The sequence below is a fragment of the Gordionus sp. m RMFG-2023 genome, chromosome 4 (genome assembly GCF_954871325.1).
Source record: "Gordionus sp. m RMFG-2023 chromosome 4, tfGorSpeb1-WG-v2, whole genome shotgun sequence".
Taxonomy (NCBI): domain Eukaryota; kingdom Metazoa; phylum Nematomorpha; class Gordioida; order Chordodea; family Parachordodidae; genus Gordionus; species Gordionus sp. m RMFG-2023.
In genome coordinates, this window is record NC_088778.1 from 26,292,166 (window position 1) to 26,436,344 (window position 144,179).

The following is a 144,179-nucleotide window of genomic DNA, read 5'->3' on the forward strand; positions in this document are numbered from 1 at the left end:
CTGTACTTGGTACCGGTGTCAACATGCATCAACGTGGGTATGTTGTTGATGCTCAATGTCACGTTGTACGCGTCATATGTGGTATCCTTGACCCCCATATTGTACACTATTCTGCAGATTATATTCTTTAAGGTCTGTGTTTGAGTCGTCGTCATCATCGATTACTTCGATGTTCATAGCATGGTTCGTATTCAATTGACAATCACGATCTTTGTAATCAGAAGATCTATTGTAAGTATTATTGTCATTTTTGTACCTGTTGGGCCTCAACGAATATTTCGGAAAACCATTAATATTTTGAGGGTTGTGTCTGTGCTGACCACGACGGGGATAGTATTCGGTTATCACCTCTATAGCAGTCATCCCATCGATCAGGGCTTTGATGATGGTCACAATGAGAGTCGTGGCGATTGCCATGGACGTTGTACCCGCTATTCTTGATCGTCGTAATAGTTATCCAAGCGATTATCGAAACTGTTGCGGTTATAGTGACAATTATGGTAGCTTTGATCAAAACAATTGTCGTGGAAGTTGCTGTGCCGTCCGTTGAATTGTTTGTCGCGGTCGTTGTCGTAGCGTATATCGTAACGTTCATCAAATCGTTTGTCACGGCAATAGTCGCAGCGTAAATCGTAACGTTCATCGAAATGCTGTGCGGGGGATTGTCATTGATAAACTGGGGTTGCTTGATAAGAAATTTACCATGTGCGTGAGAGTCCTGAATGGGTTTTGTTACGTAACTATTTTTGACTCTACCCATGTGATTAACCTCTTGTACACCAGGTGATTCATTCAAATGTAACAATTTCATCTCGCCCTTTATGCCACTTGGGTCCGCGATGTCTTCCTCTAGACCTAGATTGTAAATGTCTTCTATGGCCATAGAGCTCTTGACCGCTTTTCTGACATCTTTGGAATACGAAGATACTCTCACTTTCTCAATAATTCTCTGAATGCCATTAAATTTACATTCTTTAGTATGTCGTCTCATCCTTGCCTTAAGTTGCAGCATAGAATAATGATAGTTTAGCGTTCTCGGTCTTCGATGGATGTTGTAACTTGAATTTGCCAAGCAGGGTGATTGGGTCCTGGAAGTCTTCCTCGGTGCAAACTGCCCCAATATTATTAAATTCATTATCAGGAAGACTTTGGAGAAATAAAGCGGCCTTTTCTCCGTTGGAGATTTTGCTGGTATTGCAGAAATTCTGCAATTTCCCTATGTAGGCGCTGTCATCGCTACTAAATTCGGGGAAATCCAGCTTGACAAATTCAGTCATATATGTGGAATTGTTAAGCTTCCATCGTAAGAGAATCATAATCGATAAACGCGTGAAATAGAATAAATGTACTTTATCAAGATCAAATTTTGAGATAGTACTTACGCAAAGTTGGACGTAGATTGGCCTCCATGTTAGAATTGAATTAATCCACATTTATTATTTGATTATCATTTTATTTTTAATCATAATTTAAATTTTATTATATGATAAATTACATTTTTATTTTTCCATCCTCAATTACATTTTTTTTATCCCTTTATATATCTTTTTTTAAACAATAATAAAAAAAATAACTAATACAAATTGATGTATAAAAAAATGTTAATATATAATTTTCACCGATTAAATTTAAATACAAATTGATATAATATAAAATAAATCAATTGCCAAAATAAATAATAAAATAACATCGATCAACATATTCAACCAATGATATATCACAATTTTATGTATTTACTTATATTTTTGGAAAACCAGTCTAGACAGAACTATAGATGAGAAAACGACGAAGCTTAGCAGACTTAGTTTTAGTAGTTAATTTTTATAAAGATATGGCTTAGTCGCAGCTGGTAATAAGATACAGGACATGGCAGTGATGTGGTTAGTTTGGGGCATCTGGGTCTGGTAAATGATAAAGACAGGCGTTGTAATAGGTAAGGTGTACAATGGTAGTGTTAATGCATTGGTCGATCAGGTGGAGATAGATTGGAGGTCAGGGTATGGATCAAATATCGTAGCAGAATTTTAGCAATTTTTGAGACACCCTTGAGATTGCAAAGGCTAGTGACACTTCTGATTGCTACCATGTGGGGGCCTGGTTTATTAAGAGAGATTTTTGGCATATAGGGGGGGGGGGGTGAGCAAAATGTCGGAGTCGTAATCAGGCTCATTTTTTACTGGGTTTGCGGGGAGAGGGATTAGACCAATCGTTAGAATTGTTTTCATCCTTGCACATTCTTGGGGTCTGGAAAATAGGTGAGAGTGGAATACTGGCATAAATAACAAAAAAAATGTAAATGTAAGTAAATGGGAAAGAGAGTCCTGGTATAGGAATATATGATGCTAGCTAGACATTAATTGGGGAAAAAGTATTATAGCTTTCTGATACTTCTCGAGAATCTAACAAGCACATATATAACCCTACTATGGAAAGGTTTTTGTTTATTTTAGTTTTGTTCCTTCTTCGAATTTACTCGTTTCTTGGTAATTATGACGGCTTCCCATTTGAGATGGGAATTTCTCCTTATTCTTTTTGGCTTGACATCTAATGCATCATTGGTTTATAGTTATCAGCTCGTTATATTCGGCCATCACTTATATTATTGTTCAATTGGTTCTAGCTAACCCGGATTGTTCTTTGTGTATTTCATTAACAACATTGTCTCAAATTGTTCAGGCATGATAATTCGATCTCCTCTTAATACAACATCACCCTCTACATATAATTTATTTCAGTTATCATATCAGTGCTTTAAGGTAGTTCCCATTAGAATTTTAGGCCAGCCACCTTAAACCAAGTCCATAAATTTATTTGGTAAGTTGCATTTTATCTTGTACGAAATCTTTAAATCAGTGGTATGGTAATTTTTCTAACTGGTTCTGAAAAAGTTGATTAATTGCGAAATAATTGGTTTCCATAAATAGTCCAAGGATAGACGTAAAATATGTCGTCATTTTGGTTTAAATTTTTTTGTTTATGATTTATTTTGAAAATAGGCAACATCATTCCCCAACTAAGTAGGCGTGCATAGGCTTCATTTGTTACCATATATTGCTACCAGGGTGTGATCGGTGTTATGCTGAATTATCGCGTTAATGATGTTTAAATATTAAGACGTTCCTTACGGCTGGTCATCCCATCTAATGGCTAACTCTTTTACATCTTATTAAACTACTTTCTATTCAAATAACAAACATTATCAATCTTATCATTATTAGCCCTTCATATCAGGTGTTATCATTTTATATTGTTTCTTGCTCTTAATACCATTCACATCTAAATTCCAATTCCATATGATAAAACCTTCATAATCTCTTTAAAAAACTGAGCACCCCCTCTCTTACTTAAATGATATCTCTTTCATAAATACAGCAAATCATCCTATATGTACATAACATGATTCCCAAGTTAAAAAGAGCTGCATGGGCCTTGCTGGCACGAGCCACTCGGGGATACCAATTAGACGGACCAGACAAATATAACAGTGAGTGATGATTTAATGCGGCCAAGTTTTTGAAATTAAATTCTTATGGCCCATGCCTTTACAAAAATATTTAAATAATTTTGAACCTCAAGATCTTGATTCGATCATAGATTGATGATAAACAATGGAATCAAAGATTTTATTCACTAACGCTATAATTAAATATCCATACCTAGATACTATGTTATTCCCCTAATACCTAGGGGGAGAGATGGTATTATCAACAAGACAATCAAAAAAATTTTTACTCTCATAACTAACACCCTTTTCTTAACCAAAAAAAAACTTGTATGACAAAAAATTGTGTTACATCATCACAAATATCTGAAAAGTCATCATTTTTATAGAGGAGACATTTAATCCATCCTGAAACTATCGTTAAAGCATGATAGATCAGAGATAAGATTTCCCTCCTCCAACCCTATTCCTATTTTTCCTTTTTTAATCACCCCGCCTCAAGACATTATTTTTTTTAGGTTCAGTAGATCCTGCTCACCTAACTTGTAATATCATCTTTTGATAAAATTTCCCACAACTTTAAAAGCATCTTATTTTTGAGGGTCTATCTCTTAACCAGATTACCTAAAAGATACTGATCTCACACATATTTTGTACCCCGCCAGTTTTACAAATTTTTAGTAATTTGCAGCTTTCGAAAATAATATTTTTTTAGCGGATTATCACCTAAATCTGACTGACAGGAATTAGCAGATATCCACCTTTTCTTCTAATATAAGTGGTTTAGGCATTATACTACTTTCCATTTTTGCTTTCTCAAGCTTCCAATCATTGGCCTACCCTTTTTGTTAGATTTATCAAATAGCAGGATAATCTCCTAGATATTGTCATGTTATCAATCTTGGTCAGATGAGACCCATTTAAATAATAAATTTTTATCCAATACTGCTTAAAAATATTTTGTTGGCCTCTCCTGCAAAGAATCTTTGACCACTCGGTTTCAACTATTAATGCTTCCAACCTTTGTAGAATAAGAGATTCTTCACACTTACAATAATCACGAATGACTTCACGCTCCTTAGTAGTAATTAGGTTCTTTACTGACAACAGTTTGATTAAGGTAATCAGATATTTTGCTTTAGGGATAGATTCATCGACCAATTCTAAAGCTAACTCAAAGAACCAACTCTGGAGCCGACCCATCGAATTGATTCCTGCGGCTCTTAAGCTGTTCATTTTTAAATTCACATTTACGACTCCAAATCTAATACAGAATTATAAAAACGAAACCTTTCATCAATACTAGCTTGGCCTAAATCTTAAAAAAATTGCTACCGAGTCTTGGGCCAAAGGGAATTGGTGCGCTAAGCTCTCTCCCTAACAATTTTTTTTCCTTCTCCAAAGGGCTGAAAGTTGCTATACATACTGATTGAAGAAGTAAATATTTAGCACGGAATTTTACCTGTGCAAATATTTCCACTCAATCTTAACATAATTTTACAGGTGAAAGTAAACAAAGGTAATTTCTTTGCAATTACCATTTCCACCTCAATTATACCTAAAGATTTCTTAGTCCATATAATGCAGGTGCGTTATTTGTAATTTGGTTGCTTAAGTACCCCCTTTTAGAACTAATTTTGGAAAATGGCTTAGTATGCAATTTTTCAAATACCATCACCATATTTTTTAAAAATAAGTATAACGTGTCATATAAACTATTATATTAAATGCTAAACCCAAATTACCTTTAAAAGATCATAGTTTAAAAAATAGATAATATCAATAAAGGAAAATTTGAAATATTTCAAGCTTTCAAGCTTTAAGATGGATAATAATTTTTTACATAATTATGTTATCCCTTCGAAAACTCATTATTCATCTTCTAAACAAAACGAATTAATTCCTATCATTTTCAATCATATTATTGAACAAATAATAAAAAATATAAATGACTCTGATTATTATTTTATAATGTCCATTTCTGCAAGAGATTGTAATCACCATGAACAGTTAGAATATCTATAAGATAGGTTAAAGATGTGAATACAAGTTGTTTATAGGTGTTAGAAGATTATATAAATTAAATGCCAGCTCTTTAACATGTACTATAGCAAACACTCTCCTGGATATCAAAATTCAGGATGTTTGTATCACCCAAAGCGATGATATAATGTCATGGAGGGACATCTTTCAGGTGTACAAAACAATTTAGAAATCAAGGGCATAAACATGGCTTTATATTTTCATTGCTATGCTCTTAAATTGAATATTGTTGTTGTATCAACATGTTTCATATGATTCTTAGTTCGAAATTTTTTAAATATTTTAGAAAATTTTTATAATTCAGTTACACATTTTGAAAAATTATCCTATTACCAAAAGATTTAGGGGCTTAAACGATTGACGAATTTCGCTCCATTCTTTGGGGATGCTAAATGCAATTAGATAAGTTAAACGAACGTTTCCTTCTATAATTTTTATAAACAAACGGTGACATATATCACATAGAAGAGTTAAAGCCTTAATAACAAATATTTGACACTTATATTATGTCTTTTTATTTCGAGAAAATTTTATCCTCTGTAAATATTTGCAATATAGATTATTGATGCTTTAATATTAGCAAAACGGGTGATCATTTTCTAATATTTTTAAAGAATCTATTGATTTTTCAATACTTTGTTAAATATGTGTAGCAGGAGAACAAAAAAGGTCATATTAGATTCACATGTTCAAGGTGGTGAAATTGTTAATAATGATTTTGCTAAAAATTTATAAAATATAGATGTATATTATAATTCTGATTAGGAAGTCTTTTATGGTGAGAATATTAAAAGCCATAAATTATTTTACGGATGCAAATAATATCCAGCCTTTTATATATGCAGAAAATTTTAATAGGCGATATTCTCTAATTAGCAAATACCTATTATTATTAGCTAGAAATTTTATAAAAAAGTAATAATTAAGCTATATTGTATACAAGAAACCAACTCGCACAGATTATTTAACCAAGTTGTGCATCCTACACTTAACTTTTTAATATGAGGTACATATATCTTACGTGATACACATAACCTTTAAACTGAAGCTGAATAAATTTAAACCAGTCTTCTAGCGTATCTAAGAAATTGACCACATTATCAATCAAAAAATAGATCATTTTTGTGATAAAACAAAAAATTTTGATATTCCTATTTAGCTATCATAATCATGCCATAGAAAGCTTAAAAAATAACATAAATTAGCAAAATGTTTTGAGTTTTTGTTTTAAAATACTTATCAGGTTCGATTCTATTCTAGAAGACTTGAATCTGATTGAATTTTATTATTGAAAACTATTAAAAAGGTAACCATATTTCAACAGGAAAAAAATTCTAAAAGTTAAAATAAAAATAGTTTGTGTTATTTTTGAAAATAATATTCAAAAAATGGTCAGGAAAAAATAATAATTTGCCGAGGTCCAAGTTCAGTTCGAAATAAAGTTTAAATTCAGTGACCGAGTGTGACAAATTGTCTATCCGACTGATCCAAGTTTGATAGGATCGAACAAAATTTGAACAGATATGAGCTGGGCTCTAATTTCCAGGGTTCCTACTGCTTAAAATAAAATGATCTTCAAAGATTTTGGCTTTTTGAAGATTAAGAAAAATGAAGATTTTTAAAAATTAAGAATGCTCAAAATTTTTGATCAAATTTTGCCTAAAATTTCAAATATGCATAAAACATCTTCTATAATGAAATCAAAAAATTTTATTTAAAAAAAATATACATCTAATTTCATAAAAAAAATCTTTATCTAATTATAAATAAAACTTTGTTTTTCTTCCTATCTCCTTCTGGTAAAAAAGTGCCTCGTGGCCATATTTTCCGAGGGCAGATTTGACAACAGAAACGAATTTAATATTGTTAAGCTCTGAATATTTATTTAATTTTTATTTCCGCTACCGAAAGAGAGTTTTTGTGGGTGTTAGATTTCGCGAATAGGTTTATTCAAGTGTAATGGAATGCCTCTTACATCTAAAATATCGAGATCTAAAGCTAAATGGGGCATGGTATGTTGCTTCTTAGAACTTTGGATATTATATTTTGCCTGCAATGCCTAGGTTGGCTACCTTTTAAGGATCGGAAGTGCAATAGGATGGCATCCATTAGTGTTGTTAAACGACTCAATTTTTTTTTAAAAAAAGATTAACCAAAATTTTAGTCAAAAAATATTAAGCAACCGTGGAGATTTTACTCACCAATGGTAGAACGGTTTGGGCATTTATTAGCAAAATCTCGATTCATAGGTAATATTATTTTGGCTAACATTTTAATTTATAATCTCAAAAATCGAGCAGTTCAACAACCATATTGCCCAATCTTAATTATTTATAATAACTAAATCTTCAGTTTGGTTAGTTCCCGAAGATTTTCATGAGCGACAAAAAAAATCTTCAAGTTTAATTTTTTTGCAAAACCGGTTAATTTCATGGATAACCAGAAAAAATTTGTTAAAACTTTTATCGCTAAATTTTTTTTCTTCCGATCATAGGTTACTTTATTTAAATATTTACTGATATAATATGTTGTCAAAATGTAATAGCAAATATTTAATTTTTTAAAAGGTAAAATTAATAAAAAATGTAGAAATAGAGTTTACGAGAAAGGAAACTAGGAATATGGAAGCTTATTCAATGGAAGAAATAAAACTTAGATAGTTAGAGCGAATAAAGGTGGTAGCAAGTTTTTGACGTAAGAAGAGGGAGTCCTTAGGCTTATTGGTTTTTTCGCGGATCCATTTACCTAATTCTTTAAAAAAATGTTGAGCTTTGCTAACTAAGAAAAAAGAGTCAATAAACTCTATTTTATGATTTTTCGAGTATCTAAATTAATTTGTAAAATTGTTTCCCCTTAAAAAGGGGATAAAAAAAATTTTCAATAGATGAAATAACTCATTTATGATCCTTCGCACGGAAATCTTTAGTAAAAGGCGAAAGATTTATGCGTTCTGCGAAGAATCTGAGACTAAATATTATTATGAAAAATTTTGATATTTATTATATAATATTTGTATGTAATTGCAAGTGTTATAAAAGATTAAATTTTATATCTAAGTTATCAAATATAATTTTTAATAAATCTAATAAAATAAATATAGTAACTTTAGAATGAAATAATAAATGAGTTTTTGATTTTCATTAATTAAATATTAATAATAATATTAGTTAATATATATTTGAAGTATAATTAAAATATATACGCTAGATGGCGTAAATATATTAAATAATTAAATAATGTTGTTTTTTAAGGAAATATAGATTAAAAAGATAAAAGATTGAATAATATAAAATGTATAATTAAAAATAAGGTATGGAACTCAATACAAACTAAGTTTTATCTTATTTAAAAAATTCATTGATTATTATATCATCACCGGATAGCAAATAATTTTAGGAAGATTAGGGCATTAAACATATGTTTATATATCAATATATTTATTACATGCCCATTACTATATATAACCAAAATATTACAATCATTTTTCTGGCAAATAAAACTATGATTATTTCAATATATGTTCGGCACCATATAGCATTAATCAGGCTGGGTACTAAGCTATGATACATTCACTCTTAAAAATAAAAAATAAATCTTATGGACAATGTAAGATCAAAACGGTTTGTAGCTAAATTTAATCTGGATTGTGAATGGAATGCGTGTAAGGAAAATTATAATGATTTAAATCCATTTTTTATCCACGTCAAATCGCATATCTTTGAAATTGTTATCGATTATAAAGAAATTGTCAATTGCAGTAAAGATTATCAATCAGGTAAGATCATATGTTTATTAATGTAATTAATATTTTTAATTAAGAATATACATGCCTATGGCGAAATTGTAATTTTGCTACAAAGCTAACATCTGAGTTTGTCAGACATGTATTATTCCATGCCTTTCATTCTAAATTAAAATCTATTGGGCAAACTGTATTGCAATTAAATGATCAAATGTGTAATTTGGATCCATTTAGTGCAAATATATTACCTGAGCCATTAGACCGTCTTGTATGCCAATGGGTAAACTGTGAGGTAATATATTATTTTATTAATGATATTCCTTTTGCTAAACCTTTATTTAATTTAAAGACCTAAATATTCTCTATCAAAACTGAGCAAGACATTTTTTAATTAAATTTAGCTGTATCAGAAAATTAGTCAGTGGCCCTATATTTATATTTTAGATATCAATATATTGATCTTCTAAAATTTAAGCAATTCATCTAATGTATTTTATTTTTTATAATTACATATTGTGAAAAAAATCATTTAGTACAAAACTGAAGATCACCTTTTATTTTACATGCACATTCAATACCATTTGAACGATCTTGAGGGAGAAGCTGAAAAATATAACCCACCCAAATTCATATGTGGTTGGAAAGGTAATATGTTAAAAATAAACCCTTTATAAAAAAAGAAAAGAATTTAGTGCCAGTTCCAGAGTTAGAATCTGCTACAGTTCTGGGATTGGATCAGAGTTAGACAGTAACACAAATACTTGTATCTAAGATATATTCTTGTATCTAGTGCTTGTATCTTTTTGACATTTTTAATAAAATCTTGTTTTCATTTTCTTGACAAAAGTTACAAATATTTTTTAAATTTTTGTTTAGGCTAAAAATTTCAGTTGTTTTAAAACTTTTAGAAGTTTTGAAATATTAAAGAAATTTTATGTTAAATTTTTAAATTTTCTAGAATTCTATTTTGGATATATTTTTATTTTTTAGTTCTATAAATTTTCAAAAGTTTGTGAATCGTATTAAAATTTCTTTAATTTTGTCGCTTCATTTCCTTTCTTTATAATTTAAATTATTATTCATTATTATTGGAATGGAAGAAAATATATTTACTAAAATTTCACTGGCCTATATTTTTGAATTATCTTTGGGCCAGAGTTTAATATTTGTGCAAAAATAAAAAATTCTCAAAGATTTTGATCTCTTTCTTTGGCTTTTAGTATTTTTTGATCAAATTTTACTAAAAATTCCATATATTTTTTTGTAAAAATATTTTTTGTGATTTTTATATATAAAAAATTATTCATGAAAAAAATTTGATCTTTAATAATAATCTTCAATTATACCTGATATTATTATATAAATATTGATATTTGGTTAATTTATATTTTTTGATTGTGTTTAAAAAAAGTTTTTTTTCATAATGATGCCCCTTGGTTTTAAAATTATATTTATATAAATGATTCCATGAGGATTTATCGAAAAATCATTTATTTACTAATGTCTAATAATTTTAAAAAATTTCTAAATAAAATTTCGAAAATAGTTCCTCTAGAAGAATAAACCATAGAATTTGATGTTATGTATTTGGAATTTATCATTCATCTTGTTGAAACAATTAATACTCATATATTTTATAGCATTTGTATTTCTATAGGTAGATAGTTCATAGATTTCTCTATCTCTATTTTTAAATGTTGGGTCACACACAATTCATTCATAGCTATTTTTTTTTGAACCACTAGATTATTTAAACCTCCTCATCAACTTTATGTCTAATTGTGCAGAAGGAATAGATAAATTTTTTCATACCAAGTATCTGGCATCTAAAATACTCTTATTTAGCAAAAGATACATATCTTTTTGATATTTTTTAATATTACTTGTAATGGTACATTTTAAAAAATCTGAATCTATCTTCTTTTTTTTAAGGACCTGTCCAACTCCTGGAAGGGATTTGATAATTGTCCAAGTCGTGTTTCTTATCACCTATTATATATATATCAGAATCAGAAGGAATCTATATCCCGGCCTATTTGAAAAAAAATCCGTTTTCAAACCTGTCCCAGCATATATTTTTTTTAGCCTAGATGTTTACCTTTAACCATTTTTACATATTGCCCAGCCTTAATCCAGAATTTTTTAAATTTTGTTATTTTTGAATGTAAAAGGTAAAATTGAAAACAATGAGCAGTGAATGAATATTTAACACTCCACTAAGAAAGAAAGAAAGAAAGAAAGGAGAGAATTGAAGAAAGATTTTCCAACTTATTAATTGATATATGAGGCACGGGTTTATTATTTTTTTAAAAAATTTTTATGGTTTGATCCATAAACCCTAGCAGTGCTTTGATATATATATATAAACACCACGGAAAGAAATAGAGAAATTTATTTTTAAAAATGGAAATTTATAAATGAAAGATAAGAATTATACAACAACAAAAATATCATATGAAAAAAAAATGAATAAAATAAATCATATCAAGATTGCAATTTGCAGTATAGGTACAAAACAAAAATAGAAGAGCATATGCGAACTCACACTCACGAAAAAACGATAGCCTGTCCTACATGCGGATCCTTATATGCCAATAAAAATAAATTTTCGGAGCACATCATGAGACAAGTCACGGAAGAAAGTAAAAGAGGAAAAAAAATAATTTCACTTTCTTTTCAAGAAGGATTCTTTTTTAAAAAAATATTTTATTTGTTTGGGGGATCCTTGGAAGGTTCCAGAAACACTCTGTGGGTAGGGAAATAAGGATATTACAGAGATCTTCATAAAATTTTACGATAACCTGAAGATTTTTATATTGAGATGGTCGGAAGTAGTGACGCATCTTTCCATTTAATTTATAAAATACTGAATGCAGTATTTTATCCAGAAAAATATTGAGCGAGCCTGAAGATTCTGCTCATTGATGGCACAAAGGTTACATCTATTAGCGAAGAGGCTTGGGCAATATTTTTCTGGCTAAAATATTGAGTTAGCCATTTTAAAAAATCGGCTGAAATGAAACGATTTTGAATCACTAGTCAAAACGTAACCTTCCATTCCCCCTTCCCCCCCTCCCTTATAACTAACAGCAACCATTGTTGAAAGAAGAATAATATCGCTATCTTAAATTTGAAGTCCCAGCTTTAAGGGGTAAAATGGTGCAGTGTTGTTTTTTTTTAAAAAGAATTAAAATGAGATATTGGGGTTTCAATAAAACTTGCTATTATTTTAAAGATCAAAAATTTCGCTGCCAGTTATGCAAAAAGCCTTTCGCGTCTCAAAAGATTCTGAAAATACACTGCAAGCATCATAGTAATGACGTTATATAAAAAAATTTAATTGAATATATAATATTTTTTTGACCCTTTTTATAAGAAAAAATTATCAAGCTTTTAATTTTTGGGGATTATGGGTTATAAGTTATATTTTTTTCTCTTTAAATTAATGCGAAAAAAATGAAATAAATGAAGCATCGTCATACAAATGCCCTTTCTGTCCTTTCGTATTCGCCACGCCGGGTAACGTTAAGAAGCACATAAACTACAAGCACCAAGAACATCGCCCTTTTAAATGCCAAAGTTGTGACATCACCTCGAAATCTAGGTTTAAAAAAATTTATATATATGAATATTTAACATTTAATTTTGCGCTTAAAATAAATCCTTAGGGCTGTGTACTTAGTCGACCTTAGTATTGACTAAATAACCAAAAAAAAAATAAATGAATAAATTATGAAAAATAATGCCACTAAATACTTAAAACAAACCAAAAATAGGGGGTTTACTAGCTCAAAGGCCTTTTAGCTAAAAAGAAACCATTAAGTTAGACTATTTAATAGAGTTTCCCGTAGCTAATTATTGCTAAAGAATCATTTTTTGGGTATTCATCACCCGTGTAAATTTGTAATTTAAAGGGAGTAAGACTCCAAAAATCTAAGACGAGAATATTATTTCGGATAATCAGTTACCTTGTAAGCAGGTTTAATCGTTACTGACCTATCGATTTTTCGATTTCATTATCGAAATATTTTAATTCATTAAAAATTTGAACAGGTACGACGCTCAGAAACACTTTGAAATAATTCACGGTCAAGATAAAACCAATGAAATATTCAGATGTACCGCCAGCATCGAGGGTTAGAACGACCATTTTTTATTGTTCGATTATTATTTATGATATGGTATATTTTTATATCTATCTCGTCCTGTAAAACATATTTTCTTTATTCCCTTATGGCATTGTTAAAAAAAAGCCTATTTGGGTCTTTAAAAAACTGCCCGATTAAGATTCTAGTCGAAATAATATCATGTAAACCTGGAGAATTTGTTTACAAATGGGAAAAAGGTTTGACCCGCTATGCAAATCTCGAGGCTTACATAATATTATTTTGGTTAAAATCTTAATCGAGCCGTTTTAAAAATCGACCCAAATCAGGCTATTTAACAACGTTACTTATTCCTCTATTTTTTAAATAACATTCCAAAATTCGTTGACTAGATTCTTAACTAATTCAGTCTAGCTTAGGATCTAAAATGTAAAAAAAAATCACATCAAACAAATGATTGTGCTTATTTACCAACTTCAAATAATTTTAAGCCCATTTTTAAAAATTAAAATATATCCAATTTTGTAGGCTTATATTAATATAACATATGTTAATTATATTTGAATTATATAAAAATATAATAGTGGTTAAAACCAATCATATTAGCAAAATGACAATTTCGAACACAAATAATGGAAAAAACAAAATAAATAAGAGCGAATATATTACATAAACCAGTACCGTTATTCAAAAATAAATAAATAATCTCCCTAATCATGAAGAGAGAGCGAATTAATAAAACGCTTATAAATTTCACTCAATTTTATAAGATATTACGTGACTGTTCGGGAAATTTTAAATATCTCAATTTTAAATTATTTACTCGGAGCGATTTTTTAAATTTGAATAATCTTTTTTGTTTTTTTGCAAAGTGATGAGCTTAAAGTAACGTTTACAATGGCGAGATTAATTGTTTGCATATTTATGACTACAAAATCGTATCTATTTCCCGCTTGATACACATTTTTTTTGTCAAAATAGATTTTGTCCATTTACTATTTATATAAACTACCATGATATTAATTGCAGATTGCCATCCGTATTAGGTTAAAATAGTTTAATTGTTAATATCTATATTGGTAACAAAGATTTTTTTAAACGTATTTATTAGACATTTTGTGTCCCGTTTCGAATCTGCTATATAAAGGTCTCATAATTTTAGAATAATACTTTGACGAGTTTCAAATGATTATTTTCAATAATAAAATGATATATTAATCAGAATGATTTATTCTCAATTTAATAAATTTTTCAAAACAAATAAATAAATCAGTCAATAAGTCTCAAACGCCGTGTCCATTTGAGTGCAAATCAGAGTTAGTGTTATCTAGGCACTATAGGCTTGAACATCCTACACACGTTGTCTCGACCATTCCAACTTTAATATCCAACCCGCCTCCTCCGCCGCTTACTTCTTCCGAAGTTGTTGATAACTCGAATCTCACGAATTCGATGTCCGTTTCTTCTTCTAACACCAAACCACCAAAAGTTTTTTTTTTTAAAACAAACGAATAAATTTTATTTATTATAGTTGGGTAATGGCTAAAAAAAATGGCTGATTCAGCTTAGTCTACAGACGGGTGCCAAAAATAAAATCCGCACCGCATAGAGACGCGAGTTCATTTATTTCTTCATCCTTCAAAGCGAAACTTTATTTTCAAAAAATATCGCCGAGGCGGAGGTGATTGTATTTGGTTGGAAACTAAGTTTAGTCTTTTTTTTAGCCTGCTAAAATGTCTAAAATTAAGCAATTTTCCTAACTATAATAAATATAATATTGATTAGCCTTCTCTCTAGTATTGGAGGGATCATCTCACGTCTTATTCGGATGAGTCATAATATATTTTTTTATTAGTAGATAAATGGCGTCTAAACGAAGTTCCAAAAGGAAAAGAGAGACACTTTTCATTTGTCATAATTTTTTTTTTAAGTCTGGCCTTTTATTTTTTAGAAATATCTAATTGGACCTAACTATTATGGTTTATTTTAAATAGGTCTTAGCAGAGCTTTAGAATATATAGATCAGTTCTATATTCAGGTATACATATTGAAAATGTCAACCGAATTATTGTAGCAGTTAATATGCTACTACCTAAGATATTTAATGTTTTTTTTCATCATATTTTTTATGATGGCTTTTCTTTTCATTTATTCTCAGGAACAATTTTACACTTAACTTTATTTAATATGCTAGCAATTAATTTATAAACGCATATCCAATAAGCGGGTTATTATATAATATCGCAGGGTTTACTATTATCTCCATCTCGAGGTTTTAACATGTGAAATATTTATACTCTTGCAACACTGAACTATGTAAATCCATAGAGACTAGGGATCTTTTATTACTTGTTTTAAAAATAATATACCTATTCACGACCTTAAAAATAATAGAAGATCAAAATCATTCCTACGCTACGATATTTTTGTCACCTTTGCGAGAAAAAATATTCGCGCTCTGACAAATTGAGTCGTCACTTGCAAACTATACATCAATTCACCAATCACAATCAAAGATTTCGGTATTAAACTTCTTATCTATATCTTTTTGAAGTGTTACTTGATTATTATAAAATTCAAATTTTTTTTAAAAAAAAACACTAAATATTTGAATAGAATGTGATTTTTTAGACTAAAAAAATATAATGCATCGTGTATTTTGGTACTCAAAATATAAACCAAAATAATAAAATAAAATATCTTAGCTGGAATAGAATTCTCTGTTCACAAGAGCGTACGCAGGAATTTGGTCTGGGGGGGGAAGGATAATAAAATTTTTTATGAAATATTATTGTTATTTAAAAATATTAACAATAAATTTATTAGGACTAATAACTATTTCTAATACACACGCGCCTGTCTGTTCAGAATTAAGATAGGACACCTAATATTTTTTTCTTCCATTTTGGAGTGCTTCACTCCACATTTACAAAACTTTTGTGTTAGGAGCGGATTTTTGAGTTATTTATTACCAATAAATTTAAAATTATATGTTACCATCTATTTAGGCTTTTTGTAAATGAGTTTTTATTTTTTTTAGTTAAAACTAGATTTTTTTTATTTTATGTCTTTTAACGAGACGCCAATCATTGTCGTTTCTAATAATTATAAGTTCGAAAATAATTGAAGGCAATGTTAAAAGAGAGTAAATATAAGTTTGGCTTTTGTTAATAAAAAATAATCATCATTTCAGCCTTAAATTATTAAAAGATATAAGTTTTATGGTAAGACAAATTAAAAAATATTATATTCATATTAAATAATACAATAGCTAAAATTAAACACAAAAAAAAATAAAAGCTACCAACTCTACGGGGACGGTAATTATCGGATAAAACCACTATTTATTATAGCTCTAGACAACGATAAAAATTCTAATGATTCCATTAATGACCCTAACATTCCCTTTCCTCATGCCGTCAATTCTAAGCAACGTAATACAAGTTGCCTCCCCATAGCCTCAAACAAAAATCTTTTACCCCATATTAATAATGATGCCAGTTTATCTAATCTAAACAATATGTACAAGCCCGTTCTCATTGACAACATGGGCTACAATTTCTCTAGTAGCGAGAATGAGAACCTGTTAATTTCCCCGAACCCCCTCCTGAACCAGCGACATGATTTCAACCCCCATTTAATCTCTAAAAAATATTTCGGGAATGATAAAGATATAGTGGTAGTGAATAACAACAATAACAATCAGGGCATCCAACAATTTAATTACGTCTTCAATAATTCTAATCCCATTCGTGATGAATCCGCAACCCAACAACGACTGTCTTACGATGTTTTAGAAGCGGGCAACGCGGTTCGTTCTCATAACTTTGATATGCAGCCTACACTAGAATCCGGTAGCACTTATCATGTGTTGAATTCTGTCAAGTTCATCGATCGAGAAATAGTTTGATAAGCTGTCCATCAACGGGCCACGCTTTAATAGATCTTATAATTATTTAGATAACTCATGTATTTTAGTTAGGAAATTGACAGATTACTCTTTACAAGATGTGGTGACTAAATAGCGAAAATCATTTTAGCTGTATACTTGTAACAAATAAAAATAGAAAATTCTTTTTTTTTAAAAAAAAACTTAATTATATTGACATAAATTATCAATAATACTTAAAATACTCGTCTCTCTTCCAATATGATATGATTAAATAAGAGATTAGAATTATTATTTTTTAACTATAGTTAATAAACCCCCCCTCCCCCTTAATACCCTTTTTACCAGTTTTTAGCGTTTTTCATTTTTCGAACGGCTTCCAAGAAATATATAATTTAAGGTGTATCTTATAACGAGTTAACGTTTTCCCCCTCTTTTCATATTATATATTTCCGGCCTCTTAGGCCGTTATAAACGGGTTTATACTCTACTATATTTCAATAAAATTATTTTGATAATTGATTGTTTTTTTATGGGGGACTTTTAAAAAATCTTTATTAGAATAAATTCCATATTTTTTATTTTTAAAATTAAAATTATTGACATATCTTTTTTTTTATAATATTAAAATTAAACAAAATTTTTGATGTTTAATAAATATAAAAATAAATAAATAATATTTTATGTTAATTATTTTTAATATAATTATACTATTTTTTAAAATCAAGACAATTTTTTTTATGCAACTGTTTGTAAAGCCTACTTATATAATTATTATTTTTATTATGTCGATATTTACAATTTTTATAAATTATAGATACTATGTTTAGAATAAATTTTGTTATTTTAACTATAAAAATTTATTTTTGATGACAACCATTATAGGCTATTTTTTATTATATCAATTGTTTATCAATCTTATCACATTTTAATATAATATCTTGGGAGGGGGGGGGGAGAGGATAAACTAGATAAATCAAGGAAAATTAGAAGTATTATAATATAGTTAATTTAGTTTAATTAGACTGCTTCATATGTATGAATAAACATTATTCATACAATATACACTAATTTTAATCATGAATCGATTATAATTTGATTTTTTTTTAATTTAAAAAAATAGCATTGTTTTATAGAGTAACTCCATGGTTAACCATATAAAATTCCAATCTGTTAGTCCTGTCCAGGACTGATATTTTGTTCGTTAAATAAAGAACCTACAAGTTCTGATGCTGTTGGCTAATTGATGATATATATATTAGATATGGGCAATGCCCTAATATTGGCCATGGTTTTGTTCTAATTTTAGACCGCCAAATTTCACAATATTAAAACTTAATGATCTCTGGTTTTTGAAATAAGTAGTTATTTTGAGAATACTTTAAACAGGATTTCTGAAATTTAACCTAAAATATTTAAAAAAATTTTTGCATAAAAAATCTTTTATAAGTAAATCTCTTCTGATTTTTATGCTTTAAAAAAATTTTCATGATTAATAAAATCACAAATTTCTTCTAAAAAAATCTTTTATTTTTCATCTTCATGATTTTTTATTTAAGCTCTGGTTTAAAGATAATTTTTTTAATGTTAATATATGGGGTACATATATTATTTTATTATAGAATAACTTTCTAATTTAACCACTCATTTGCCTACAAATATCTGGGTAAAGATGAAAATTCCCTCATTTTAGGGGTTTGGGAAATAAAGAGCTCTAAAGTTCCCATCTTCCTAATTCAATTGTATTATCCGGACTGTCTTTTTTTTATTGCGCTAACTAATGACAACTCATCAGAATTATTGAATGAAAAATGTTCATTTTTATATTATGTAAATCTCTTTTGATAGTACCTCATTTATTCAAATCCAACTGAATTTTCTATATATTGTTCTAATATTTTTAACCAAATATTACATATTCTTTTTCGTCTTCAATAAATTTTAGCTATCATAGTATTGTAAATAGGTTCTGTCCAAAATATTTAAAATTTAATAAATCCTTTATGCTGATTAGAAATGGCCTATATAATATTGGCCATATCTTAAATCTTCTAAATAAAAATATTTTCCCTCAAGGCTAATAATTTTCCCATTGCTAAAATATCTAACTTTTTCAACTCAATATTTTTTCGTGTTAATGTACACATAAGTTGATCGTCGGAGCCCATTTTTATGTTTTTATAACCGTACGATCGTCAATAGGGCACAAAACTTTCGTTTGCAAATAAACACCGCCACGTGCTAAGTCGGCACGGGTCAGCTTGAACTTAACTTTCTCAGGAAATAAGATAATTCGTAACTCGTAAATTTTGTGGATACGAACCCGGGTTTCGATCGATTCATTATACCTATTATTAAGTCAATAGATTTGGTATATAATTAAATGGATATGTCTGATAAACTAATTTATGCACAACAAAAAAAAGTCAGTTTTAGAGAAAAAGACAGATATGAGGGTTTACAGTGCAGCAGACGATGTATTTCGAATACTTATTTCTAATGAGGGTATATATATATAAGAAATATATAATAATAATACAAAATGGTCAATAAAATGATTATTTAAAATAACAACAAAAATAGACTATAACATATTGAGCATAAATTAAAATGCCTTTTGGCGCTATATTGCTGTTTTTAACCCTATTTTAAAAAGTAATGGTTCCAGTTTCTGGTTTAATGGTAAATTCAAAATATGTTCACTAGAAAAATGGAATCCCTAAATTTTACCATTAATCATAATTGGGAGAAATAGGTTGTTTTAGGATTATTCTTTATCTAATCAAATATTGAAAGATAAAAACCTTATTAAATGTGATATATATAGTAATTAAATCATTTATTCAGTTAAATAAAATAACTTTATTGACGTGATCTTAAAATTTTAAGAAAATAAAAATTCACATCAAGGGTTTTGACAATGACTGTATTATATATTATAAATATGTAAGAATTTTAAATTTATAAATATAATTTATTTTAGAATATATAAATATTGCAAAACATAGACAAAATTTAGCACTAGAATATAGTTTATGTATATAAAAATTTACCGGATAAAAATTTTCTTGGAATATGTATAAAAATATTTAACTAAATTTAATTTTATATATTAAAGAGATCATGAAGGGAATTTTTAAAAAAAATGATATTGCACTTTATGTTTTAATATAAAATTTAAAAAATATGGAGTATAATTTGACTTTTCATGCATTAGTTTTCCATAATATCCCATAAAAATTTTCAAATCCGAAAATGTTTTAACTTTTATAATTAAAATTAATAAAAGTTTTTCTTGATTTCTAAAAAAAAATAAAATAATGGGGGTGGGGGGATAATACGAGATTAATACATATTTTTTTTATAAAAAATATATCATTTATTTGGCCATTTGTTTCTTCTTTAACATTTCGCTCAATCGTTGGATCTGCGCATCTTTCTAAAAAATAAATTAATATATAAGGTCATTAAAAAGCATATTTTATATGATATTACTACAATAATGAGAAACGTCGGCAAAGTAGGAGCGATTAAATTGTTCAACGTAAAGATAGAAATTTTTAAATATAATCAGGTGGACGCCTTTTAGAAATTTAGCTTTTATAATCATATTTATTTTCTTCAACAAATTCGGATTTTCAAGACTAAAAATTATAATCCGATTTTTAGATTTCCGGTTGAACCAAAAGAGGGTCTGGTTATAAATTATTTTTTAAAAAAAATTGTGCCTCTTTAAAACAATTCTAGATATGGCCATTGGCTACTTAAGCCAATGTTTTTTTAAAAAAAATATTATATACCATTTCGATATGACTAAGAAAGAAAGAACATCGTTTTTCATGCAAAATTTATGATCATTCAATATTCTGAATATATTGAAATAAAATTTCAAGAACTTGAAAAACGTCGCTGTATATATGATGGTTTATATTTGCTAGTTTCAATGAGTTTAAATCGAACCACACACATCTAAACTAAATTAGTAAGTAACTTCAAAACTTCTTATAAAGTACATTCAACATTTTTAGTTATCAACTAAATATATCATAGACGATATCTCAATGTGAATAGCATCTTTTTGACAAATTAAAATCTTATTTTTACTGACTGCAATAACTAATAAAAATTTTGACAATAATATATCGACCTATCTTTTTTTATCAAGACCCGACATTTTCACAATATCACAGTCCTCCCAGACCCATAAACAATATATTACATGAGATGGAAACCAATGCGCACAATACCAGCAAAATTATAATAAAAATATTTATCTCTTACTTTGTTTTTTTTCATCCCTAGTTATTACTGTGAATTTTAGGCCATATACAAAAACAAGGCTCCCTCTAGCAATAATAATAATCATCAATATTCCTGATCACCGAGAAATTATATTTCCAATAAATAAACTTCCAATAGCAACTTTTCCACCCTATTATACACAATATTGCCACCCTCTATTATCTAATCGCAAATAGCATGGAGGGAATAGCTAATAACAAAAACCCGCTATCAATATTAGCCACATCGAAGCTAACAAAAATCATCACTTAGAGCAAGTGATGTAGATAATATTCCCATCGAAGTGGAAATAGATATTAGGGACAAGATTATCTATTAATCAGCAAAATCAATTTATGATAAAAAAAAATTTCTTAAGCTCTTCCTTAAAAATCACCTAAAAATCTTTCACTGAAAAACTTATGCAAATTCTTCAAATATAATCATTGATTTTTCCTGTAAGAAACAGTTCATAAAGCTCCGAAATTAATCAATCTGCATGAATGGATTTTTATTCGCCCCGTGAGGCTATTTAGGGAAGGAAATGCTTAGTTTTAATCTGATATTCAAAATTACATCTTTAAAAATACTCCGCGTTATTTTGAGTTAATATAAAAACTCAAAATATTATTCCTTTATTTTGAACTTAAAAAGGACTCTATCGAATAATATAGATGATTTCTAGTAGCATTCTTACATAGTAAATTTTGTATACATACTTCAGATATTTGTTTCAAAATTTCGTCGTTTTCGTTGGAAAGTTGTTGGTACTTATTTTCTTCATCTTTGCTCAACAAATTACCTTTCAAAGTGTCGGGAGTTTCTTCATCCGTTTTTCGTTTCCAGATGTAAAAAATCTTGATTGTGTTTAGGTTTATATGATAAAAAAAAATTGTAAATCATGGAGGTTTCTATACGTCAATGAAATGGTCCTATCGGTTTTAGATCGGGACCGATTGAAAGATCAGTTTTTTTAGAAGAAGTGTCCGTATTTTGGTTCGGTAAATTTAGTTACGGTTCTACGATGCTTATATATAAGTGTAATTCACTTTACAATTTTGTTTCTGGTATATTGTATAGTAATTGTTTTTATAACCTTTATTTTTAAAAAAATACTTTTAGTAGATCAATAATTCTATGTTTTATTTTCACTATAATTTTATTTCTCACTTTTCTTTCTTATTTACTAATAACAATAAAATAAAATCTAACTACGAATAAATAATTATTTTTTTTGTATACTATAACAATGACAAGTACCACACTCACCACAGTGGGTTTTTTTAAAATTATTTTTGTGTATATTTTATATTATTTTTCTAGAGGAGTTACTTTAGTTTTTTATAATTCTTTTTCTCTTTTATTTTTGTACATTTTTATTGCAATATATTAAGAAAACGAAAAAGTTTGTCAAAAATGGTATTTTACCTTTAAATTATATATTTGTATTATATTATTCTTATTCTTATTTGATTTGATATTGTTTGTCGATATAAATTACTTTTAGATTTAATAAAATGATAAAACAAAGAATTAAATTAAGGGGAAACGAAAATATTTTTAAAATAACAAAAAAATTTAGACAATTTTATTTTGCTCTAATCAATAATGGTGTCACAATTTTATTCATTAAAAAAAACACGAAATTTTTAATAATTTAAGTCAATTTTTAGCATTATTATTTTTTATAAAACTTTTAAATAAAGTAATATATTTCCAGCTTTCCAAAACATAATCCATGAAGATTAATCATAAACCCGTGATCATTAATGGACAGTAAATTTTCAAGATAAGACAATTTCCTATTGTAATTGCGCAATATTAAATTTTTATATATATTTTCAAAAAAAAAAATGTATTAGTAAAATTGTATAAGTCAATTTTCTTTTACTTTCGGGAAAAATATGAGAACTGTCGAGAGAAAGGTAGATTAGTAAAATTATATTATAGAAATGATTTAAAGAGTCAATTTTTTTTTACCTTCGGGAAAAATATGAGAACTGTCGAGAGGAAGGTAGACGCTAATAAACTTATGGCGACAAATGCGAAACTCGCGTTGTGATTGTTAACTATGAGTATAGTCATTGGGATCGTTATGGCGCATAAAATCTTTTAAAAATAAATAACCGGTTATTTATAAACTCTTCCTGCGTTTTTGATAACGGGTCTCATCTTATAATTCACCAATGTTATTGGTTTAAATTAACCCCCATGTAAATGGGTAGGGGATATGAATCGTCAACACCGATATGAAAGGTAGGCGGTAAGCCTCCAAGAGATTTTTAAGCTTTAAAATGACCTACAAAAGAATATTTTTTTAAGTGAGCCTTGGGCTTGCTTTGCCGCTAGTGGTCTTCTTTAAACAAATTTTTAAGAGCGAGTAAGTGATATTATAAATAAAATGTTATTTGAGAAGACTAACTTATAATAAAAAATTTTTAAAAAAAATTACCACTATATTATATATCGCAACGCCGGCCAATTTGGAATCATTGATTTGTTTGATAAACACTTTACGCGTATCGTAGCTCAAAAAAAGTCCGAATATCAATATCAGTCCCTTCATGCCGTATAAAATGGCTTTAAAAAATAATAATATTAACTATATAATGAATATTTATTATATAATAATTATTTTTAAAAAAAACCTCATAAATAAATATCCAACCCAGATAAAGCTGAAAACCCTATACTCATAATCAAACCAAACGTGATTGATTATTTTAAAAAAAATCGTTGAAACTAACATTTAAAATTGTATCTTTCGAACCTAAAAATTAAGTTATCAAAAAGCCATGCATCTTGCTATTCTTTCATTAGTGTTTTGATAGTCTTTTAAGCCAAAAAAAACTTTCCTGGATTTTATACCTTTCAAACTACTTATCAAGTGTAACTAAAAACAACAACTTATATCTACATAAAAAACTCCAGTATATGCAGTGATCGAAAAGCGCACCATTTATATAGGTTTTCTAACTAATATATATCCAATTTTCAATTGCCCTCCACAAGCCTATCAGTCGTTTCTAAGCATGGCAGACCTTAAAAAAATGTTAACCCAAACTTATGCGATCTCACCTAACCATACTAAAATAGTGTCTAGTGGCAACAAATAAAACTAAACGAGGAGAAAAACCAGGGCCGTGAACCATAACCCGAACCCTCAATATTTTATGGAACCCAAACCCTTTTTCAAAATTTAGGGTTCAGAGTTCAATAACTTTATATTTAAAATACTAAATTTCTATTTATTTAAAGAATATATTACCATATAAAAGAACATGCAAATTATTTAAAACGTAAAACACCATTTTTTTCAAAGGCTGAAAATTATTAGTATGAGGATATTAAAATTCGATTATATTTCAATCATAATGATAAATTATTTTTATAGTAAGGGCGAAATATAGTAAAAATAAAGTTTATAAAAAAAACTGATGTTTCTGTTACTTTTACTAAAATTTTATAAATCCTTATTTTTCTGAACCCTGAACCTGGTTCAGAGATATTTCACCTAACAAGAACACAAACTGCAACCCTTTTAAAGAAGGAGAGTTCACAACCCTGAGAAAAACTAATTGGAATGGAATCATGTTGAAACAATTTCAAGAATGAAGCTTTGAAATAAGTTACTCAATTTGGGAACACTATAAATGCAAAATAATTTAAGATGGCCATATAGTTAATGACGAAAATAAATCATGGAAATTTGGGAATTACATTAATGCCGAAATATAATCCAGGATAATGATCAAATGTCTAACAGAGATCCCAGTTATACTCGTTAAGTTCTTAATGATATGCTACAGATTTAAAAATGATATATATCAAAGTGTTTGGCACAACCGGACTAAAAAAAGTTTTGATTTATTATTTTTCTTAGAGTCGGTTCTTGATTTCTAAAAAAATTTTTTAAAGAGGTTTTCGTTTCCGGTTATAAGATTAGATCTAGTTCAGTGGGTTCCATCTTCTTTAATAACGGTTTCGTTTCTTAGAGAATTCTAGGGAAAGTGGAGTTCTGGTTCCTAACTCCTATAGATTTTTAACAGAAAGAGGGGCTATGGCTTCCTTATTCACTCCGGTTCCACAAATCTGTTAATAATTACAAATAGTAGTTGGTTAAATGTATAAAGAAGAAGGAAAAAAAATATAATTTTACCTTCAACAATTTTAAAATTTTTTTTACTTTACCCCCATCAAACAAATAAATATTTTTTAATAAAATATAATGAAACTTACATAACCAAATGCCGAGTTTACGGCAGGAACAAATTTCTAACTGAGGCAGTATCTTGAATTCATCGTCACGATTTACTATTACTATCATGGGGAAATCTTTGAGCGACTTGTATAAGGGGTCTAACAGTCTCCAAATTATCAGAAAAAGTATGTCTAAGGCTAAGAATGTCGGTACACAAAGATTGTATTTCCAATTATCGCTTGGCTAGAATAATAAATATTAAAATATCACTCATGGAAATTAATTGGCCACATAAGTTCATTGGAAAAATGGGTTGAGTGGGATTCTTCGCAATAATTTTACATGATTTTAATGTTTTATACGTTATGTTATATAATATTCCTTGGATCGTATGGCAATGAAATTTGTTTTTCTTTATTTATCATTCTATCTTTGAAACAATCTCATTTTTTGAAAAATCAATATTTTCTGTGCAAAAAAATAATAATCCTGTGATGGTGGTGAAAACAATAAATAATTTTTTCGACAAGTTTAGATATCTTTGACAAATTGATATAAACACATAAATGGTACACAATTGCCTTTATTTTCAGGGTTAATTGATCCTATTACATATCCCAATTTTTAGAACCTGGAAGAAAGAGGGTTTTAGTTCCGGTTGAATCTTCTTTTTTTTAAAAAAGTGGTTCTGTTTCCTGTTCCTAAAATCTTGAAAAGTGTTTCTACTTCATGTTTCTAGAATTTGAAAATTACGCCAATCTTAAACGGCACTCTTTCTTTTATTGGGTGGTCATGAGACAAGGGCTTTTATTTCAAAAAAAAGCTTCGAAATTAAATAGGTCAACGGTCCTGTAATATCTGTAAAATATAATTATTGACCAAACTCCCTAAAGTAATAACTTAATGGTGATATGCCTGGAAGAAAAAAATGCAAAAATAATAAAGACATATCACTTAAAAAAACTGACCAATAGCAAAAAAAAATTTATTAGAAAAGTGCATTCTTTACTAAAAAAAAGAATAAGAAAACCAAAATAAAAAAATGCCATTTTTCTAATCAAAAATAGTTTTAAAAAACTTAGTCAAGACAACCTTTAGTTAGCTCCTGATCCCAGGTCAAATTGAGGTTTTGCAAAATTTTTAAACAAAAAAAATTAATTCGATCTGGTTATTCGATATCCGTATCGGTTCAGTTTCGGTTTTGGTCTTCACTATTTAAAAACCTTATATATAGGGTATGATCTTGATACAAATTGGGTAATAATAATTGAGAAGGGAACTACTTAATATTTAGTAAAGCGTGCGACCTAAAAGCTGAAGAAACATAATATGTAACGATAAACAAAATCACGTCAAGGATTTACTTCGACCAAAAAGTTAATTTCGATACCCGACCCCTTTTTGGATACTATGAAATCGACGACTTGTTTGTGCCTATGTTTGATCAATTGACTAATAGTCTTTTTTTTTAAAAATAAATAAAAATGAATAGAATTAAAAATAAATTGACCTATAAAAATGGTGAAAATACGCATTTTGAATAATAAGAGGAATTAATAACTTCAAGATAACTAAGAATCTTATCAGGCATTCGGGCTTAGTTAGTTGTCATTATATTGTGTGCTTAATCTATTTATCTCTTTTTTTAAATAAAGACACTCAATAATTTATATAAAATTCCTTACCAGAACTATAAAAATAAAAGACACACGATATACCCAATTAATGATCTTACAAAAATTTTAAAATATATCAATTTTATATTTCACAATATGGAATATTATATTTAAAAAAATTTAAGCCCCAACCTAGCCCCGAATAGGAATAAGCCTGGCCTGTATTATAAAAAAAAAATAAGTGAATATTAACTTTATTATCTTTTTTGATGGCAGCTTTCAAAGCTTGGACCTTAAGCACTTTGGTAAACAGAGAACCATAAGCTAACGAAAATCCCAAACTCAATAACCACAATCTCCCCTACGGAAATTGAAATTTGTTAAAATAAAAAATATTTTAATCAAAATTTGATATTTTTCTTTTTTCATTCGAAGAAATAAATTACTTTTATCTTTATAAATAAATATGAAAATGATATAATTTTTATTTTAAAAATATATCGTCGGCTGAGAATTAGAGTGTTCACTTTTTTTTCTGCAACAGCGTATATATTATTATGTATATTCATAGTGATGTTAAACGGCTAACCAAGCCCGGAGATTTTGCTCATAGATAGCAGAAAAGGTTGAACATCTATTAACCAAATCTCGAAACTTGGGTAATTTTTTTGGATTAACCGTTTTTAAAAATCGAGCCGTTTAACAACACTCCTCAATAAAAATGATGAAATATAATTGAGAATAATCCTTTATTTGCATTATTAAAGGTGTGATCTCCTATTTAAATGCAAAGAAATAAATACGTGTTTTTTTAAAAAAATGCTCTCCTAAAACAATTTTTTTTTTGATGGATATAGACCACTACATTATTCAGCCGACGATATAAATTTATGAGTCCGACAAAAATGAAAACTAACTTTTAGAAACAGAACAGAGTAAATAAACATCAATTTTTAAAAAATTAACTTTTTTTATGCACAACTATATTTGATATTATAGCAACTAGTGTTTTTAAAAATGGGCCAAATCAAAATTTTAGCCAATACATTATTACATAGGCCTCAAAATTTTAGTATATGTCTAAACCTTTGTGGCAACTGTAGTAAAAAAATCTTCCAAGTTTAGGGTAATTTAATTTTGGCTAAAAATATTTGAGATAGCAGTTTTCAAAAATAATAAGAATTAATAAAGGAGATAAAATAATCATTAATTAAAGATTAGGGCAATAAGAACCAAAAAATGAAGATTATAATGGCTTATTTCAGGATCAAAAGAATAGTGCAAATTAAAAATTATGCATATCCGAATAATAATGTATCACAATTGGCCTTTGTAAAGGTAAAAGAAATCTGCATCTTAGTATTTAAACCCCCAGCTGTATTCTTTAGTTCAAAGATTGATTTAGTAGATTAAAGAGGAGAAAATGAAGTAAGTTCTGTGAGTAAGAATATTGCATATAAATGCCAATTCAAGAGTGATTTAGATGTAAGAGTCCTTTGAAATGAAGAATGATAGCGAAGTCGACTCAATGGCAGTAGCAATACTGAATGATAATAAAGTCAACTCTTCTGCATTAGCGATATCATTTACAGATGAGATGACCGATGAAAGGGAAGTGGAAACCGTTAACAAGCTAGATAAAAACCGATCAGAAAATTTAATAGGGTGATGTTTGGGGATATTAAATTATAATATAGTTGATAGTATAATTATAATATAGTCATTAAAAGAAGTTAATTGTAGTTTTTTGTTTTAAATAGGATTAGTGTACTTCAGTATATTATTATTATTATTTTAATTCAATATTATATTATTTTGCGCAATCGTTTTGTTAAAAAAAATAATTATTATATTATTAGTATTATTATTATTATTAAGTTGTATTGATAAAAAAAAACATAATAAAAAGTTAGTTATCGGGTTTTTGGAAAAATTTTCGTTATTAATTCTAGGAAGAAAATTTGTTGTTGATTTTTTTGGTTGAGAGAAATTATTGAAAAAGAAAAATTGGTGTATGTTTTAAAAAAGAAGAAATTAAAGTAAGACAAAAAAAATAATAAATATATTTGTTGTAAAAAGTAAAATAAAAATAAATTAAAAGTAACCGACCAATTTTCATCTTGTAATATTTCTATAATTAGTAGAAATATTAAAGTGGTGGCCAAGTCGAGTCTTGTTATATTTTGAAAAGTAGTTAGGTTATACCCGTGAACAGTATAAATTACCTGTGGGCGGAAGTTATTTTGGAAAATTAGTTAGGTTATACCCGTGGACAGTATAAATTACCTGTGGGCGGAAGTTATTTTGGAAAATTAGTTAAATTATACCCGTGGACAGTATAAATTATCTGTGGACGGAAGTTATTTTGGAAAATTATTAGGTTATACCCGTGGGACAGAAGTTTAATTGGAATAATTAATTACCTGTTGGGCAGAAGTTTACTGTTATATAGTTGTTAAGTTGAGACTTTGGCTTACCAGAAATTTTACCAAAAGCATCAATTACACGGAAGTGCTGCCCAAATTTTGGCCTAGATAAATCTATTAGTAGGAAATTCGCGCAAATTTTAGAATAAGCGGTTACACGGGAGTGCTGCCCAAATTTTGGCTGATATAAAACTGTTACAGGAAATTTACACAGATTTTGTCAAATATTAACATATAGAGTGTGCATGTATATGTGCATAATTGGCTTATTTACGCTATTAATAATATCCTATTTGCTAACATTACAGATAACTAAGATTTTTATCCTGAAATTAATTATAAATTTTTTGTAACGCCGGAATGAAAAGTTTCAAATTTATTAAATACTGGGAGATACAATATAACATTTTGGGAGCGCTGGTTATACTATTAATATGGGTATGTAGTCTAGTCTGGGGCAGGAGATTGAGGAGTCGCAGCGTAAGAATAAGGGGACAAACATTAACAATTGAGGGGCATAATGGGGAGGAGGATATGATGGGTAAAGTTACGTGGCTACCTGTTCAGGAATTAATTAAGGGGTGGACGGATAGTGATGTTAGTAGAGATTTATATAGTTCTGATAAACGTTATTTCGAAAGTAATCAAGAGTTACGACCGTATAGAGAGCCCAGAGAGAATTCTCGGGGGAGAAAATTAGAGATAAAACAAAATTTTGTGCCGCGTGAAAGAGGAGTAATGAGTTGTTATAATTGTGGAAAACCAGGTCATATGCTCAGAGAATGCCGTGAGGCAAAATGTTTTGGGTGTGGAAAGTTAGGACATATAGCTCCGTATTGTCCAAATAAGCAGGAGAGATTAAGATGTGTGGCTTGTGGTCGATTTGAGCATAATAAAGGGGAGTGCAATACGAGCAATTACAATAATAAAAGCGGTTTTCCACAAAGAGAAATTGGTCCCAGATATTTCTACTAATTATAGAAATATTACAAGATGAAAATTGGTCGGTTACTTTTAATTTATTTTTATTTTACTTTTTATAACAAATATATTTATTATTTTTTTTGTCTTACTTTAATTTCTTCTTTTTTAAAACATACACCAATTTTTCTTTTTCAATAACTTCTCTCAACCAAAAAAAATCAACAACAAATTTTCTTCCCAGAATTAATAACGAAAATTTTTCCAAAAACCCGATAACTAACTTTTTATTATTTTTTTTTTTTATATTCACAATACAACTTAATAATAATAATAATAATACTAATAATATAATAATTTTTTTTTTAACAAAACGATTGCGCAAAATAATATAATATTGAATTAAAATAATAATAATAATATACTGAAGTACACTAATCCTATTTAAAACAAATAACTACAATTAACTTCTTTTAATGACTATATTATAATTATAATATCAACTATATTATAATTTAATATCCCCAAACATCACAAATAGCATCATCGGACAAGACGTTGTTTGTTAGAGGAAATTTAGTCATGTTAAATTGGAGGGAAATGTAGCAATTGCCATATTATTATAATGTACTTTTTTTAATTGTCTTGGGTAGATATGCATATTATATTGTATATTGTAACATTCGATAGATCGCGCTTGACCGTATGATGATGAAATAAACTTACACATATAACTCTAAGTTCTTATATATTTTCTCCTCTGAATTTTAAATCCAGTAGATTCAATCCTTGAGCTGGTAGTTTAAATATTAAGGACCTCGCGACCAAATATAAAAAATATTTTCTCGAATAAAAAATTAATAAAACTCGGCAAATTTTTTCGTAATAAAGCGGGAATAATCTTCCATCCAAACCGAACATCATAGCGGCAACTAAACACATGACGTTTCCAACCAGCATCATATCATTGAAGTAAGGAGCCGATTGAGATATAATTCTAAGTATATTAAAATTTTGGGGGTTAAAATTGATGTGGCTTATGAAATGAATTAAGATAAATTTTGTTTGGGACAAACGCTATTTACTAAGTCAAATTCCATTTATGTAATTAGCACTCCCTGCAACTTTAATTTTATAATAACAAAGATCAGAGTTCAAACTTATGCACTTATTTGATATTTTTTCTTGAAGAGAATTTTAAAATGAGAAATTTCTTTTTTTTAATGATTTGTTCCAAGTTCGACCGATTCTAAGTCGAATCGGACAGATCTGTGTAACCTAACCCCTCATTCATAGTTAGCGCGAATTCGCGGCAAATTATAGTTGTTCGCCGAGAATTCGTGCTACCTGTTAATGCAGGGTAAGACTCTACATCATATTATATATAAGCGTCTATAATACTTTAAAAAGATACATAAAATAATTTACTGATATTTTAATATCAATTCCCTGATCTTTCTCTCTCGATACAATAAAAAATATAATTATTCAAATAAAAAATAAATTAATTAAATAACCCCCCCCCTCACCCCTTCCAATATAACTTTCTATTCCTGAAGAAGCGATTGAAAGCTAAACACGAAACGCAAAGTAATATGCATAAGAAGCACCCGACGCATATGCCAACAAAAAGTTTATGGGATATGACCATCATTTTTTTCAAAATTGTTGTCCTATCAGACGGTGGACCGGAACCTACAAAAATATTTAGTCAAGATTACTGTTAAAAGAACAAAAAAACAAGATATTTTATATCTTATCATATAATAAATTCTGTTTTATTCAGTAAACAACAGTAGTCACTTGTCTTAATAAATTTTATAAAACTTAAGTTATTCCTAAATGACTCCTAGAATAATTTTTATAAATTATTTTATTTAACCCTCCCCCCTCCCCACACAAATTTCCGTGTACGCGCCTGGTTTACTCTACTTTTGAAATATAACACGTTAGCTACCAGAGATCTGCAATGCCCGACCAGTTACTCGGCTCGGCCCATGGGCCAGGTAAAGTCTGAAAATCGTTTTTGGATAGGACTGGGCAAAAATTAAAAGGCCCAGGCAGGGAAAAATTTTCTTTTTGTATATAAGTTTAAGAATTCTGATATTTCTTAGGAGTAATAATCATAAAGTATAGAATTTTTAATCTAACTACTCCCCATGTCCAACAAAATATAATTTTGTTATAAGGCTTATTTAAAAAAAAATTAAAACCGTCTGGCAACCTTAGTAAAAAATTGAAAGTGGGTCGGGCCTAAAAATTTGCTATTTCAACTACTAGCTACTTTTTCCAAAAAAATAGCGCATTATATGAGCTACTATTTTTCATATTATCTTTTTTATATATTTGATTTCATTTTATAATTTATTTAAATAAATTAAAAATAAAATAGGGAAAATTTTTTTACACCATATTCGGTTGGGGGGGGGGGGGTGGTACAACCATTGTCGGTTAAAATTTTAGGTATAGACCGAATATAATGACAAATATTTTTTAAATGTATTTTTGATTTAGAAACTATATTTTATCAAGGTGAAAAAAAATGCTATTAAAAAATGTAAAAACTTATCTCTCATCGGACCATTTAAATAATTTTACTCTTGTTTAAAAAAGTTCTTGGAAAACCTTTAAAGGTTGGGCCTAAAAATTTAGCGGGTAGGGGCTCTAGTCCCGGGTCCTCTAGGCATCGGTTTCAAACTCGGGCTTATAACCCCGTTATCATATATTGTTAAAAAATTGAACGATCTATATAATTTCAATTGCAAACAAAAATGAATAATAAAATATGAGTTGGTAAAAAAAAATTACAAGTAGAACTTCTTACCTTCCCAAGTCGCGTTCTTTAACCAGGTTAAATTTTCATCATATTGGTGATAGAATGCCAATTTGCGATATGTTCTATCTAAGGAATATATATATTAAAAAAAACTTATAATAAAAAATATAGGTGGAAATTGAACAAAAAAAAATGCCTAAAAAAATATTTTAAAGAAATATTTGAACAACTCTAACATTATATAATTCCATTTTTTTTACAAATGAGCTTTATAAAATAATTTTAATAATTTTAAAAAAAAAATATGGGCAGAATACATTTTCCATGAGGATCACGGTAGTTAATAAATTTTTCTTAAAAAATATATTTAATATTATATTTTAAAAAAAAATGTTTGCTCAAATTAGAGCGCGCTTTTTTTAAAAACCTTATTAAAAGACGAGTTCTATATTATGCAGGGTTTGGAAATTGTCATATGACCATTCTTAGCTTTTTACTTACTTTTATATTGACGACAAAGGGTGTCAAACTTTTTATTCCTCTATACAATTCAATGACTTATTTTTGTATGTAATAAATGGTGTTATAATTTTCGAAAGATTTTATTTTGTACTTCTTGTTTAATAAAACGGTCTTAAAGAACGATAAATATATTTTTAATCTAAGGTATAATAGCACATAGGGAAATTTTCTTTATACTTCTTGTTAAGTCCTGTATGTAGGTAGTTCGAGTAAAATGCAAATTTAAGATAAAAATAGCTATAGCGGTAGCTAGCATAAATACACATAGAAATTATTAAAATAATATTTATAATTAATTTATAATCATATTCTTTTTATTTAATCTAATTTTGAAATTTATATTTAAAAATTTGCATTATAAATCTAGTTTTCAAAATAATCTAAAATTTAAAATGTCGACGATATAGATTGATATTTAAGAAATGGTACAAATCATATCGACAAATTTCCCGAAAATGATTATAATATGAAATTCTCTTTTTGTTGATTTTTCTTATAAATTTAATCAAAGATTTTTTAATTATTAATCTATATCATTATTTAATCTATTCACTCATTTATAATATATTTATATTATAGCAAAATATTTTGATTATAATTTTTTTTATATGTAAAAACTTGTAACATTTTAAGCAAATATTATGTGTAAAAGAATGAATATATTTTGTTAATAAATAAATGATATCAGTGGCGTATCCAGGATTTTCTTATAGGGGGGGGGGGAATTTTTTGGGGGAATTCGCCCCCAAACCCCTTTTACAAGGCCGGGAGAAAGTTATATTTTTGCTATTCTATAATAATTATATTTCTATTTTTAACTATTATTTACTAATTCGTGCTTATGGATATTACAAGCCTATTTTTTATTATTTGTTAGGTATATTATATTTATTAAAAATTTTTTAAATGTAAAGTTGACATAAAGTTTAATGTCATTTTTTTTATAAAATTTGCTTTAAAAACTAGCCTCAGTTTAAATTCTCATACAATATAAGTAGAATATAATTTTTTTTATTGAAAATACTAATAGTAGTGTGTATAAAATATTGACTAAAAAATAATTAAAAAAACAAGTTTTTTTTAACTTCTTATCAAATACAATAATATACAAAAAATTTTATTAAATACTATAATTATAATAAGATTTTTAATCGTGGGAATGTTGCCAATTCATCAAGAATTTCGTTTGTCGTCGGGACCAAATATCTGTGGATATTTAACAGAGCTAACCCATTTAGCCGAGATTCGGAAGTAGTAAATATGTTTTCAACCTTCTCAAGTTGGAAAAAGTCTTTTCATTCGTACATGTTGTAATAGGAAAACATGCAAGAATATAAAACAACTTCAAAATATTAGGAAATTGAGCCAAAGTTTCTTTACACCGATTGAGCGCATCAATAGCATGCTCAGGTAAAATAGCTAAACGTAGTAAATATTTATACCACAATTCGAATTCACTGATTAAATTTATTTTAGTATCTATATCATAGAAATAAATACCAATAGTGGCATTAGAAAACGAAGAAGGATCTTTGGGTAATAAAACTTGAAGATTGCTAAAGACTTGTTTTTTATCTAAAAACCGTCCTTTTATTTGCGATAAAAAAGTATCTAAAAATGGGATAAAAATGGATATTTTATAATATTCTTCAGTTGAGCCAATATTTATTTTACATCTCAATAATGACCTAGATGCTAGACGAGGTTTAATAAGCGTTATATCATAAAATTTAGCCTTCGATTTAACGTCTAGATAAATATTATGTAAATAATTATCTACATTCATTCTTATTGTATCTACCTGTTGATATATATTTCCCACCAAATCAATAACCTGAACCAAATCTAAATTTGGTTTTTGTAAATTTATACAAAGTAGTGAGCTAAAAATAATTTATTGATGCAACTAGCAGCAATGATAAACTCTGATTGATCAATTGAATTCAATAATGATATCGCTTCTGACGACACATTACTTTTTTTCATGCTCAGCCTTATTTAACTTTTGTATTTCTATTTCTTCTGTTCTACGAAATGGAAGTAAAATTGAAATATATTTAAATATAGATATTTATAAAATATTATTAAAAATACTTATTAATTCTAACTCACTAATAATTTTGAATTTAATAAAATAAATATATATAATAATAAAATAAATTATCGTTTGATTTCAACTCTTTGACTAAATATTTTTGAATAATAAGTTGGAAAATTGATATTCAAATATTTGTAAAATTTTGATTGGGGGGGGGAGGGTGGGGCAAAATTTTTATTAGCTTAAAGTGATATTTATGAAAACAGTCAAATTTGCAATGGGGGGGGCAATTTCCCCCTTCCCCCCCCCATTGGTTACGCGCCTGAGGGATATCCTTATATATATGGAATCCCCATAAAATTTGCAGTCTAATGATACATATATCGAATAAGTTATTTATCATTAGAATATAAATTTTATGAAGATTCCAAATACATAAGGATATCCCTATTTATTTATTAACAAAATATGTTCATTCTTTTGTTCATAATATTCGCTCATAATATTACAAGTTTTTATAATATAAAATTTTACATTTTATATTTAATTTGTAAAAAAAATATATAATGAAAAACTTTTTTAAAATATATCTTTGAATTTATATCACCGCATAAACTACCAAGTCTGAGCAAAGAATCACGCTGTGAATAGGTGCATTTGATCTGATATTTCAAAATAAATTAGTAACAATTATTAGTTATTTGGCAAGTCCAAATTTATATCACCAGTCACCACCGCTTCCAGGCATGGACAAAGAATTACGCTGTGAATTGGTATATATCATGAAATTTATATTAGCAATTATTAGTTACCCGACTAAATTTATATAACCACCTAAGCTTCCAGCTTTGTACCAAAAAAAATACACCAATTTATAGTTTTATTCTTTAACAAGATATGGTAACTTAGTTGGTGATATAAATTTAGAATTTGCTAGGTTATAACAAATAATTGTTAATATTTTATATTTAAATATCATATAAGATATACCAATTCAAAGCGTGATTATTTGTCAATACCTGGAAGCATAGTTGGTGATATAAATTTAAAACTTGCCAGGTACCTGCAATTGTTATTAATTTATATTTACATATCATATCAGATACACCAATTCACAGTGTGATTCTGCCAGTGTTGAACGATTAGTTAATTAAAGCTTATACTTTCTGATCATTCTAGACTTGGGGATGACAGTATGGAAATGTTTATTATCATTGAAATGCAAAAAAAAATAACATATATATTTGAAATTTTAAGTCATATTTTCATACCAATATTTTTTTTTTAATTTGGGGAAATAAAGATAAGTAAAAAATTTATTAAAAAAATTCAAAATAGCGTAAAAAGTAGCTCTAATAGCGCGTAAATATTTTATAATCATTTATGAAAAAAATATCATTTTCAAAAAAAAATAAAATTAATTATTTTCGAGAATAAAAAATAAATAAAAATGAGTATTATAAAAAAAGAACCAAACTTTGCTACTATATGTTTAATATAAATTGGTATTTTAACTAATCATTTGTTCGAGCATGGTCCAAGCTATTCGATCCCCGCTGTCTGTGAATGTTAGCAAACCCTATTTTATTTTAATATTTATATATTGATTATTATATAATATTTGTAAACTTCTATATAACAGTATATACACAGGGTTGGGCAAAAAGATACAGGTTACGTTGACCTCAAAATTGATAAAAAATTTAGAACACGATAAGTAAATTAACATTAATAAGTAATCATTAAAGTTTATAAGTTATATAAGGAAATTACATAAGTTATATTAAGAAAATGCATAAATTTTGTGTTATTTAAATTAAAATGGATGATAATATTTCTAAGAATTTCCTGCATAAAAAAAAGTGGATAGAAACATTATTTTTAGGGTAAACCCAGCCGAATACCGGGGAAAAGGTATGAAGGCCCATTAATGCACCCCTCCCCCAATAATGAACTTGCAGTAAAATAAATTATTAAAAATCAAATGTTCATGTAATTAAATGTTCTGAATAATAGTAACGTAACCGTTAACTTTTTTTGAAGTAACGTGAGTAATTTAACCGTTATATTTTTTCCCTTGAATAATGGTATCCACTAAAATTTTAGAGGTAACGTGCCCAATCCTGAATATACGTAGGGTATAACTGTTTATTAATCTGCTCGTCAGCTATATACGACAGTTTTTTGTCAAAATCTTGTTTATTAAAAAAGCATCTGAAATGAGGAGAGAGCAATAATTTAAGGGGGAGGGGGGGAGGTAAATCCGACTTGAACTCAACCGTTAAGTGGAAACGTTATATGCACATTATACTTTACCTAGATTACATTTAGTTTATTTCAGATATAATGAATCAGTCATTTTTAGAAGACGAACTAAGGATTCGTTCTGGTTATAAATGACATAATTATCATTATTTGGGAACAATAACCCTCCCCCCCCCCCCAAAAAAAAATAAATAAATAAATATTATGGTTGCTTTTAAAATTAATAAGTTGAGTTTGTGGTAAACAAAATAATCTAGGATGCATTATAAAACAAAGAGATCCACATTTTAAATTATTATTTTTTTCTTTTTTATGCGCACCCAAAATCTGTATCAAAAATTTTCAAAACTTTAAGATTTTTTTTTTAAAGAAATCTAATGATTAAAGCTGAAAATTTTTAAAAAATATATTTTGGCCATATGTTTTTTTATTTTTCTATTTAAAAAAAATATAAAGTGCATGCGCTTATTTCATGTTTATTGATAAAATTTTTCTAAAAAAAAAAATTCTGATATTTTGGACATAGCATAAAAAATAGGAGTGCTAGATTAATGAGTATCATGGATTTGAAAGGTTGGCAAATTTAGTCCATAGACTCGTGCGGAAGAAAATCCGCTAAGCATTTAGGTGCGATTTAAATAGAGCATCTACCATTCTATATTGGCGAAGAATTGTGGGGGTTTTTGAGTAAAGTATATATTAAATATAATAATGATTTTCAAACCGAAACTCCAAAAAATTTGGTATCACTCATGGATTGGTACACGAGATTTCTGATGTATTCGTCAGTGTACGTAAAATTCTCCATGTAAATTCGCGGTCCAGGCCGTGTTTCCAGCTTGCGCATGGTTTTATTCAAAGCGAATGCCAGAGCCCAAACAGCATCATATGCTAGAGGAGCTTCGGCCAAGCCCGAAACAGTTGAGGGTTCGATATTGCGAGCTTTGAAATGGGACTTTAGCTTAGAGAGGAAAGTATTGGCGGTCTGCGAATTATATAATATAAGATTTCGAAGTTTAGAAGGTGATAGTTAGAACACATATCTTATATCAGTACTTTATCTTGTAAAACATTGAATGAGTTTATTAAATAAATAATATTTTTAAATTTAATTATTAGTGAGAATTTCCCAGTGAAGAACTTTTTAAATTTTAAAAGATCTAAAAATGATAACTTAGTCGTTAAGAATCATAGCTTCTTTATTAATATATAAAAAAAACGATGGAAAGAAACGAATTAATTAACGAAATGTGGAAAAAAAAATAAAACAAGAAGATAGGATATCTTTTTCTCTACTTCAGATTGGTAGCTTTCCCAGGCATCAACAATTAGTGGAAGCTTTGATCCATGGGAATGATAATTCAATGAATGTCTTGGAATCAAAACAAAAAAAAAATTGAGAAATTTCAAAACTTACATTTTTATATGAATCAAAAAAAAATTGTTTTTGATTAACTTAGCTCTACACATATACCAGACAGAAATAGGTGAATGATGGATGATATAAAAATAATTTTTTATATAAAAGAAATCAATAAATAACCATTCCGGACACCGTAACGGTATCGTCTTGATTAAGCATGAGACTCTCTATGGTAAAATGATTATTCAGAGCTAAGACCAGCTGTTCGGTTGTACAATTCGTGTTCTTCTCCGCGTCCTCGAACCAATTATCAGCATACCAACCCAGGATAAACCAAACGTATTTTTTGCCGTATAGTTTATGTTTGTAAACCTGTGATTTTTTTTTGTTGTTGTTTAAATAAAATTCTAATTCGATTTAAGTCATTAAATAAATCTAAAAATTGTACATATCCCTTAAACATTTAATAATACCTCGCAGAAGACTTGCTGAGCGTAATTGTCGTAAAATATCCCCACTATAATTCGGGCGTCTTGCCGCTTCAGATTTTTAACGGCGTCAACCGGATCCGATATAAAGCTTTGGCGAGTCATGACCTCCATTCCAGCCATTTTGAGCCTATGCTCCAAATCTTCGGCGGTCTATTATTTGATGGGAAGTTAACAAGATATTATTTTGATTGACATAATCTCCATTTATATTATGTAAAGAACAAAGACTTGTCAAAATTTTAAATATATAAACTAGTGCTGTAGTTTTAAACCTGGCGGAAAGGGAAGACTAGTTTTCTAAAAAAAGTACTATATGGATATAATATCTAAAATCCTCCCTATTTCCAAAAATCTATGAGAGACCCTGTCAGCTACTTCCGATTAGAATGGGTTAAGTTATAAATAGGACTAATTCTTTTATAAAAAGGTAAAAAGTCTTTGCAAACATTTATGGAATTTTTTCATTGTTATTTATTAGTGTTTTAAAGTAATTACATTTTGGTGATCCAAAATAACTGTAAAGAGTTACATATTGGAAAATGCAACGCTAAATTAGAGAATTAGTTTCTCAAGTTGCTTTTAAAAAATATGTCATAGATTTTTTTTAAATTAATTATCTTTATATGAATTTCCTAAATTTAAAATTACCGTTATTAAATAAAATGTTTCACTAATATAAAGTGTTAGGGAAGCTTATTATTTTGGAGAAAACGTTTTAAAAATATTTTAATGATAAATAAAGTCAAACAATATATGATTTTTAATCTTAAATGAGCTTTAAATATACAGAGGTGAACAATTCCTGTAGCTCTTGCAAAATGGCGATTCTTTTCCAGCCGTATTTCTTAAACAACACCACCCTAGTTGGGTTATGCAGCGCTTGGGATGGATGGGTGCGGAAAAAGGTAGGAAATCGTTTGCGATTCGATAGAGCGGGAGAACTTGCACCGTAGGAAAGCTTATGATTTGCGAAAAAATATGGTATAATGTTATTTATTAATTTTTTTAAAAAAAGCAGACAAGATTTGTTTAATTCACGCTTTTTAATAATGGTTGGAGAAATTAAAATTGGAAAACAATATTTGTTTTCCTTAGCACTCTTTCATTCATTCATTTCCTAATTATTTCTTTCTCATGATTTAATATGGGCTTAAAGTTTTTTTTTTTTTAAATTATACTATATCGGACATTTATAAGACAGTCTTAAAAGTTAACCTAAAAAGATTATTTAGTTGTGATGTCGATAAAATTTAAATTGCCTTTTTTCTTTCTTTTTTCTTTTTCCATATGATTACGAAATTTTTAATATTTATATAAGATATGATTTAGATCAACAATCGATAAGAGGACAAATATTTTTTTATGAATAACTTATTTTTGTTAATAATGGTTTTTATTTCTCTTCCTCTTTGATCATACGATAAGATTTCAATTTTTTTAAAAATATAATTGGATTTAAAAAAATTGGGGATGTCTTTGAGAGCAGATCATCCACAATTTTTAGGTGCATATGCACATTGAAACCAGTTCTCCAATGTCTATGGGAGTGCTTTAATTTTATGGCCGAAAGAAAAAATAGCAGGTTACCAGGAGAAAAAAATGCTAGCGTTGAACAATGACTTGTGCTATGCATGTATCGGGGACCAGGGCATAGAGATGCGCTGACATCGGTAGAGACCGATTACTCAACTTTTTTTTCACTCGTATCACTTAGCTGATGCTAAAGAGTTTATTATTGCCATAAAAAAAACCCAAAATTATATTAAGATAATTTACTTGAGGTTTATTTTAGATAATTTATTTCAAATACGCCATCTCGTGGAAGAGAATTAATACAAAAAATTAGTTTATAAATTATAAATTTCAAAGATTAAATTAATTTTTGTTTATCGTGTAAAAAAAATTATTATAATTCATAAATGATGGAAAATAGTCACTTTTAAGAATTGTGTGTGTGTGTTAGAGAAAGTAATACTATGTTGAGATTAATTAATTTATTTACGATACAATATATAATGAATACAATGAATGTGAAATACAAAATGATTAAGATAAAATTTAGTTACAACAAAAAAATAGTGATTATAATTTTGTATAACAATACTTTATAGCTCTTTTTTTTATCCCATTCAAATTTTTTAATCCTTTAACATCCAATTCATCTTTAAATTAAAAAAAAATAAAGTACAATTTCGTTTCTAAAATCTGAATATTACAAAAATTAATTTCTTATACTAAAGGGTTTGTTAAAAAATATAATATAACCATTAACTTGAAAATGAATATTAAAAAATTATAAATTAACCCTTAATGTACATTTTATGTCAAAAAAAACTAAAACAATTTGCATAACAAAACACAATTTTACATAATTTACAACAGAGACTAGTGTCACCTTTATCGATATATATCAGTGCACCTTTAAATTCTATAATAGATTTTATAAATGTCGGTAAAAATGCGTTTAGCCGAAAAAACTATTATATAAATATAGCTCAGCCTAGAAGAAAAGAAAATTTTTTTAATTAACTCGAGCTTAAATACTAGAGTTCTGCATTCGCCTGTAGGTTGATCCTAATTCGCCAATTTTTAGATATGACCCATCTATATGCTGCTAAGACAACAATCACCTATGATGAGCAAGTCATATCACAGGTTTGATATTTTAAAAATTTTACACATTACTTGTTATACAGTTGATATATTAAGCAATTTATGTTACTTCCCTACCCAATCAATGGGGTATGCAGTGTAAAAACTGATGAAGATAGAAATCAAAATTGCAAGATACGTCAATCAAGAGGGACCTATCAAAATTATAGTCACCATGTTTTTTTTCAGTTCTGAAACTACTTTTCTTCATAAATTTTAGCGATATTTGTTGGGATTATAATTTCTTATCAAATCAATTTTTAAAATGAATTAGGAAATTTTGGTTTAGAATTTATATTTAATATTTGTACAGGTATTTTTGTCTTCCTCAGAGTGTGAAAAAAAAACTTCAAATTTAAAATATTTTTCAGCTTGATGGGTTTTTTATTTAAAAATTTTTTGGTATTAGGTAAAATTTGGTCAAAAATTTTTTTTTTCAAAATCTGGTTCTCCTATTTCTTCAATCCTGATGAATCAGTGTCCCATCATACTTCGGAAATTGATTAATTATCATAAGGCATCATCTAATTTTCTTGTTTGTCTTCCTTTTTTAAAATTTATAAACAATTTGTTCAGCATTCGCAAGGCATTTGAGTAGTTCATATGTAGAGAATATCAATAATTCATATCAAATTAAAAATTGTTTTATTATCTAGTGTTAATTTATACATGCTATATAATTAGATATATGAATTTATAAGAGGCAAGGGGGATCTCATTGAATATTATACAGACAGGAAACATTAGACTAGATGTGAACAAGATTTACATTTTTCCAATATACATACCATTTGCTTTGATAGAGATATGCTCAAATCCGTTCTTTAAATTTATTCATCACTACTAAAATTACATAATGCTCTTCCTCAGATTCGTGTGGATAGTTATAAGTGCTATTGTAAACTTTATATTTAATAATTAACCTCTTAAAACAATGATAAAAATCCGATGATGGTGTATATATAGATATTTATTTGAATATAATAAATTATGCTTCATATTAGGATTGAATGTTATTAAATGGTATTGGTAAAGTTTCAGAGTTATGTTATCAGCTACAATAGATAATTATTAGATCTAAAAAATTCTAAAATAGTAAATCTGAGCTGCCCAATAAAAATTCCTCAACTTCTTCCTGAATCGTGATCATTGAAGGCACAACTACAGCAAGCTCCAGGCTTTTCTCAACTTTTTGCTGCAAGGTTATTATTCGAGGCATAAAGGTGTTTTGATTCCCTTCTAACAATATAACAAAACACAATATTTCCCAGCTTCTTGCGGCAAATTAATCATTGGAAATTGTGCGTTGCAACGCAGCGTTTCAAAACGCATATAAAAAAACGTAAACGCAGCCATGTATAAATTGATGCGTTAACTTTTATTTTTTCAATATGAAAAATTTAAATTTAAAACAAAAAAAATTACTTGCTTTGTATTTACTACAAAGAAATAAGGAAGGAAGAAGAGCAAGACATCCAAAATATTTGTTAAAAGAAATCTTTTTTCAGAATATATTAATATTAAAGGCGATTTAACACATTCGCAATTTTATAACTATACAAGAATGAGAAGATCAACATTTTCTTATATACTGGAGCTCATATATGAGGACATTAATCCGAAAGTTACTAATTGTAACAAACAAATCGATGCTGAGAATCGATTGTTTGTTACCTTAAGGTAAAATAAATTTAATTTATTATTAATTATTTATATAATAGGTATTTAATAACTGGTGTATCATTTGCTCAACTAGCTTATAGCTCAAGGATCTCAAAATCCTGTATAAGTTATATTGTGAAATCAGTGTGCACAGCAATTTGGAATGCTGCTGCACATATTCACATGCCTAAGCCTAATAAAAATGATTGGGAAAAAGTAAATTTATTATAATAAATCAAGATTAATATTTACTTATCTTTAGATTTCCCAGGAATTCCTGCTTCAATCAGGATTCCCAAATTGTATTGGGGCTATAGATGGAAAGCATATATATATCAAGAGCCCTCCCAATAGTGGCTCACAATTTTATAACTATAAGCATAGATTTTCTATTAACCTGTTAGCCCTAACAGATATTAACAGGAGATTTATTTATATAGATGTGGGTGCATATGGAAAGCAAAGTGATGGTGGTGTTTTTAGAAATAGCTCTTAATATAGAGGTTACTTTATATTAATTTTATTATATCTTAGAAATATATTAATAGAATTGATGAACCATACACTTGATATGCCTGCTCCCAAACCATTTCCAGGTTGTAATGAGGCCATGCCATTTGTAATGGTTGGGGATGATGCATTCCCTTTATCAAATCTGATGAAGCCCTACCCCAAAAGAAATCTCACAACAGAAGAAAGGGAATTTAACATGAGGCTGTGCCATGCTCGAGTAAGTGTAGAAAGAAGCGTGGAATAGTCAAAAAATTTGACATTCTAAGTAAGCCAATAGAAATAGGACTACCTAGCATAGAGATGGTGATAAAGGCTATTTGCACCCTACATAACATTATTATCAACAAAGAAGGATCAGCTTCCATGGATGATATAGGTAATAACCATATTTAAATTTAAATATATATATAAAAAATCATATTTATATATATAAAAAATCATATTTATATATATAAAAAATCATATTTATATATATTTTTAAAATTATATTATCATCAATACAGATCCTACATTGGCTAACCTTACAACAAGACCTTTTTTGGCAAGCAGGGAAAACAACTCAAGCTCACAGGAATCTAAAATCATTAGGGATAAATTTAAAAATTCTTAAATTTTTATATTACTATTATAATAAATTTATTTATATTACTATTATAATAATTTTATTTATATTACTATTATAATAAATTTATTTATATTACTATTTTAATAAATTTATTTATATTAAATAAAATCTGAATAAAGTATTGATCATGAAATAATGGTTTAAGTTTAGTTATATATTTGTAAGCTTAGTGTTAATTGTAATAGATTAAATAAAGTGGGATCCAAAGTTGTGGATTAATAATGGGGATGAAGGTTGTAGATTAGATTTATATATATATTAAACTCAACAATGCAAATATTTTAAATTGCCCTCAATCATAATAAAACTAAACTAAGAGTGAAAGCTTAACTTTAGCCAGTAAATATAATTACAAATATTAATCATGTTTTGCTATATATTAATGCAATCTTATTTATATTTTTAAAATTACATTTTAAGAAGAAGTTAACACATAATTATCCACTACTAATTATATAAAATTTTTATTAATAACAATATATCAAAAATTAACAATATAACAAATATAAATATCAAAATTATATAATGGTATTAAAAATATCTAAAGCTGTTTCAGATGTTTCTGTTGGTTGTGCATTTCTATTAATCTTGATTATTTGCATTACTTTTAAAACCTCTGTTTTAAAAAAATAATCTTCATCTGAATTGTAACCTTCCAATATATCAACTAGGCTATCCAAGAGTCTATATAAAAGATAAATAAATTATAGATAAAAATAAGAATTACTGGATACTAGATGACTTTTTTTCCAATACATTCATAAGCATTTGCAAATCATTTTTAGCAGGTTTCCTTGTTTGAGGAGGGGATTCCTGAAAGTTACTAACAGTAGGTCTGTCAGCAACAGTGGCTTGCGTGAAATTAATATATTTCTTATATTTGTATTCATGCACCCCTCCTCTAGATCCTGAAGGTCTGTCTAAATTTTCTTTATTAAGTTGATCCTTAAAATTTCTTAAACGTTTCTTAATGTAGTTAACACTACAGTCATAATCTGGATATTCTTCTGATAATCTAAAAATAAAATTATTAATAATATTATATATTATTTAACTTAATTCCTATGATGGAAAGTTGTTCCATCACAACGAATGTCTTCTTGTGATCAGAATGCGCCTGATTCCATATAATCTCTTCAGGTTCCAACATTTCGGCAAACCTCTTTGTAATTTTGGTCATTCCATGATCTAAAATAATTAATATATGATGATTTAAAGATAATTATACTTACATTTTTGATGGTGTATTCATTTCTCCACTTCAACAAAATTTGGAAATAGTTGCAAAACGCAAGCAGGTTTACGTTTTTAAAATATTTTAAATGAAAAACGGATATGTGCTCAATTTGAACGAATGCATTTAAAATGCATTGCATGCATTTTGAAACGCAGCGTTGCAACGCACAATTTGTACGCACTATTATGTTTTTTGAATGTGTTATGTAGATATTAATAACTCCATCCTCATATAGAACATTCTAATTATATAAATCTTCAATGTATCCCAGGAAGGGTTGCCTTTAGTATAATTGTCAAAGGATCAAGATTCTCTTATAGTGCGTACAAATTGTGAGTTGCAACGCTGCGTTTCAAAACGCAAGCAATGCATTTTAAATGCATTCGTTCAAATTGAGCACATATCCGTTTTTCATTTAAAATATTTTTTTAAAAACGTAAACCTGCTTGCGTTTTGCAACTATTTTCAAATTTTGTTGAAGTGGAGAAATGAATACACCATCAAAAATGTAAGTATAATTATCTTTAAATCATCATATATTAATTATTTTAGATCATGAAATGACCAAATTACAAAGAGGTTTGCCGAAATGTTGGAACCTGAAGAGATTATATGGAATCAGGCGCATCCTGATCACAAGAAGACATTCGTTGTGATGTAACAACTTTCCATCATAGGAATTAAGTTAAATAATATATAATATTATTTATAATTTTATTTTTAGATTATCAGAAGAATATCCAGATTATGACTTTAGTGTTAACTACATAAAGAAACGTTTAAGAAATTTTAAGGATCAACTCAATAAAGAAAAATTAGGCAGACCTTCAGGATCTAGAGGAGGGGTGCATGAATACAAATATAAGAAATATATTAATTTCATGCAAGCCACTGTTGCTGACAGACCTACTGTCAGTAACTTTCAGGAATCCTCTCCTCAAACAAGGAAACCTGCTAAAAATGATTTACAAATGCTTATGAATGTATTGGAAAAAAAGTCATCTAGTATCCAGTAATTCTTATTTTTATCTATAATTTATTTATCTTTTATATACTCTTTTTGGATAGCCTAGTTGATATATTGGAAGGTTACAATTCAGATGAAGATTATTTTTTTAAACAGAGGTTTTAAAAGTAATGCAAATAATCAAGATTAATAGAAATGCACAACCAACAGAAACAGCTATAGATATTTTTAATACCATTATACAATTTAGATATTTATATTTGTTATATTGTTAATTTTTGATATATTGTTATTAATAAAATTTTTATATAATTAGTAGTGGATAATTATGTGTTAACTTCTTCCTAAAATGTAATTTCAAAAATATAAATAAGATTGCATTAATAAAAAAATCGATATTTCAGTTATGTGGAGATAATTTTAATCCCGGTTTCTAAATGGTTAATAATAAAATAATAATATATATAAATATATGTAAATAATTCAAAGATATCACAAATTTTTTTTAAAAAAAAGAAATAATTTTTAAATTAAGCAATAAGAATTTTAAAGGCCCCCAGTTCTCACTCTTCTATAATCTAACACAAAATTATATTAGAAAATATTCCTGTTTATATATAAAATATCAACCATTATATTTTTACTGTAAAAAAAACGTTTATAATAAAAAAAGGCACAAAATAAAATTGTATCAAATCATCTATTTAATTTTGAGTTTATTGTTTTATAATTATATGTTAAAATATGTTGTACCTAAAATGACAAAGACAATATAAGATTATTTATAATTTTTAACTTGGATTTGAAAGAGTCAAAGATTCTCCATGAGAATGAGAAGGTATTTGAGAATCATCTATTTAATTTTGAGTTTATTGTTTTATTATTATGTGATAAAATATTTTTACCTTGAAAATTTGAACTCAGTTGTTCTAAGATAATATTTGATGATAAAGGTAAAACATCTAAAATATAATAATATATAATTGCAATTAAGTTTAAATACTTTGAATTAGTTTACAGGTGTCTAAATGACATTTAGTTATACATGTCACAATTTGGTTAGTTTTGCTCTGCCACCACACCTTTTGTGGCGTGATCTGTTTTAAATCGCTAAACAATAAATCTCTAAAAAAAGGGGGATGTTTCCAATTTTGTTACCAGTGAAAATCCCAAAGATGGCTAGTAATGCTTTATTTAAAAAATGAAGATTCAAACCACAGCAGAAAACATAAATAAATTACTTAAGCTTAGGAAATTAGATATTAAAGTATGTATAATTTATAGATATGAAAATTTTATTTACATTTAAATTTGTTTTAGAAAACATAAAAAATAGACTACATAGAATATTTGGGATATCAGTATTTACAGCACAAATCTGGTAAAAGTGCCATATATTACTATTGCCGCATGAAACTTTATAACTAAATGTCATTTAGACACCTGTAAACCAATTCAAAATATTTAAACTTAATTGCAATTATATATTATTATATTATAGATGTTTCAATGTTATCATCAAATATAGAACAACTGAGTTCAAATTTTCAAGGTAAACATATTTTATCACAATTATAAAACAATAAACTCAAAATTAAATAGATAATTCTCAAATGCATTCTCATGGAGAATCTTTGACCCTTTCAAATTCAAGTTAAAATTATAAATAATCTTAACAATAAACTCAAAATTAAATAGATGATTCTCAAATAACTTCTCATTCTCATGGAGAATCTTTGACCCTTTCAAATTCAAGTTAAAAATTATAAATAATCTTTACAATAAACTCAAAATTAAGTAGATGATTCTCAACTACCTTCTCATTCTCATGATGGAGAATCTTTGACCCTTTCAAATCCAAGTTAAAAATTATAAATAATCTTAAATAAATATTGCCATTTTAGGTACAACATATTATATAACCATTATCTAAAAATAAATTTTAAAATAGGTTATACTCAAAGTCAATCAGTTTACTCATCACCTCTTTGCTCATATATTTCCCCATATATTCCTGATTTTCAAAGTAACATTTTTATAACAAATCAACTTAATATATAAAATATAGATGCTCCCAACATATCAAATGATTTCTATACATCTCCTCTTAATTCAGAAATAGAAAGGAATAATTCTTAATGAAATTATCTATATCACATTAACATTATATTTATAGGCAATTATTATTTAGAAAATATGGATAATCATGGGTTTGCAGAATCCCTAATAGATTTTAATAAAAATATACATATTTTTGGTAAATTTCTATATAAACATCTAAAAATTTTCTTATATTTTAGAGGAACCGACGTTTTCTTTACCGTTATAATGGCATATATAGGAATACAATTTACTACCGTTGTTTAAGAGCTGACTGTAAAGTACCATGTAAATATATTCAGGGATGCACAGAATCCAAATGCATGAACATGAAAATCATGCTATACTTTTTTGTAAATTAAAAACTTTGCAAACAGTAAAAGCAACGGTACAAAAATCATTCAGAGGATAAATAACTATCTAAAAGCATTGAACCAACAATGCTCTGAAGATCCAGATATATATAATTATCCAGGAGTCATATATTGAGCTATTTCAAATAATAGTGGAATATGGGACATTGAATGGTATCCAGTTTTTACCAGACATGGCACAAACCGATTATGAAGCAGGAGCGATATCTGCTCTACAATTTGTATTTCTCAATATTTTAGTAAAGGGTAAAGTTTAAATTATATATAGTTGTAACATAATCTATTTTTAGGCTGCTTCTTCCACTTTACGTAAGCCTTTTGGCATAAAGTTCAGCATTTAAACTTAGTCAAGCTGTATAAAGAAGAGTCTGCTATATTCAATACCCCCCCCCTCCCTCCTAAAAATATTTGCAATTAAAAGAATAATAACTTCTCTACTATCAGCTATCAAAATATTGTTAATGTAAAAAAGTTAATTTTTAGAACATGAATTCATTTAATAAAATTTATTATATACAATAATGCATTATTATAATATATATTTTGGCATGATTTTGAGTTCGCTGATAGAATGCCTGATAGCACATAATTATCCATAAATAAATTCTTATGGAAATAATGACTATGATTTTGTGTAAGATATAAATTTGATCATTGTGTTAACATTATAGTTGGGTAATTACTATATTTTTAGCAGAAAAATGTCATCTTGGCCTCAGGGTTTTTCTTAAAAAGTTAGCAACTCAAATTTAGATGAAATATAAATTAGATCATTTTAATATTAATATATTTCTCCAAAGGGCAGCTTAAGAATATGCCATATAAGTTGAAATTTATGAAAGTGTTAATTTATAATAAACGCAATGTCATTTATAATTTATATAAAAAATCTATGGAAAAAAAGAATATATATTATAGTAAGTTAAAAAGTTATAAAATTCATAGGGAATATTATGCTTTCCATTTTCAGTAAAATCAGATTTTTGAATTTAAAAAACGTTTAAAGTTTTTCTGGAAAAAATACATTGCAATATATTTGACAAAAAAATTAACTATTATCTTTTTTAGTTTAGTTAATTTTTTTTTATAAGTGCTCTAAATTATTTGCAATTATATATATTATAGTTTATTATATTATCATCCTTAAGATATATATTTTTATTAAGTATTTTAACTATTAAAGAAATTTTTGATATTTAAAATAATTACTAAATTTGTATAGTGTCTGTTTAATAATATAATTTCTAAGATATATATTTGTATTAAGTATTTAATATAACTATTGATGAAATATTTATTGTCATTTAAAATATTTATTAAATTTGTAAAACACTTGCTTAATAATATAAATTTGTAATTATATACTAAAATTTATTATAATTTCACTCTTAGATATAAGATATATTATTTGTTAGTAATTATTATTTTTCTAGTAGTATTTAATTTATTATTACTTTTAGCAATTTAGAATGGGAACCTCTATTTATAGATATAAATAGAACTAAAAATAGATATAGATGCAATATTTTTATATCTAAAACTCTGGTATATACTATACAAGTCAGTCACCCTAAACCACATTCTTTTTAAAACCAAATAAATATTTTTAGAGGTTTAGATCCCTGGTTTTATATATCAATATTTGAATATTTAACACATATCAATAAAATTATATAAAATTTTAAATGACTAATTGAGGGTATTCAGACATTTTTAATATGCTATTAAAATTTATGTTAAACACTGTATATTAAGGTTGTGTTATATAAATATATGATTTTATTATGTATGTTATAAAAATTAATAAAAAATTTAAATATGATTTTGATGTATTTTTTAGATAAATACACTCAAATTTAATCCCCTACTTGGATTTTAACAATTTATGGCCTAGCCTAGTATTTTTAACTTAATGTACAATCTATTACATGATTTTTAACTTATAAGATGATGTATTTTAAAGTAATGTTTCCCCAAATCAGCAAACCCAGTTTTTGTAAATGAAATATTTTTAGGTTCAGCTTGGGTTTATAATTTTCCATTCATTTTTTAATTTGACAATTAAATTTTTTATTTTATGGCAGACTTCAATTTTTTTATTTTAAAAGTTAATTAAATTGATCTACAAAACAAATCATGGAAATAAATATTTAATTAATTAAGTCATACATCCTATGTTTTCCACCTTTCAGGGTCTACAAAATCAATGAAAAATGTAACCATAATAAATACTTACCACAATTAAATTCCACATTGCAGCTGATTCACCCATTGTTGTTGAAACAGCACTACACCCAGATAGTAAAGCTATTTTGGTCGGTTTATTATAGAGTAAATCATATAATACTCTGGTGCCTAAACCTGGATTACACTATTTACATAATATATAAATTTATATGTTTATCAAAAATAACTTTGCTGTCATTATAGTGAAATCTTAAATAATATCCAGGTAGCAAATCCATTTTTTTGTTAACATCTTGCAAGGCCATTAATATTGCAGGCAAGCAACCTTGTCCACCTGGCCATCCCCCAGACATAGGTACAGTTCCACCAATATGTAAACATTTTCGACCATCACTGGAAAAATTTGACGCTTGGGGAGTACATTCAGGATCAATAAATATAATATCATCATCCGATTTGTAATAGATAACATTAATCAATCTTATGGTTACTAGATAAGTAATGAAATTTACAAATTTCATCGAGATCGATAATGTTTCTTTTACATTATAATTTATGAATTTGTAAGAAAGAATAACTGACGTTTAAACTAAATGTTTTTTTCATATCCTTTTATAAACCACGAAACCACAAAATTAGTATATCTTCATTTATAAATAATACAAAATAAAATATTAAATTAGAAAAACAATAATTTGGTTAAAATTTCGGAGTATTTTTTTCCAGTCAAGTAATTAAAAAGTCAATAAGGGAAGAGAGAGTGGGGGGTAAGACTTATCTGCTTCTATATATTTTTTGCACGAAGATGTGATTAGATTGATAAGAATTCAAGCTTGTTTATAGACATTAAAGGTTTCCCCAACGTAAGTGAATAAATATTTTATCCAGTGGCGTCGCTAGGGGGGGGGGGCAGGGGCTCGAGTCCCCTGGAAAATTTGAATAGCCCCCTGTAGCAAAAATAGAATTTTTGAATGGGATCTTAACCCCTTCAACTAAAAATAAATTGTTTTGATTGCCCCCTAAAAGATTTTTTTTATAATTCAAATAAGTAGAATATAGATTTAATTTTATTATTTAAAAATTAATAAGACTATCTAAATATTTTTTAAATGAATATTATTTTATATATTAGATTAGATTAATACATATAAATTATATTTTCACTATGTCATCTAGCAATCAAATTTTGTGTTAAAAATAGTATATCAATATCACTCCCTAAATATTAATTTAGCATTAACAGTTGAAGCTTAATTGACTATTATTATTTAAATTATATATAACCCTAATAAAATAAATATAATCATTTATTAATTGAAAACCTAAAAAATTAATATTGTAATCAGCAGAGTTCAAAATGACTAATCAACTGTATATTTATTTTTAAATTTTATTATCATTCCTATTCCTAAAAATATTTTCAAGGTCCAAATAAGTATTATAAAAAGTAAGTAAATAGACATATAGTTTATAATCCTCTATTATATTCAGTTTTTTATAAAATATTAGATAAAATGCCACTTTTATATACGTATTTTACAGTTATAATAAATTATAGTTAATATTATAATGAATTTTGCTAATAAAAGCTTTTGATAATAAATATAGTAACAATTTTCTTTAAGTATTTAAGGCCATCTATTTAGTTATAAATAATTTTAAAAATATAAATTTGATATTTAAAAATATAAATTTGATATCTTTTTTTCTTTTAAAAAACAATTTTGAGTTAAATTTTTAATACAAGTATATTTTTGATATTTTTACAAACTTGTAAATAATAAATGTAAGGACTTATTTTAACTATTTTTATTACTATATTTTTCATCTAAAAACATTATATATATATATAATTTACAAGTTAATTGAACAACTTAAATACAAAATAAATAATATTCAAATTTAAATCAATCAACATATAAAATAAATAATATTCAAATTTAAATCAATCAACATTCCCCCTCTTCTACAAATAACGAAGCTTCTTCTCAGCAGTCATCGAGAGCTTGTTGTCCTAGAAGTTTTTTCCTGTTTCGATTGTACTCGTTTTATCTTGGTTAGCGCATAAGTCTCAAATGTTTTCGTAGGCTTGATTCTATCACGTAGGTTTGATAAAATCGTTTATTAGAGTTGCGTGAGTTTGTACGTTTATTGTAGGCTTGAATCAATCACGTAGGTTTGATAAAATCGTTGAACGTTATCGTTGGTTTGATATCCTTATCGTATGTTGTTCACATTTCTCAAAATTGTTATTATCATTAATCCAGTTGAATATTGGAATTTGGAATAAATCGGAATATGTAATTTGGAATAGTTGATCAAATCAAATGTATGAATAATATGCACGAATAAAATTTTGAATTTCGGAACAATAAAATATGTAATAAGGAATGATAATTTATGGAATAAGGAATAAAATCCAGAATAAAGAATGATAAATCATAATGATTATTATATTATTTTTTAGGTGTTAAGTTAATCATAGCGTTTTATACTTTTAGCGTTTTATGCGTTTTACATTTTTAGCGTTTTATATTTTTAGCGTTTTATATTTTTTGCGTTTTAAATTTTAAGCACGTAATCTTTTAAGTAATCAGGTTTATTTTTAATTCTTATTGGTCTAGTAATTGGTATCTTAATCTCATTCTTTGTGTCCACACTTCCCCCCTTAGAGGAATTTTTAGGGTCACTTTCATAATATTTTAAACTGTTGTAACATTCTCTTTTCCTTAACTGATCAATATGCCTACTTACTATCCCTTTATCAGTATAAACTTGAAACATGGTGTTACTCTCTTTAAGCTTGATGCTGCCTTTGCACCACGTATCATCACCCTGTTTCTTATACCAAACATAGTCTCCTCTATTAAAAGTTCGATTTCGTGGTAACGACATGAAGACTTCACCAACTTTATCCTCCAAAGGTTTTAATAAATCCCACTTTATTCTAATGTCGCGGTTAAACATTCTTTTGGACGGTGTAACTCCCGTAGTGTCATTCGGCGTGTTTCTATAGTTGAACAAAAATCTGTCCAGCGCAGTTTCTAAGCCAATCTTTATGTTTCTTTTCATATGAGCTTTAAATGTTCTTACCATACGTTCAGCTTGTCCATTAGATTGCTGATGGTAGGCCGACGTTAGTACATGTTTTATACCATAATTGCTACAAAATTTTTCAAAATCTTTGCTCGTGAAATTGGTACCATTATCTGTAACAATGGTTTCAGGTATACCAAATAGTGAAGTAGTTTTATAAATTTCCTTTAACGTGAATTCAGTCGTAATATTCTTTACCGGAACTATAACCGGAAATTTACTATAAGCATCAACGATTATCAACCAATTCTTTGTAAAAAACGGACCCGCATAATCTATGTGTATCCTTTCAAATGGTTTAGTCGCTACCCATGGATTTTGTATCTTCTTTGGATTGTCATGATAAATATTACAATCATCGCAACTTTTGATTTCCAAATCAATGTCGTTGACCATACCAGACCACCACATACGATCTTTGGCTAAGGATTTAATTTTACCTGCTCCCAAATGACCTTTGTGTAACGCCTTCAGTATGTTCTTTCTCAGACTTGACGGAATTATTATTTTGTCGCTTTTGTACAGACAATCTTTAATGATACTTAGTTCTTGTTCAATATTTTCATAAATTTTATATTGGATAGGCACATTATTTCTTATGTCATTCATAACTTGAGATAATTCAAAATCTTTGGATGTTTCATCACGTATTCGGTCAAAACTAAGAGGTATATCGCCAAAGTCATTTATAATCGCGATATCATCAATAACGTCATCATCAATTACTTGTGGTAGTCTTGAGAGGCAATCGGGAACAACATTGTATTTACCAGCTTTATATCTGATGTTAAAGTTGTAACCCCCCAAAATTATACTCCACTTCTGTAACCTAATGACATGGTGCTATTATCTTTGAGCCCTTTGGTGAAAATATGGATTAGCGGCTTGTGATCCGTTATAATAGTGAACTTAGTCCCTATCAAGTATTCTTGAAATCTCTTGATAGCAAACATAATGGCCAAAGCTTCACGCTCAATATTGGTATAGTTTGTTTCAGATTTTGCTAAAGTTCTTGATGCAAAAGCTATCGGTTTTTCTTTGCCATCTTTTTCAGTGTGGAACAAAACAGCTCCTAAACCTCTTTTAGATGCATCAGTCGCAATTCCGATAGGTAGTTCAGGATTAAAGTACGTCAAAGCTGGAGGAAGACTAATCAATGTCTTTAGATCATCAAAACTTTTGGAGTGTTCTAAATTCCACTCCCATTTTTCTTTGTTAACAATCTTGTATAAAGGATCAGCTATTTCAGCGAAGTTGTTCAAAAATTTTCTGTAGTACCCGGCCATACCTAGAAACGTTGACAATTCCGCGGCTGATTTTGGTTCCGGCATTTTAACGATCGCCTCGATCTTATCATGGTTGGCGTGGATCCCCTTGGCGTCGATGTCGTGTCCTAAGAACCTTAGACTTTTTTTGAAAAATAAGCTTTTTGCAAAATTAGGCACTAAACCATGAGATAGTATTCTTTCAAAAACCTTCTTTATGTTGTTGAAATGAACTTCGTCACTACTTCCTGTAATTAGTAGATCATCAATATAAAATATGACATCTTTCATGTCACTGAAAATTTGATCCATAATTTGTTGAAAAATCGCAGATGAAGTCTTTAACCCAAAAGGAAGTCTGGTAAACCGGTAGTACCCCCTGTGTGTAGATATAGTTAATATGTCTCTGCAGGTTTCATCGATGGGAATTTGTAGGAACGCATCCTTGAAATCTATCTTGGTGAACTTCTTCCCTTCCTTGAGCTTAGCGATAAGATCATTTTTTCTTGGAAGTGGGTATCTGAAGTCCTCAAGGGCTGGGTTGACAGTGTCTTTGAAATCGGCGCAAACCCTCACGCTCCCATTATCCTTGTAGACAGCGGTTATCGGACTTGCCCATCGGACATCTGTTACAGGCTCAATGACTCCATCTCCTATCCATCTCATAAGTTCTCTAGTAACGGCGTCTATCTTTGAATAAGGTAACCGTCTAGGTGGTATGATTTTCGGTTTGGCATCGTTACGTAGATATATCTTGACATTCCCTTTGTTGATCGGTTTTTTAGTCAGTTTAGATTCGCAATCTTTTATTAATTTCTTTATTTCATCTTCATAGTTGGTATCAATGTTTGCTATAAATTTGTTCAAAATATTACTAAAGGCATTAATCCACATACGTCCCAATAACGCATTTTTATTAGATTTAACGATCACGGCTTGCAAGTGTTTGGTGATACCTTCGTAGGTTACTTTAACTTGAGTGACGCCAATAACTTGATTAAGTTTCCATCATAAGCTGTGAGCTGTAGAGTGGACTTTTTAAGATCTTTAATACCTATTTGTTTAGCCATATCATGAGGTATAATTGTAAACTTGGATCCCGTATCAACCTGCATAGTAACAACAGCATCATTTACTTTTAAAGTGGTCATGAACGCATTATCATTAAGTTTAAACTCAGTTAAATTGTTGATATTAAAATCACTACCATTATTATTTTGTGTAGGGTTATATTTTTCTTCAACAATCTCTTCAATGTTCATGTTACAATTGATGTTACTTTGATTCACGTCATTATATTGTAATGGTTTTCTTTGATTAATATTTTGATTATAATTTTTCCACGCATTATTTTCTCCATTATTGTTGTTATTATAGGATTGATATTGATAACCATATCGATTATTATATTGACTCTGATTTCTTTGATTGTTGTAAGACCAGGAATTGTTTCTCCCATTATAATTATTGTTTTGCCAAGTACCTCTACCATAATTGTTTGAATTGTTATTGTATTGCCAGGCATTGTTTCTATTATAATTGTTTGCATTATTGTTGTTGTGCCACATGGAGTTTCTTCCGTAATAGTTTGAATTGTTATTCGAAGATTGGTTATTACGAAAATTTCTAGAGTTACCCTCACTGTCTCGAAAAATATTGTTTTGATAGTTTCGGCTAGCACTATAATTAGGCCTAAAATCATTATAATTCCTCTTCTTAAAATCAAAATTTTCCTTATGAATGTTACGTCCATTATAATTAAAATTATTTTCTTTAAAATTATTACGTTCATAATCATTAGAATTATTCTCATTATTACTAAAAGTACTTTTGCATGGTATTTTATCCATGTTTAAATTGTAAAACTTTTTATTTTTATCCAATTTTTTATTATTGTCTACATAATTTGTATCGCTAACGTCTGGTTTAATATTGCTGCCATCTAACTCCACTCCTAATTTCATCATCTTATCTAAACCTTCGTGCTTATGTTTATTTAACTTCCTTCTAATATTATAATTTAAAGAACAAGTTATTAATTTCTCAATCATTCTTGTATCGTTATCAAAATCGCATTTTTTATGAAGTTTTGAAATTCTAAAATAAAAAGTATGGAAGGACTCCTCGGCACCTTGTACCGCTAAATTAAAGTTCTTTATATTTACATTAATGTCCTCACTTGGAATTAACAGTTTCAATTTACCAAAAACAATATTAAAATCTTTTAACTGTGCTTTAGAACATATCGACGTAACTTGGTCTACAATCTCAATTGGTAAGCTGCATAGTAGTGTCCTAATTTTTGATGAGTCTGACTCAATATGTCCTTCAAAGTATGTTTCTATTAAGTTAAGGTAAGTCTCAGATAATTTTCCTGATAACTTGGGAAATTTAGGAACATATTGAGTGTGTGTAAGAGTTAATTTTTCGTCCATGATATAATTTTATTTGAGTAAAGTAAACTTTCAATATTTAAAATCGTAAAAGCAAAACATTGTAGTTCATTAAAATCAAATTTAAGTTGTATAAAAATTTTAATTTTAATCAAGAGAATATGGTCCACTAAGTTTTAATAGTTTATCTATAAAAATTCTAATTCGAATTCGTAAAGAGGATTTAATCCGCTAAGTTTCAATATAATTTGTCTTTGAAAAATTTAATACTAATTCGTGACTAAGTTTTTAAAAAAAAAATTTATTGATATTCTATAAGTTAAATATTGCGTAAATTTATAGGGAAAATTTTCTATAAATATAATGTCAAATATCTAAAGCATAAAGATATTTAAATTTTAATATTCAATAATTTTACAAAATATAAAAATAAAATTATTGTCATCAAGAATATATGGTTTCCCATTTAGAGACATAAATGCATTAATCATTTTTCGTAAAGATTTAAAATAAAAAACAATTTCGTTTGTCCTATTATCACGTACATAAGAAAATTCTTTAGATATTCCCATTTCTTTTAACATATTATCAATAATAACGTGTTGAGGTATATCATAAGTTTTAAAACAAAACATTATTTTGATGAGAAAATATTTTTTATCATATAACTCTTTTATTTGTATATATATACTCTTTTATTTTTTTTATATATATATATTTTTTTTTACCTTTTTATAAATTTGTAAATTTGGATAAAATTTTGACTATCGAAAAGAAAAGTCAAAAAATTTTTTTTGTCCTTTTATCATCTCCAATATCGAACGACGAATTTGATAAGTAATTCGTTTACTTTTTATTTTTAACAAAAGAATTCAAGGTAAGGATATTTTTTAAATTTTTCTTTAAAACTTTTATCATTTAAATTTAATTTAAAACGAAAAACGTACCACCGGGGCACCATGTAAATAATAAATGTAAGGACTTATTTTAACTATTTTTATTACTATATTTTTCATCTAAAAACATTATATATATATAAAATTTACAAGTTAATTGAACAACTTAAATACAAAATAAATAATATTCAAATTTAAATCAATCAACATATAAAATAAATAATATTCAAATTTAAATCAATCAACAAAACTACTTTTATTTAAAGATATAATATACCGGTGGTGCGGCAATATATATAATCTTACTTATTTCATCATATTATTCTGGTCCTTATTTTATAGTTCCAAAATGTTCATTTCTAACATGGCATCCTTGCCGTGTAAATTCCTCAAGGCTTCAATATATTTGCTCAATTATTTCTTACAAAGATTTTTAATGTTTTTATTTTATCAATTTATCCAACATAATAAATTCTGACACTAGTTTACATCGTTAATTGTCATACTGCAAATTAACCAGCATCTATTATTTGTGTTGCTATGTAATTTAAGATTATTACTATGAGCTGAGAGCATATGATTGCATATTTTAGATAAACAATAATAGTCAACTGTGTAGTCGTTTATATATCATTTAAAATGGAAGATAATCTTTTAGAAATTTAATATCTCACAATAATTTTCTCGATTACTTATCTAGCTTCTATCATGTCATCTAAAAGGAAACTACAAACCACCATATAGTTTTATTATTTGGATTGATCGTTTATACTCTCATTTTTAAAAATTGTTGATTTGGTTTAGGCCTATAAATTTTTATTTATTAGTCCATTCTATAAAACATTGTCTAAAATGGTAACAGTGAATTATATTAGTTTGATAACCTTTTGTCAATGTAAGTTGCTAAGAATTATATTATTGCATTATGTGGTTTTTAAAAACTATTATCAAATGAGGCATATGTATGAATTAATTAATCTTTTTTATCACGTGTAATTCTTTAGACGCAAATTTTTTTATATCAGCAATCGAAAATATTTTATACTGTAAAAAAATAGAATTTGTATTAAAAAATTTTAATTTTAGAAATGTCTTGTATTGTTTTTATTATTTATATAGCAGTTTATTTTGTATGCATATAATAAATGAGAATTAAAATTCAGAATAATTGTTCAGAGTTAACAAATTTAAAAAAAGTATAATATATTAATATATAACCCGGCTGAAGATCGGGCAAAAGCGAACCGAAGGCCGGCAAATTTTAGAAAATGGGGGCTTCGCCCTCCATAAAATTTTTAGTTGAGCCCCTGAGATTGTAAAGGCTAGCGACGCCCCTGATTTTATCGATTCTTTGTAAAAGTACAATATTTATTTTTATTCATTTTTTAATGTGATTTTTTTTATGTTAATTTTTTCAAAATATAGGGTTGCTTATATGATTGGTTTATTATTTTTGCACACACTTAATTTATTTTTTAATATAAATAACATTTTTTAGAATTTGCTTTGTTACCGATGCATGGTAAGGACTAGTGATTTCCCTAAAATATTTACTGCCCTTAGGATCAACTTCGATTCGTTTAGAAACACAATAAAAGATGAGTCTTAAACTTAGAGAATATTTCATGTCCTTATAATGTCAATTTTATACATTGATTTTTCAATTTAACGCCTTTAGATAGTGCATCATTAAGGAAAGAGTTAGGAATGTTCCTGGTACAAACTATAACTGATATATTTATAGCCAATTATAACGGGCTCTTGCCAAAAAATGTCACTTTATTTTTTGAAAATATACATAAACTTAATCAAAAATACATTAACTAGCCCCTCATTTCAGAGTTACTATAGCAGGCTACCCTTTTTTGCAACGATAGCTAATAACACGTTATTTTTTTAAAATGACAATAGCACGCTACTATTTTAATAAACAACTATTAATAACAAAATTAATTTATGGATACATTATTACCTATAAAATTTTATTTTTATATGAATTTAATTTTGAAATTTAAAGAAATAATGCCTAAAACTTGCTACTTATTGTTTATTTATAAATAATTTATCAAAACCGTATATTCCAATTCCATGAAAAGGATAAGATTAATTATTTATTTCCAATATCCTTGGTAAAAACAAAAAATATTAAATGTCACATGAGAACTTTTATTGTAAATTTATATATTTGATTTTTTCTTAAAATCTAATCAAATCTAGTTATTGATTTAAATTATTAAAATGTTACAATAATGATAGATGAGACCGTTTGTATAAGTAAAATTATACGGGAGGAATATGCGTTCTAATAATAAGAATTATATCCATTTATTCAGAAAATAAAGATCAAATCATGTGATTCATTATAATAGTTTTTTTTAAATTGCTATTTTTCAGCTTTTTTATCATTTTACCCCTATGACATTTTAGAATATAAAACACTACTATAACAGTGATGAAACGTCAAGTTTACTAATAGGAAAGCAATCGATTTTTTTAAATATTTTTATTAGTCAAACCATAGGAAAAAGTATATAAATAAGTAATTTGTCTTTGAGTAAAATGATCAAGTATTGCTAGATTTTAAATTTTTTAATAAGTTATCGAAATCAAAAATAGATTTAAAATTAATAAAAAATTATGGTTGGCGGGGTACTAATATCTATAAAATTATTTTACAAAATTCTTAATAATTTTGTGCATCTCAATGGTATTGTTTATAATTATGCGCATCATGGCTAAGCAAGGATTTATAAAATCCTTTGCATGATAAAAATATCCTTCACAATCTTGAACTGATATCTATAGATATAAATAGGGAAAAAATAGTATTTATATCGTTTTTTATATATAAGTTTTAATATTATATATATATTTTAGTCTTAATATTTTTATAATATATATTTATTTAAATTATATGCTCATACGTACGAGAACAAATTTGCACTTAATTATTTTTATTTTTTAAATAAAAAAAGCGTTAAATAAAGTATATCTTAAAAAGTATCTATAAATAGATACAGATACCACTGAAATAGTATATAGATATTTTTTATACAACTCTGATAATCTTAATGAATTTTAAATAATATAATTAAAATTATTAAACATTAATTATTGCTTTTAAAAAAGAAAAAATTTTTTATTTAAAAAAAGTAAGGAAAAAAATACAAAAAATTTTTTTTCCTTTAATTTATTAAAAAAAATAAACATTTTTTATTTGCTTCCCCAATGTTTATTTTTTAAATACACAATACATCGGCATGATTTTCTCTTTATTTATTAAAAAAAATAAGCAATATTAAATTTGTTTCCCTTATGTATTTTTTTTAATGTAGTATAATAATTTTTTTAACGTAGTAAAAATAATAGTAATTCTTCTTAACGTAATAAAATATTTTTAACGTTATAAAAATTATTAACGAAGTCAGATTAGTTTTTTTGTAAACATATTATAAAGATTATATTAAATTTATTTAAGAATTTTGTAGGAAAATTTCAAGGTAAGCAATGCTTCCCATGAAGCTTCATCACTGGTTCAAATAAAAATATTTTTATATCCATCTCCCAATTTATCATAATACCAACTACATTTTACGTATAATATTTGATATAAATTAAAACAAAAAATACTGTTTCCTTTGTTATTTAAAATATAATAAAATTATGAGAATTTTTTTTTATCAATAAAAATCTGATAACAATAAATCATAATTAATATAATTTCTCGTTTATAATATATGAAATAATTAATTTTTGGTGATAAATATAATTTAACTAGATGTTTTCTTTTTGTGGGATTTGTTAAACATTAGGCTACACGTTGGACAATACCATTTTCCTTTGGGTTTATGTGTCAAGCCTACACAACCAAAGTGAAACCATTCCACGAGGCAATCAAGGTTATCACAACCTATCATCTCCCCATAAGAAACTTGATGACAAACACAATATGTTGGTTCATTTGGATCGACGGGCATATCCAAAATTTGAGAGGGGTGGGAAAAGGAAGGAAAAGAGCTAGTCGAAGGAAGTAGGTTAGTTGGGGAATCGTTCACAGCTGGACTCGATTTATGCAAGGAGGAAAATTGGTTGAGTTTATCCAAGGATGTGTTGGGTGTAGAGTTGTAATTGGAAGATGATGGCTCGAACGGGGAAGAGATGATATTGTTCGACCTTTTGTTTTTGGTAGCTTTTATCACAAATGAATGAATAGATTAATCATATGTATAAAAATTAGCCAAGAATTTGAAAATAATATAATTGTTTTTATTTATTAAAAAAAGGTCAAAAAAATACTTAGCATTGTGGTGGCAAGGGCTAGTAGAATGGTATAAAAAAATTTACAAAACTGGGCAGGGTCCAATTTTATTTAAAAAGGGAAATTTAAATTATACCAAAAATTCATTACATTTTTCTCTTTACGATAATCATTTTTGTAGTGCTAATATGTGTCTGATTTATGGGAATATTGGGAAGCCCGCTGTCTAGATTACAAGATATAAAATAGGCTTTTGTCCATCTTTTACTGTATTTTGGCAGTATTTGTCATGTAAAAGCCATAATAGAAACTAGGGATATACCGATATTTCACCCATTTTAAAATATAGGTTATCGGCCAATATTATAAAATTTCCCAATCCTATCTGATATAAAATGGCGTCTTTAACAAAAATAAAATGTTATACAATTTTATTTTAAAGTTATATTTAAAATCATTTATTTTTATAAATAAATTCGAAATCCATTTTTATGTATGTTTTTTTAATAATAATAATTAATTAATAAACATTCTGCCATATTGTTATTATTTGTGCATTCTGTTTATAAAGTGCGATAATCTCTTTTTAGTGAAGCTGGTGATATTGACAGTTACCATCGCCACAGGCTGACCTCTGATAAATTTAAAATTTTAGTATTTCTAAAAAGAAATCTATGATATATTATGTTAAATATTATTTTAATTATTAATTTCAAATTTTATAATATATTTGTTTACTTATTATGTATATAGATTAATGTTATATAATAAAAGTGATTCAATAATAAAAAATATTTTATATACTTTTAGAATTGCAATAAAATTGAATATATATTCAAATGACATAAGCTATGGTAGAGTTAAATTATAGATGTTACACTAATAAAAAGTATATTAAAATTAAAACCATTGGTATCTATACAGAATACAAAATTAGATATGATATCGGATCAGTAATCGGCCAATATCAATTTAATATTGAGAATATCAAATCGGATCGTCCTTCAAAAAGTGGTATTACACCCCTAATAGAAACATTGTTTAAATGATAGCTCAATCTTATACTCTATATCCAATAAATCAACAGGTGTGAATATATTAATACCAACCTATGGAATATTATTGAGCTACTCTACTGATATTTCATAAAGGATTTTTTAAAATGCTTATGCTGTTAAGAAATCTCTACTATATATTTGAATTCTGGAGAGAGTCATAAGTGAATAGTGGATCTTTTATATCACCCATAACCTTTCAATAATTTTTTTTCAAGTGCCATAGAACTTACTATTGCTGTAAATATATTTGAAAAAACTTTCAACGTTAAAAATTTTGCAATGAATTGCTTAAATTTATTATTAATGGATTCATTTCTATTAGGCTTTTGCTTTTTAACAACACTATCCTTTATCTCCAGAATTCAAGTATATTAAATTGATAACTGCATATGTATATAAAAATTTACTTTATGAAATAGCTTAGAGTAGCCCATTAAAAATGCTAGCTGTTGGTATTCATATATACACACCTATTGATTTATTCGATAAATAGTATAAGATTAAGATATCATTTGAACAATGTTCCTGTAGATATCAAAATTGTCCTGCCTTGTTGTCATATTATGGCTTTAAGAGCTACACATAATTTGGACAAATACTTTCCAGGACTATTCATGTAATCCTGACACACCTAAAGTGAGCTGCCCAAATATTATCATAAATCAAACACCTATAATTACAAAAAAAAATACACAAAGAGAAAAATATAATAAAATGATATAGAAATTAACATCCCAAGCAGATTTTTTACATCTATCACAGGATAAATTTAAATATTTTGACAAACAACTCAACATTATGGAGAAATTAAGGTAATAAAATGCATCAAATTATGGTAATTTATTTAAATAATAAATTTTCTTAAATTCTATAGATTCTGCCATAGTCATATCAATACCATGATACCCCAATCTCCCTAAAAAAACAAGGTTATATTACAAGAAAAACAAGGATAGTTTAAAAAAACAAGGTTTGCTTTAAATAAACTCTTTATTTTGGGGAAAAAGTCAACTACATTTAAAAAAGCAATGTTTATTATCAAAGTGTAAAAAAGGGTTATATTACAAAAAACAAGGTTAGTTTAAAAAAACTTTTTTAATTTTTCATTGGAATATATATCCTCAAAAAAACCTTCTTATTTACCCCATAACCTAATCTAATATATATTTCAACTTACTCCATTATGGGGATACCTAGTTTAGAATATAATTTTCTATTTACCCCAAAACAGGGGTAAGTAGTCTTTGCCTAAAATGATTATGAACACTATTTCTAAAAATGTCTTTCAACCCTAATTGAAAATATGCATATTTATTTTAATCAATATATTTTCTAAGATTCAGCTTTGCATATATAATATCAAGCTAATACAATTAGCAGTAGTTATAAATTTTCAATTTAAAATTTTAAAAGGTTCCAATCTCTGGTTTTTAGATTTGTCCAATTAAGGGTTTCATACTCAAAATAAACATTATATAATTAATACCTTTTAAATTCATTCTTGGTGTCTCATCATCCTCAATTTCCAATCTCCTTTTGATAATAAATTTGTTTTCTTTCACTTAAATAACAAATATTAAACAAAATTGGTATTAAAATTTTACTCTTTTTTTTCTTTATAGAATCAGCAGATTTAGTTAAGACTTTACTATTTGATTTTTGGACAATGCTATCATTTTGAGTAATGTTATTCTGGAATAATTTACGCTTAACACTTGTATTGACTTTATTTCCATCATGATTATCATTTGTATTAATAGCAAGATTATTTTGATTGGATAAGTTTATTATAGCAGCTTTATGCTTTAATTTCGCCTCAAATTTGGCCAATTCTGCATCTAACCGGCGAATATGTTTATCAACCATTTCATAAGTTTGAATGGCCAATTGTATTTTGGAATCCGACATTTCTTTGCATCTTTTGTATTTTTTTGCAATTGCCTTCTGTTTTTCAGTCTTTTCGTTGGCATGTAAACCAGAAAATTGTGAAATATATGACTGTGATACATCCTCTATATATCTCAAATTATCAATAACTTTTCTGTCTAACTCTCTCATTTGAGTAAACTTCTTTTTCATCTCTAAAGGAAGACCTTCTAATGTTTCGAGATATTGTTCTAAGTTTATACCATACATATCAAAAACAAAAAAATATTGCTAAAATTAGAAAACTATATACCGTTACTTCCCTGTCATATTGATGTGGGCCTGAATAAAAATATGACAGGTTAGAATGTGAAATGTTTTTTTTACCATTTTTATAACACCTATAAATGGCAATAGACTTTAATAAAAAATTACTTTTGAAGAGCAAGAATACTCTCCTTCTATTAATAATACATTTTAAAATTTTTTTCTTTGAGAAATAAACTTTAGCTAGTCATTTTAACGGCTTGTTTGGGCCGATTTTTAAAAACGGCTAACTCAATATTTTAGCCAGAAAAAAGCCTCGAAATTTCTATAATAGATATATCTAGACCTTTGTTCCGCCTATAAACAAAATCTTCAGGCTTGTGTAATATTTTTTTTTGGATGAAATATTGAGTTAGCCGTTTTTACAAATAAGCTCAAAATGTGCCATTTAAAAACACTGGTTAGCAGTAACGGCTCTGTATATCTTGTTGTTAAAAATCATATTATAACTGATTTATGGAATAAATTAGACATGTTTTTTATACCGATTGACAATCACGCCATTTAATTTAATTGATATTAAATAAGAAAAACACTGGAAAGAATCTGATTGAAAAAGGGGGATAGAAAGGAGTTTAACTGAAACAAAAATCTATTGATGTTAAAATTATAAATTGTAATGATATATAAAAAGAATATAAGTCGAGGTTCTTATTATTTTTTGATTTTTAATAATACTGATAGTCCTTTTTGTTCTCTTTTTTGACAAGATTTTTTAGAATTTTTAGGTTTCAAAAGTATCAGTTGCCCGCATGATGACATAATCTTTCTCTGTCTCCTTTTTTACTACTTTATATTAACTTTTCTGTCCCATTTCTTAAAATCTCTCACTAAATCTTTTACAAAATTTTATTCTAATCGAAACGACATACCCCTCTAACAAGTATCATTAAATATTCCATCATATAATCAACTATTATAAATCCCCTTTTCTCATTTTAATTTGTAGTATTCAATATAATTTGTTTATTGATTTTTTTTCTATTCACATCACACAAATACCAAATTATATTTAATTTATTTTTACATAATTTCTAATTTGTTTTTAACGTTTTTTTTTTGAAATACATAATGGGAAAATGATATCAAATAAAGAAAAAGATACTTACTTTCATTTAATTATATATATTTATTCCCTTTTATTGTAATATAATATTTTTGCCATAGATTTAAGCCAGAAATGGGGGTTCAATTGGAAGAGGTCGCTTATGAGTCGGCAAATGGTCAAACTGGGCTAATGTTTTATAGTGATTATAGCTATAGAAAACAAAAAAAAATATTTTCAATAAATAACGCAAACAATGTGGGCCCTTAAAATTTTTAGTAAGAGGTTGTTAATCAGTTAAATCGCATTATAAGAATTTTTTGGGAATAAAGTTTACACGTAAATATAGCGATAGGAAACAAAAACGGAGATTTTGCATGGATAACGTCAGAAATGTTGGCCTTTCTAATTTTATAAGTGGTCGGTTAAGACAGTGTCTCTACAATGGTGGAAAGGGGGCAACAATGTTATTGCTTCTTAAAATTTGAATGGATATTTGAAAATTTTTATAAGTTCTCAAATAATATATAAAAAAAATAAAAGAATAGATATAAAACAAATGGATTAAAATCCAAGCTATATTTCAATCTTTTATCGAATAATAAATAAATACCATTATAGATATGATTATTAAAAATTCAAAAAAAAATGAATTTAACAGATATTTTTCAGTTATAGTTGATGGTACATATATGTTTTGAAATCAGATAGTATATATATTCAAAACAGTAAAACGCCTAACCCGGTTATAAATAGATATTTATTGTACGGGTAACACCATTGAGCTTGATATTAAAAAATATTAGATTCAAGCTTAGTTATATAAATATACTTCTATTTTTGTTGGGTAAAGATGGTGCATAATACCTGAGTGAATAGATCGATAGAGGCAGGTTTTTATTACTTTAGTCCCAAAGGCAGCTTTTATTTTATGCTATTGTCATGGATCAAATTTAATCATTGTTCAATGATGTAAATCGTTAAAAGAGTAGATAAATATTTTAGGCATCCTAGACGAGATTCACGTATTTCAATAGTGTTATAAGAGAGGCAGTGCTCTAAGCATGCTGGTAATATACTGATAAAATCGCTAATTAAGAATACCACTCGGTTATAATATCTTATTAGGATCTAAAATGTTTATTTAATATAATTTATAGAAGGTGGTTATCATTATAAGGCTATTGTTAATTTATTCCTACTTTATGGGGTAATTTTTTAATAATATATTTTGGTACATTCACATTCAGAATTTATTAGAAACAATCATGATTTAAAATTTACTATAGCAAATTATATTTTTAAAATGAACACTTCGAGCGAATATAATATTGTTAAAAAATATTATAACTATAAAAGCCGACAATAGAACAGTATTATTTTGAATTAAACATTATATAATGATTTTGAAAGTTTATTAAAATTTCGTTCATATGGAAATTTAATCTTCTATGCGATTGCGCATTTTTTTAGTAGGTTGTGTATTGGGAATTAAATATCTATCTATATTAAGCAGACCTACTCCATTCAATCCATTTTCTGATGTCGTACTTCTGAGATAAGTTATTATTCTCATTAATGAAGAAAGGATCCTCTCACTTATGCTTGTATTAATTGGTATTGTTTACAGAATATACAGCAATCTTATTATATTTGGGAAAAGCTCCACAATGTATTTACCTCCAAATCCGCTTAATAACATGTCGCTTAAGTATAAATACTTTTAAATGTCAATCGGTTAATTGCGAAATATTAGTTAACTAAGAAAAATGTGAGGTCCTATTTACGTGTTAACAACACTATTATAGGAGCAACTAAAAAAATCTGGAAACGTAGTTTCCCGAAAACAGAGGCAGCATTATTAATTTGGTACGTTTACACAGATGAAGACAAAAATTGCAGCCTGAATGGGCTTGTTTAGCTATAAAAGGATAGAATGTGCAGTAGAACATTTGACGAAGATCTAATTTTTATAAATATCTGCAATTTTTAAATAGGCGGCAGAGATTTAGGAAAAACAAAATATTATACAATCTGCAATAAAAGAGAGAGTGCAGACCTTTGAAAATTATTTTTTTTAAATAAATAATAAGGGTATGATATTTCAGAATGGGATTACATGAATGATTTAATAAAGATAACTGAACCATTATTTGCCTAACTAAAGCAAAGTTTTGAATGAATACGGCATCTTTAACAAGCATGTATGCTAACTTGAAGGACTAAGAATCATTAAGAAGGTTGTCATTGTATCTAAATAATCATTGCAAATTATTTCAAATCAATTATTAATTTTATAAAAATTATTTATCTGTTTATATATTCAATATAATAAAGAAAAATAAAATATCATGTGTGTAATTTTAATATTACAATTTATAAAAAGCATTTCTCAATGTGTAAAATTGTATTATCTACTTTCACTCATTTGATAGCTTTAATGCTTAGAATATAGGTAAATTATATATTATTAATAATAACACAAAATGACTAATATCTAACAAAAAATTATATTTATCTTATAATTGCGAAAAATCAGATAAGTGCGAAAGAATAAATTTTTTCAGTCCCTTCGCCATTCATTTTATTGTAAAAGTATGAAATGCTTCCATAGATTTCTAGAAGTATTCAGTGGCGTAGCCATTTTTAATATATTTTTATTAGGCTGTGTACAAAATGTTTTTAAAAAAATTTCATGATTTATAAATTTTCGCAAATTAATAATAAAACATTTTGGAGACAGCCAAGTTTTATGAAAATTAATATAAAAAAAAACACAAAAAAACAAAACCAAAAAAAACACAACCAAAGAAACGAGAATAAAATACGGAAAATAACATACTTTAATATTACTTACTGTTACTAGTTTTTCCTATTCAAATTTATTAATTTCTATTATTTATTTTTTAAAAAATAATTTTTTGTAAATGACGAAAAATGATTTAGCACTATTTTTTTTTTACATTAAAATCATTGTTATTTTTTTTCTTCTTCAAAATGTGTTTATTTATATTTTTTTTAAATTTTAGACACAGCCTTAATAAAAAAAATTATTTATTTACAACCAAACTGGTCCATAGTGTAAAATAAATAAAATTATTTAGTGCAATAATAATGTTTTATTAGTCAAATTTGACATAATATAAACGATTTCATTTCTGCTAAGGTATATAAAGATCATACAAGAACTAGCATTTTATTTACAAATAATAAAATAACTCAATAATTTACACCATACTCGATAATTTATATTTGACTATATGAAATTTTCAATTTGAAAAGGAAAAAAAAAATAAAAATTTATCTATTTTATTATAAATTACTAGAAGAACAAGTATAAACTATATCTTGAACATATATATTAAATAAATAAATGGCGACCAAAAAATATTTATTATTGATATATTTAGTAAATATTTGTTCGAAATATTAGATTTTTGAATATCCCTCTTGAAATTTCTGTAATCATCAGAAAATCTTTCATTAGAATATGTAGTTCCTTTTCTAATAAATAATTGATAATAAATTATAATGCATATTAACATAAATAAATATACATTTATTTCTAACATCAATAAGTCATCTAAATACAGTCATATTATTTTAAGATTAAGTAGGTTTTAAAATCGTATTACGCTATCTCAGACCGAAACACAATTTGAGAAAGAAGAGTGAAATATAAAAATAGTTTAAAACTTTAGAAATATTAACTTTAAAATAATGCATTAGGATCATATTGATATAAGATCTGCCGATTATGTCCAGAACAGGGTAGAAAAGGTTAAGACCGGCGATTGACTAAACATAAGTTTAAGTTGGAATTGCTTATCATTATTCTTTTATTAGTGAAGTACCCTCTTTATTCTGCATCCTATTGTTTTCGGAATATATCCTTAAATATAAATTCCAAGATCCGCACAACTCTTAGGCTGGCACACAGTTTAGAGTGCAACACTCATGAATAAATTCATACACTCAACTCAACATGATTGTTGCACCATACATCAGTCTATGTATATATCACAGCTAGTCTTGTTGTTTAGGCGGATGGAGCCAAACTTTTAGAGAATGTAAATCGTAAAAATTTACATTAACTTAAATAACGAGTTCATTTCGAATTTATCATTCAAGCCAAAGGGGGCAGAATTTCAAAAATATTAAAAGTCGGGCCATTAGTAGACCCAATTAATTATCAACACTAGTTATGTATAATATTCATCAGTAACAAGTGTTAATGATACGATATTGAGCGTATGACTGGTTCCTCGTGTGTTGAACAATTAAGATTATTTGCTAGAACCTTTGTGCAAGCTTAGGGAGTTTGGTTCATCAAGAACATCTTAGCATTTAGAATTACAGGGTAAAATTGTATATTTGTAATCAAAAAAATAAAACAATGTGTTTATATTTATGCACATTACTTATAAAATAAATACGATCCGTTATAACAGTAAAAACTACAAAAGCTAAAAAAAAAATTACATCAAATATAAAATTTTAGTTTTACATATATTATATACTAATAAAGATATATCCCAAATATAGGATTTAGAAAAAAAAATGTCTATATTTCAATAAAGAATAATGATAAGCAATTACCATTTAAATTTTTGCTAGTTCTATCCTTTATTATCTTTTTCTGAACATGATCGATATTGTTGACCTAAGTTTTACTCTATACTATTTTAAACCATATGTCAATTTGATGTTCAAGAAGTTTGTTTTTTAAAAGTTATAAATTTTCCTTATATTTCATCCTATTTAAATTTATGGTATATTTTTTTAAAAATTATACTCATAATTTGTAAAAAGATACTTTTATATGATAATGCAATTATCTTATATTTATGACTATGGGAAAAATTTTCGCTATATAAGCTCAAACAAACGTAATTTTTTTTTTCCCCATAAAAGCAAATAAGTCTAATCACTGCCTTGTTTATAAGGTGAAACTAATTAGCTGCTTAAGTCAAATACTTTGAATAAATTTCATAAATTTATATTTACTTATACTCATCATAATGTTTTCGAACCCACAAATCATTAAAATTTGGATTTTGTCTATAGTTATTATCGTAAGTAGGGAATCTAGAAAAATATGTTTGCATAACTAAACATATAAGTTTATTTATCGTATTAAGGTTATATGAGAGTAAGTATTTTTTTTGTATCTAATAACATTGATATCAATTAACATCGAACTTATAATTTTAGAAAGATCATGAATGAACGATTCTAGGAGCCTCAATAAATAATCTCAAAATTAAAATTTAAACGTTCATACGATTAATCGTTCAGAGGCTCAAATCCCTAATATTTATTGTTTTTAACCTATAATGGGAAGACGCATAGGGAGGTAGAGCGAAATAACGATATTTTTTCATTATGGTAGATGTCGCGAGAGAATTATATTGTGGTGATGTTTCCGGCTGGGAAGGTACCTTAGATTTGAATTTATAATTTGGACTTTTGGGATAATATTTAGATTTGACGTAAGCATTTCTCATATTGATCCCACTGGAAAAAAAAAACAAAAAATTAATATGATTACAAAAAAATAATATTATAATTTATTTTTAAAATTAATTTTACGATGTAAGGGGCTCGTGAGGTAGTACGTGCTTCACTAGAAAACCAGCTTCCCTTACATGATTTATGATAGTATCGTTTCCCAGAAAGTGAGCTTAAAATATTAAAAATTAAATTTAAAACAAAATTAGAATGTCGCTGGGTGGTGTATTTAATTATTTTATTTTTTTGAACAGACTAAAAACACCGACACGGTTTACATTAAAAATTTATTGTAAATGAAAAATATTGGTATAATTATAAAATATTATTTAGTAATGTAAATATATTTGTTTAAATTTAATTAAATATAAAAAAGGCTTATGAATGCGTTTTTTTAGAATTCAAAATATCCGTTTCTGAATAGCGAATATTTTTAGATTTAGATAAATATGAATACGTATATTTTTGGCCGGAACAGGAAGGAAAAAAAATTCATTTGTTCCAGGTCAGTGGTCAAAGTATATCACTTAAAAAAATGGTGTTTAGGATGCTATTTTAAACAGAATTCAGAACGAAAAATTTTTAGTCTAGCTAGTAGGACGCGGCCCAAATCATTTTAAGTTAATATAAATTTAATGAATAAACATAAAATTTAGCGATACGAATAATCTCATTAAATATATTTTTTTAAACGACCGTTACAAACACGTCTCCTAATCAACGAGTAAATTCAAGATTTTTTTGGCCCGGGCCAGAATTTTAACCCTTCATTCATAGAGCGAATTCGCGGCGAATCATTAAAATATGCGGTATTTTTGTATTCTCGCCCACGAAATCATTCTTGTGAACGAGGGGTTACCCTGAATTCATGGTTAGCACGAATTTGCAGCGAAGTTTACAAAATATGCTGTATTTTTGTGTATTTATATATATTACGCCGCAAATTCGTTTTAAATTTGAATGAAGGATAACGTTTCCAATTTTTTATAGCTTATTTAGTCATGTTTATGTCGTTTTCCTTCTATTTAAGAATTATTTGTACAAACATATTTTAAGGGCCAGGAAAAAAGTATTTACGTGCTAGGCTGAAAGTATTTTTAACAAATCTTTAAACTATAGCAAAAAATAAGGGAAAACATGAGAGAAAAATGTATACCAGCTCCGAATGCGAAAAATACGCTATTTTTTCCGGCGTTTCTCTTGATAATTTCGATGGCTCTTTCGGCCATCTTCTTATTTCTCCCGGCTATCAATTCTTGCCTAAAATAATTGTCGATTATAATATGAGGTCCGATAGTTGTTTTGTCTTTTGCTCTATAATGATGATCGTATTCTTCCGGCAATTCGATAGATTGAAAATCATCGTTAGCATCTTTTACAGGATTGGAATAAAACGCGTTCTTGGATAAAATCATATTGGCATCGTCGGGTGAATGTATCAAAACGTCAACGTTGCCACACAGGTAGATATTGGCTATATCGGATGTGGAGGTATGCAATTTATCCAAATATTCTGAATCAAATGCATGTTTTTGAGATGAATCGCCAATCTGGTTTTTGACACCGGTGGAAGCTCTAAGATTGTGTTCGTGCTTGGTGAGAGTTTGGTTCAAGGCTATCAATACCTCGGAGTATGATGATTTATTATATACAATCGAGAATTATAAATATTATCAATAATTTAAAAAAATTTATATAAATAACATTTCTAAAAAGTATTTAATACTTCATGATATAGTTTTATTTGCGTTTATATAACTCACATGGAGGAGGGGGGGGGTGTAAACTGCAAACTTACCTTTAAAGAGAAGAGAGAAAATACCGTAATGTATAAAAGAAAATAGACCAAATTTAATTATAAATTTACGCGAAGACCCGAATGTAAAAAAAACTTCGCCTAAACACTCGATAATTTACATTGGTCAGCAGAGACTTAAATTATTATCATATATAATACAGCATCAAAATTGTGCATTATACCTAACTCATCTTCGACTCATTTAAATATTGAGAATATTTTGTAATGTAATATAAAACCCTTGTACAATTTTGACTGATTTCATTATTAATAATAAATCAATATTCTTGTCGAGATCACATTTATATATATATATAAAATATTTTGGTGGTTATCAATTTTTTTTTCTTCTTATAAATTCTTATTAACATAATAGGGCACTAATAATTTCAAAAAAAACTAAAATTTAGCCTTTTAAAAAAAAGTTTGTTATATTTAAAAAAAATATTATATAGTATCTTTTAGCATTTCTTACCCACATTAATATTCATGATATTAAGTTTCATTCTATCATTTTTTTCATAATAAATTATTTTAAAAAAGTTATTTTGGTTTTTTAAAATTTCAGCCAATTATTATTATTATTATTATACTTGTGATGAATTCAAATCGTTTAACGGGGTACATTGATCTTCGACCCGTTCGATGGCTCCAACGATTTTATTAGATTTGTCAGCTTTAAGGGATAAAAATAGGTCTAGGACGGGGGTACCTCTAGCTCTTATATCGTTTTCAGTCAAGGCGTTTAGCATCAACATTATCCATATAGGTCTTTTACGACGCCAATCTGCAGTAATGGCTTGAAATATAGCCTCAGAATCCTGATCGCCCATCTTATGTCTAGAAGCAGAATCATCCGTTTCCTTGAGTTTTCGCGCGCTGGAATGAGTCCTAATCTTTCTATATTTGTGGGATATGTGGTTGGACGCGGGAATGTTGTTGATAGAATGTATCGTGTTTGAGGTAATCAAGCCGAGTGTGACTAATTTTTGGAACTTAAGATTATTATTATCAATATTAAAGGTTTGATGTTGCAAGGATTTATCTTTTTTGTATCGATTGTCTATATAATGGCTGTCAATTTTTTCGTCCAAATTTTTAACCTCGTACTGTGACGTCATTTTATCGTTTAACCAAAAAGGAATTAAATCGCGAATCGACGCAATATGCCGCCTAAGACGTTTGTACAAATGACTAGGTATAATTTGGTCTAATGTGAGCCCGTTTGGAAGGAGTTGACATCTTTCCAACTCTCGTACGGTATTATAATCGGTCAGGTCGAGTTCGAAAAATACGGAATGACTACGTTCGAATGCTAACTTAGCGTTATCCGGAATATCCTCCCACACCATATCGTAGGGGACGTGTATAGTCCCGTAAAAATATGATGGCGGATCGATCTCGATTTTCCATAAAAATGAATTTTTAGCCATATTCTAAAATGGATAAAAAAAATAATATGATTATGGTTCAACTCAAAAAAAAATTGGCGTTACAACAGTGGTTTATTATTTCTATTGGTTGATTTACAATCACATGACCTGTCAGATTTGACAGTTAATAAAACTGACTAAATTTTTTATTAAAAACCAACCTCTCATCCAATTAAACAAAATTCTCTCAGTTGAACATTCCTTGAATATATGTATCATCATCGATACACAATTTTGAGTTTATTTCTGTACGATAAAAAATAAACAACCCTATATTTTATATAATGGATGGGGAGTTTTGGAACTTACACGAAAAAATAAATCTGATACTGGATCCAAATATTTTTCAAAAAAAATGGTTCTAGTTCCGGTTCTAAACTCTATTACAAGTAATCATAAAAGAAAGACAGAAACAAAGAAAATAATCCAAAAAAATTAAGCCAATAATAAACAATAAACCCCTCTTAAAATGATCCACTAAAACATTTTTAAAGATTATATTCATTCATTCATTAAGCGTGGTCCACGAACCCGTCCTGATGTGAGAACCTATACGAGTTAATGACAGCCCCCCCCCTCGTATAATAGCTTTGGTTATTTTTTTAATTTTGCAAGGAAGCCGATAAAACCTTTAAAATCACTTGCACTCTTAACATTTTAGATCCTGATTCCCAATTAATTTTTAAGAGAGGTTTCTGGGTTCTTTCTCCAGCTTTAGTTCAAAACTCTGAATGGATTATGACAATAAAATTATAAATGATTAATACTAATTAGAAGAACGAATGAAAAACAAATCGGCACAACATCAGACGGATCAAATATTAAATGTAAATATAAATTACTTGCAACTTTTAAGGTTCTAGGGTTCCCTAGAAATATTAAAAGAGGACTCCAGCTTCTATTTCCGTTCATATAACTCTGAATGGATTATGACAGTAAAAATTTTAAATGGTTAATACCAATTACAGAAATATATGAAGAAGAAGAAAAAATCGAACATCAGAAAGATCAACTATTGAATTTTCTGGGTCGATTTATCGAAATTTAATTTTAAAAAAATAAAATAAGCATAACTAATAATAAAAAAGGAGCAGCTTGTTAATGGATACATCCACAAAGCCTCTTGATTCAAAAAAAGCCCACTTCTCTCATAACTGAAATTCAAAATTCTAAATTTTTCCCCTTATATTCATAAATGATTTCGACATTATAGATTTTGTATTGTATATTGTTTACATTCTTAACATATTAATTGATTATATAATATAAATTAGCCTGTTATATATATACTACATGTTTTTACCTAGGATAGTTATGCTAATATTTTTTTACTTATAAATGTATTATCTTAAGATGGCTATGCAAATATTTTAGAAAAGTATTTTTAGGCTGTGTCTTGGCTTCACTCATTTCCACAGCCGGCTGTTGTAAAAAGTAAAAGGAAAAAAAAAGTTAAAACAAACCAAAATACGGTGTCCTAGTTCAAAAGTTGTTTAGTCTAGGACTAAACAGCAATAAGTATCAAAATTAAGTTGAACTAGAACACAGCATTATTGTATTTTTCCGAAAGAAGAGTATATAATATTTCAGTAAACCTGACTTCAACATAAATAATAAAACAGATAAATATTAGGGCTGTGCCGATCCACATATTTTTCACCGATCCGATCCGATATTTTCCGATATTGCTTCAAACCCGATCCGATATTACTGATTTTCAATCACCCCCGTTTGAACCAAGTGTAATTATGAAATCAATATTTTTTATGCAAAAAATCGAATTATGAATTTAATTTAATTTTTTATTTCTACAAGATAAAAAAAATATATGTTTAATAATATATCAATTTTATGTTGGTATGAATTATATAATTGTAATATTTAATATATAAAATTATAATATATTAGATTTTTTAAATAAATATGAGAGTCTCCAGATTTTCTGGGAATAAGCTTCTACGATATGGACTATCTATATCTCCTGCTGTACTGAAGGCAGACTCAGATGATTCCGCAGATAACGCATTTTGCAAAATTATCTTTGTCTTTTGTAAAATATTTCCATAATTCAGATACCATATTTAAAAAAATTCTTTTATTTAAAGTATAAAAAAAAAATTGGCGTTATTTAAAAAGATTTAAAATAAAAAAAACTTTGGGTGTTCCTATTTTTATAAAAAGAAACTTTTAAAATACTATAAATCTGTTTTAAAAAAGATATAAAATTTTAAAAAATTATTTAGAAAATTTTCTAATTATGTAAAATAAATATACATAACATAAAATAATATAATATAAAATAGCAAAAAAAAATAAAAGATCGGATCGGTTTTTTACAGGTATCGGCCCAATCCGATATTTGTCGTAAAACGCCAAATATCGGTACCGATCCGATATTTAATATCGGCACAGCCCTAATAAATATGTAAGGATCAACTATTTTTTTTGTTGATTTCCTAGAAGTTAACATTGTATTTTTGAATTTCTATCCACAATTGTCGTCGGTGAAAAAGTAATTCTCTCAGTTCGTTTGAAAATGAAAAACATACTTGATTTTATTGCTTTTAATAGTTTTTAAAAATATAACGAAGTTTAAGGAGGAAAAAAAATATTCATAGATAAATTGAAGCAAATTCAATAGTCAAGATTTAAGAATCCCTAGCCTTTAATTCATTAAAAATAGACTACCACAAAAAAAAAATGTAATGAAAGAAATAATCAAAAATCTTTTTGAACCAACTATGAACCTCCATAAAATTTGATACTTAACAGCAGATTTCCAATTTTCACACATCATTTTTATTTTAATAATTTTAAAAAAAAATGTAGCGTGAAGTAACTGTACGTATCTTTAAGTAGATATATTTTGTAAGAGTGTAGCTGTATATCTTGATATATTTTTACTAGATAAAAGTTTTTTTTAACAAGCAATGATTGTAGGTTTATATAAAGTTGCATTAATGTAAATGACTAATTTAATTCTTCCATTTTTAAGCAGGGACCCGAACCGTTATTTATAACGGTTCAGTTTGGTTACGGTTCATGATGTGAAAAATTATAATGGTTATGTTTTGGTTACGGTTCTTTAATTATAAAGGAACATTACGATTATAATTTTTTTTTATTGAAGCAACACCATCTTCTAATTTATTTTTATTATAAGCATCTATAAAAAAAATATATAAGATTCAAAATAACTCATTTTTAAATATATTATTTGAACGTAAATATATTTTCTAATATAAATGGATTCCTTTTTGTTCGTTGAGACGATTACACAAATTTTAGCCCCGAAAAGGCCCTTTCTACAGATTTTTGTATTGCGGGAACCGCCAGTACTTTTATATAATTCTGGATATTCAAATTATTTTCATTTCCAAAATATAATAACTGAACCGGTTTGAACCGATTTAACCCTTTTTTTATAAAGGTTCTTTTTACTCCTTCAAAAAATAATTATATCGGTTCGATTACGGTTATGGTTCAGATATTTATAGCGGTTTATAATGGTTTAACGGTTCGTTATGGTTCACTCCGGGTCCCTGTTTTTAAGTAAAATTTATTAAAATAATGAGTAAACTTGAAATTACGAAAGATTTTTCTTTTAAATCACAAATTCTAATTGGAAAAAGGTGCATAAATATAATGGAGGGCGGGGGGTTTTAAAATACCCTTTTCTTCATTGTAACGACTCTACACTTGTGTAAATCTAAATCGATAAAATGAAATAAAATAGAGACCATCTTTCTTTCAATGTAAAATTAATTATATTAGTTTTTGCCAGTTTATCTTTATTCGACCTTTATAAATAATAGTTAAAATTATACAAAAAATATAAAGTATATTATTAAAACTATTCGTGCTTTTTAAAATGAGATGAGATATTTGAATCAATGAAACATGTCACTTTATATAATGTTCTTTTTTTTTTCTTTTGCCTTATCAACAAAGTTTTTGTTGAAATTTGATATTTAAAATACAATTTGAAAAGCAATTTATTACAGGTGTAATTTGAGATCCATCTAAGTTTTTGAAAAAGATGATTTCCTATTTCGCCGATTTTTAAAAAAATTATAATTATATAAAATTATTTTTAATTTTTTTGCAATCCATGAAAATTAAATATACATTAATTGGTAATGTAATATCTTAAAATCGCTATCAGATGTATTATAAAAATCGTGTAAAATTTTTTAAAAAATAGCCTAGCATTGATTTATTTATTGTATCTATATCAGACACATACAGAGATCAAAATTTTAAGCATCTGGAAGTTTTTTTAAAATCTATTTTGAAAATCTAGGCCTGAAATTTAAAAAAGGAACCATTTTTGGCACAATCATGGAATTTTTAATGTTAAGTCCTGTCCAAATTTTTAAAATTTCAGGTTCGGCCTTTTTGACTTTAGCTTGCATTTAGTAAAATAGTTTCCCTTTATTTATTTCTTTTTTCTTTCTTTCTTTCGTTCGTTCTTTCTGAAATTGAAAATATGAGCAGTGTAGTGTATGCTTAACAATCCATTACACGATTTTTTATATTTATAAAAAAATGAATGTTAGATAGAATATACAAGAAGAGAGCGTCTACTATCAATATGATAAAATAAAAATCTTAAAAATAAAACAAGGGGGAAATTTTTATTAGCTTAAAATGCTATTTATGAGAACAAGCAAATTAGCGATCGTAAAATCACCCCATAGCTATGCGCCTGCTAAAGCATTATTACTTACTAATTCGTCAAATTAGTTTTTTTAATTAATAAATAAAAAGAGTTATAAGCGAAATAAAAACAACGACACCCCTTCACCTGAGTCTTTTTTTTCCCCGATTCAAAATATTTTTGAATCTTATGATTATCTATGATCTTTATAGATGTTGCTTGTTCTTTTTAGGTTATTTGTTTAACAATATAAATTATATTTTTAAATTTATAATTGTTAAAAAAAAATTTAAAAATCGGGGGTTATGGGTGAGGGTTCTACCCCCCCCCCCCCCTGTCTATACCACTACATTGTTGCCAAGTATAAATATAATTATTAATCAATGGGATTTACTATTTATGAATACAATTTGTATATTTTAAAATAATAATTCTTATCACATTTTACTACAATGTATAATTTAATTATAGGATTATACATATTTTAAAAGTAATCCACTATTCACCTTTATATTTGAGGACATATCAATTTTGTAACAATTCTAGCTTATATAAAATACATAATATATATATAATATTATATATTGATTTTATTATAATAGTAAAACAAAAAACACTTATAATAAGAATATTTTTGAAATTTCAGGAGAAAAAAAAACAAACATTAGGAAAATCAAATCATACGCTTCGTTTCGTTAAACTAAAAAAAAAAAAAGAAGCCGCATATGATACAATATAATAATATATAAGTATTATTGCTTTATAAGAGGATTAAGTTGGAAGGGTTAGGTTTTAGGTATTGTATAAGATGTTTTACGAAAGCCTTTTTAAAAGATATCAAATTTATTTTATTTAATTTATAAACCATTTTAAACTTAACCTCATCCCCTCCTTCCTACTTCTTGTTTCAAAAAAATATATATATAATATTGATTACAATTTATATTTTTCCTTTCAAAGGGAAATAATTCACTTCTTTATTTTTGGTTATTATTTTTTTTTAAAAAAATGATTTCAAATGAACATATGATTGATTAAAATTATGATGATCAATAATTTTGAAAATGAAATAGAGTTTTAGATGAACAATTTATTTCTGAAATTTGAAGTTTATAAAAATGAAAGTAGATGTGTACTTAGAGGTCTGCAAGGGGTGGGCTAAAAAAAATAACAACACGTGGACTGTGAATTTGATTTATGGAATAGAATGAGCGGGACGGGCTTATATTCGTTAAAAATTAACTTTTTATTCCTTTCTTTATTTTTTTTATATGAGAGGAGCGGGTTAAATACCCGACCATTGCAGACATCTCTTATAGTGTTGTTAAAAAGCTCGATTTTTTCAAAACGGCCCGATTAAGATTTTAGCTAAAATAATATTAGGTAAGCTACGAGGTTTGGCAAAGAGATGTCCAAAAAATCGACTCGAATCGGGCTCTTTAACAACACTGCTCTCGTATGTGCCTATATGCCTATATGACGAACAGTGTTAGGCGTATCGCTATCAAATTAACACAGGATGATAACCGATACGATTTTATAATATCATTATATAAAAAAAAACTAATAAATGGAATGAAATAATTACATTTACAAAAGTAAATGAGCTAAAAATTTAGGAGAAGAAATAAAAAGATAGAATATAATATTTTTTTTTAAGAAAAATTTATAAGATCAAGAATCATAAATATATCGTTGTCAAAAACTTCAATTTAAAGAGGCTTTTTTTTAAAAAAAAAGAAAGAAAAAATAGAAAGAAAGAAAAAAAAGAAAGAAAGAAAGAAAGAAAGAAAGAAAGAAAGAAAGAAAGAAAGAAAGAAAGAAAGAAAGAAAGAAAGAAAGAAAGAAAGAAAGAAAGAAAGAAAGAAAGAAAGAAAGAAAGAAAGAAAGAAAGAAAGAAAGAAAGAAAGAAAGAAAGAAAGAAAGAAAGAAAGAAAGAAAGAAAGAAAGAAAGAAAGAAAGAAAGAAAGAAAGAAAGAAAGAAAGAAAGAAAGAAAGAAAGAAAGAAAGAAAGAAAGAAAGAAAGAAAGAAAGAAAGAAAGAAAGAAAGAAAGAAAGAAAGAAAGAAAGAAAGAAAGAAAGAAAGAAAAAGAAAGAAAAAAAGAAGGGCTAAATCAAGATTTTAATCAAAAAGTTTCATAAATATGCATTTTAAAGCGTCGCAGCTCGATACCACGTGACACGTCATATAGGATCCAGAATACTTTAAATTATTTGTAAATATATATTTTCGCGTGAGTGGAATAATTGTGAGGTGGGATTGGGGATAGCAAATTTTTCTGTTTTCGTAAATATCATGTCATTTTAGGCTAAAAAAACCCCTTCTCTTCACACCCCTCACCCACTTCTCCCCAAATATATATAATATATCATTATAAGAAAGAATTTGAAAGAAAAATTAGTAAAAATAAATAAATTTTTAATAATAAGGACTATAATTCAAAATTTTTACAAAAAATGCATTTTAACAAAATTATTTTTACAAAAATTTAATATAGCCAAAGGCCTACTATAATTGAACTTAAAGATCTCCAACAAAATGTACAAGAAAAAATTCACCTAACAGTAACCCCCCCCCCCTCCCATAGGAAAATCTTGTACGCCAGTGGTATTATAATATATCATTGGACCACACTTGATTGCCAATCTATACGCGACATCTCGAGATTTAGGTAATATTTTATTTTAGTTTAAATCTTAATTTCGCCAGGTTTTCTGAGAACACTAAGCATTAATAAATAAACTTTTCATATAACATTTTTAATATATCGAATCAAACCAATTCGAAAAGGAATACGTCGTGTCCCGATATTTGAAAGAAAAAATGGATGACGGCGATTGATGGATCCGATATTTTTTTAAAAAATAAACGACAGGTTGATTAAAAAATGGATGACAGGGATGGATCTCATAAATGGATGACACAGACCCGACTTAAGCCCGCTAGAAAATATAATATTAAGCCCATACCCGGCCCTGAAAGGTATAAGCTATGATGGGAAAAACTTTCAAGATTAATAAATATTTCATGATAATAACATTAAATATTATGTGAATTATAATTTATTCCCGAAAAATCCAGTCACGAAAATTTATGAATATTCGAATTATTCGATCAAAAAACGAATATTTTATTATTAGTCGAATAACTATTTCCATTATTCACATTCGATTAAATTAAATCCTATTCAATTTAATTATTTATTTGTATTCGTAAATGTATCGAAACTAATATGAATAATGAAAAATTCGTTTAAAAGCTTAACTGAAACCTCCAAAAGGCATTACCACGTTATCTTGTATTGACTCCCTTTTATTAAATTAGTAATATTTATACATATCTGTTAATAACCCATATGTTGGATTAAAATCAATCTGGCATGATCACTTTTGGGAGGTTAATAAAAGTTTATTTTATAGATCTTCAAGCTGTATAGGTATTAAAAACAAACTACATTGGTATAATATCTTAACTCCTCCCCACAATTTTAATTAAATTTTTTAAGAACAACCCCCCCCCTCTCCTTCCTCACACTCCTTACATCGATCCTACTCACTCAATTATTTATTATTATAATTAAATCTTTTATTAGAATCAACACTTTCAAAGCACTTTTAGTATTAGTCTTAATATATATTAAATATAAAAACTCAAGAAATATTTTAATAAAATTTAATGAGATATTTTTATTTATGAAAAAAAAATTTTTATTAAATTTTTATGATCAATAAAAAAAACTTAAAATAAAATATATTAATTTATTAATAAGATTTTTATTATACAAACGAAACCTCTATAATTGATCATTCAAGGGCGCTTATATTTTGGTGAACATAATAGAAATCATTTTAATAAGATCATTTTTAAATAGGAGTTGTACTGGGACTGACCTTTTATAAAGTGTAAAGAAGATAGCGAAGTTAGAAATTGAAATTAAGAGAAGAAGGGGTCATATGAAGCCAAAGCCCTCCGACACAGGGAATACGATAATGGCATCATTAAAATCTCAGGAGGTAGAAGAGACTGCGGATAAATAACCATAGTGGGGCCGCCCCATCTAACTACTTATCTATTCGATTAATTTCTAAAAATTTCTACAAAATATGTATAACCACGCATGTATGTACCATATATATGTTCGTTTATTTGATTGAATTAATCCAATAAAAAATTCATATTTTAAAAATTAGTATCCTGTTGAATAAAAACAATCAACCACCCCTCCCCCACCCATTTTTTTGCTAGCAAAGATTTTAGCCATTCAAATTTATAAAATTTTATAAAGATAGAATCCTTAATATTCACATAAAAAATCGAAAATTAAATGCTTTATTAATTAAACAAACACCATATATAGACCATTAAATAATAATAAACGAAGGCAATGGACAAGCGAGTAACAAATGCCCCTCCCCTCCTTCATCGCAAATTTCTCCTTTTTTGTAAATATCATTTTAAACTAATAAATATTCCCACACCCTCCTCTCCCCAATATATAATTTACGAGGAAGAATTTGAAAAAAGCATTTTAACAAAAAAAGGTGAAAACCCAACATTATTTGTTTAAAAATCTAATATCCAAAAAGACCTACAATTAGTGGACTTAAATATCTCCGACAAAATTTACAGGAATTTACCTAACAGTGCCTCCCTCCCCGCAAAATTATGGATGCGCCAGTGGCAATGACCATTAATCATCATAAAGTGAAATTTTTATTAACTATATAAATGACTATTATTCCTTTTTCTATTTTATAATAAAATAATTTATAATATATATAATAATAGGTTTTTAATATTTATAAATAGTAAACATTATTAATTTAAGTCAGGACCTGAACCAAAACGGAGGAATATCGATTTGGGTTCAGGTAAAAAAATAACAGTTTGGCTTTGACTTGGATAAGTCTCTGATATAAATATATTCTATATCTTTAAAATTCATATTAATAATATATTGTTTAAATAAAATAGTAAAAGGTGATGACTGGCCAAAAAATGACCTTCACTCAAGATGATCTAGTTGAAAGAAATTTTATAATCAAACAGAGAGGCCTCGGTGTCATTGATTGGTGAAGGATGTCCATATGGCACGGATGGAGCCTAACAGGTAATTTGATTAAATGATAGAGAAAGAAAAAGATTGAAGGACATAAATTAAGGGATCTATAATAAAATCGTATGCTATTCGAACTCTATATGATAAGAGTATTATTATAAACTTTTGGAAGAGATTCACCCTTTTAATCCGGCATCAGGCCTAGTTGTGAATTTTTTCGCTAGCCTTCTCTAAGCTTGGCCCGGCCCATTTCTTTTTAGCATTACTTTTGGATTTAAATGATAAAACATTTTTTTTTTCCTTTTCCTGTTTAATTTTATTTTATTTTATTTTATTATATACTACATTATACTAATAATATTACAATTGGAAAATATTATTTTAATTTTTTTTTTGAAAAATAAAGGGAGAACTATCTTGAAGCATGGCAATGGCATGATAGCATCACTCACGAGACGACACTTATCTTTTTTTTTATTATATAAAAAACCATCTTACATATTTTATAGATAACGAAATAAAATTTTTCTGTTTTTGGGTAAAAGATTTAATTTATTATTCCTATGTGAATAATTGAACTATATATATTTAAATATTAAAAAAAAAATTTATGAAGATAAAAATGAAAATTTATGTAATAATAATAAATTAATGAAAAATTTTTTTTAATTTAAATATTTTATGTATTTTTTTTATGTGTTAAAAAAAAAATCTTATATTAAAAAAAAATGTTGAGATTTTATATTTCATTGAAAAATATAAGGATTGATTCGGCCGTTTAGAATAGTGTTGCTAAACGGATCAATTTGAGCCGATTTTTAAAAACGGCTAACTCAATATTTTATCCAGAAAAATATTCTGCAAGCCTAAAGAATTTTCTCATAGATAGCACATAGAATTGAACATCTATTGGCGAAATCTTGACGCTTAGGCAATATTTTCCTGGCTATAATGTTGAGTTGGCCGTTAAAAATCGACTCAAATCGAGCCGTTTAACAACATTAGTTTCGAAGATATGAAAAACATGATTTAAATCCAGATTTGAGAATAAATCTTCTCGACAAATTTTGTTATATATGTAGTAAAAAATTAATTAATTAAATGGGTGTTAAAGATTAAGTTCAAATTTTGCATCTTTTAAATTTTAAAAAAAAAGGACATAATTTTATATTGAAATACATAGGTCACCTCTATCGCTATCTTAAATCTCTTCAGGTCATTTTTGCCCTGGTTGAGTGAATTGAAGGTCGAGTAGAAATTTCTGATCGGATTTTTTAGTCCGGCCCATGGAAATATTTTACAAAAGTTGCCCGATCCGATGGGGCCGAATTTGGGGCCTCAATAGCCTATAAGTTATCACCTTATGGATGGAAGTTTCACTTTGTATATTAATATCACGGACATTAATACTAATACGGGATGATTTATTCTCCAAAGTACATTAAAAAGTGTATTTATTCATTGAGGTAGGCCATTAAAATGCATTTCATATGAAATGTTTTTCACTGAATGATGCAGGAGAGTATCCACCCCCCCCATCACAAATTTGTTTGTTCTTATATCTTAAGCTAATAAAAATCCCCCCCCCCTATCATCAAACTCTCGACCCTCCTCTCCCTAAAAAATATATAAAATATATCATTATAAGAAAGAATTTGAAAGAAAAATTAGCAACTTTTTTAAATAACGACTATAATTCAAAATTTTTAAAGCATTTTAAAAACAAAAAAAAAAGTGAAAACTCAAGATTATTTTTATAAAAATCTAATGTAGCCAAAGGCCTACAATAAGTAGACTTAAAAATCTCCAATAAAATTCATGGGGAAAAAATTCACCTAATAGTGCTCCCACCTCCCCCTCCCTTAGCCAAATCCTGGATTCGTAAGTGGAATGATGTCTACAGCCAATGACATTAAAAATAGCTGACTTCTATATATTTTAATTTTTTTAAACTATAAAATTTTGATTAAAATTTAATATAGTAAGTATAACTGCCCCTTTTTTCATTCCTTATTAGTATTAATAGTGATAATAATATTATTTTTTTTTGATAAACTATGACCTTATTTTGTAATAAATACGTGGTAACGATTTGTTTCTATAAGATTAAGGGTTAGTTAGACAATCTGGGATTTTATTTTTGATAATTGTAAAAATAATAATCCTTTCTTTTTAAATAATGTTTCTGAGCGAGTAACAAAGAAAATAAACTGCTTTAAGTTAATATTTTTATAACAATGATGATATTTAAATGGGAATATTTATCTATGGATAATAAAAACCAACACGTATTCTGCAACCAAATGATGTGATGGTGTATTATAACGTATATAGCACACAGGCGCTTAAACAAGGGGTGGGGAAGTAGGACCCCTCATCCCTCATCGAGAATTTGTTTGTTCTAATAATTATAATTTTAAGGTAATAAAAATTTTCCCACTACACCCCCGCCCCCTCCTTCCATAAAATGTATAAGATATTTCTTTTTTAAAAAATAACAAACTTTAATTCAAAATTTTTTATATAAAAAAGTGAAACCCACAAAAGTATATGATTGAGTAAAAGGTTTAAATTAAAGTCCTGAATAAAACTTATGGCAACCCCATCTAATAGTACTACCTGTCCACAGGAAAATCCTCAAGACGCCATGATGGTACAAAAAACGATAACTCAATATTATGCTGACCACAAGCCAGAAAATGCCTCGACTTCAATTTAGAATTATACTTTTCATTATTAACGTACCAATTATAAAAAACATTTTATTAACTACATTTTCAGCATAATAATTATTAGTTATTTATTTGCTCTTATATTTTTTATTTAGCATCTCATTAACTCAACTAGAAATTCAACATACTTTATTCTCTCTCATTAGCGATAAAATTTTAATAAAATTTTGTATAATTTTTTATTATTTTTTTTTTACTAGCACAAATATGTGTTTTTTATGGATGAAGGATGATATTCAAAAAAATAAATTTGCACCATAAAAACAAATGTTCTTCAAAATATTATTATTATACCAGATAAGAATAAGATAAAGATAAGTAAATCAACAAAAAAAAAGGAGGAAGCAATAATGTTTTGTTACAGATTTCTTAATTTTGTACAAGTATAAAAATATAAAGATACAGATTGTGTCCTAGTCTCATCAGTGGCATCACTAGCTTTTAAAATCTCATTGAGCTCATTTCAAAATCACCCTTTTTTCTCTTATGCGCATTCACCCCCCCCCCCCTAGTGACGCTACTGAATCTAATTATTATACTGACGCCGAGTTGCCCTACTAACTATTAAATTCTAAAATATTTATTTTAGAGCAGGGGTGTGAAAAAAAATTGTTAGCTAGGACACTATAAGATTTCGGGAAGCCCAAAATTAAAATGAAGGGAGGGGGGGGGGGTAATATATTATTTAAATATATTGCACAAGTTATCCGGTTCGGAATTTATATTTGTCGCCCGACACCTGTAAAAATACTTATATATTTAAAAGTCTTTACTTTACGATGACATCTAGAAGATACTTTTCGTGCTGTAATCAGAATAGGCCGATCAATCAAGAACTGGAGTGATAAGAACTGAAATATAGTAGTGGCATATAGAAGTAACATTCCTTTTCAATTTGCTTTAGAAATTCATGTAACATTGTCGTTTATTAAATTTTGTCCCTTTTTTTACTAAAATTTCCAACATTTTGACCCCTTCTTTCATCGTTTTTTTTGTAAAATTTTTTTTTTTGATAAATAATGCAAAATTCTCAAAAAAAGGGGCGTAAAATTAAAATTATTATCATATCATCTGACAATTATATTGCAGTCTAGCAAGAATATTTTTAAATAAAATTAAAGTTGCTTAATTACTAGCTTTTTCTTTTTATTAGTTAACAGGGAAATTTTTATATAAAAAAAATTTAGTTTTTATCCCATAAGTTTGATATATATATTTTTTTAAAAAGATTATTGTCTAATCATTTATCTATATTTTATGATATTTTGATTTATAAATAATAATAAAGAATGTTACAAATTGCCATTTTTTTTACATAATAGATAAATCGTAGTATATAATATAATAATTTTTATATTGTTATATTTTTCTTTTATTCCTTAATACATAATGTTTCAAAATAAAACTTACACACTATTTTTTATTTTATTTTTACATAAAACTTCATGAAACACCTCTACTTTTTAAAATATAATTAAAATAAAAATGAAACATTTCTTATCTCAGGATGATTTTTTATTTTTATTTTTTTTAAAAATATTATATATATTTAAATTAAAAATTTAACTTTATAAAAAAAGCAAATTCTATTAATAATAAAAGTTTATTGTTAAAAAAACAAAAATTATAGATTTTAAACTAAAAAAAAGAAGACTGCTGTAGCTGTTTAGATTTCATTTATATAATACTCTTTATATATTTTTTTTCCTATCGATAATTAACTTTACATTGTATGTATCCTCTCTTTTTTTGTAAAGTTTATTTTTTAATACAATCGAAATTCAAATATCTATTTAATAATTAATACAAATACAACATATTTTTTAAAAAAAAATAAATATAGACATTTTAGTAGAGTATAATTAGTTTGAGTCTTATTTACATAGGTGTCATCAAACATTTATAAATGAATTTTTATACTTGTTAAATTAATAATTGATTAAGTTGTAGGAATTTATTTCTTATCTATATATTTTTTTTAAAAAAATTATAATCATGTATTGAGTCAAAAAAACAAGAAATATGTATCTTATCCTAGATATATATTTATAAAATGTATCTGTATATAAAAATAGATAATAAGAATATAGTAATAAAAAGAACAGAAACATGAAAAACCAAACATTGTAATGGTTTAAAAGTAATGAACCAATCATTCTAATTAATGAATAAGAATGATGAATCAAATTATAATCAACAGCTTTGATGTGGGTGCAAAAGAGTATAGAAGCAGTAAATATAACTCAAATAAAATTTGATAAACAACAATTTTCAAGATCATATTGATGAAATTTTAGATATAAGAGGAATATTGGTGCATAATGTAACCAAAAAAATATTATTCACACGGGAATTAGTAATTTGGCTGGGATGAGGCCTTAAGGATCTTAAAAGAACTAATCTATGATAAAATGAGATCGTCAAAAATATGTTTCTAAAATAATCTGTTTCCTTCCTGCTAATAAAAATGACATTCACCCAGCTCAGGGAAAAAATATCATTCGCATGGTTCCAACCCCTATAAATATAGAACAGTTACAATCCTTTCGACTTGCCAACTCTCATCAATGATTTATATCGCAATTACAACACGGTATATCCGCACCGATCAAGTGTTAAAAGTTTTTGGTTTTGGTCTTACAAGGAACAACATTCATTTACAGATCAGGCATTAATTTAATATTCTCCAGACTTCTCGATAAGATTGAAATGTTATGCACTCAACACTAATTTAGGGGCTCTCCTACTATGCCCAATGTCAAACGGTTATAGCAAACAAAACTTTTTGCATCGGGAACTATTAGAGTCGGAGAAAAAAATGCCTCAATAGAACGAATTTGGTTGGAATAAAAAATTTATACTTATCGATGGTAGAAAATTTTTATGCATTTAGAGCACAAACCCTTAAAAAACTATATGATAAACGTAAGTTACCCAAAATATATGAGTAGACTAACTCTTTTTGCATAGAAAATATCTACCATTGTCGAGCGAAGGAAAAAATACTCGCAGATACGTTATCAAGACTCCCAATAGCAATGGAACAAAATGATCACTAAAAAATATATATTAATCTAACCCAAATTAAACTCCGAAGAGAAACGAGAAAAGATAAATTGCTAAATTGAGTAATTAAACACATAGATCGTATATGGATAGGATATGCCAAAAATGATTCGGGATTATTTTGTTTTAATAATTATTGGGAGGATACATTATTCAATGCATAGCGTGGCCATTGGGGGGGGGGGGGGGCAAGGAGAAATCCACCCTCAGAAATTATCTTGTTTTCGTAAAAATCATTTAAGCTAATAAAACTCCCTCCTATACACCCATCACACCCTCTCTCCCTAAAATGTATACAATAAATCACTATAAAGAAAAATTTGAATGAAAAACTAGTAAAGTTAATAGATTTTTAATTAACGATTATAGTTCAAAATTTCTAGAAAAAAAGTGAAAACCCAAAATTATTTTTATAGAGTTTTAATATAGCAAAATACCTGCAATAAAAAACTCACCTAATAGTTCTTTCTCTCTTACCAAAATCCTGGCCACATAAGGATTGAATGGAATGGAAGATCTATAATTCCAACTGTTTGGCTTCAAACAACATATTCGTCAAAGTAGACATTTTCAAATTAATAAGACAATCATAAGGAAGGTTTCTTTATAATTGAAACATCACTATAATACACCATGAGAACACATTCATTTGAATTTTTTGCTGAACCTATGCATGTATATTCATCGTTAGTTGGAATTTATGCACATCCCAAACAGGTATAGGTCGAGTTAACGTGAGAAAACCACATTTCTAGCGAAGATCAAGCCATTAAAAAAATGGTTACGGCGTTTGGAACGTTAGGACAGATTGTTTCAGATAATAAGCATTAATTTATTTCTGGAGAGTTCCGAGGATCTTGTACTCTAGAAGATATTAAATTAATACATTCAACACCATATCATCTCAAATTACATTAGGAATACTGAAAGGTCGATATTTTCTTATGTGAGCAGATGTCCGCACTGATCAATTGACTGGACCTTCATGCTAATAGGGGCAAAATCGAAAACTAGATTGATTACGTCCATTCATTATGGATGAGATGGAATGAGCAAGTAATAACGAGAGTGGACTCATGACGAACACACTCAAATGAGAGAGTTTGTGACACTATAACCAGTGTGATTACACACTGAAATCAATTACGGATGGAAGGAAGGATTATAAAATCCTTACCTAGTAGATTCATATTCAGTAGAAAGCAACGATAAATCCATACGATTACATGCCCATCAACTGAGAAAAAGGGACAGGGCCAAAGAAATGGAAAGTCAGGAAAGGAGGAAGAAAATTTGGAGCTAGGTCCGATAAGAACTGGAAAAAAACCACTTAGAGAGAAAAATCTCTTAAATAGAAGAGGCTGAAATTGAGAAAACTGGATACGTCTACAACATGATCCTAAATGGAGACCACAATAAGGTAAAAATTGCAAAGATCGACAAAGCAGACACATAGCCTATTAAAGGAGATTCGAAATCGAATGTATATGGAAATGTGATAAATGTTATTTAGAATACTATAATTATTATCTAAAAAAGATTAAATTGGCAGCTATCCATTTTATAATTTAAAAAAACGTAATAGTTCTCCCCGAATTTATTTAATTTAAACAAACAAGATATTTGCAATGGATGGCCAAAAAATATAATTTATTAGCATTAATAATGCACCCTCAAAATATATATTTTTTTAAAGATTTTTTGTTTCATTTTCTTTAACTATTCCTAGAGACTCGATGAAGATAAAATATTTTAGTCCATTAAAATTTGAAGAATTTTTATAGAATACGAATATTAAGATTTTATTGTATTTGAAGTTTATTCTAAGTGTTATTCATAAAATATAGTACAACATTCCCTTCTAGGGCACCAAGGGAAATACATTTTAGAATGGCTTAAAATGTGTTTAATTGTTAAATCACCTACTGTAAACAAAAATAAAAAATTGGAAACTTTGAGCAACGAGAATATTTTATAATCAATTAATTATATATTTTAATATATAATATATATGAAATTGTAAAAAAAAATGTTTAGTTCACTTCAAAATGTGAGGTTTAACAATAGTTTATCAATTTTGATTATGCACACCATATTTGATTATAATAAAAATTTGTATCTTAAATGTACCTTGGGAAAATTATATTTATATCTAGATACATTTTATGGCTACGTGTCAATATCTAGAAATGTTCTTTTAACAACTGTGCTATTTCGCTTATACATAATATAAAGATACTGGACAAAAAAAACTTATATGTAAAATATATAAAAATTTATGTATTTCAAAGGTAGATATATTTATTATATTTGATAAAATAATTCAACTTAACATTAAAAATTTTGATAGAAATTTTCTCTGGTTATAGCAATGAATGACATATTGTAAATATTGTAGATAAGTTTTGTATAACGAATTACAAGTTGAATTTGTATATATATTTATATACATATAAAAAAAAACATTTTAAAAAATAAATAAATATAGTATTGGAGGATATGTTTGTGACGGTGTTAAAAAAAATTAAAAAAAATATATTGAGGTTAGGAAGGATAATCTTGTGGGGAGAGACTGCCTATGAAGCTAATATAATTAGCCTTGTGTATAGCGATGGAGAGCCTTTGCCTTAAGAAGAAGCCCTCGCGGGGTTCACCGGTTAGTTGACGAATGTGGGAGCCGAGTTCCTTGAAAAAGGATAAGACATATTACCCAAAAGTGGTAAGGGTAGTGGAAATAATGGGGATGAAAATATATTCTTGAGAGATTTCGGAATATTTCGCTATTTTGAGTGTCTCCTTTTTCTCGAGTATATTGACTGTTTGATTTGATGGAGCGAGTGGATCAATACAAGAATAGTCCCAGACCAGGGATTGACCGCGCTTCCAAGGAATTTGCGAAATACCGTCAGGCCGTTTTTCATCAGATCTGTAAAGACCGGATGGTTCAAGAGTGGAGGGGATTTGAGCAGATCTGAGAGCTCTAAGAATGATCGAATTGCATAGATTATGTCTTACAATTCGACCTTTACATGAGCGACAATGAATACTATGTCTTCCATTGCCCAAAACTGTGGAGCCGCAACCTGAACATATGTGGGGTTGGGTAATAAGGCAATTTAAACGGATACCGTTTGCATGTGTGAGCTCGTTTTTATTTAGTTGTAATTGTAGATTAATAGACGGAATGGCCTCGAGAACATGGCCTGAACCATTAAGCAAAGAAGAGAATAAGGGACGGTCAGATAATTGCATTCTGGAAAGGAGTGATTCAACGCAGAGTGCAATAATAGGCCTATCCCAGTCCTTCTGCTTATTAGATTCAGGAAGAGGGTGATCCGCATAAATTCGTGTCCTCCATTCGATGATTACATCATTAAAAGAAGAGTTGGGTTTTAAAGATTTGGGATTTATTATGTTTTTAGTTAGTAGGCAACTGGATATAAAGGCCGTTAAGGTGAGATCGGATGGAGATCTGAGGCCCAGACCTCCCATCTTTGTGGGTAAAGAAGCTTGTGTCCAAGCAATTTCATCGAATTTAAGATTTAGAATGTTTTCGATAAGGATTTTGATCCCATTATCATAAACTCCAAGTAGAATTGGGAATTTAAATATGGCAGTTGAGCGAAGTGCGTAAAGAATACGGGGAATATTGAAAAAAAATTTCACCAGGAAAAAGGCTTTATGAGAAGGAAGAAGGGAAAATAAATCTGCCAGCTCTAATAAAGTATCTAAAGTGGACTGAAGAAAGAAAGAAATAGCAGAGTTACCACCAACAGGGGCTCCCAGATGATAGAGACCGTCAAGAGTCGTTAGTTTGAATTTGTTAGTATTAGGTTCGATTGTATTGATAGGGATAAATTCTGGTTTCTCTGGATTAATGGAGAGTCCTATAGCTGATCCGGCCTCCTTGATGATGTTCACAGCTTTATTGACTTCAACATTGGATCCTCCGAGGATACCATCATCAATGTACCAGGAATGCAAGGATAATGAGCAGACCGAATTAATGGATTTAATGATGTCATTAATACCTAAACAAAAGAATAGGGAACCTAGGGGGTCTCCCTGCTGAATGTCCTCGACGGAAGGGATTTTAAAGGTATCAAACAGAAGAGTGGAGGGCTGTTGATAACACGAATAAAAAAACTTAGTGTAACTGGGAAAAAGATTACTTGAGGAACTCAAAAAGGAGTTCCGGGAGAGTGTGTTGTAAGCATTAGAGAAGTCAATTTTTATCAAGGATTCATTAGAAGGTAAATTTTCAAGATATAATCTGGACAAATGTACAACAGCTTCACAGCCACCAGAGATTCCTACACCAAGTTGGAAGGGACTTAGGAGACGTGAAGCATCATGCTTAATTCGAGATGATATCATCTTGGCTACTAATCGGCGAAAGGTAGAACCCATAGCAATGGGTCTGATATCATTATTAGGTTTTTGAAGTGCAATTAGCCTGGCACCAAAGAGGATAGGTGAAACGAAATTTGGAACCTCACCGTTTAAAATTTTGTTGCAGAAGTTTGTTAATTTGGGGAGAACGGATGTTTGTGAGCATGTAGAGGGGGAAGTGATGTCCTGGAGAAAAATGGGGCGTATGCCATCGAGCCCATGAGCGGAATCGCGATGAAAGGAGAGAATGGCTTCCCTCACTTCTTCAGAAGTAAAAAGAGAAGCGCAAGTGGAGTGAGGTTGAGGAGAAATAGGGATGATGTTGGCTAAGGGGTGTTTTTGACATAACTTTAAATAGGTGGACATGGATGGCTCAGCTAAAGAGTCATGTGTGGACACCAATCTGAGTGCTCCTTTAATATTGAGGTTGTCAATTTTCTTGCAGATCAAATTGGCCTTCAACTCTATTCGTGAGAATCTTCTTTTGTTTAAGACTGACTGTGAGATTTTGTTTTCATGAAGATGGGGGGTCTTCATCGAAGCAGCATCTTTGATTTGCTGAGTGAGGGATTTAGGTGAATTTTTGTCAGGCACTCTGAAAGTATTATATCCAAAATATAGGAATTTTAGCCATTCTTGCTCATTACTAAAGTTTGCAAGAGAGAAAATAGGCAGTCAGCAAAAGATTTAGCATCAGACAATCTAGCACCTTTGGGGATCCTTGAAATAATATTTGGTTTGGGATGATCAAGAAAAATATCTGAGAAGCTGGAATTTGGATTGTGGTGAAGTGGAACAGAATTTTCTGGGGGGATAATCAAAGTATTGGTAAGGGAAAAAGGATCGTGGCCAGAGTGTGAGCATCTGAGTGAAGGAGGACCATGGACTTGTAAGCATCCATTTTTCCTAATATGTACTGTTTTTTGACAAGAGGGACAGATTTGTGACGATGACATACAGGGGATGGTAAATTAAGTATTCATGTAGTAGAAAAAATTAATTTGACTCATACAATAACTATAGGCCAGCAACAATTTTGAATGATGAGGTTATTATTGATTATTTTGAATAAATTCATTAATGATGATAAGAATTCAGGAGAATTATAAACAGCTGATTGTGAATAAAGAGCTAAAAGCTTGGTTATTGCTAGGAGAGAATAATCCAAGGACATTATTGCAGCATGGTATGAATATGATCAAGGACTGATGGTTGTTTAGGTACTATATTACATAATTTTGAAAGATCGGAAAAATAATCAAACAGATGAAAATACTAGGAGTTCAACTATGAGACAAATCAAGGAAATGGAACTAGAATAAAAGTAAAAGATCATTATGAAAAAGGGTAAGGTAGCAGATTTTTTACAGATACCCAAATGTGAGGAGAATGGGTTAGAAGAAAGTTATTCTAAATTAGCAATTAGGTTTTAATAAACTAGTGAATTTTTATAAATGCTTTAAATGACGAGTATTTAGTGCCCGATGATAACACATTATGTATCTTATTATAAGTCATTTTGGTTCTTGAACGAATTATAGTGTTATGGACAGGTATTCTATATATTTCATTTAAAATAAGAATATATGGCGGCATAAGAGAGCCAACATACTCATTAAAGTGTGGTGTATTAAATTAATCAATTTTAATACAGGTGTCCAAGCCTCATGGATTAGAGAAAAAAAAATGTGAACGAAAAATTGGTTGTCCCGTTCCGAACTACTAAAGTAATAATAGAATATGGTAACACATTACTATAGGCCTTAGGAAAAACATAAATAAATGTTCAAATAAAGTAAAGGAATCTGATATTCATTGTGGAAGTTAACCAAGTTCGACGATAAAATCAGTATACGGCATAGAGAGGCAACATACTTATTAATGTTAATGGCGTATTAAATTAATCAATTTTAAACAGGTGTCTCATGGATTAGAGTAAAAAATGTGAACAAAAAATTGGTTGTCCCGAATTCCGAACTACTGAACTAATGGGATACAACACATTACTATAGGCCTTAGTAAATAAATGGTTAAAATAAAGTAAAGGAATCTTCCTTGTGATAGCAGACGATTAATCAGTATGTGACATAAGAGAGCCAACATGCTAGTTATAGTGAATGACTTATTAATCAATTTTGATACAGGTGCCTAAGACACTCATTGATTAGAGAAAAAATGCGAACAAAAATTTGACTGTCCCAAATTCCGAACTACTAAAGTATTAACAGGGTATGGCAACACAGTATTAAATGGCATGAGAGAAGCTTAAATAAATGTTCAAATAAAGAAAAGGAATCTGACATTTCTTGTGTTAGTTACCAAGTTCGACGATATGCCTCTTTTTGGCTGCCATGAATGATAACATTTAAGATAGTGATTTCTATAATATTTAAAAAAAAATCTGTGTAAATAACCAATGGAAATAATTTTAGCCATGGGAGTATAAAATCATAAGCACTTTATAATTACATATAAAAGATTTTTTTTTTAAATGAATTAAAATAATATAGACAACTTATTGTACGTGTTATTTGTGTAAATTTTTTAAAATCCCTGTCAGATATCTGTTGCATAGAACCCGATACTCGGCATTAAGGGTGTTGGTATCGCCAAAAAAAGAATTCTCACCCCAATCAAAAGTTTATCAACTTAATTATACATGTTGCTTAGGATCAAAACTTCATCTGCCAGTTTTAGATTTTTAATATGACACTTTCTGAATCTACCACTTTATATATTAACAGGTTTAAATATAGAATGAAAAGGGTTTATTTGCATAAAATATATAGATTAGTTAAGAGTTTAAAAATAACTTCCATAGATAATTTGATGCTTTTGAGTGGGATAGGTAGGTGCCTTCCTCCCCATATCTTTAAAGGGAATAATATTGGTGTAGCCAGTAAAAAGGAGGTAGCGTGAATAAGGTTGCCACCAAATTTTTCTCTGATGAAGACATTGCAATTTCGTAATGCGACAATTTTCGAAACATAATGCCATATTGGCCCAATATCTTATTTGTTCTTACTTAATATAACAGTAAAAGAATTTTGCATTAATTATATTTATAAAATATTAACCTTTATTTCAAAAAAAAATGAAATAATTTTAAATTTTAATATATAATATACTTGGTTAAAAAAATTAAACAAAGGCTAAAATATTTCTTAACCGAAAAAAAATGGAAACAAATTAATTTTAATTTGTAAAAAAAATTTTAAATCAATCTTTGAACCATTAAAGTATAAGAAGAACATAGGAAATGAACCTTGAAACTGTAAAAAATATTTTTTTCAGACTTGTATCTCCTATTCTTATTATCCTGGCCATCGTAGGAAACATAGTTTACATTATCGGTCGTTTAGGTATAAAAAAGCTCAAAAAAGGTAATGATAATTCACTAAAACATTATATCCATACTTATTTTCTGATGTTCTTGAGCGTTTTATCCTGTGTAAATTTGTCATTCTTACCCTCGGCTACCAATACCGCTACAAGAGGCTTCGGCTCTAAGCTAAAGGCTATTCTAGTGTATAAAATTAACGGTGCCTTAGATCGGTTCTCGGGGTATTCTACAAATTGGGTGACCGCCATCGCCGTTATAGAGCGCGGGTCCGCAATTGTTATTCCAACGATTTCATCAAAATACATCACAGGCAAGTCCATCGTTTATGGTAATACGGGAGTGACTCTTCTTAGCGCATTCTTAGCCGCTCCGTACCTTTTCATAGTAGAAATTGTTGGCGTTTGCGACATGAACGGAACCCGCCCTCTTGCCTTCACTAACAATATGACCATGGGTGGAAGGGGTAATAATATAAGCTGCAAAAATATGATGTTTATAGCAAATCCCAGAAATATGACGCACGTCAACACGTCGGACTGGAAAAATAAATATGATGTTCCGGTTACTACAATGATGAATATGGTTCCCATGGCTTTAACGCTCGGCGGAAATGCAGTTCTATTGCTAAAAGTATTTGGAAACACCTTTACAAGGGTAGGGGCAATCACTGGCGTGAAAGCAAAAATAATTTCCATTACAAATGCTGTCACAGGGAATACTAAAAAAATTTCCAATGTAAGCCCCAATAATATAAACATTCCATCCGTTTCGCCTAATATGACACTCTCTACTAATGAACCCATCATCTCAACCAACACGATACCTTCAAAGACTATTGGAAGTTCCTTTACAAAATTAAGTTTGGTCAAAGATATGAAAGAAAAAACATCATCTACCTTGAATACAGTGATGGGGCCTGGTAAAAAATTATTTGATCTTAGCCTTAGTTCTAATATAAACCCCTCGAAAATTGTAGTGCCCATTAATGTATCCACTATTTCTCTCAGCAAATTTAATCCATTGCCTGACACGGCATCGATTTTATCTAAAACACCCTCCGTTTTTTCAACGAATAGCAAATTTTCGCTTAACCCAGAAATTAGCTCCATTGGCAAAAATTTATCGGCCAATGATTTTGCTTCCCATTTAAAGAATATACCCGGGTCAAAAATTGGTAATCAATTTTTAAAGAGCTCGGTCGGAGTTAAAGGCAAATATTTATTGAATAGAGGCCTGCAGTTAAAAGGAAAATTAATGAAACTTAAAAACGGGAAATATTCAGGCATGATATTCACTCAAACTGCGATGTTGCTAGCATTAAATTTTCCTCATGTCGGTCTTATGCTTTTTTCTAAAAATAAAAAGATTTACGACAGAGTATCAAATAGGCTAAAATCTGCGGAAGGCTTCGTAAATTTGCTCAAATATTCTAATCCAATGGTGGGGGTCTACATTAATATTTTTGGGGATCCTACAATCAAAGGAGCACTTAAGCGTTATTTGAGATTCATTTCTACTTATTTAAAGTTATTCTATGCGAAAACTTTTAAACATAAAAATCCAATCCCTACTTAAAATAATTATTTTCTATTTATAAGACGCCGATTAGCATTTTAATAAATAATAAATTAATCGATTGATTCGATTTTTGAAAAAAATTTTATATATTTGAAAAAAAAAATTTAGAAATTATTTATTTACTAATTTTTTTTTTAAAAAAATTTAAAAGTAATTATAAATTATAAAGGTATTTGAAAATTCCTTAAATTTTATTTATTTCGAGGTCAAATTTAAATAATATATATATGAATTTAAAAGTAGTGTAATTTTATTTATTATGGTTTGGTACGCTGCTATAAGTCCCTCTAAGCCACTGACCTTATTACCTAACCCCTTACTCTATTCTAAACTCTCTATTAAATAAAAATAATTAAATAATTAGCAAAAAAGAGGAACCCCCCATAATTTCAAAGACTCTTTGGCGTCATACGCACCTTCCACCCCAGAGGCCTTGCTTTGCAACTCTGCAAACATAAATTATTTTCCATATTATGGTATGAGTCTTGATAGTAATAATCATTGAAGATAACGAAAAGCCTAAGCCAGTTGAAAGACGCTCATTGATACATTACAGACTAGGTATAAGGACATGGGTTTTGCAGCGACATAAATAGAATTAGTGAAGAATTGCATTTTTTTTGTTAAATATCCTTAGATAGGTAATTTTTTTTTAAATTTTATGATTCAACAATTTTGAGGATAAGATTACTAATTATTGAGAATTAGGGCTCAAACTCGAGGATCTAATAAAGGAAAAAGTTTGTAATATAATTTTATTTACTTATTATAAATGAGTTCTTCCTTTACGCCTCATTAAATTTAGCTATTACAGGAGACCTATAGGTCTGTCCCCGGAACCCAGACCAAACCAAAAAAAAGAAGTATGATTAGAAAAATTCGGGCTGAGAAAATATTTGAATAAACTGCTCATATTTTTATTTTACCTTTGAAAAAGGAATCGCCCAATGGCAACCAAAATAATTGTAAAAAAAATTAAAAATTCCGGAAAGCATAAAAAATCATCGAATCAAACAACAATTAAAGCCATAGGAGAAGATTGATTCAGAATTGGTGGAAATAAAAGATATCATTTTTTTAAAGAACCGGGAATATAAAAGTATTTAATTGATCAATTTTAAAATTATATAGCGGATATCGGAGCTTAGCGAACAGGGACCTATCAGTCCTAATCCTATTAATTTTAAATCTAGTTAATCAAAATAATTCAATTTTATAATGTATATCTGTTGATAAAAATATACTTACCCTGTGTCAACTCATTAAAAATTTTATACTTGAAAAATATGTTATATTATCTCGAAAATGTAAAGATAAATGTTTAATTAATTGCGTCTGGGCTCTGGGGTATACTTAAAACGAATTATTCATTGGATTCGAATCGTATTTTACGAATATAAATAACACAATTATTTGATTCGAAAATACAAATAGAACGCCAATATTATTCGTTCGAATAATTATAAAATTTTTCGTAAATATTCCAATTATTCACAATATTTTTAACTATTTGCATAATAGTACAAAATACGAATAAGGAATTATTCGATTTATACGGGTATAAATGATGCAAATATTCCTTTCCTATTTTTAAAGGTATAGCTCCTGAATTCGGCTATTAAAAGCAAGCATCATGTATAATATATCAAATAAAAGTTTTACCCTCCTTTATGCCTGGTGTGAGTTTAATATCATAAGATCATCTTGAGTATTTCTTTATAACAACTTTTATCATGAATGAAGAATGGGAAAAAACCCGACCAGAGTATGTAATGATTAGTTATACCAAAAAAATACAATTTTTATACAATATAAAAATTTTGATTTTCGGTTATTTCGGTAATCATGTATAATATTTATTAGTAACGATAATATTTCTTATATAATCCTGTGTACCCCTTACTTGGTTTGTGCTTTTATTTTACTTGAAATATCAAAATGATTGTTAAGAAATAAATTATACACCTTAAATACATTATTTAGTCAGTACCGTTTGAGTAGCAATATTTTTCAGTAATATTTTCAAATTTTATAAAGGTATTTATGAAGATCTACTTTTCCCCTGTCACCTCTATTTGTTTTAAAAAAAATTATTTATACAATTGATATAAACTTAAAGATTACACACAAAGACATGACAAGGTTACTTTGGTTCTGCAAGAAAATCAAAAAGGACTGCCAAATTGATCGCTTATTCACAATCGTATACCAAGGGAAATTTGTATAAATTTGCTTATAAAACTTTGTTTATTTTGATATAACAAAACTCTATATTCAGAACCACAGTTATATTAGGTATATATTTTTCCAATAAACTATGATTTCATTAGTGGAGAAAAATATTTACTCTATTATCAAAGTCGAAGTTAGGATTTGAAACCGGAAATCGGAAAACAACCCAGAATAACATTTTAAATGTTTCAGAAAATAAGCTTAGGTTGGTTCCAAATCCTGATTTATAATATAAATACAATATACTAATAATTAACAAATTATAATTTGATAAACAATATCAACTATAAGGCTCTGTCCTGGTTGAACTTATTTATAATATTTATTGCTGCAGCTTTTGAAATAGGAAACTCTATTATAGTTTATTTTAAGTGTTTAATGGCATTTTATTTTTTTCGTTCCTTTGTTTTATTTTTATTATTTTGTTTTTTTTCTCTCTTACTTTTTAGTTTAGTCGAATTTATATAGTCGACTAAACAGCCAGCTGTTTGAAAAATAAGAAGAACCAGGACACAGCCTAACCCTGCTTTACAGTTAGCACGAATTCGATGCGAAGTATACAAAAATAATGTAAAATTAATTAACATATTTTATATGCTTCGCCAAGACTTCGTGCTAATTGTGAATGCAAGATAAATCTGTTACAACTGTAACTCAAACTCCCCCATTAACTAAAAAAATATTTAAAATCCATTAATATTAAAATAAGTTAAAGTATTTATTTTAAAATGGAATTTCCCCACATTATAATTAATAATAATAGTAAATACTGACTCAAGGATCTATTTCGGTCATTTTTAAATCCTCAAAAAATGTTTTCCTTTAAATGATTGAGCATATTATTTATGAAAGTGTATTTCAATTTTAAATTTTTATATAAACTTGCATTTTGGCAATTCTTTTTAATTTTATGTGCAAAGACTGGAAATAATTAATTTTTAAAAAAACTATCTGAATATAAGAATGAAAAAATTTTTCGTTCCATTAAAGCTAATGCAATTGGCTAAAATTGCTATGGCGATCCTTTATCAGGGAAAAACCACTCTTCTTAAGGTTTTTCAGAGAGTGTGCCGATTTGGGAGCCTAAGCGTTTGAAGAATGACCAGGCGTAGATGTATTTGCCTCATACCTCCCATTGGCAGAACAAGCCGCTTTTATGTCCTACAGTCTGGTTCATGTCCACGAATTATATTTCTTACAATAATTAGTTTTGTACATATATTCATTCAAAATTAATATATAACATAAATATTATAGAATATAATTAAATGCTTCACTCTCTTTCAAAAATAATATATAACATAAATAGAGAATCTAATTAAGTGCTTTACTATCTCATAACCAATAAACCTTTATTTTAGATTTTCTTATCAAAAATTTTCTTTGATTTTACATTTTTTTTAGAATTGGTGTGAGACTAATTCAAAAATGAATATCAGATTAATTGTAAAATGAGTACAACTTTTTATAAATTCAAAAATGAGCAAATAATTAATGCATATTTATATTGAATTTAAAACAGGGCTGTGAACTCCCTTTCTACAAAATAAGGGTAAGGTTTAGATTCAGTGAAAATTCTCAGAACCATGTTCGGGTTCAGGTGGGCTCATGGTTCGGTGTTCAGGAAAGTTTCAAATTTACATAAAATCCATTCGTTTTTATACATGTCATTTTTATTTTTTAAAAAAAATTATTATCAATAAATAAAATTTTTATGGTGACAGGGAAAATGAAAAAAATCAAATAGTATAAAATAAAATAATCAGAATTTTTTTTACACGTTTATTTTTACGCAATATGTTTTGTTTAAAGTTTTTTTTAAGAGAAAGTTTTGTGGAAAATCTGAAGGGTAAAGTTTTAAAAATTTCGAAGATATGTTTTAACCATATTTTATTTTTCTATTTCAAAAAACGAGTCATTCACTCTCTTTCGATAAAATTTTATAATATATTAAATTATTTTTTTTTATTTCTTAACAAAAAAAAATAGTCAAAATAAATTATCATCTCTTTTTTAAGCTGAAATAAACCGATACAAAAATTAAAATAAAGAACGATTCCACAGAAAAAGATTTCACAAAAAATATTTTTAATATTGAAAATAAAAATAAAACAATTATGTTTTAATTAATTTTATTATTTTACAAATTGATGATATTTTAATACATTTTCATTAAAAAATAAATAAATAAAGAAATAGAAATTTTTAAAAAAATCTTGAACCCTGAACCCTAAATTTAAAAAAATTCGTGATTCGGGGTTTTGGCTTACTATATCAGGGTTCGAAGGTCTGGCTACAATTAAGGTTTGAATTCCTTGATTTAAACAAACTCAACGTCCTCTGTTCTATGCATTAGAGTTGCTTATGCATAGCAGATATCTAATAATTTTTAGAATAGTAAGGTCACTAGGGGGAAGCGCAGGGGCTCGCGCCCCCTCAAAATTTCGAATTTTTTTAATACCAAATGTAATTTTGATAATATTAGCTAAAAAAACAAGGTAATTTTAGATAATGTTTACTAAAAAAATAAAGATATTTTTAAAATGTTAGCTAAAAAAGATACTTTTGGAATGTTGAGCAAAAAAAAGGTAATTTTGGATAGTGTTAGCTAAAAAAGAGAAAATTTTGGATATACCATATTTTTCATAAAATATTATTTAATCTTTAGTAATTTGGTTTTTTGCTTAAATCGAAATGAAAGAGATTATAGCGATAAAATGATTTAAGACCAAAACGAATATAATATTTATTTTAAAAAACCCTAAAAGTTTGTATGAAATGTATTAAAATAAAATATCGATTTGTTTAAATGGGATTAAATTTAAAAATTGGGCGCTTATTTCTAAAACATTGTATGCGTATTTATTTTAAAAATTGATGCTCATTTAAATGGAGGGTGCTTTAGAACCTAAGGCACTAATCTAGCTACGCATCTAGTAGGGCGAGTTTATCAAATATGGTATGATTGGTATGAAAATATGATCATCACAAAATTTTCTGAACTTATATATATTGTTCTTTTTTTGGTTCAGGAAGTTGAGAGCTTAGTTGTAGGAAGGCACCGGATCAACTATTTATTTTAGTTTTCTACATTATAAATTATTTTTTTGAAATTTTGGCATAGTCTTAATTACATTACCTATCCTATCCTATCATACACTGGTGAGACATCCCACAATTAAGTAGGTACTCAGAGGGCGTATCCACTGCAGAAAAAATAAAAAATATCTTCATTAAATTTACTAGCTGTCATCTGATTTTAATATAACTGAAATATATTTCATATATTCACAATGTCGCGAGGCAGGGGTAAAGGTTCGATAAGTCAAATATCTAGTAATTTAGGCTTGAACCGAAATGAATTTCCAACACAATTTAATGTTGAAGCTCCGCCGCCTCTATATCCAGTATATTACTATTTAATTCTTTAACAATAGGCATTATATTCTATTTTTAAGCTTTACATATATTATATGACGAAATTTCAAATACTTTGATTTTATTATAGCCTCTAGATCATCAGCCATTAAAATTAGATATAAATGATTCTATGAGAGAATTATTAGATATAAAAGAAGAAATACTTAAAAATATGCAAGAATCTCCTTTCCATAAAAGTTTTGAAGATATAAAGAAGAAATCATTTGATATTGCACGATATACTGATAAATATAAAATAAAACCCCTAGATATATTCCAATATGCAGAAGATCATTTTGGTAACAAATTTATATGACAGAATCAATTTTATTATATTTTTTTAAAGATTGGAATTATTTACCAGCTGAGTTAAGACCTAAACCACTTAAGATCAACAGGGATTTAAAAAAATTAAGAATTGAGAAACTGAACATAGATGAAAAACTTAAAGTATTTCTTATTTTAATTGGTCATATTATCTTAGTGTATTAAAAATATACAATTTATAACTCACTTAGAAACTTCAATCAGTTGAAGAAAAATTAGCCCATAAAGATTCCATTCCTTATTCTAATGACCCTCAAAATCCTGAGAAAACAAATGATGATATTGAAGATGGTAAAGAAGAAAATGCTAGTTTAATTGAAACTGAGGATGAAGAAGAAGTTACTTAATTCATTTTATCTATATTATAAATTAGACCAATACCTAAATTTTTCACTAATTCAATATTTCCTATATTACAAACTGATGCAAATCTGATATTTAAATTTATTTTGTTTATCAAAAATATTTGAATAAATGCCATAAACTTAATATTATCTATTCAAAATAAGATTTTAAAAATTATTAAATGATTTGGCTTTTTATTCTCAAAAGGTTATTATCTCATAAAATATAGGTGATGTTTATGTCTGAATATAATGCTGTTTGGCTCAATTTAGCCTATTTTTAAAAACAGTTATCAGGATCTTAGCCAAAATATTTTTTACTTATGCTTCTAAATTTTGACAATGACGCCCAAATTTTTCAGCCAACTGGGCAAAATATCCAAGCTTGGATAATAAACCACTAATTAATGTCACTCGTTAAATATTTTAAAATTATTTTCTAGTTGCAGATATAACAAAAAAAATAATAAAATTTGTAATCTTCTAAAATAATTTGATTTTTTTTATACATTACAAAATAAATTTAATTTTGTTTCCTTTTATAAATTAATTATTATTATGATTATGGTAAAATAAAATATATTAATTATAAATACAATTATAATATAACCAAAAACAATAAAAAGTATTGGATAGGGTTTGTATGAATATTGGCCTGATCTGTATATTTTTTATAAATGCTAAATATTGATCCTGTCCCAATATTAAATATCTGCATACTGTATATGGATGCATTCAAAGAACATGTTCATAAATAATATTTTAGACAAATTTTAGTGTAAACATTCTTTTGAAGAATGGATTCTTTTTTATATTCAATCAATTACAAAAAATTAAAAAATTTTATTTAAAGAAATTATAAATTTAAAATATTCTGAATTTTTTTAATAAAAGATTACAATCCTTCCTTCAAATATTTTTTAACAATTATCCTTTCTAACTTGGATCTATTTTACTCTATTATGTTTTATGTTTATGTTGTTTATGTCTAATTATTTTATAGTCAGAATACTTGATAATTCAGGCTCAGATAATATATATATCATCATCATGCCTTCATTACAATAAGTATCTCAATTTTAATTCCTTAACAAATATTAAATGGAATTGAATAAAAATGTTATAAAACATTTAGCCAATGGCAACCACATTTTCCATTTTAAAGTGTAGAATTTTAGGCCTAGTAAACCCGTTTTTGGTAAGGTCTTTATATTGAAAAAAGCCATTAAGTCTATAAGAATATTAATTATAGCAAGAATTTGCAAATAGACCTAAAAATGGGTGGAAATGGGAGTTATGACAAAAATATATATATACGAAGTTAACTAATATTATATTTATGCCTTTTTTTCTCTCTTTTCTCCTAGCCATAGAATTTAAAAAATAATATTCAAATTGAGCTGGGGTTTTTTTAATTTTTAAATGAAGATTTTGTTCTTAAATATATCTTTTGCATCCTCTAATTCCATTAACCCTGGCTCCTCTATAATATTGTTATTATCATTTTCATTAGAAAATGCATCATAATGACCATTCATATTTTTCAATTTTTGTTTTTAATTAAAGCAGGAGGCTTAAAGTCAATATTAAAATATTTAATGGGCAGATAAAATGGGGGATTAGAGAAACTTTCACCTCCAAAAGGGAATTACTATAACTGCCATGAATAGTAATGGGGGCACATTTACAAAATGTCTAATCTTTCATGCTTACGGAATAAAAAATATATCTGTGAGCCTTAAATTGAAAATAATGCAAAATTATTCCAAAGATTTTAATGATGAAATTGTAACAATTTTTTAATCAGAGTGGTATTATGTAGGAACCAGAGTTTGTAACATTAAAAGCTGCCAATTATTTGTGCTCTGTTATAAGATCATAATCATTCAAAAGAACAAAATCATTTTATCATGAGGTTAAAAAAAATCTGAATACCCCAGCTTACTTTAAATATTATTTTTTAAAATAAGAATGTCAGTTGTTGAGGCTCCTTTTTTAGAAGTAGCTAGCTCCCTCCCCTGCCTTCTCAAAATGAGCTAGCTCCCGCTATTAAGTTTTATAAAAAGAGTTAGCTCCCACTCCAAGTAAGGAGTGCCACTCTATAGTAGGGCTGGGAACCAATATTAAAAACCCAATATAAACAAAATATTGTATTGGTATTGGGTCTAAAATATTGGTATTGGTTTAAACAATATTTTCTATTTCTTGTATTGGTATTGCTATTGGTATTGGTTTATATTGGTATTGGTTTAAATTCAAATTACTAATTAAAAGAATAGAAATAGTGATTATAAAACTCTTAATTTCTAGTTTTAAATAAACATGGAAAAAAAAATCATGAAGCATTACCATAAAAACAGGGCTAAGAACCAACTCCCAAAATTTTACTAAATCCAAATTGTTTTTTGAAACTATATATTTTTGAAATCAACAAACCAATCAAATAATAAACGTATATTTTGAAACTTTTTATTTAGCACAAAGAATATAGCAAAATGAATACACTAAAAATGTAACATAATTGTCTATTTATATAAAATATAGTGCAAAAGATTGTAATATAAAGAAAAAAATTTATGTATCTAAGAAGAATCCTTCATTCGCATCCAACTTTTTAAGCACAGGCAAGCTTGGATAGTATGCTCATCTAGTGAACAACGTTGATCTGTTATAAGATACCTTCCTTCTGAAAAAGCCCTTTCAGAGCTAGATGAAGAAGCTGGAATTGCAAGATAATCTCTGGCAATTTTTGATAATATTGGATATCTATTTTTATTTAATTTCCACCAGTCTAATGTATTTGTATCATTACAAATTGTGGCTTCATCCACATATTTGCTTATTTCTAAGTTATTATTGTTGTGACTAGGTTTAACCTGATATATTTTGTCAAAAAAGGATAATTTTTTGTTATTTTGTGTTTCATTTGTAGGTTCAGCTGAATTGTAATTATTTGTTTTATAAATATTATATTCATTGGTTAGACATCCAATAAGAGTTTTTATACTATTATGCAGAGTTGTTAACGCTCCTTTTTAAAAGTAGCGAACTCCCGCTACCGCTCCTACCTTCTCAAAAGGAGCGAGCTCCCGCTCCCGCTACTACATATTAAAAGGAGCGCTCCCGCTCCAACTAATGGAGTGCTGCTCCATAACCGCTCCTTTGATTTTCATTTTTTTAGAAGGTACATGAAACAAAATCATATTTTTTTATCAAAACGTTTTATTTATATTATATGATATATCAAAATATTTATAATCTTTTATTAGCTTTTAAAAGTAATAAATTTTCTAAATTAGAATCTAACAAACACTCACGCCCCTCCCCTAAGATCTGTTTTACAATACTAAATAGGCGCTCCACAGGAGCACTAGAGGGAAGCGGGGTATTGTATTTTATATAAATATTTTTTAATTCAGGGAATTGTTCAAAAATAGTAATTTTGCTATCATTATTTAAAAAATATCTATCCAATATATTATCTTCATGGTGATCAATTTCATGGAATTCAAAGAAATCTTCCAAATCATTGCAAGGTTCCCGTGAACTAGTAGTAGCTATTTTTCCGTCGGGTATTTGTTTCCTTAAAAAATTAATTAATCTGCCTTTTAGTTCCATATTTTTTGGATTTTTTATCCATTCCCAATTCAATTTGAATGCAGGATGGACAATCGCTGCAATGATATTATCATCATTATAAATATTTGAAAATCTGCAATAAAGTTATTTAAATAGATATAATTTATTTTTTATTATAAACCTTTTATTAATACCGCTTATAAGAGACTTTACAAGAGGTTGGCAAAACTCTAAATCTGTTAATTCGTTTAATTTTGAAATAAATTTAGAAATGGTTGGACTTAGGAAACCCATGTCCATATGAAGCTCCCCTTCAAGGATTTTTAGAGCTTTTTTCATATGCTTCATAACCTAAAATTTATTTATTTCACTAAGATAACGATTATATTAATATTTACTTGACTATACTCTTTTTTAATAAATTTACGTTCTTGGGAGTTAAAACGTATAAGCCCATGGTTATCACACAACTCATCAAGGTCCTTTTGTTTTTCATCTAATATTTTATCTAGCAAAACCATAGACTCATAATACGAATTCCACCTAGTAGGGATGGGACCAATACCAATATAATATTGGTTTACAATACCAATACCAATATAAACCAATATATAATTAAATATTGGTATTGTTTTTACAACCAATACCAATTACCTAAATATATTGGTTTTGAAATATTGTTTAAATACAATTTTAACCAATACCAATATTAAAAATTTAAAATAGAAAAATACATAAAATTATTTGGTTTTATCGTGGATAATTATATCGTGGTATATTTTTTTACTTTCATTCATAAACATATTACATCTGTTATTTCTTCCAAATATTCCTGTGATATCAATATTGGTGTTATTTATAATTATAGTTTATTTTTATTATGGAAGTAAGTTTTCTATATGATATCTATCAATTTTATCTATATTCATTTAGGATATTATAATGAATGAAAATAAAATCGAGTTAATAAATATAGATAATGATATTGATACTAATAATAATAGCGATAATGAACAAGAAGAATCAACGATATCTAATAAAAGACGAAATACAGCAAAAATCTGAATTTTATACTAGTTGTGATAACAAAAAAAAGGCTATTTGTGATAAATGTAAAAAAAATTATCTATTCCCAATTTTGGAACCTCAGGATTATGGACACATCTTAAATCCATCCACACAACTTTATATAAGAAATGTGAACAAAAAAATTAACACCATAAAATCATTTTTAATTAATAATGTAAATAATAAAGCTAATTTAAATAATTTAATTATGGACTTTTTTATTCAAAATAATTTAGCCTTTTCAATGGTTGAAAATGAGTCATTTAAAAATTTAATAAGCTTTTGCAACCCCTCATTAACATTAATTTCTAGAAAAACACTTAAAAAAGAAATTATGAAACATTATCCATAGTTCTTTTATCAATTTAAAATCTGTACTTTCTAAAATTACTTCTAAATTTTCTTTAACAATGGACATTTGGTCCTCTCCAAATAAAATACCCTTTATGGGCATAACCATTCATTATATTGATAATGATTTTAAATTAATTAATCATTTATTAGATTTTATTCCTTTTAAATCAGCACATAATGGTATTAATTTTTATAATATTTTTAATTCTGTATTAAAAGTAAAATTTGAAATTGATTTTTTTTTGTATTATATTAGATAATGCTAGTAATAATTTAGCATTTTTAAAAATTTTAAAACTAAAAGACAATTTTGATAATGTGTGCAAATGTTTTTGCCATATTATCCATTTGTCTGTCATGGCTGCATTGGAACCTCTAAATCCAACTTTAAAAAAAATAAGAAATTTTTTAAACTTTCTATATCTAAATTTAATAAACTTTAAAAAATATATCTTGAAAAAAATCCAAATTTAAAATTTCCTCACCCTATTTTGGATATACCAACACGTTGGAATTCAACGTACCAAATGCTCGAAAGGGCTATATTGCTCAAACCTTATCTCACTATATATACCAATCATCAACAAAATACTAATGAAGAATATTATATTAGTGCCTTAGCTTTGAATAATATTGAAATATACCGAGAATTTTTAGAACCATTTAATTTTGCTACAGAGATGGCCTCATGTGCTAATACTCCATCAGTTTCAACAATCATTCCTTTATATTCCAGTATTTTTGAGCACGTTGAGAGTTATAATAATAATCTTAATGCTATTTTAAAGACAGCTTCATTAGCTGCCTTGACAAAACTTAATAAATACTATAATTTTAATAAACACCTATATATTATTTCAACAATGATTGACCCAAGGTTTAAACTATCAAGTCACTTATTAAAGCATAATAGCAGAGTTGCTACATTTTCTCAAAAACAGCTTGAGCGCCCCTCCTTTTTAAAAATGAGGAGCGGGAGTAGCTCCTTTTAAGGCTGGAGAGGAAGAGCGCCGCTCCACCGCTCCTTTAAATTTAATATATAAATATTATTATTTTTTAAATATTAATAATATTTGTTAATGAAAATAAAATTTTATTTTATTTAAATTTATTCATTATTAAATGTTGAGCCGAGTTTTATATTGATTTTTCATCTAATCATTTTAAACATTAAACATCAGTTTTTCCTTTTTATATTGAAAATTTTTTGAAAAATCTTGTAGAAAGTTGGGTAGGTATCTAATATGCCTGAATTCCACTAGGTGGTAGGGCTGGGAACCAATAGTAAAAACCCAATATTAACAAAATATTGTATTGGTATTGGGTCTAAAATATTGGTATTGGTTTAAACAATATTTTCTATTTCTTGTATTGGTATTGCTATTGGTATTGGTTTATATTGGTAACTATTGGTATTGGTTTAAATTCAAATTACTAATTAAAAGAATAGAAATAGTGATTATAAAACCCTTAATTTCTAATTTTAAATAAAGATGGGGAAAAAAATCATGATACCATAAAATCAGGGCTAAGAACCAACTCTCAAAATTTTACTGAATACAAATTCTTTTTTTAAACTAGGAATTTATTAGGTGATGTGAATATAAAAAATTTTGATTTAACCATGTATTTTTTGTATCAACAATAATAAACGTATTGATTTTGAACCATTTTATTTATCACAAAGAACATAGTAAAATAAGTAAACTAAAAATGTAACATAACTGTCTATTTATACAAAATATAATGCAAAAGAATGATGTAATTTTAATATAAGAAGAGAAAATAATTTTATGTATTTAAGAAGAATCTTGCATGCGCATCCAACTTTTTAGGCACAGGCAAGCTTGCATAGTATGCTCATCTAGTGAACAACGTTGGTCTGTTATAACATACCGTCCTTCTGAAAAAGCCCTTTCAGAGCTAGACGAGGTGGCCGGAATTGCTAGATAATCTCTGGCAATTTTTGATAATACTGGATATCTATTTTTATTTAATTTCCACCAATCTAATGGATTTGTATCATTGGAAATTGTGGCTTCATCTACGTATTTACTTATTTCTAAGTTGTTATTATTATGAGGTTTCACCTGATATTTTGTCATAAAAGGATAATTTTTTGTTATTTTGTGCTTCATTTGTAAGTTCCGCTGAATTGTTATTATTTATTTTATAAATATTGTATTCATTAGTAAGATATCCAATAAGAGTTTCCATATTATTATGCTTTAATAAATGACTGAGTTTCCATATTATTATGCTTTAATAAATGACTTGATAGTTTAAATCTTGGGTCAATCAGTGTTGAAATAATAAAGAGGTGTTTATTATAATTATAGTATTTATTAAGTTTTGTTAAGGCAGCTAAAGAAGCTGTCTTTAAAATATCATTAGGATTATTATTATAACTCTCCACATGCTCAAAAATACTGGAATATAAAGGAATAATTGTTGAAATTGTTGGAGTATTAGCACATGAGGCCATCTCTGTAGCAAAATTAAATGGTTCCAGAAATTCTCGGTATATTTCTATATTATTCCAGGCTAAGGCATTAATATAATTTTCTTGATTGGTATTTTGTAAATGATTGGTATATGTTGTCAAATAGGGTTTGAGCAATATCGCTCTTTCAAGCATTTGGTATGTTGAATTCCAACGTGTTGGTATATCCAAAATTGGGTGAGAAAATTTTAAGTGTGGATTTTTTTCAAGATATATTTTTTCGAGTTTATTAAATTTAGATATAGAAAGTTTAAAAATTTTTTAAAAATTTCTTATTTTTTTAAAAGTTGTATTTAAGGGTTCCAATGCAGCCATGACAGCCAAATGTATAATATGGCAAAAGTATTTGCACACATTAGCAAAATTATCTTTTTGTTTTAAAATTTTTAGAAATGCAAAATTATTACTTGCATGTCTAATGTAATGCAAAAAAAATCAATTTCAAATTTTACTTTTAATACAGAATTAAAAATATTAAAAATATTAATAGAATTATGTGCTGATTTAAAAGGAATAAAATCTAATAAATGATTATTTAATTTAAAATCATTATCAATATAATGAATTGTTATGCCCATAAAGGGTATTTTATTTGGATAGGACCAAATGTCCATTGTTAAGGAAAATTTAGATGTAATGTTAGAAAGTACAGATTTTAAATTGATAAAGAACTATGATAAAGTTTCATAATTTCTATTTTTAGTGTTTTTCTAGAAACTAATGTTAGTGAAGGGTTACAATATGCTATTAAATTTTTAAAAGTGATATACTCAACTATTGAAAAGGTTAAATTATTTTGAATGAAAAAGTTTATAATTAAATTATTTAAATTAGCTTTATTATTTATATTATTAAGTAAAAATGATTTTATTGTCTTAATTTTTTTTACTGCCAATATTTATTTGCTCACATTTCTTATATAATGTTGGGTGGATGGATTTAAGATGTGTCCATAATCCCGAGGTTCCAAAATTGGGAAGTGATATTTTTTTTTTACATTTATTACAAATTGCCTTTTTTTTATTATCACAAGTAGTATAAAATTTCCAAATTTTTGCTGAATTTCATCTTTTATTAGATATTGATAATTCTTCTTGTTTTTTATCGCTATTATTATTAGTACCAACAGCATCTATATTTATTAACTCTATTTGGTCTTCATTTATTATAATATCCTAAATAAATAGATAAAATTGATAGATATCATGTAAAAAATTTACTTCCATAATAAAAATAAACTATAATTATAAATAACAGAAATATTGATACAGTAGTATTTGGAAGAAATAACAGATGTAATCAGTTTTTGCAATGAAAGTAAAAAAAATATCACGATATAATTATCCACGATAAACCCAAATAATTATGTTATTTTTAATATTGGTATTGGTTATAATTGTATTTAAACAATATATCAAAACCAATATATTTAGGTAATTGGTATTGGTATTGGTTGTAAAAGCAATACCATTAAATATAAATTGGTTTATATTGGTATTGGTATTGTAAACCAAAATTATATTGGTATTGGTACCACCCCTACATATAACATATATATTTTATTTTGAGTAATTATAAAAATTAATTTCTATATATAAATAAATTCGGGCCGGGCCGGTAAATTTTTTTTAAAAAAATCAGATTCGGGTTGGGCCAAAACTTTGTAAAACATTTGGGTTCGGGCCGGGCCGGAAAAACTTTTTTAAAAAAATTTCGAGCCTGACCGGGCTTGAAAAATTAAGCACGATGCATATCACTAGTGTTTACATTGAATCCCGCAAAAAATTTTAAAGTTTTTGTTCCCTGGTGCTCACTATCATATTGGAAACTTAATCTTTATTCAAATATTATATTTCGATAAAAGAAAATTTTTTAAACCAGACTTGTTTTCTTCTATAATCACAATATCAATTATATATATCGTATTCTACCATTAAAAAAAATACACATAAAGATAAATGATTACGCTGAAACCTATTTTGACAATGGCGAAAATTTTCTTGACGATGAAAATGACTCAGATGAAGGGCCTGTGTTTTGAAGAAGAAGAAAATGGATTGAGAATTTTTTTAAATTATTTATGTAGCGTAATGATAAATAAATCCTATTAGTTTATGCTTCATCTCCACTTTTTATTCATTAATTAATATATTTCTAATTAAGAATCAATTATGAGGTGAATAATGGGCAGCGATGATTATCTTATTCTATTTTTTAAGTACTCTAGAAAAATTGCACGTTAACGACTTTGATACCAATGAAAGAAGGCGCGAGCCGGAATTTTTACTCCAAGTCTCAGATTATATTTTAACCCAGACCATTGCCTCACGAAAGGCAAAATTTTGATCGCATCTGTAAAATTTATTAAATATTTTAAAATTAGATTTCATTCCCCCTCCTCCCCCTCAACTTTCAAAGCATTATTATTGAAATATATTTTTTCAATGACTCTTGATTAATACTCTTTTAATGTTACATTCCAGTTATTCAGATTGTTATAATTCTATATTTTTATTTCTATAATTCCACACAAACGTACAAATAAAACCGTAATTATACAATCATAAAAAGTTAGTTATTGTATATAATAGTAATGCAATATTTATAAAGCAGTGATAATAGTATTCCTATTTTTTTAACTTTAAATGTGTATTATTGCTTGTGACCGCTTCCACAAGAATTTTTATAACAATTTATTCAAATAAATTTAAAAACGAGAATAAAAAAAATACAATATTAATGATAATTACAATTTGCTCCCCATTTATAGGGGAGCTATTCAGACTTTAAATAATGATGCGAACAATAATAAAGTAAAAATATATTTTCTTAAAATTAAAATATCCAAAAATTTGAATCCGTCGAATTAAATTACATCAAAAAGAATCTATAAATTGCAACACTATTGCACAAATTTATAAATTAAAATAACTCCCAAATCAAAATTTAAGATTTTATAAATATAAAAATATAAATCGTGGCTAATCATAAATTAACTTAAAATTCAAATACATAACTAATTATCACATACTTCTTATACAATAAACAATCAGAGTTGGGCACAGTGGCTTAGCTAGGAATTATCCTTAGAGGGGGTCCATACATATAAAAGCTGGGGGGTTGGCCTGGTTTATCTTACAAATCATAACCATTTCTTCGATAATATATAATAAATATATTTTTTAAATGCATCAATAATATGTTATTATAATTTAGTAGATTATTCTCAATGACTTTATAATAATACTATCCAGAATAATTTCAATAGTAATATAATATCCTTCCACAAACATCAAAACCAGAAAAATATAATTCATATAAAATCACTTTTAAGTCTTTTGAACGTATAATCTCAAAAAAAAATGTGCTCTGGGAGGGGTCCAAACCCGAAAACCACCCCCGTAGCTACGCCACTGGTTGGGCAGATCCTTAAAAACGAATCTAGATACGATGCGTTGATAAAGTGGATCTTAGTACAGATACTAGTATCTTACTAAAAATGTCAAAAAAATATAAGATAATCGGATCTTTTGCTAAATGATTGTATCATAAATACAAGATACTTTTTATATATAATTTATTTGTAATGAACATAACATGTAGAGAAAAGATCAATTTATTTCAAATTTTTTGTATATAAATATTTATTAAAGTGAATAACTGGTCTTAAAACTTTACAATATCTTCAATATACTAAGTATCTATATTTTTTAATGTTGGAATATCAATTTTTTTAAATAATAAATTAAAATGTGCATGAATATAGGCTATACCACCTGGCTATGCATAGAACTTTTTACAGATTATTTGTTACCTACCTTATCTTTTCTGAAAATTATCGTCCACGTATTACAAATCTTTGTACATTTTCCCATAACTCAATAGTGAAACCTTCCAAGAGACTTCGCGTTTGATATTGCATAGAGATTATTTTTAATAGCAACTAAGGGTAAAGTGCGCTATTTAAGTTTTTTACCTGTAAGGCTTGGCCAAGCTTTACAGTTGGCATTCAATCGCTATTTATTTTAAGATTAGATTTTGGGGAACTTATTTTAAGATATTTTCCATTTATTTTAAGATTTGATTTGGTAGAACTTATTTTAAATTGATTTATCATTTTTATTTTCATAAGTTTTGATCATTCTATCAATTAAAATATATATAATTATGGTATACTATTCAGTTGCATTAATATATAAAATGTATGCTTTTAATTTTTTGGTGTAGTTATTTATCAATCTTAAAATAAGTTATAGATTTTTTTGTATTATAAATTTTTCTAATTATGAACCAGGGAAAGAAAAATTTAGATTATTTTAATTTTTTAAGCATAAATAAAAAAAAGTATTTGTATCATTTGTCAAGAAAATGAAAAAGATTCTTCTGAAAATAAAATATCTTATTAAAAATATCAAGAAGATATATTACAAGATAAAAAAAAGATATCTAGATATAAATATTCGCGGTACTTTAGAATGTAAGCAATAGGTTTTATAAATGCTCACTTGAACTGATTAAATTAATCATTTTCAGCATACTTCTTTGTTTGAAAAAAATTGTCTGGTAAGAACGTCAGAATTCAAAAATTGTCTAAGAATAATCTAAACTGATATTTTATTGTGTATAAATGGCTTTAAGGAATGGAAAATGGTTTAAAAAATTTAAAAATTAACGATTAAGTTAGAGATTTTTAAGAGTTTGAAAATGCTGAGCATTTGCTTAGTGTTATGGAATATATCTGCCTTTTCCGCTTCAGTTATAAACTTAAAATTTTATTCAAAAATTAAAGCTATATTTTTTTTTATATTATAAATCTTTCCCTTTGACTTAGTTTTATTCTTTAAGATTGCAATTAATTCGCTTCTTTAAGGTATTTTTTTTTAATCTATCATCCAAAATTTAACATCATGCCTAATTTATCAGAGAAATCTGTGAATACAAATAAGATACATAATAGACAAATTTATGATGTACCAATAATGATTAGGAGGGTCACGCGGTCCTCTAAAAATATTGAGAAATATAGCGTGTCCTTTACAAAATTTTTAGAATAAAAATGATATAAATAAGAATTTATCATGAAATAATCATTTATTTTTAGTCAACGTTCCAGCTTGTTTTTTTGACTCCTAGTCATTGATGGTTTTCAATGTATTAAGTCCTAAGACCTCGTGAAATAATAATATCTAGACTGACAATTCTTAAATTTATATGTGACTAGATCAGTCGGAACGCCATTCTAGTTTCCCATGTAAATAATTTATATTAAAATTTAATGGTAGATTTATATATATATTCCATTTTATAAATTTTATACAGGGAACCGAAATGACGTGTCGCCTTCTGATCTGTATTCCACATCACTTTGTAATGCACTTAATTAAATAAATCGATAGTCTGGATAAGTATTATTGAAAGAAACAAGTTAAATTTGTGTTTTAAATTAATTTTATTTCTTCTTTTAAAAAATCATATAATAATAATGATAATATGTATAACAATCAACTGGTATTTATATACTAAAACATTTCAATAGATATTCAAATTAATACTCAATTAACATTAAAATAAATTATTTCAACTGATCACAAATTTAAATAAACAACACAATTAACATTCCCCTCTTCGACAAAGTATCAAGTTGCTGCTCGGTGGGCGCATAAGTCTATGTTTGAGTCGCGTGAGTCCATACGTTTTCGTAGGTTTGATAAGTTGCTGTACGTTATCATTATCATAGGAATAATTGATCAAATTTGAATATATGGAATACGGAATAAAATTTTAAATTTGGAATATAGAATGATAAATATGTAGAATTCCGTAAGAATGATAAATCAAAAAAAATTATTATATAATATTTCGCGTTTTTTCAAATTTTGCGTTTTATATATTTTATTTTAATAATAAAATTTGCTTTTTAATATTTTATTTTAATAATTTAAGTTGCGTTTTAATATTTTATTTTAATAATTTAAGTTATAAAATCTTTTAAATAAGGAGGGTTTTGTTTAATTCTTGATGGTCTGAAAGGTATCTTACTATTTTTACTTATGTCTACACTTCCCTCTTTACAATCTCAATAGGTAGTAATCTCAACAGGTTAAGCAGTCATCTCAATAGATTAGGTAGTCATCTCAATAGATTAGGTAGTCATCTCAATAGATTAGGTAGTCATCTCAATAGATTAGGTAGTCATCTCAATAGATTAGGTGGTCATCTCAATAGGTTAGGCATTGGTCATATCAATAGATTAGGTAGTCACCTCAATAGATTAGGCAGTCATATCAATAGATAAGGTAGTCATCTCAACAGGTTAAGCATTGATCATATCAATAGATTAGGTAGTCATCTCAATAGATTAGGCAGTCATATCAATAGATAAGGTAATCATCTCAATAGATAGTCATCTCAACAGGTTAAGCAGTCATCTCAATAGATTAGGCAGTCATATCAATAGATAAGGTAGTCATCTCAATAGGTAGTCATCTCAACAAGTTAAGCAGTCATCTCAATAGATTAGGCATTGATCATGTCAATAGATTAGGTAGTCATCTCATTCTAGTCCACCACCCAGAGCCAGGGCATTGTCCATAATTAGCATTAAGTTTATTGTCCATAATAAAAATTTTACTTTAAGAAAATACTATATGTTTTAAGTTATGAATCGTCAAACGGAATTTAATAATTCTATGTCTTTAAATTTTATATTGTCAAAGCTAATCAAAAAAAATCTTATGCTTTAATTTTGAGTCGTCAAAGGAAATTAGACAATCTCATTGAATTTAAGTCGTCAAAGGAAATTGAATAATTCTTAAATTTAAGTTTTTAAAGAAACTAGATTATTCTAAATCTCTAATTTTAAGTTATAAAAGAAAATCACATAATATTATGTCTTTATATTTAAATTATCAAAATAGATCAGAAAATACTATAACATGAAAAAATGTGTAATTCGTATTCAATTTATATACTATAATTTGTAGCATAATAAGCGTATCAAAATATAAATTGGCGTAAAATTGTAAGTTTTAACATTTTGTGATCACGCAATTTTACCTTTTGTATATGTATATATCAGAATAATATTTGACTATGTTTTTTTTTTAAAAAAAAAAGAAGAAAAAAACAAGTCATGTCCTTCGAATTTAATTTTCTTTTTACTTTTTTTTTTAATTTTAAGGCAAATTTTATATATTTTATTTTTTATTTACAAAAACGTGCCTGGGCACCATGAAGAAAACAAGTTATGTTTTGTTTTAAATTAATTTTATTTCTTCTTTTAAAAAATCAAATAATAATAATGATAATATGTATAACAACAACTGGTATATATACTAAAACATTTCAATAGAAATTCAAATTAATACTCAATTAACATTAAAATAAATTATTTCAGCTGATCACAAATTTAAATAAACAACACAATTAACAATTATTTAATATGTCATTGTTTGGCTAGCGCTCGCCATATATTCCATAAACAATCAATTACATTTTAGCGACAATATCCAATGCAGTCATAAGCAAATACATTTTGAAAACATGCAAAATCAAATACATAGTTTTAAATATTTATTATTCAAATACATTTTGAAAACTTTAAAAATCATACATATTTTTAAACTTGGTAACCAATATTATATTTATTATTTTGCAGTCATGTAGCCCATTGGTAGATTATGAGTCTATTAATTTTCAAGAAGCGAGGATTTGTATATAAGTAATGGTTTTCACTTGTCACTCTGCTTTAAATATAATTCACTGTAAGCCAAGAAAATGTGGATAACTATTTACTTGATGATGAATTTTTAACAAGAAAATGTGGATAACTATTTACTTGATGATTAATTTTTTAAAAATTCTTACATAAAATTTGATTTAAATCCTAAGGGACAAAGGGATAGTTAATACATTAAACAATTATCTTAAAATAATTCGGGTTTTTCTGATTTCCCTTTTACAAAAATTGGAGTTCTCTTGCAATTACCTACATTTAAAATTTTAAGGAATTTTATTTAATCTCTATATTTAATAATTTAAATTATAATTCTTCTTGATTTTATTTAATGTATTAAAGATAAATATAATCGACTTAGTTAATATAAAAACACTCAATACGAAGTGGTTAATATATCATAAATTCAATTTTAACTTAAATAAAACATTTATATTGAATCCCAGGTTGGATAGGGAGTAAAAAATATTTTTGGGGTAAAGGGTAAATATCAGTCATAGTACCTCAAGTTTTTCTCTCTTATATAGTAGCTGTCTGGGAAAGATTGCCGAGCTACGCAATTTTGCTTATAATATTCTAATTAAAATTAGCTGCCAGATTTCAAGCAGGGGCGTCGCTAGCCTTTAGGGCTAAACTAAAAAAATTATATGAGGGGATTCGCCCCCATACTCTTCAATTTGCTGGTCTTCGGCCCGCTTTTGCCCGGCTTTTGGCCGGGTTTTATATTAATATATTATACTTTTTTTAAATTTGTTAACTCTGAACAATTATTCTGAATTTTAATTTTCTCATTTATTATATTATGCATACAAATTAAACTAGCATATAAATAATTAAAACAATACAAGACATTTCTAAAAATAAAATTTTTATTACAAAATCTATAAAATATTTTCGATTACTGATATAAAAAAATTTGCGTTTAAAGAATTACAAGTGATGAAGAAGATTAATTATTTCATACATATGCCTCAATTGATAATAGTTTTTAAAAATCACATAATGCAATAATATAATTCTTATAAAATTACATTGACAAAAGGTTATCAAACTAATATAACTATCTGTTACCATTTTACACATTTATAGCATGGACTAATTAGAAAAAATTTATAGGCCTAAACTAAATAAACAATTCTTGAAGAAGATAGTATAAAGCATAGGCGTAGCCAGGGGGGGGGGGTCAAGGGGAAATCTTCCCCTTAGAAATTTATCACTTTTTGAGAATATCATTTTAAGCTAATAAAATATTCCCCTTAGTCCTCCCCCAACTCTTTGACCCTCAAAAATGTATGCATATATCTTAAACAATAATTTGAAAGAAAGAATGTAAAATATAAAACTATTCATCATAATTTATATATTTTTGGAAAAAAACATTTATATATATATAAAAAGTTAACCAAAAATGTTTTTTAAAAACAAGTAACTTATTATATTTTATATTTTTGGAAAAAAACATTTGTATACATAAAAAGTTAACCAAAAATGTTTTTTAATAACAAGTAATTTATTATATTTTATATAAACTAATAAAATATGAAAGAAACAAGAAAAAAACTAGTTATATTTTGTTTTAAATAAATTTTATTTCTACTTTTAAAAAATCAAATTATAATAATAATAACATGTATAATAATCAACTGGTATATATACTAAAACATTTCAATCAACTGGTATATATAACAAAACATTTAAATTAATACTCAATAAATTATTTCACAAATTTGAATAAACAACACAATTAACAAAATATTTTTCATATTTGTTTTTTTAATTAAAATTAACCTCCTATATTGTAAAAATATTTTATGACTGTATATAGACTAAGGTAACCCGGCTGAAGGCCAGGCAAAAGCTGGCTGAAGGCCCGCCAAAAATGGGGTCTGGGGGCGAAGCTCCCACTTAATTTTTAATTCCCCCTCCCTCTTAAAAAAATCCTGGATACGCCTATGGTATAAATGACTATTCCAAATCATAACACTATTATGAGGTTAGAGCTTCCTTTTAGATGACATGATGGTAGCTAGATTAGTAATCGAGAAAATTATTGTGAGATATTAAATTTCTAAAAGATTATCATCCCTTTTAAATGATATATAATATATAACCGACTACACCGTTAACCATTATTGTTTATCTAAAATATGCAATCATATGGTTTCAGCCGTTGTAGTAATAATCATAAATTACATAGCAACACAAATAATAGATGCTGCCTCACCTCACGATGTAAACTAGTATCAGAATTTATTATATTGGATAAATTGATAAAATAAAAACACTAAAAATTTTTCGAAGAAATAATTGTGCATGAAGCCTTGAGTTATTTACACGGCAGGGATGCCATATTAGATATGAAACATTATGGAACTATAAAATAAGGACCAGAATGATATGATGAAACAATTAAGATTTTATATATTGCCCCACCACCTCTAGTTGGTATATTATATCTTAAAATAATAGTAGTTTGTAAAAATATAAAAAATATACTTGTATTAAAAATTTAACTCAAAACTGTTTTTTGAAAAAGAAAAAAATAGCTTTCCTAACGTTAAAAAGAAAAGAAAAGATATTAAATTTATTAGGATGAATAATAAAATGTTTTATTTTTAAAATTTTTTATAAAAAAATAGCTGGCGTTTAATACTTAAAAGCAAATTGTTACTATATTTATTATCAAAAGCAGTTATTAGTAAAATTCATTATAATATTAGCTGTAATATATTATAACTGTCAAATACGTCTATAAAAGTGGCATTTTATCTAATTTTATAACAACTGTATATAATAGAGGATTATAAACTATATGTCTACTTACTTACTTTTTATTATACTTCATAGGGGTAGCCAGGATTTTCCTCGGGGGGGGGGGGGATTAAAATTATTGGGGGCTTCGCCCCCAGACCATTTTGGCGGGCCTTTGGCCCGCTTTTGCCTCGCCTTCGGCTGGGTTACCTTAGTCTATATACAGTCATTAAATTACTAGATAGGAGGTTAATTTTAATAAAAAAAATAAATATGAAACATATTTTTATTAGTTTATATAAAATATAATAAATTACTTGTATATACATTTATATAAAAGCATGGTAATAATTTATTCCAAACAAGTATAAGAAATTTATTTATAAAAAGTAAGTAGACATATAGTTGATATTCCTCTATTATATAGAATTAGTTACAAAATACTAGGTAAAATTCCACTTTTACAGACATATTTGAAAGTTAGAGAATATATTAGAGTTAATATTTTAACAAATTTTGCTAATCAATGCTCTTGATAATAAATATAGCAACAATTATTTAACGCCATCTATTTATTTCAAATAAAAAATGATAAAAAATTAATCTTCATATTATTCATCCCACAATGTCTTTAAAAGATATTTCCTGATGTCCTTATCAATATTTAATAGTTTTCTATAAAATATGTAATTCGCTATATTGGTAAAAATTACTTGATTGTCATATGATAATTGATAAAATTAGATAAACTGACATATAATATTCCACTGTTTGTATTGTGGTTTAAATTTTTTATTTAATTTTATCAATAGTTTTATAATTATATTTTACTTTTATTAAGATAAATAAATTAAAATTACTCATTTTATAAAAAATTATAATTGATATATTATATTATTTAGTAATTTTATGGATTTATTTAATAATTATAATACATTTCACTTTTGTCTTAAGACTTATCTTTGGCTTATATTCCATTTATTAAAAAACATTTTTGGTTAACTTTTTATAAAAAAATGTTTTATTTCTCCAAAAATGTATAAATTATGATGAATAGTTTTATAAAAATATCAACTTTTACATTCTTTCTTTCAAATTATTGTTTAAGATAAGTGAATACATTTTTGGGGGTCAAGGAGTGGGGAAAGGACAAAGGGGGATATTTTTTATTAGCTTAAAATGATATTCACAAAAAATGATAAATTTCTGATGGCTACGCCTATATTATACTTATTTGGGTCTAAAAAATATTTTTTTGAATAGGTATAATAATAAAATTTAAAAATAAATATACAGTTGATTAGTCATTTTGAACTCTGCTAATTACAATATTAAATTTTTTAGTTTTCAATTAATAAATGATTATATTTATTTAATTAGGGTTTAAAGTTAAATCTATATTTTTCTTAATTGAATTATAAATGAAATCTTTCAGGGGGCAATCAAAATTATTTATTTTTAGTTAAAGTGGTTAAGATTCAATTAAAAAAAATTTTTGCTTTAGGGCACTATTCAAATTTTCCAGGTGGCTCAAGCCCCTGCGCCCCCCCCCTAGCGACGCCACTGATTTTAAGACTCACTAGTAGATGTATTCTTTTGAGGTCTCTATACTATTTACAGAACATATATTATAACTGCCCCCCCCTCTTACCCACATAAAATTTTAATTTTGCTATTATTTGACAATACTTTAATTTAATTAGTAAGCAATATATTAAAAATGAATAATCTTTAAATTACTAAGTGATATATTATAATGTTCATATTATTTTATAAGATAATATTAACAGTTGATTTATTCGTTAATAACATCTAAATATGTAATATTTCATCTCTAACGTTTACTTATCTTTAGTATTTTAAAATATTACTTAAATATTAAAGATATTTATATTTAGACATTTAAAATTCTAATAATAAGATTTACTAACCGAGTTTATTTGGTGAAAATATTTTAAATGAAAATCAGCTTTGAAATCGTGATTTCCACTTTGTAAATCATGGCTCAATCCACTACTAAAATATCATTGAAAGGCAAGTTAATAGGACATAATGGCTGGGTTACTCAAATTGCGACAAACGCTATGTACCCTGATGTTATCGTTTCATCATCTAGAGGTAAAATAAAAAACTTTCAACAAAGTAAACTTATTTTAGATAAAACGCTGATAACATGGAAGCTAACGAGGGATGATCAACAATATGGATATCCACATAGATCATTGCACGGGCATAATTACTTTGTTTCTGATGTTGTTTTATCCACAGATGGTCAATTTGCCATATCTGGATCATGGGATAAGACGCTTAGATTATGGGACCTTGATTCGTAATTAATACATTCTCATTTAAATAAAATGATCCTTTATGTAGTGGTGTTACAACTAAACGATTTGAAGGACATACAAAAGATGTCTTAAGTGTTGCATTTTCATGTGACAATCGTCAAATAATATCAGGCTCTAGAGATCATACAATAAAATTATGGAATATCTTAGGTGCCTGCAAATATACAATTCAGGTTTTTTATTGTAAACATAAAAATAATCCTTTTTTTAGGATGAATGTCATAGTGATTGGGTATCTTGTGTAAGATTTTCACCATGTGCAGCCAATCCTGTTATAGTTTCAGCTGGCTGGGACAAAGTTGTTAAGGTTTTTAAATTTATTAAAGCCATTTTTATTAAGTTTATATTAAAGGTTTGGAATTTATCAAATTGTAAATTAAAAGTAAACCATCATGGGCACACTGGATATTTAAATACTGTGACTGTATCACCAGATGGGTCATTATGTGCCTCTGGAGGAAAAGTATTAAAATTATTTATATACTATTTATTTTAAATGTTTATTTCTCAAAAGGATGGTTTGGCAATGTTATGGGATCTTAATGATAATAAACACTCTTATACTTTGGATGCAAAGGATACTATAAATGCATTAGTATTTAGCCCTAATAGATATTGGCTATGTGCTGCAGCAGGTCCTAGTATTAAAATTTGGGTAAACATGATTTATTATTTAATATTACAAATAACTTATTTTAAAGGATCTTGAAGAAAAAAGATTGGAAGAAGATTTGAGACCTGAAGTTATATCATCTACCAAAACAGATAAACCTCAAAAAGCTCCTCACTGCATATCATTGGCCTGGTCTGCTGATGGTCAAACTTTATTTGCTGGGTACACTGATAATATTATTAGAGTGTGGCAAGTTCATGGATAGAGAATTAATATTATTTATCAATTCATTTTTATAGTGAATCAAAATACATGTTTTATATTATTTTTTTATTTAAATAAAATAATATCATAATAATGTGTAAATAGGAATATGATCTTTGATTAATTTAAACATATTAATAGTTTGTTCTTTTGTACTAAGTCACCTTGTTTGCAGTCTATTTTGGAGATTGTTCCTTCATTTGAGGACCTAATAATATACTAAATATATGGAAATTTTATATGAGCATATATTAATGCTATCATAAAAAAGACTAATTAATCTATTTTTTAATCTCAACTAGTTTATAAATATTGGCTTTTAAGTTTTAAAAATGATTTGGAAGGTTTCATAGTGAGCATAGTGTTGCTAAACGGCTCATTTTGAGCCGATTTTTAAAAATGGCTAACTTAATATTTTATCCAGAAAAATATTAAGTAAGTCTGAATATTCTGCTCATAGAAGGAGCAAAGGTCTAGATATATATTATTAAAATCTCGAAGCTTAGGCAATATTTTTCTGGCTAAAATATTGAGTTAGCCTTTTTTAAAACGGGTCAAAACGAGCCGTTTAACAACACCAGATCAGCAGGGCCTGGTTGACATTGTAATTCTACCTACCAAGAAGGGTTTAACTCTTTGGCGGAATTTTTTTTGAGCTTAGCCCAAAAATATTTTTTAAACCTGAATTTTTGCTCTATGCCACCTAGCAAGACCTATAATTTTTAATATATTAAATATAATCACTATTGTCCTCGAGAAATTCTTTAAATTTTATTGTGAGGACCTTATATATTTTTTTAAATAGCCTTATTTTTAAATTTTGTGCCCACGCCTGACTGTTAATTTGAAGTGCTCTAATTTAAATTTATTTCTAAAATTTTGGCCTCTCTTAGGTTTGCAGAGATGCATGTTGGCCAATACTCATGGTATCAATTAGCATCCACTGATACTTTAAATATTATTCAATACCCAGAACCAGAAGATAAAACTTATAAAAAGTGTTAATAGATAAATTTGTTAATTATCATTCAGTGACCTTTTCAACAGCAATATATTAAAAATTTTGGATTTGACATATTTCAAAAATAAAATTTTGGTCTTTATATTTTATAAAATAAATTTCGTGAATATTGGATTAGAAAAAATAGGTAAATGTAGGGCTTTAACAATTATAAAAACTTGTAACTTTCATAAATCATAGTATTTAATCAAATGTCTTGAATTTGATTCCAATTTAGATTATTTTAGTATATAAAACAAAATTGGGATATATTCTGCCAATTTTTTACTTGCAATTTATCAAAAAATCTTATTGCCATTGGTTATAGGTAAATTCCATGACAAATCAACAAAAAAAATATTTTTAGCCCTACTCCCTCATTAGTCTCTGTCGAAAAAATGGGGCATTTTGGGCGAAATGCTCTCCCTTTAATTTTAAATATCTTTGGATATAATTGACTTAGAAGCGTCACTTAAATTTCTTTATATAGCCCAATGATAGACCTTTAAAGTTAAACAATGTTAATTATTAAAAAATATTAAATAAACCGGAAATTACTAAAAAACAAATCGGCATTTTTTCTCATGTTATATAGATATAGGATTAATATAAGCAAATTTCCAATTGGGCCGATTATAATTTTAGGAGATATGGCATTTTAATCATTAGTCTATTGCAAATGTTCTAAATAAATATTTGATATTAATCAATAATTGTAATATAAGTCAAAAGCTATCAAATATTTCATGTTTAATATTTAAAAGAAGTTATTTATAATCTAAGGGGGAAATTTTTTCGGAGGGGGGGGGGGAAGGGGGTTAGGTTAATTTATATGATAAGTTGAATTTTCATAAAAATAATTAAAAAATACAAATCAATTTTTGATTATAATTTATGAAAGGTAAAATTTAATTTTTATATAATGAAAATGGTTTAACTTTAAGTTAATTTTCCCTAAGTGGCATAAAAATATGAAACTTCTGATTCCGGGAATAAGTTTGATCTTTTGAACAAGATATTTTTTCATATTTATCAAGTTTTACATGCGCGAAATTAATTCCAGTGATATTTTGCTTTATAAAAATTAAATGCATCTAAGGTGTTTAATATTTGATTCTCATATGGACGCTGAAGGTAGCTCTTTCTCAACCCTTTGGTAATGCTTGCCATGGGTTATTACGAAAAAATGTCATTCCGTTTGAGCCATCAATTTCACAATGGCTTAGATTATGAATTTTATATATTGATTACTACACGATCAGAAAAAAAATATTTGATTTTAAGAAAACCAATCATTTTAGTTTAAAAAAAATGTCTTAAATTTGCAAAAAGTTGACTTATAATATAAGTTTGCTTAAAATTATAAAATTTTCTTTGATTGGTTCTCTCTTTTAACCTTTTTTAATCGGAATTATGAAATTTTGATAATATTTGGATTGGATAATGCACCCTTTTCCTTGACCAATTTTTTTCCTATCCTTGCTATGGATTCAGTCGTAGAAAATTCTTGTTTTTAAGGTCTAAGAATTTGGTAAAACAGTCAATATCTGAATTTTTTCATTTTCTGAAAGTGTTGTTTTAAATTTATTTTTCAATTGCTAAAAGATTTCACAATCATCGTTAATATTAAAATTATCTTTTGAAAAATTTTTATTTTTTTCTTAGTTATAAAAATATATATAAACTCTTATAAAAATTGTAGAAAAATCTGAGGAGATCAGGTTGAAACTCATGTTGATTTATGGAATTCACCATATGCATGTTTTTCTAAAAAACCTTCACCCATAATATTTTATCGTTTAGTATTAATGATGTAAACATTTCTAAAAAAATCGAATGCGTTAAATATAATTAAATACCATATATTTTTTTAACACAATATATTAGCCAAAGTGAATAAAAAAATAAAAATTCTTATTAATAAATTTTTTGAATTTTTTAACCAGCCACTATTTTTGTCCTATAGTATAGGTTATTAATATGAATATTATTTATAGATTAGCTTAAGCATGTATGCTGTTATTTCATTATCATCATTTGATTCAAAATTCAGACAGATGAATTAACATTACCAATAAATACTTTAGAGTAACATCATATCTTCAGTAAACTAATTCTATCCATACTAAATGTAAAATATCTAAAAGTATATCAGTTTCAAAATCTTCACGTTCTAATTTAAAGAGATACTTGATTATAATATTTATTATTTTATATAATATAACTATAAGTATCCTGTTAATAAATTATATGGATTGTTGTATTTCATTATTAAATTATGATGAAAGTAAAATCATTAAATATTTTATACATAGATATAAAATAGTTAATATCTTTTCGAATTTATTTGTTTTTCAGTGTGATTATTTGAAATTTAGCTATATTTTTAGGTTTATATCAAGGATTTCATATTTTAATAGTTACCCACTATTTAAAGTATTAATTTTATAAATAATTTTGTAAATTTAATTACTCAATCCTACTTTCTTTCGAAATTAATGAATTCTGTATATTTACTTCCATTTTCATGGCTAATATGATTATAAGTGGTTGATTAGATTTTATCGTATCACCGACTTTCACCAAAATTTTATCAATTGTTCCAGTGATTGGAGCTACGTAATTAAGTCCTCTTATATTTGATTCATTCTTATCACTCACAAATCTATCATCGGTTTGAAGTATTCTGATTTCATGTTGAATGCCCTAATCAATTAAAATATTCAAGCTAAATTGATAATATCTAAGCAAATTTTTTTTATAAATATAAAAGTATTAAAATAAATAAATTCATTTTTAGTATTTGAGAGCCATTTTCTCAATAAAAAAAATATTTTTAAGCTATACCTTGGAATTTAAAATGACTATATCATCATCCTTTATAAATTTGATGAGTTGATTATTAGGGCCATCACTCCAGTTTAATTCGGATACTGACTTTGTATATAATATTTGGTCATCTACTTTAATCACTTTATCGAATATATCTCCTACCTTTATTAGGTATGTGTTATCTTTTAAGAATGTGATTCGAACTTTGTATTCTAAATACGAAAATCGAAAGGTACATTGCTAATTATTATTTATATTATAATATTAAATACAAAACCTGATCCACTATGTTGTAGATTCATATCTTTTTTATAATTTGTGTTTAACCGGAACCACTTGTATGTAGAAAATGGGTCACCTATTAATAGAATTTAAAAGGTGTTATTAATCAAGGTTCAAATGAACTGCAAAATAACTATAAACAAAACAAAAATTCAATTTTATATAAAAACATATATTATAGATTTTATTTCTATGGCCATTTCCAGACAAAACGTTTTAAAGCGGTTTTTAGTTAATGTTACCAGCATTTTTTTTTATTTCGAAAAAAATGTTAAATTCTAGAATTAATTTATTTTATATTATACTTTAAAAAAAAATTTCTGGTAACATTACCTAAAAACCGTTTTGAAAAAACGTTCTGTCTGGAAATGGTTCATAGCAAATGAATCTACAGATTATTAGATTTCATCTGCTAATTTTTGATATTTTAGTTTCAAAAAAATTATAAGTTACTTTTCATAGGGCGTTAAGGTTTAAGTTAATTTTAACCCCATTTTCCGACTATACTAAAATTTACATTAGTTTTTTAATTATTTAAATATTATTTTTCAATTAATTCCATTACACAAAATTTCAAAATCAACCATAAACTTAAGAAAAAATATAACCAATAGCAAAATTAAAGCTACATTTTTGAAAAGCAAAACAAATCCCCAAAATTAAAAATTTTGTTTCAAACTAGATCTCAAAATATTCTTTATTTTTTAGAGTTAAAATTAATAAATTAAATATATTAACATCTATGCTCTTTCCCGTTAATAACAGAAGAATCATTGCTCAAAATATGAGCCATTGAAGCTTGCGCTAAAATTTCACCGAGACCCTCTTTAGATATCGAGCCTAAAGTTTGCTTTAGAACGCGAGACTCCAATTTTATGAAATCGGTATTTAATTTCTGCTCGTAATTGATATGTGGATGAGCAAGTAGCGAATTCAGGAATGCTATGTTGTTTTTAACACCGCTTATCTAAATATATTTAATATTGATATAAATGTTTTAAAAGGGAAACTTAAGTAAGTGGTATAATAAATATCAGAGACACGTAGGCCAGGCCTAGTCCTTAATTTTTTAAAATATACCAGGGCTGGGCCTAAATTTTTTCTTTAAATACCTGGGCCGGGCTGTATAATTTAAAACCGAATATTTTAAATCGTCATTATTAGCTATAAAAATTAAAAATAAATGTAATATATTTTTAAAAATACAGGACGAGCCAAAAATTAAAAAAAAACCCTGGTCGGGTCTACAAATGGTACTTCTGCAGGTCTCTGATAAATATTATATTAATTTTATTGGCAAATACATATAGAGAGTTAAGAGCTTTTTTGAGCTTGAGCAAGGCGACGGGTCTATTAATACCCCAAACCATCAATTTAGCTATCATAGAGTCGTAATATATCGAAATTTCGTCTCCTAATTTTATTTTCAAAAAATAAATCATCAGTATGTGTTATAAAATAATAATATTGAAATTTTTTGTTAAAGTAAATTGTAATACAAACATGTCAGTATCCCTGTATCTTAGGATTCAGTGTAAAATAAATATGTTTTTCAATATTTTAACTACTAAATTTTTTTTTTTGAATTATTTATATTATATTACAAGTAAAAATAATATTTATTTAAAGTAATTTACCAGTAAAATATATTTTTATGCTATAATTGATTATATTTAAATTTTGATAATTATAAAAATATGATTAATATAAAATGTTTAATTTTTGAAAAATTGACCCAAATTTATTAGTTTTGTAAAATTATTTTATAATTCAATTATTTATTAAATAGTAATAAACGCTACCTAGCGGATTAAATATTATAAAATTTGATTTTTTTATTTTAATTATTTTTAATAATAAATAATTTAAGCCATCTAGTATTAACTTAAATGAAAGATTTAATTTTATTTATTACTGCTTTCTTATATGTGTCAAAAAAAGACGAAATTAAATAAAAATAGAAATAGAAATGACAAACTAGAAAACTAAATAAAAATAACTATCAAAATTGAGCAGACAATCCAAACTGTCAAAGATCTAAATATAGAAATAACTTATTCAAATTACAAACATCGCAAAGAAACGTAAGGTTTTTTTTATTAGCAATTTTTGTAAAAAAACAATTAATTATATTTTCATAAAAAAACATTTAATGATACGAAAATCTTTTTTCATCAAAAACGATGAAAAAAATCTAATTTGAAATGATTGACATTTCAAATATATAAAAATATATTATAATTTACGACAATATGATAAAAACAATTGCAATCATTAATTTAGATAGAGAAAGGAAAAATAATAACATCCTTTTATTTCTATCCTTACATATAGAAATGATAAATATTGAATTTTTTATTTATTTTTTTTTGAATTCAAAAATTACATAATTGAACATGTTATATAAAAAATTTTTTTAAAAAAGTATTAACTATTCGAGAATTATAGATTATTTTGGCAAATATCCATAAAGTCAATTATTAAATCTCATATATCCCTTTTTTTTTAAATAATTATAGTTGACTTACAAATCTGCATTGCATACGTTATTATGATTCTAAATAGGCTGTTTTTTTTATCAGAAAATATAAAATCAAAAAGGAAAATTATCACCAAGTATACTCTGGAGGAAAAAACTACGGTGGTAGCTCATAAATAGGCAAATAGATGATGTGAATTTTTATTTGTTTAAAATTTAATGTATAAATATAAATAGAAAGATGATATTAATTTTGAAGAAAGTTGTTTACATTTTTAGATATTACAAATTGATTAATTTTGTACTGGTACTTTTAATTTTTTTACTTCAATTTTTTTTTATAGTTTTAATTTTTTATACGTTTACTTTTATATATAATTATTTTCTTTATAAGTTTATAATATTTAATTTTCCAATGGTTTCAAAAACCTTCTCTTACATTTAAACTTCAAAATATAACAAAGAATACTCAACAATTTGATTTTAAAATATAATTCAATTTTATTTTTTTGTGTGTGTGTTTTAAATCTTTATTTTCGAATTCAATTTAAAAAAATTACAATAAGACAAAATTCTGATTATAAACTAAAAATATACATACCATATCTATAGAATATAAAATATATTTAAAAAAAAACTATTAAAAAATAAATAATTGGATAAGTTGGCGAGACTTAATGACCCCATTTGGATCGGCAAATTTCGATCGATAATCTTTGCCGCAAGTAGAAACCCTCCTTTAGATCACCTGTGATTAAACGTAACTGTTGATTGTTTTGAAAAATTTTTGGGCTTGAGGTTCAAATGAGACACAGGTTCCTGAAAATACTGGAAGGAACAATAGATTATTTAAGTGGTTATATTATGTAGTTTTGACAGAAAAATATCTGACAAAACGATCTACAGAAGTATAATCCCAAGCGAGTGGTAAACTTCCAGGAGACTAGGGGCTATCTATCGGACTTGGTGTTTGAATGTCAGGGCTGAGGCCAGAGAGCTCCAGCGTGGAAGGAATATTTGTGAATCTCAAGGTTCTATTGATGATCAAATGGATGGAATAGTTTCTAGATAATATGCCTTTAGGAAAAAGACTATGTAGAGGGTGGTGGCTCATGCTATGGAAGTGGGTGTCACAGAGGACATAAGATTTCGGTGTTACGATTTATAGCTTAATCGAAGACCGATAGCAATGCTAAGTTCTTTTTTGGTAAGTAACAAGTCTAAATTAGAATGAGTCGTGTTGTTGTCATTCTGTGTACACGGGATTAGGTTTAGATGAAGAAAAAGCGATGGAGATTCATTTGAACAGCTTTGAGTGTAAGTATTTGATGGAATGCTGTAATAACAAATTCCAGTTTTTTTGGTTTGTAGAATTTGGATATGAGCTGCTTGGAGCGTTTTTTCTCCAGGGGTCTAAAGCTTAGGTATGATGTGGATCGATAGTATTCAATAAAAATTATTTTAGAAAAAACAAGCAATATTCATTATTTTTAAAAAAAACTTTATAAAAAAGTAATCAACATCACATAATATTTACAACAAGCACACAAAGTTAAAGATATAAAATATTTTTTACCTCGAATATTTAATTTTTAAATAAAATTAATTAAAAAACAAAAAATATATAAATTTGATAATTATAGGATTTTAAATTGAATTTGAAAAATAAGATAAGATATTAAATTTTTTTTGAAAATATATAAAAAATTCGGCCCAGCCCGGGTTTTATATTTTCAGGCCCGGCCCGGATTATTTTTAAAAAAATTTTTAAGGTCCAGTTTGGGTTTAAAATTTATTTTACGACACTGGTTTAAAAAAAAATTTGGCCCAATAAAATAAGCCAATTTCGGTATTTCACAATTCGTTAGTAAGCTAATATGAAATCATTTAATATCGAATAACTTATAAAATTATCTTTATTCTAAAATGAAGAATATTTTTCACTAGGCTGCGTCCTAAATGATTCGAAGAAACCCTCAAAATTTATAAACTTCCGTAAATTAATAAAATTATATAATATGTCCGAAATTTCCATTATTTTTTTACAAAAAAAACGAAGAGAACAAAAAAAATAAAGAAAAAAAAAATAAAGAAAAAACAAAAAAAGACGCAAAAAAACGAGAATAAAATACCCAAAATAGCATACTTTAATATTATACTAGTTTTTTTCATAAATTACCCAAATAAATTAATTTTGGAATCTTTTTTATTCAAATTTATTAATTTCTATCATTTTTTATAAAAAAATAAATTTTTGTAAATAACGAAAAATGATTTAGAACACTATTTTATTTTTACATTAAAAATATGTTATTTTTTTATTCAAAATTTATAAAATTATTTATTTATATTTTTTAGATTTAAGACACAGCCTTAATTAATAACAAAGAAAAAGGCTAAACATTTGTGTTCAGTTTTGGTGAAATGTATTATATTTTGTAATGTATGTTGTATGTTCGATGGGACTCAAAATAAAAATTATAAAGATAAGTCTCCAAAATTAATAACTATTTTATATAGAGTATATAAGGAAAAATTAAAATGATGGGGTTGGTTATATTGTAAGATACTTTCAAATAATTTATAAAATTTAATAATCCATATAAAATAGTTGAATTTTGTTAATCTATTTAATAATTGTTTAAATGGTGAACTATTTCATTCTTTCTTATAGTTTATGTAATTTTTGATTAAAAATAGAAATGATAAATTGGTCTCCTAAATTAATAAATATTTTATTTACTTAGTATACTATAATAAGTATATAAGGACAAACTAAAATTGTGTGATTTGACTAAAATTTATTGTAATTAGTGAATAATTAACAATTTTTACTTTTTTTTTATTAACTAGTTACATTTTCTAACGAGAGATAAATGGTTATTTGAATATGAAAATTATATTTAAAATATTCGCCGGCTTGGATTTGTAATAAAAATTAATTTTTCTCCAATTTAATTCGTTTGTCCAGGCATACTAAACTAATTTGGTACCTATATTTACGTCCGATAAAATAGCCTTTTCTAAATACTATGTTTAAATTTTACAGGTAGAAGATTTCACAAAAATAAATGTTGTTTAAAATCAAATTAAGATTACATGTTTATCCCCTTTTAAATTGTTTTAATTTTTTTTTTAAATTAAAATTTTAACGACATTTAATTCTTTTATTGTATTAATTGAATAAAAACTATAATAACGAACTTTCTAAAATTGGTTATTTATTTTTAGTGTTGTTAAAGTCTACTTCTTCCGGACCAAATTAGTTAATTTGGTGGACTAATTTCGTGTATTTGCTTATAATTTTATTTCTATTATATTTATTTTTATTTTTTTAAATTTTTTAATTTGTTTATTTTTAGTGCCTGGTTGACACCAAATCTAATATTTTGTATATTTTTTACGACTAATTTAATGGCTAAAGTTCTGTAGCAAATCTTTCGACTATAAAAATTTAGTCGATTAACAACACTATTAATGTTAAAAGGCATTTTGAACATTATCCACTTTTTGTCAAAAATGACATTTTTTTTACTTAAACCAACTTTTTATAAATACCAATCTATTTACATTAAAAAATCCGAAATATTTATAAAATAATTGAAATTAAGTCGATACAAGGTTATGCATCCTATTGAAAACAATAGAAACTTTATTTTTTTAAAATGATCATTACAAAAAGTGGAGATAGAATATTCTAATTCTCAGACGACGATTAATTAAAAAATTCATAGCTAATTTCGAGGATAAGGAGGATACGTGATTTATCCGCTGCCTGATAAAAATGGCAATGTCAGTTGTCATCAGAGCCCTCTAACATCTTAAGGGAATTCTCTTAGTAAGGATACATAATAAGTCCATATTTTATATTTTTCAGCGCCATCGGCCTTAGTGGGATCTGGTCTGCATAGCTAGAATTTTCAAGTAACTGACATGACATTATATATAGTATATATATAATTGAAATACAAAAAACCTTGAACGACTCCACTATCCATGCGCACATTTTTATCGAGCTCATCTCTATCGAAGACGAAGCGATTCAAAGGACCGGGTGAGGGCATAAAATCTTGATCAGGATCCTCGGCGCAAATTCTCAACTCTATGGCATGCCCATCACTCTTTATCTGTGATTGGGATAATGGTAACTTTTGTCCAGATGCTACCTTATTATAATTTACAGAATTCTTTTTTAGTTTTTATATGTAATCTGAAACGAGAGAAAAAATGGCAAATATTTATTTCCACGTTCTTTCACAATTAAAATAATTTTTGATAAGTTTTAAATTTTATTTGAGAAATTTAAAAAAAACAGGGCCCTGAAGCGTTATCTATAAAGGCTCCGGTTAAGGTTAGTCGCTTAAATGTGAAAAGGTTCGGTTCGGTTAAGGGTTCAGGAAAAATTTTATAAAAATATTTTTAATTTATCAGTAAAAATAATGTGTTCCGAACAATATTTTAATCAAATGAAATTTGATATTTGTAAATTGTTAATGCATATTTTAGTTAAAACCACTAAATATGTAGCTACACAAATATTAGATGAAAAATATTTTATCCTACTTTTAATTATTATTTATATTTTAAATATACAAGCAAAATAAAAACTCCATAGGAAAAGTCTTAAAATACAATTTATATATTCGAAAAAAAAAACGGTTTATTTATATAGGTTCGGGTTCGATTTTTTCTTTTGGTAATTTGACAAAAGGGTTCGGTTAGGGTTTACAAAATTATAAAAATGTATTTCGGTCTTCTCCGATGTTAACAGATTACTCATTTTAAGGCGGTTATCTAAACCGTAGCTAAAGTATTAATTGGTGTTAAAGCCAGAATATTATAATTTTATTTTATTTTAAATTTGAATATCTTTAAAAAATAGGTTAAAAATTCGGTTTCCCCGTTTTTCAAAATTAATGGATTTTGTAACTCCGATTCCTGATGCGAATCGCCTAAAAATTAGATTAATTATTTTTGTTTTGATTTATATTTCCGCTTATCTCTTACCTAAAAGAGAAAATGTATCCTTATTGAATTCGATTTTTAAAAGAACACAAACTTCAATATATAAATTATTAATTTAAAAAGTTATTACATATTTTTTTTAAAAAAAAAGAAAAAACTTTCCTTCTATTTTACTTGATTCCAAGTGCTAAACACTTTCCTCATATTTTATAAAAATTAGCTTAGCGAATAGAGTTAATAAAAAAATTCAATTTTCAATGTAACCCGCCTATAGAAAATAAAGGAAATAATATTTTTTGTGTCTTACTGATCTAATAAAAGTTATAAGAAGGGATCCTATTTAGTGTTGCTAAACGGCTTGCTTAACCCAATATTTTAACCAAAAATATTACGCAAGCCCGGAGATTTTATTCATAGATGGAAGAAAAGTTTGGACATGTTTTAACGAAATCTTGAGGCTTGCACAACATTTTTTGACTTAATGGGTTAGCCGTATTACAAAACTAATCCCACTATTAGATTTTTTTTATTCCGAGTTCCTTAAGAGTTTTTTTTTACTACCGTTTTAAGTTCTCGTTAGTTCAATTTTCTTTTAAAGAAGATCCTCGATGGAAACCTTATATAATATGAACAATTTTATCGGGTTTCTAATATCGACCAAATTTTATATTATACTCTTAATTGCCATTCGACTAAATCCAATCCGGTGATCATCTCCGTTATCCCGTGCTCAACTTGCAACCGCGTATTCATTTCCATGAAATAAAATTTACCACTTTTGTCTATCATAAATTCTACCGTTCCTAATTATTAAAAAAAAATTTTTTTTTAATTCTAAAGCACAATTAAATGGCTGCCCATCTTTTTCCAAAATGTTAAAGTGACAGGCACCTAGACAAGACAAGTTTATTTCCTCTGGCACGAGGTTCGTATATATGAGAGTTAACAGTGGAATGGATTAGGATAGGATCCGTAACTTTAAAAAAGATGTCAGTTATAGAAGCCGCTATTTTAAATTTACAGTTACTACATCCATTCAAATTACAATATATAAATTTTAAAAAAAAATTTAATAATGGACGACTTTTTACCAGCTCCGCAATAATTAACGGCCCTCGCGGCTTGCAGCGCGTATTCGTAAAGTTGATTTCTTTTATCCGGGGGTAAGAAACTCTTTTTTTAAAATTATTTATAGAAAAATATTTATATATTACAAAATTGCTTAAAACTACCCTAAATCTGTCTAAAATCTTATATTTTTAATTAAAATTAAGATATAGGATAATTTTGCAATACAAGATTATTTAATAAAGTCTCAATTTTAAAAAAAGGAGAGATTTCCTCTTAATATTCGTTAAAAATTAATTAAGGTATAATTATTCTCACTGCAGGACTTTCTTCCAGTATTTTCTGGTGCCTTCTCTGTATGCTACAATCTCTCTCGAATAAAGTCACGAGATTCCCAAAGTTATCTCCGAAAACTTGAATTTCAATATGCCTTTATTATTATTTATTTTTTTTTAAAAAAGAAATGAAATTTAGGCAAATAATAATCATAAAAAGGTTTACGTATTTTATTTTAATATCATCTGTCCATTCTATAAGGTGAGACTAAACTGTGTAAACCTTGTTTATTTTTTTTTCTAGGCAGCTTAGGAAGACCTGTTTCATGTTAAAGTGATGATTTCATAACTTAAAACAATAATTTATGAACTAATAAAGTAAATAATTAACATAGTTTAAATATAATTTTATTTAATTTTTTTGTTAAAAACTTGGGTTCTTGTATGAATTTCTCGACCATAATTTTTTCGTTCCCGAAAGCCTTCTGAGCCTCGTTTCGAACACTATCCAGATTGGATTGAAATTCCTGTTCGCTCATACAAATTCTGATGCCCTTTTTTAAAAAATTTTTTTTGTCAATTATTTAAATTGTTATGAAATCGAGTAAATCTAGCTGAAAGAAAGAAAGAGTCAGATCCGAGACCTAGGTTCCCGTTCTAAATCGCTAAAACAAAAATCGCTAAAAATTGGGAACATGGCTTATATCTCCTAGAAAATTTTTAAAATAAATTTGAAATTAATATTAATAGATACTAGGGGATTAAATACTTGTATTTAAATTGAAAATTTAAAAAAAATCGTTAAAATGGAAGAAATATCATCCAAAATCCCAGTTTTGGGAATCAAATTGGGAATTTGGATGATATTTCTTCCATTTTAACGATTTTTTTTAAATTTTCAATTTAAATACAAGTATTTAATCCCCTAGTATCTATTAATATTAATTTCAAATTTATTTTAAAAATTTTCTATGAGATATAAGCCATGTTTTCAATTTTTAGCGATTTTTGTTTTCGCGATTTAGAACCTATCCCGAGACCTAGCCCTTTTTTCCGGCTCGAGTCTGGAGCTTTAAATCGGTTCAGGGGAAAACGATTTAGCAAATACTGTTAATAGAATGAATGTTATCCCTTTTTTGAAAAAATACCAGAGACCTGCAGAGATACCATCGGCATGACCCGGCCAGATAAAATATTATATTTATTTTTAATTTCTATATTTATTAATGGCGATTTAAAATATTTGACCCGGCCCGGGTATTCTTAAAAAAAATATTCTTTAACCTGGCCGGGTATTTTAAAAAAAAAATTTTTAGGCTCGGTTCGGAGGTCTCTAAAAAATACCATCCTTTTGAGTTATGAAATTTTTTCTTTATTCCTTAAAAAATATAGTATACTCGCTTATGTAAACATAAATTTATAAAAAAAATATTGTCAAATTTATAAATTATTTAAGGTGGCTATGTGCTTACTTCACTTTAAATACGATCATGAGCTGCTTTGTTGCATTGGTAAACATAATTT

General features: G+C 27.1%; 8 protein-coding genes and 1 non-coding gene across 10 annotated transcripts in view; 3 read left to right on the top strand and 6 right to left on the bottom strand.

The window, feature by feature from the left end:
- Positions 1-8,332: 8,332 nt before the first annotated feature.
- Positions 8,333-8,454, bottom strand: LOC135929225 (U5 spliceosomal RNA). The gene has a single exon (XR_010572532.1). It is a non-coding gene; the product is annotated as a U5 spliceosomal RNA (small nuclear RNA).
- A 628-nt stretch (positions 8,455-9,082) lies between these two features.
- LOC135928767 (histone H4 transcription factor-like) lies at positions 9,083-17,802 on the top strand. The gene is made up of 10 exons (XM_065465230.1): positions 9,083-9,260; positions 9,305-9,519; positions 9,761-9,872; positions 11,717-11,869; positions 12,463-12,540; positions 12,699-12,831; positions 13,281-13,363; positions 14,607-14,821; positions 15,728-15,855; positions 16,634-17,802. The coding sequence occupies exons 1-10, from the start codon at positions 9,083-9,085 to the stop codon at positions 17,241-17,243; spliced, it is 1,905 nt and encodes a 634-aa protein (XP_065321302.1). The 3' UTR covers positions 17,244-17,802.
- Positions 17,803-20,272: 2,470 nt separating this feature from the next.
- Positions 20,273-52,997, bottom strand: LOC135929088 (gamma-aminobutyric acid type B receptor subunit 1-like). Its single transcript, XM_065465587.1, has 17 exons — positions 52,667-52,997; positions 52,489-52,623; positions 40,910-41,080; positions 40,105-40,272; positions 39,812-40,003; positions 38,993-39,253; positions 37,519-37,582; positions 33,492-33,569; positions 32,212-32,362; positions 31,535-31,664; positions 27,574-27,681; positions 27,069-27,164; positions 25,743-25,947; positions 23,956-24,083; positions 23,484-23,612; positions 22,223-22,360; positions 20,273-20,661 (listed from the first exon to the last, which is right to left on the bottom strand). Exons 1-17 carry the CDS (start codon positions 52,958-52,960, stop codon positions 20,602-20,604), a joined length of 2,508 nt encoding a protein of 835 aa, XP_065321659.1. The 5' UTR covers positions 52,961-52,997; the 3' UTR covers positions 20,273-20,601.
- A 10,561-nt stretch (positions 52,998-63,558) lies between these two features.
- LOC135928042 (inhibitor of growth protein 5-like) lies at positions 63,559-67,557 on the bottom strand. Its single transcript, XM_065464364.1, has 3 exons — positions 67,010-67,557; positions 66,892-66,966; positions 63,559-64,278 (listed from the first exon to the last, which is right to left on the bottom strand). Exons 1-3 carry the CDS (start codon positions 67,539-67,541, stop codon positions 63,860-63,862), a joined length of 1,026 nt encoding a protein of 341 aa, XP_065320436.1. The 5' UTR covers positions 67,542-67,557; the 3' UTR covers positions 63,559-63,859.
- A 1,210-nt stretch (positions 67,558-68,767) lies between these two features.
- LOC135928768 (metalloprotease TIKI2-like) lies at positions 68,768-90,845 on the bottom strand. The gene is made up of 8 exons (XM_065465231.1): positions 90,611-90,845; positions 76,546-77,388; positions 75,311-75,779; positions 74,236-74,326; positions 73,975-74,160; positions 73,651-73,731; positions 72,025-72,147; positions 68,768-68,855 (listed from the first exon to the last, which is right to left on the bottom strand). Exons 1-8 carry the CDS (start codon positions 90,719-90,721, stop codon positions 68,768-68,770), a joined length of 1,992 nt encoding a protein of 663 aa, XP_065321303.1. The 5' UTR covers positions 90,722-90,845.
- A 4,764-nt stretch (positions 90,846-95,609) lies between these two features.
- Positions 95,610-97,832, bottom strand: LOC135928769 (uncharacterized). The gene has a single exon (XM_065465232.1). It carries the CDS (start codon positions 97,830-97,832, stop codon positions 95,610-95,612), a length of 2,223 nt encoding a protein of 740 aa, XP_065321304.1.
- A 9,747-nt stretch (positions 97,833-107,579) lies between these two features.
- Positions 107,580-118,682, top strand: LOC135928363 (DNA-directed RNA polymerase III subunit RPC7-like). The gene is made up of 5 exons (XM_065464818.1): positions 107,580-107,855; positions 107,957-108,167; positions 108,215-108,318; positions 108,387-108,533; positions 117,998-118,682. The coding sequence occupies exons 1-5, from the start codon at positions 107,742-107,744 to the stop codon at positions 118,082-118,084; spliced, it is 663 nt and encodes a 220-aa protein (XP_065320890.1). The 5' UTR covers positions 107,580-107,741; the 3' UTR covers positions 118,085-118,682.
- Positions 118,683-128,473: 9,791 nt separating this feature from the next.
- Positions 128,474-129,820, top strand: LOC135929047 (small ribosomal subunit protein RACK1-like). The gene is made up of 7 exons (XM_065465539.1): positions 128,474-128,647; positions 128,687-128,858; positions 128,903-129,050; positions 129,089-129,184; positions 129,230-129,340; positions 129,392-129,532; positions 129,579-129,820. The coding sequence occupies exons 1-7, from the start codon at positions 128,530-128,532 to the stop codon at positions 129,753-129,755; spliced, it is 963 nt and encodes a 320-aa protein (XP_065321611.1). The 5' UTR covers positions 128,474-128,529; the 3' UTR covers positions 129,756-129,820.
- Positions 129,821-129,826: 6 nt separating this feature from the next.
- Positions 129,827-144,179, bottom strand: part of LOC135929046 (biotin carboxylase-like) — a 16,941-nt gene continuing 2,588 nt past the window's right edge. Inside the window, exons 5-15 of one of the 2 annotated variants that reach the window (XM_065465537.1) lie at positions 143,088-143,209; positions 142,699-142,810; positions 142,404-142,485; positions 141,988-142,115; positions 140,324-140,513; positions 135,173-135,282; positions 134,607-134,835; positions 133,864-133,944; positions 133,602-133,798; positions 133,272-133,460; positions 129,827-129,973 (exon numbers count right to left, since the gene is read on the bottom strand). In XM_065465537.1, coding sequence (XP_065321609.1) covers positions 129,875-129,973; positions 133,272-133,460; positions 133,602-133,798; positions 133,864-133,944; positions 134,607-134,835; positions 135,173-135,282; positions 140,324-140,513; positions 141,988-142,115; positions 142,404-142,485; positions 142,699-142,810; positions 143,088-143,209 — 1,539 coding nt within the window. In that variant the 3' untranslated portion in view covers positions 129,827-129,874. The remainder of the gene's footprint in view (positions 129,974-133,271; positions 133,461-133,601; positions 133,799-133,863; positions 133,945-134,606; positions 134,836-135,172; positions 135,283-140,323; positions 140,514-141,987; positions 142,116-142,403; positions 142,486-142,698; positions 142,811-143,087; positions 143,210-144,179) is intronic. The other variant, XM_065465538.1, reaches the window with a different exon arrangement.

Excerpts from the sequence above, each read along its gene's own strand:
- LOC135928767 (XM_065465230.1), top strand. The coding sequence starts at position 9,083 with ATGGACAATGTAAGATCAAAACGGTTTGTAGCTAAATTTAATCTGGAT. Across the intron at positions 9,261-9,304 it reads CAGTAAAGATTATCAATCAG|AATATACATGCCTATGGCGA; the intron begins GTAAGATCATAT and ends TTTTTAATTAAG. Across the intron at positions 15,856-16,633 it reads AATCACAATCAAAGATTTCG|CTACCAACTCTACGGGGACG; the intron begins GTATTAAACTTC and ends AAAAAATAAAAG.
- LOC135929088 (XM_065465587.1), bottom strand. The coding sequence starts at position 52,960 with ATGAAATTTGTAAATTTCATTACTTATCTAGTAACCATAAGATTGATT. Across the intron at positions 52,624-52,666 it reads TTCACTATAATGACAGCAAA|TGTAATCCAGGTTTAGGCAC; the intron begins GTTATTTTTGAT and ends TTATGTAAATAG. Across the intron at positions 40,004-40,104 it reads CTCAGCAAGTCTTCTGCGAG|GTTTACAAACATAAACTATA; the intron begins GTATTATTAAAT and ends AAAAAATCACAG.
- LOC135928042 (XM_065464364.1), bottom strand. The coding sequence starts at position 67,541 with ATGTATGGTATAAACTTAGAACAATATCTCGAAACATTAGAAGGTCTT. Across the intron at positions 66,967-67,009 it reads TTCTATAAAGAAAAAAAAGA|TGAAAGAAAACAAATTTATT; the intron begins GTAAAATTTTAA and ends TTGTTATTTAAG. Across the intron at positions 64,279-66,891 it reads ACCAAGAATGAATTTAAAAG|CTACCAAAAACAAAAGGTCG; the intron begins GTATTAATTATA and ends TTGTGATAAAAG.
- LOC135928768 (XM_065465231.1), bottom strand. The coding sequence starts at position 90,721 with ATGTTACTTCTATATGCCACTACTATATTTCAGTTCTTATCACTCCAG. Across the intron at positions 73,732-73,974 it reads TATGCGTCTTCCCATTATAG|ATTCCCTACTTACGATAATA; the intron begins GTTAAAAACAAT and ends ATATTTTTCTAG. Across the intron at positions 72,148-73,650 it reads AAACATTATGATGAGTATAA|AAAAGGAACTACATATTCTA; the intron begins GTAAATATAAAT and ends ATTATTTATTAG.
- LOC135928769 (XM_065465232.1), bottom strand. The coding sequence starts at position 97,832 with ATGAAGACCCCCCATCTTCATGAAAACAAAATCTCACAGTCAGTCTTA.
- LOC135928363 (XM_065464818.1), top strand. The coding sequence starts at position 107,742 with ATGTCGCGAGGCAGGGGTAAAGGTTCGATAAGTCAAATATCTAGTAAT. Across the intron at positions 108,319-108,386 it reads ACATAGATGAAAAACTTAAA|AAACTTCAATCAGTTGAAGA; the intron begins GTATTTCTTATT and ends TAACTCACTTAG. Across the intron at positions 108,534-117,997 it reads AAACTGAGGATGAAGAAGAA|ATAAATGATTACGCTGAAAC; the intron begins GTTACTTAATTC and ends ATACACATAAAG.
- LOC135929047 (XM_065465539.1), top strand. The coding sequence starts at position 128,530 with ATGGCTCAATCCACTACTAAAATATCATTGAAAGGCAAGTTAATAGGA. Across the intron at positions 128,648-128,686 it reads TATCGTTTCATCATCTAGAG|ATAAAACGCTGATAACATGG; the intron begins GTAAAATAAAAA and ends AACTTATTTTAG. Across the intron at positions 129,051-129,088 it reads CCTGCAAATATACAATTCAG|GATGAATGTCATAGTGATTG; the intron begins GTTTTTTATTGT and ends TCCTTTTTTTAG.